General features: G+C 40.7%; 1 pseudogene; it reads right to left on the bottom strand.

Moving 5' to 3' along the window:
• Positions 1–90,308: 90,308 nt before the first annotated feature.
• On the bottom strand, positions 90,309–91,076 carry LOC113936951 (annotated as a pseudogene).
• Positions 91,077–144,179: the final 53,103 nt, after the last annotated feature.

Below are 144,179 nucleotides of genomic sequence, written 5' to 3'. Positions count from 1 at the left end.
GTCATGGTCCCAGGGTCCTGGGATGGAGCCCCGCATCAGGCTCCCTGCTCCATGGGAAGCCTGCTTCTCCCTCTCCCACTCCCCCTGCTTGTGTTCCCTCTCTCGCTGTGTCTCTCTCTGTCAAATAAATAAATAAAATCTTAAAAAAGAAAAAAAGAAACTATAGTCTAATCCAAGGTCATGAAGATTTACCCCTATATTTTTCTCCAAGAGGTTAATAGCTTTAGCTGTTACATTTAGGCCTTCCATCGACTTTAAATAAATTTTTACATATGGTGTGAGGTAGTGGTCCAAATTCATTCTTTTTCATGTGTACATTCAGGTGTCCTAGCAGCATTTGTTAAAAAGATTACACTTTCCCCACTAAATGGCTTTTTTTACCCTTGTCAAAAATTGGTTAACCATACATATATGAGTTTACTTCCAGACTTTCAATTTCTATTTTGTTGATTTCTATGTCTACCTATATGCCAATACACATCATTTAATTACTATAACTTGATAGTAAGATTTGAAATTGGAAAATATGAGTCCATCAATTATGTTCTTTTTCTAGATCATTGTGGCTAATCAGGGCCTTTTGCAGTTTCATATGAATTTAGGATCAGCTTATTCATTTCTGCATAAAAGGCCATTGGGATTTTGATAGAGATTGCATTGAATTTTTAGATAGACTTCAGGAATATTGCCATCTTAATATCAAATCTTTTAATCCACGAACATAGAATGTCTTTCCATTTATTTAGGTATTTTAAAATTTCTTTCAAGAATGTTTTGCTTTTCTTTTCAGTGCACATTTCTTGCACCTCCTTGGTTAAATTTATTTGTAAGCATTTTATTCTTTTTGATACTATTGTCAACAGAATTTTTTTTTAAATTTCAGTTTTAGATTGTTTGTTGCTGGCATATAGAAATATAACTGATTTGAGGCGCCTGGGTGGCTCAGTTGGTTGAGCATCCGACTCTTGGCTTCAGCTCAGGTCATGATCTCAGGGTCATGGGATCCAGCCCCATGTTGGGCTCCAGGCTCAGTAGGGAGTCTGCTTGAGGTTCTCTCTCCCTCTCCCCTGCCCCTCCCCCCCTTAAATAAATAAATAAATAAAATACTTATTTATAGGGAAGCTCTCAGCTTCAGATATCAACTTGCACTCACCTTACCCCAAAGAGATGACTCAAATCCAGCAATGACAGGCACTATTAGGAATTCTTTGCAGCCTTGAATCAGTCCAGCTGTGTTGGAATTGCTCTGGAATTAAGATTCTTGATAAGGTGGTCATGTGGCTAAGAACAAAGATTGTTAATTTTGCCTGTGCACTTGAGAGAAACTGCTAGGCTTTTGTATTGAATCTCAAGATTCTAAGGTCAATTTTCTGTGAGGTTTGTGCAAGTCCCTGTCTTCTGTTTCCACCATTTAAAAGTGTGTATAAGAAGAGCGACAGATGATTGCAGTGAAATAAGCTAAAACAGCATGTGCACATGTGCGCACATACCCACACCCATCCCACTGGACAGTGAAGCAGATGCCAAGGGCAAGTGTTCCCCCAGTGAGCAACATGCAGGTGCATAGCCCCAGGGGGCCAGCTTCCCCATTAGAAGAGAGGGAGCACTAAACCTGCCTCCCCCCATGCTTCAAGCCCCAGGGAAAGAATGAATGAGAAGATCGATATCTATTTTGGAAATAGAGGTGTTGTAAAATAAGATGTTTGACAATCAGCCAACTGAAAAGAATCCTGTCCAAGGACATTTTCTATAGGCCTTAGCTGTCCTCCAGGCAGGAGAGGAAAATAACAGCAGTAGCAGTAACCATGATAAAACAGATCTAATGGCCCAAGTCCCAGGGTCAGGTTCAGGCTCTGCTATTTGGTGCAATTCTGCTCTCTGTCAACAGGTTGCTGAGATTCTAGCTTTCACAGCGAGCCTTAGTTCACCTTCCCCTCTTACGTAGCTTTTGCGGACTACCCCATCCATTCTTCCTCTCCCTTCCCTGTACTCGGCACTGGTGCCTGAATGTGGGTACCTGGGACCTGCTGGCTTCTCGTGGTCTCAGCCTCCCCGAGCAATTCCAAACAACTGGCGAGTACACTGGGTCTCACCCACCCTGGTCGGCCTCAGATTCCAGCATAGGGCCGAGAGCAATTATTTCTTGATCAATTGCTTGATAAATAAAAATACTTTTAAAAATGAACATAAGTTTAGAAAATTCAGTTCCAAAAGAAAACAGTAGCATAACCTTTTTGAGTCTATACCAAAATGGAACCTTACTGGCTGAGAGCTATGAACTTATCTCCCAAACACACAAAAGTAAAAACATGCCAAATTTCGGTTTCATAGTTCACATTTCTCTGGAAGGACGTGTCATTTTTACCAGGAGCTCTGTGTAGGCCAGATCAACACTAAACTATAGAACAATGAAAGAAATGCAGAAAACTGATAACCTCTGTTTATCTTTCCAACTCAAACGTACCTATGGGACAGATTTTTTCTTTTGTCCCAATAAATTGCTATTTTTAAATGGTGCAATGGAGAAAAAAAAAAAAAGGGAAAGAAAACAATGGTGTGGATTTGGCTTTTAAGTCTCCGGTATGAAAAAATACACTATCCCTAGTGACCTGCTCTGAGCCTCAGTTTCCTCAATGACAGTATCAATATGGTAATAAAATTTGCCCATATAACCTCTCAGGGTTTTGAATGACCCCAGTGATATAATGCATATAACTATGATTTGTAAATTCTAAAATGCTTCACCATTTTAGTTAATATTATCACAAAGATGGAGCAAAGCTCTCCATGTCATCTGTGGAACAAGGATTTGGCATTAACCATTATCATTGTATAATTTCAGATAAGCAGACCCACTTAGATCAGAGTTGGCACTCTGGAATTTTGAGAAATGAATGATCTAATTTCATTTTTGTTTTTCTAAAATCGTCAGACAAATTGTTTTGTGGTGTTCCTTTTTTTTTTCTTTCTTTCTTTCTTTCTCTTAACATCTGGTTTTCCTGATGTGATCAGAACTAGACATACCAAAAGAGTGTAAAAAATATTTTTGGGATATGTTTGCAGACACTAGTCATTTGGATCTTTTCATGTATTTTATGGGTTCTTGTCTCAGCCCAGCCCAGACATGTGAGTCTTTAAATATTCCTCATGTAAAACATGATGTAGTTATCAGGTGAACCTATTTTATATTCAGCCTAATTAAGAAGTTTGTTCAGACTGTACCAGCCCAAACTCCTTTATAGTAGAAAAACGGTGTCCAAAGTTGTTCAGGTAATTTCCTATTGTTCAGGAGGTGGCTCATCATGCATGATGCCCAGTGAGAATTCATGAGTCGTGCCCTCATTGGCCCACCTAGAGCTTGTTCCCTCTCAAGGCTGATGTCTGACCCATATGAGGAGATCTCTGCCAGACTTTTTTTTGCAAGCTTGGACACCCTGAGGCTCAAGTGCGGCCATCCTTCTGTCAAGGCAGGTGTGGACCTCATGCTAGGAGGAGTTGTCCTTGAGGGCCCCTTTTTTTCCTCCAGGCCAAGGCCTCCCCAGCCTTAGGCATGAACAGCCAAGTCAGCTAGGGCTCTGTCTTAGTCTAGACTTCACCACATTGAACTCAGCTGGACTTGTAAGAAGAAAGTTAGGTTATTACAGTGAGCCTTTGGGTGCCAGTTTTCATTCATGCATTGACACAGTAGAACAATGTTGATTGAATGCCTGTGGCTCAGGCAGAATCGGGGTCTTGGGCACACAATGGTGGCAAGACCAGCAATAGTTCTTGCCCATATAGTCTAGAAGGGGAGAAAGACTTGAATCAAAAGGACACATATTCAAATATAAAATAGGAATGTGGGATCCAATCCAGTCTGAGTGTCAGGAAGTCTAACCTAAGGAAATGACACTGGAGGTGAGATCAGAAGAATGAGGATGGGTCAGCTCAGAAGAGACCCAAGAAGAAGCAGATGCTCCAGCAAAGACTGTCAGAGGAGGAGGCATAGTGTTCTGGAGGGCTGAAAGAAATTGTGTGGTGTGAAGTTAGAATAAGAAGTAATGATTCCTGCTGATGCTGGGAGACTAGGCAAGGACCAGACCATTAAAGGCTTTGTGGCCAGGATAGGAACTCTGATCTCTAGCCTAAGAAAAAATGGGAAACCTGAAAGGATTAGAAAAGCTTGGCATGAGGGACAGTTTGGAGTAGTGAGAGTGAAGGTGGGACACGTGTTAGGAGGCTAGGACAGTAGTGAAGATGAAACAAGATGGCAGCGAAGAAAGACTAAGGTGGTGGTAGAAGAAAGTGAAGATAAGTGGACAGAATGGAGGACTTGGTGAAGACTGACAAACTGGGTGCTAGGTTAGATATTTATGTGATGGCTACAACAGTGACTCCTGGGTTTTTGGCTGGTATAGCTGGCTACGTGTGGGTGCCATTTCCTGAGGTAAGGAACCGTAGAAGAACACCAGGCATGAGGAAAGATCACAGGTTCATTTTGCACATGTTGATATTGAGGTGCCCTTGTGCCACCTCTGTGTAGACATGGAGTCGGCACACGGATATGCGAGACTAAAGCTCAGAGGAGAGGTCATGGCTGACCTCGAAAACTTTTTGGTCATTGCTACCACATAGGTGGTAAGCAAAGGCATGGACATGAATGAAATTCAGTGAAGCCAAGGGAGATAGATGCTCCTGTGGATAGTCTTGCTTGATCTCGGCTATCAAGCTATAGGTTCCCAGTCACACACTGAGGGCTGCCCCCTCAGGCCATTGAGGATGTTTTGCATTCAGTCTTGGCAGGCTTCTTTTTTAATTAAAGAGGAGTTTGTGTGTGTGTGTGTGTGTGTGTGTGTGTGTGTGTGTGTGTAGGTGTAGGTGTGTGTATGTGTGTTCCATAGATCCAGGGTTGGAAAGTTACCATGGACTGAACTTGGATTTCATTTTCTAACCCTTTTGTCTGCCAACATTTTCAAAATGGAGGGAGTAGAGTGGTTTTTCCTGGGGCATAACTTGTTTCCTTTACTCCTGGCTTTTTACAAATTTCACACCTTCTTTCCCCAAGGTTCCCTACTGCTTAAGACTTTAAATAGTCTGATTTTGTTTCTAATTTTCTCATAAATTCACCACCCACAATCAACTGGATAGCTGCACTTTTTCTTCTTCCAGCAAGGTTTACTATGAGTTGAACACCTACTCTTTATTTCCCCACCTGCCTTGGCATATGATTCTGATTCCTAAAATGAGTCTACTGGTTACAGCACTACATGGTGCTGGTACTCTGTCCCCACAGGTGCCCAAACATTCTGTTCCTTTGAGAGAGCATTATCAGAAGTCTCGATCTTTCCAGTGGAATTGTATGGCTGGATTTTCATTGACTTTTACTTCCATGCTTTGGTTTGTATTGATGGGGAACACACTTTAAAACCTCAGGTGGCCTTACTGACTTTTCTACATGTCTTCGGAAAAGGTAGACTTTTGAAGGAGTCAGAATGTAAGGATTTAGGAAAGGTGAGGTTTTCTGCTTGTGGCTGATAGTTAGGCTTGTCCAAGGCTAAGATTTTAAGGTCTGTGTTTATTGCCTATCATCTTTTAGTTCTAGTGTGAAAAACCATATATTTTGCTTTGAATTTATTTACCAACTAATATAGGGTGAGTGTCTAGTATAATCTTCTGGCCTTATGCCCTGGGGACACCCAAGTAAGGAAGGAAATCTATGTCCTCCAGACGTGTATTTGTATGGTGGAGGAGAGAGAAAGAGAATGATCGATCTAAGTTGCCATGATGACATGGGTAAGGGAGCAGCTAACATGAAGAGAATATTCCTTCCACTGGTGATTTTTGTTTTTATTTTTTTTTAAGATTATTTATTTGAGAGAGAAAGAGAGAGCATACAAGCAGGGTGAGGGGCAGAGCTCCAAGTGAGGCTCGATTGATCCCGGACCCTGAGATCATGACCTGAGTGGAAGGCAGACGCTTAACCGACTGAGCCACCCAGACATCCCATTTTTTTTTTTTTAAATCTACATGTTTAAAGGAACCAGTCCCAGGTAGCCTGTACAAAACAGACAGATCAATACTTCACATTATGGGAAAAAATGGCAGTCTCCACAGACAAGTTATGAAAACAGAATATAGGGCCTGAATGCTCAGAAGTGCCCTGTCAGTTAAATTTGTAAGAAAAATTAATATTAATGGAATAAGTAATTCCAGTGGAGTGGTAGATGCACAGAGCATATAGGATTTAGCAAAATGGAAACATTTGTATAGCATAAAAGTTAGATTTCATGGGCTAACATGTCTAATGATGAATGTCCAGAGAAAATATGAGGCATCCACAGCCACCAGAAGGACAAACATAGAATAATTAATTTTGGTGGATCTCAAACTTGTCTTAAATCAATAGCCTCCTACTCACGTTAATGTCTTGACTAAATACCACAGTGAAATATATCCATGTGTGATGTAGAAGTCTAGCTGGTAAACATGACCTGGATATTTGTAAGAAAATATTTAATATATATGTGCACTTATGTTTTCATATCACAGGGGGAAAATGCAGTACAAGTATTTCCCTCTTCTTAAGGCACTGGCATTTAAGCATAAACCTGGAGTACTTGAAATAGAATTCAGGTTTATGTGATGAAAGCATGGTGAGAAATATGGATGGCTGTGGAGGTGTGTGTCTCTGAAAAGTAGCAATCTCAAAAAGGAAAAGCAGAAATGACATGCTCTATCCATCTTGCTTGTGGAAGAGCTACAGTTTAAATTGTCTAAAGTAGCAGGTACAATGAATGTTGTCACAAATTGTGTTAATTATTGAAACAGTGTGGATGCTGATTACAAGTAGTATCAAAACTATATTCAGGGTTGTTTTGATACCTGCATTTATAATAAAGAAATGTCAGGGGTGAGAAAGGATTGATGAATTTTGTTAAAAGGGCAGTTTCTGTGTGTTACATGTAACAGACATGGTAAATATTTGTTTACAGTCTATTTAGCAAAGCAGGCATTTAAGTTCACGTGAAATCAGCAAAAAGGAAATAGATGTATGGATACGTGATTTGAGATGAAAGTTAGTCTTAAAGATGAATAAAATGTGTCTTGTAGAAAAGCGATAGCATACTTCTAGTTCTGAAGGGACACGGAGGAGGGAGGTAACAAGCAGAAATTCTGAGTTATCCCCGAGGACATGCAGGGCTTGGAACTTATGGGGAGGTAAAACTTGGCGCTCTAGAAGGGAGGAACTTCCTGAGAACTCGAGATATCCAATATGGAAATGAGTGGCTTCAAGATTGTGAACTCACAATAACAGCAGTGTTCAAGCAGATATTGGATTACTGCCTGTCAAGGATGTCATGGAAAGAACTGATTTGTGTAAAAGACTGGGTTAGATCAGTGACTTTCAATTTATTTTTAAGGAATGGAAACTTTTTTCAAATCATCTCTTACATAAAAGCACAAAATTTAAAAATATATATATATAGCAGATTAAAGAAGGCTGCTTTAGTGAGTCCCACCCTGTGGGTCTCAACTCTCACATGACTGCCCCTTGGCACCCCCTCAGAATTCTGAGAGCTTGAACAACCCCCCTCACCTCCTCTCTACATAATACTTAAGGATTTATGATTCCTTTTGCTTCCAGGATTGCATGATGATTCTGTATGGGAACTGTTCTTATTTGAAATGGTTCATTAGCTATGTTTCTTTTCTTTTTGCTTTAATTCCAAAAACATATGGAATTTCACAAATTAAGTTCAGAAATTTTTAACCTGGGGGTTAGTTTAAATACACATTTTTTGTCTAAATACACATTTTTACCAGTCAGGATACAGAAACGATGATTTTATTTCCAAAGGAGGAGTTTTTGGATCTAGTAATATATGTTTTAGATTCAAACTACTTGAAATCAGATTGTATGACAATGGGGAAGTACAGCATTAAGTAACCAGCTCCAATAACTTTGATCAGCTTGTATTTAGTGTGTTATGGAATTATGTGTTTCTTTCAACTCTGTCTGTCCATAGAGGATCTTTTGAAGCTCATGTGTAGGCAGTTAATCTTGACTGGGTTCATTGATTTATAACCGGGGGAAAAATGCTCTTGTGAATCCAAATAACTGAAACTTGAAAAAGTTTCACTCAAGTGATTTTGTCCATAAGCCACTAATAAAATTAAAGAGATGTCAAACAGAGAACAGATATCTTACAGGGGTCATTGCTCTGCAGGTGCAAAAATTTGAGTTTAACCAGTGGATCAGCTTGCGAGACTCAACGTGCTAACTAGCCTTAAAAAAAAAAAAAGATGGCTGCATCAAGCAGCCAATGATTTATTAATCAGAATGAAGAAAAAAATGGCAAGTCTGATTTGAAAAATGAGACTTAGTTTTTGGTCAGTTGCTGGTGTGCATGTACTCTTAGCAGGCCAAAGAACAATCAATTTACAGAAGAGAGAACATAAGTGCCACCTTAGTATGGTAGCAGGGAGCTGAAGGCATTCTGATTGTGCATTACTTGGAGACTATACGGATAAAATACGGTGGGTGGAACATGATGAATAATCTGTTAGAAGCAACATACTAACTGTGTAGCAGCATGAATGTATTGTAAAGACATAGAATTAACACCTGGTTGCCCGTGGGGGGAAGTACAGGGAGATGTATAAAGACAAAATAAAAAGAATAAAGAGGAAGAAAAGAGAAGAAAGACAATAATCAAACAATTCATGGCTGCACAGCGTAAAACTAGTGTGATGTAGGAGAAATGCCCAAAATAACATTTTTGAAGTAAGGCAGAAGTTGATGGAATCTGTGAGGATAGGAGAAGCCTTCTCAGAGGAGGAAATACTTGCACCAGCTCTTCAGGCATAGAGCAATATGGAAAATTTGGAGAATGTAAATAATTCAGCATAACTGGAGCATACAATATGTGTCGAGAAGTAGCAGGAGACGAGGCGCGTGCTACAAGTGGGGTACAGACGGTCTGGCATGCCCAGCAAGCCACTTGTATTTTATCCCAGACGCAATGGAACTGATGGAACTTAGAAGCAGAGGAAACGTAAGAATGGATTGTGTGATATATGGACCATTCCCCAGGGAGGGTAGAGACTGGATTGGAAGAGAACGGAGAGAGAAATCTAGGATATTTGAAACAATCTATGTAAGAGAAGTCAAGTATCTGAATTAAGGAAGAAACAATGGGGACAGATGCCAGGAAAGATCTGAAAGGTACTAAGGGGTAAAATTGATAGTATGTTGTGACCGATTAGATATTGGGAGGTGAGAAAAAAAAATTTAGCATAGCCCCCAGGCTTCTGGCTTGGATGCTTGGGTGAAAAGTCATGTTATGAAACATTGAGGGAATTTAGGAGGAGGTTGGGGAGGAGTAGACATGTTTAGTGTGGAGCATTTGTGGGGCCGACCCAGCAGTGATATCTAATAGGCAATGAGATCTGTTACCAGGACAGTGGTCTGAGCTGGAACTACAAATCTGGGGATGTGGCAGAGGAAGAAGTGCTCTGGGGGAATATGTGGGAGGAAGGGAAAAAAGGACCAAGCACCCTGGAGAATACAAAGGAATTCTAGAGGAAAGGAGGCATAAAGGAAGGTATTCAGGTTATAATAGAAGAATGAGAGCAGAAGAAGAAGTCTGCAAAACAGAAGGAAACTAGGAGAAGCTGGTTCATTGGAAGCCTCAGAAACTGAGCACTTGAAGCTAAGGAGGAGAGAGGGCTTCCATCCATCCCGCACATGTATCCATTAGCCGGCCCTGCTGACGACAACCCTGAGCTCAGATCCCCACTGCTCTCCCCTGCCGTCACTGTCCCCCAAGCCCACACCGCCATTAGCTCTACTGTGATGGCCTCTTGACTCTTCTCTTGCCTCCATTCTCATTGTAAATTTTAGCCAGAGTTCTACATGTAAAACCAATTATTTCGGGGCGCCTGGTGGCTCAATTGGTTAAGTGACTGCCTTCGGCTCAGGTCGTGATCCCAGGGTCCTGGGATTGAGCCTCACATCGAGCTCCCTGTTCAGTGGGGAATCTACCTCTCTTTTGCCCTGCTCATTCTCTCTCTGCCTCTCTCTGTGTGTCTCTCTCTAATGAGTAAATAAAATCTTAAAAAAAAATCAAACCAATTATTTCATTTCACTTCTCTGCTTCTAAACCTTCAATCACTTCCTCCTATACATAGAAAAGAAATCCTAACTTTATCATGGCCTACAACAACCTGCAAAATCTGCCCCTGTTGGTGTCTCCAACCCACTTCATGGCACTTCCTCCTTTGGTTTCCATTGGCCTCCATTCTGCTCCTGAGAAGCAACAAATTCTTTCCCTCCTCTTTTCTTTCCCTGCATTAGTGTGATTGCCACTCTTAGCTTTCATGACTCGTCTCAAACACTGTGCGCCCAGAGTCACCTTCCCTGGCCACCCTGTCCCTTGTCACTCTGTCATAAGTGTCAGAAGTGAAGTGTTCATTTCTTGATTGGATTATTTGTTCTTTGGGTGTTGAGTTTGATAAGTTCTTTATAGATTTTGGATACTAGCCCTTTATCTGATATGTCATTTACAAATATCTTCTCCCATTCTGTTGGTTGTCTTTTGGTTTTGTTGACTGTTCCCTTTGCTGTGCAAAAGCTTTTTATCTTGATGAAGTCCCAATAGTTCATTTTTGCCCTCGCTTCCCTTGCCTTTGGTGATGTTTCTAGGAAGAAGTTGCTGCAGCTCAGGTTGAAGAGGTTACCCCAAAGATACAAATGTAGTGATCCGAAGGGGTATGTGCACCCCAGTGTTTATAGCAGCAGTGTCCACAATAGCCAAACTATGGAAAGAGCCAAGATGTCCATCGACATATGAATGGATAAAGAAGATGTGGTATATATATATATATATATATATATATATGTATGTATATGTATATATATATATATATATATATGTATACACACACACACACACACACACACACACACACACACAATGGAATATTATGCAGCCATCAAAAACCCCGAAATCTTGCCATTTGGAACGACATGGATGGAACTAGAGGGTATTATGCTAAGCGAAATAAGTCAATCAGAGAAAGACATGTATCATATGATCTCACTGATATGAGGAATTCGTAATCTCAGGAAACAAACTGAGGGTTGCTGGAGTGGTAGGGGGGTGGGAGGGATGGGGTGGTTGGGTGATAGACGTTGGGGAGGGTATGTGCTTTGGTGAGTGCTGTGAATTGTGTAAGACTGTTGAATCACAGACCTGTACCTCTGAAACAAATAATACATTATATGTTAAAAGAAAAAAAAAAGAAGATAGTAGGAAGGGAAAAATGAAGGGGGAGAAATCAGAGGGGGAGATGAACCATGAGAGACTATGGACTTTGAGAAACAAACTGAGGGTTCTAGAGGGGAGGGGGTTGGGAGATGGGTTAGCCTGGTGATGGGTATTAAAGAGGGCACGCTCTGCATGGAGCACTGGGTGTTATGCACAAACAATGAATCATGGAACACTACATCCAAAACTAATGATGTAATGTATGGTGATCAACATAAAATAAAATTAAAAAAAAAAGAAGTGAAGTGTTTAGTGTGAGTAGTGAGGGAGACACAGAGGTGAAAGACTCACGGGAGTAGGAAAGAACTGGGCTTTTCCCTGCATAGGAGAGCTATAGGTTCTACCTACACAGACACACTCCTCAGGACAACTTACAGAATATATTCTTCATCACCAGAAGTTCCCTTGTGGCCCTTTCCAACCAGCCCTCTCTTCAATACCCACCAGCAGAGGCCACCACTTTTTGATTTCTTTTTTTTTTTTTTAAGATTTTATTTGTTTATTTGAGAGAGAGAGAATGAGAGAGAGAGAGAGAGAACATATGGGAGGGGGGAGGGTCAGAGGAAGAAGCAGACTCCCCGATGAGTACGGAGCCCAGTGTGGAACTCGATCCCGGGACTCCAGGATCATGACCTGAGCTGAAGGCAGTTGCTTAACCAACTGAGCCACCCAGGTGCCCCACTTTTTTCTGTGACCAGCCTTTTGTGCTTTCCCAAACCTCATCAGATGTCCCACTGGGAAAAATGGTGGTAAATTTGGGGCTTGACTAGATTTCAGTCCTTCAGCTTAGTCCGTGTGGCTACCAAACTCTACTGGTTTGTATTTCCCGTCAGTAAATTACCTCCATGTTGTCCCGCACCCATGGTTGGCAAATGCCACCAGGGTGGAAAACAGCCAGCATTTGTCAGCGACCTCTAAAAAGAACATTTTATTCTCCAGAAATTTAGATGATTCAGCCATTTTTGCTTCTATGGTTATCTGATGTCTTAAAAAAATCATTTAAAAATATTTTCCTATTTTTCTCTAATTGTTGCAGCAGAAGTATTGGGCAATTATATCCTGTTACATGCAACTTGAAAATGGATGTCTATTTTCTTTTTAAAAGCTCTTTTGAAAAAGATTGGCCAATGGGTCCTTAATTGGACACTTGTTTTATTCTTAACATTGTGCTGAAGGAGTTAGAAAAAGTCTTCAAGCAATGATCCTTAACCAAGGTAGCCAATATCCATTTGAGAAGAAAAACATATGCAAGTGAAATTATGAGGGACCATGATAGCATTGTCGAGTATAATGGGGAACTGTGCAACTTGATGAAGTCACTTTGTCTTCTAGATCCAATTTCCTCAGTTGCAAATGAAAGGTTTGATTTTGATTAGTGGTTATCAAACATTTGTGTTAAATACACTAAGCCAGATAATGGGGCTGGCTAGCTGAGTAGCTGCCCAGTATTTCCATCTATATGAGGTGCCAAACCAGCAATGGAAATAGGATAAGATGGAGAAATTTGAATTATCAGAACTCCTCTCGGGAAGAGTGCCATATGTGATCTTAGAGTTAGCCGTTTGGGATATTGGGTGAGATTCCCAAGGAGCATGCTAAAGAAACAACAGATGGAGGATAAACCCTCCTAAAGAAAGAGAATCTGGTTTACCACGGAGCTTTTGTTTTGTTAAACTGCAAGCTTGGGCCCCATCCAAGATGCCTGGGACAAGAGAAGAGGCTGAACCTCACCACTCGCTCTCCTATTTTTCTGCCCCCTTCATGCAGGGCTCAGTATTTTTACATAAATGAATACATATTTTAAAACTATAGTCTGAATGGGACATATATGTATTAGCGTTGCAAGCCTCAGACTAGTGCCACAGCAAATAGCTCAGTCACAAAGGAAACTTAACATAGAGCCCCAATACAAAAAATGTATTTAAAAAAAACCCACCCTGCTTAAGTTAGATGTAAGGACATGGGACTCTGTTCAGTCAGGTTCCCTTTAAACCAACTGAGAAAATTTTGTCAAATCCTAGGCCTCAAGTGAATACTGTTTGAAAACTACCGACCTAGATGATTTCCACATTTTTTAAGCATGAATCTTCAGTGATTTTGTGATAAGGTACGGACATCTAGAGAATCAGGTTGTACTGCTTTCTTTCTTCTTAAATTCTAATATAGTTATTCATCAATATTATTAACTGGTTCAGTAACAGATATTTTGAGAAAAAAATGCATTAAACTTATAATTTTCCCTTGTATTTTCTTTTTTAAAACGTATGTTCGGAAACTTTCCCTGAGCTCCTTCTTTCAGCCCTTGTATTAAATAATATGCTTTTACTGCCACGACCTCTTTTTTGTTCTTTGATTCCATCTTTAAAAAAATAACAACCTGATCTTGTATTATGGATGCCCATTCGTCTGAAACCTCTCTGAGGCTATTAGAATTCTTTTGACGTTTGTTCCTCTTTTCTAGATTATCTTCTGTTTCTCAGTTTCTATTTCCATTCTATTCTTTCTTTTGAACAGCTGGTTTGCTGCACGTTTCCCAGAAGCCTTGATTGAAATTCATATTTAGGAAGGAATAGCTAGGTTGATCAATAAAAGCAGATCCATGATTTGTTGTTGCTTCAGGACCCCTTCCAGAAGAAGATGGTGATTCAAATTTCGGGAGTGTTGACTGCCAAGCTTCCTGCCTCCACCTCTGCTGGGCCTCAGTGAAGAGTCAGCTTTGGGGTACCAACTCTTATGGTGGTGGGGGGGTGGGGCACAAACTCCTCCCAGCAGATTGCTTAATTCCTTCGGAGCCTTTCTCAGGTCTTCCTGTGTCTCAGTGTTTACTGCTGCTGCAGGGAGCAGGGTGATGGGGGAGGGGGTGGCATCAGGCTGACCCAGCAGAATTCAGCAGGGACCTCTTCATCCACTGCCTCAACTTCTGCTTCCTCTCCCATTCCCTCCATCCACGCTCATTCTGAAAAACTCTGCTGTGAAGAATTCCTCCTGGAGCCGCCCTCCTAGACATGCTCTGAGGTGTGGCCCCTTACAGCCTGGTTTATGGGCAGGATGATCCCATTGTCTAGGATTATTTGAAATGACTATTACTGTCATTCTCAGTGCTTTTTATAAGTTTTTTACTTTTTATATTTTACTACAGTGGCATACTAGATATGGGGCAGTTTAGAAAAGTCCATTTAGGCTATAGGCCACAGAGGTATGTTGCCAGTAGCGAATTTGTAAGCAAGAATAGAACGAACTGAAAGAAGTCTGGTTTTTATTATCACCAAGGTCAGTGATAAAGTGCTCTCCCTACCCCCCACAACTATCTTTTTTTTTTCTTAAAGATTTTATTTATTTATTTGGCAGAGAGAGACACAGCGAGAGAGGGAACACAAGCAGGGGGAGTGGGAGAGGGAGAAGCAGGCCCCCCGCGGAGCAGGGAGCCCGATGTGGGGCTTGATCCCAGGACACTGGGACCATGAACTGAGCTGAAGGCAGCCGCTTAACGACTGAGCCACCCAGGCGCCCCCCCCAGCTATCTTTTTTAAAAAATCTAAGTTCTAAACAATTGCTTTGGTTACTATAGAATTTTAATTATATGTGTGTGTGTGTGTGTGTGTGTGTGTGTGTGTGTGTGTGTTTCAAATAAGCAAATTTTTTACTACTTATTCTCTAACAAACATTGGATTCTACAGGGAAGTTAATTTGGAAACCTCCCAATTAAATCATGATCTCATTACAAATGGACTCGGCTATACCTGTTTGTTTCAAGAGTAAATTCATAAACTTTTAGAATCACTCAAGCTTGCTTTTGGTTCCATGTCTGTCTCTAGTCCCTGTGGTCCTATATGCCCCTGCATTTAAGCAGTAGATATGAAATAATCTCTGGCAGGGCAGTATTGTAAAGATAAACAGAACCTGAGTTACTTTAATTGTCTTGATCTATGGTGATCATTCTGAATTTTATTTGTGTTTAAATTTAAAGCAGCGATATACAGGGCAAAGTGTGAAGTGTAACATTTTTATGGTAAGTAGCTTCTGCATGAACTTTTTTCCCCCTATTTTTTAAAGGGGGGGGAAGGGCAGAGGGAGAGGGAGAGAGAATCTCAAACAGGCTCCACGCCCAGCACTGAGCCCTATGCGGGTCTTAATGTCATGACCCTGAGATCAGGACCTGAGTTGAAATTCAGTGGGATACTTAACTGACTGAGCCAGGCACCCCTCATGCATGAACTCTTGCATTAAATTATAATAATGTCTTTAAATGGAAATTTCTTATTTATAAATTAATTTGTTTTAAATTATGGAACACACCAAGGCCATAATGACTATTACTGAAAGTAATTTTGTTCTAAGGAAGAGTATTAAAAATTGATCCATCCCAGGTGTCAAATACACTCTGTATGCTGCGCTTTACGCCTTATCAGTGAGTTAGGGGGAAGAATGAAGTACATGCAAATGTTGAGGCTGCCATTTTGAACCAGAAGTGTAAGTATTATGATGACATGGAGAGTTCAAGAGGATAAACGACTCTTTGAAAGCAACATAAGTCGGTAGTGAAACTTGTGCTTCACTCACTTTTTTTTTTTAGTCAAACTGGTCTTTGTAGTTGGCGTGAACACTCAGCTTGTGAATGCGTGCACTTCTAGCTCAACCATCCCTCTGGGCTGAGCACAAGTCCCTGTCCCCCTGTTGGGACTTCTCCGACTGCTTCAGCCCAGACTTTTCTCAACTCTCACATACTGTATTCTTCACCCAGCACTCTTCATTATTATACCTGCATTTTCATTGCACTTGGACTACAAGCTCTTTAAGGGAAGGGACCATATCTATGGGTCACTGCATCCCTTGCAGCACAGAGTAGATTTATTACGGGTTCCCCAGGGGCAGTTGCTGATGGACATGGTTGTGGTGAGATTGCTAAGAAGGGCTAGTCCTCAAAGTCAACCTACTTGGAAGGTAGATTTTTTTTTTTTTTTAAGGCCAGTTCATTTGGAAACCAGACCAAAAAGCAAGCTCTGAAATTTAAGTGCTTTTTATGCCTCAGTCAAAATTTAAGTGCAATGATAAAAGCAATGAGTTCCTGCTAGCTGAATTTATATGATTGTTCTAAAGGAACCTCCAGACATGATTGCAGACATGTTCTGTGTGGTGGCAAGCGAGGTCCTTGGCATGTGCATTTAGCCTCCTTCAGAGGAACTATTCTGCTGGTTTTGTTGCCTAAATATCCTGAAGTAACACCACTTTCTTAAAGTGCTAAGTCACACCGAAGGCGTCGGTTTAATTTGAAATGTTATCAGAGATTGAGGGAGAATGAAATTTGATAAGAGAGTAACAGTTTTGTTCCCTCTCAGTTTAGGAGAAAGTCATCTGTAATCAGATACCTTCTGTTCAAGTGTTGCTCAACCTCAGTTCTGGAGAGAAATAGAGAAAGGGCAGGGTAGCTGTGGCTAAAGGGGGATGTTAGCTTGTATCATTAAGATCATTAAGATCTGCCTTTTTTTTTTTTCATCTAGACCAATAGTCTAACAGATTGAGGAAGTGGTGGGAGAAGAGATAGCTGTCTGAATGTAGCCTCGGACAAAAAGATGTCTTATTGGAAAGATAAGGCTGGGTGTGGATAAAATCAGAGTTTATCAAGTCATGATGAGGTGGAGAGGATAAGCTGAGGTTTGTTTACCAAACACAAATACTGGAAGTTTCAGAGTGGTAAATTTGGAATAAATAAAAGGGAGGTACAATTTCAAAAGAGGGAAGTGAATACACTTCTGGAACCCATTAGCCTAGGAGACGGTACTGGCCAGAATACGAGTGGACTGCAGAGGTTCAATTCATTCATGGATGAAAGGTGTAGCAGAGATTATTATTCGGGGCGGCCAGGGTGATTGGGTACTTCCCTGACCCCGGAGGTGATGTCAGTGTGACTTCCTTGCTCGGGAGCCCTCACTCTTGAAGCCCTCATTTCAGTCTCCTGGACGACAAGAACCAAGATGCTGGCCCAGGGGCACAGTTCTGATGTTCTCGTGTTTCATCTTCCTGGGCTAACTATTAACTTTCAGCCTGAAGTGTCTGTCACCAAGTCATCTGTCTTGGTAAATGCTGTTGGGGTCTCAGCTTTGTGAGCAGGCAATGAATCTTCCCTGTTGACAGTGAGAATATCCACAGCAAGCTGCCATAGAGATTTCTGCTTCCCACAATGTTTATGACAGTAAATTAGGCTACAGAGTGCACCAGAGATTGTTTCCATAACCCCTGATACCTGGTAGATTTGTCAGCCTCACTCCATGGGCTGTGACTTTAGCAGAGCCAGAAAATGTTTAAACTGTAAGGCCACAGATAATATATAAAATTATCAGAGCACTTTACAAGGACTTGTGCTGGTTTACTTGGACCTTTCCCTCACATAGCGTGTATTTCTTTTTCTCTTTGTTTTTCTGGTCCTCTCATTATCTTTCCATTTTCCTCTGGCTTCTTTGTTGGTTTTAATTCCAAATCCAAACAGAGTGGCGTGGGATTTCCCTTTAAGCTTTTCATGGGATCCTCTGCTCGCTTACCTTCCTAGCTGTTCTCTCAGGGAGCTCAGCCCTGCAAGCCAGCTCTGTGTGCAGGTGGATTTCCAAACCTCTAGGCCCTACCCTCACTTTTCTCCTAACTCTTTGCCTTGTGTCCAGGTGCTTTCCTGTTAGCCTTATGCTTATACTTACCTGACAAGTGCAGTCTTTAGCTTAAAAACTTGTGTTGTAAGACTGGGTTGCAAAATAGAGAGACAGTTGTTCCATAAAACAATCTCCATTGAGTGTCATTCCAATCCAAACAGAAACTTGGGAGAAATCTTCATTTGTTGCATGTGTTTCTCAAAACACATTCGGAACTTGTGTGGGTAGCTGTGATTGGTGGTAACTCTGTCCTTTGACGTTGGAGTCTGATTTTTTTTTTTAAGTGCCAGAGTTATTTGGTTTAGATTGAGTAAATCTGGAGGTGAGTTGGGCCTTAAAAATTTAGATAGTTTTAATTTTTTTTTAAGATTTTATTTATTTGACAGAGAAAGAGAGAGGGAGCAAGCGAGCATAAGCAGGGGGAGCCACAGAAGGAGAGTGAGAAGCAGGCTCCCTGCAGGGAGCCTGATGTGGGACTCCATCCCAGGACCCTGAGATCATGACCTGAGCCGAAGGCAGATGTTTAACCGACTGAGCCACCCAGGTGCCCCCAAAATTTAGATAGTTTTAACCCTTATACAATTCTTCTATCAAGCTAAAATTTATTTTCTTATGCATTTTGTTCCTTTGTATAATTGAATAGCTACTTTCTTCTTGGGACTGCAGAGGAGTTGCTGATATTGAGATGAATGATATAAAGACAACATTATTGAAATAAATCCTTGGTCTAGGGGAAAACTTTGAATTCTTGATTCTAACAATACATTATATCCATTTTTTATGGTTTTGAGCAGGTCAGGACTAATTCATGGATTCTGAAATTTTAAATTTGGTGGTCACTACCTATGATTTTTTAATGGCGTGGGATGAAATAGAAGAGATTGGATATGATATTTTTTTCCAGCCTTATTGCGACATAATTGAAATAGAAGAGAATGAGGTAGTATAGAGTAGAATAGGATTCTGGGTCTGCTTAGGTTGCAGAAAGCCACAAGGTAACTTTGCTGTTTCCCTATAAACAAGAAAAGACTGTAATAACTTTCTTAAATCCATAATAGAGTTGAGGTCACAAAACAATTCAGGTAAACGGAATTCCAGAAGTGCTGGGTCTCTCCAAGAAGAGAAGAAACACATGAGCAATTCCACATTGGGCAGAATATGGGCTAAAGAAGAGACCACCACCTAAAGGGGAGTCAGAGGAAGACAGCGAGCGTTGTAATGAGTCCTCACAGGTTGAGCGTGGATGCATGTGACAGCTTAGAATAACTGGGAACCCCAGACCCGAGGGAATCTGTGCTCATTCACAAGCTCTTCTCTGCTGGTCTCCACTGGGTCCTCAAGAGAAAGAATGGGGACGGGGCAGGAGACTGGGGACAGTGCAGGTGTGTAACGATCCGTTGCTGCCAGTACACAGAAATAAAGCCCCGCTAACTTCTCAAGGTCCTTCCTTACACCCAAGGGAATGCCTTAGAATGCTGAACAAAGGACTTAAAACCTGCTTGGATCCAGGATTCTGCACGAATATGAAGCCCATGTCTTCTGTCACTGAGGGGCGACCAGAAGTTCTCTGCCACCAGCACCCACCTCTCCACACCACCACCAGGAACACAAGGCAGAGTCTGGCTGTCATGGTGAGGAGAAGGGCAGGAGCACCAAAAAAGCTCAATCCCCAAGGCTCTGGTGCACAGGACCTGCCTCAGACTAAGTCTGGGTCGGGAGAACCAAGAACCCCCACTAGGAGTCCCACACCGGGAACATGCACTAGCTGTCTTCGCCTGGAGCTGGTCAGGAGCCCTCTGTGGGGCAAAGTTGTGGGGGAGCAGGAGCACTGAGGAACACCCCTCAGCCCTCGGTGCCCACATGAAGCAGGAGGTGACAACAGCCCACTGCCGGACGAGCTGGAGTCCGTGGTGTGCCGAAGGTCACCATAGCCATAAAACCCCCAAGCCCAGATCAATGAGATTGAACTGCTCCCTGTACTGATGGGCTGACCCAAGAGGCATGCCTGTTCCTGCATACATGGATTTTTTAACTCCGTCCATATTGTTCTTCTGAACAATAGAACTTATGAAAACCCCCAAAAGCGGGAAAAGAAAAACCCACTGTGAAGAGATAAGACAATAGAGATGATGCAGATGTTGGAGCCATCAGACTTACAGTTCGAAATAGCTGTGGTTAATATTTATTAATTATATTAGCCACTGGAGGATGTGCACAACATGCTAGAATAGATTGGGACTTTGAGTGAAGCGCTGAAAACTATACATATAAAGAGAGTTTATAAGCAGATTGGATACAGCTGAAGGAAAAAAAAGTGAGTGAACTCAAAGTTAGGACACTAGAAATCATCCACACTGAAACACAAGGAAGAGAGCCAAGCAGGGGCACAAGAGGGAGGAGGACAGAACATCCGTGAATCGTGGGCCAATATCAAAAGTCTGACAGATGTGAAATTGGAGTCCCAGATGGAGACGAAATGAACAAAGCAGATGAAATATTTGAAAATTTCATGGCCAAGACTTTACCAAAATTAATGAACTGTAATAAACCGAACATCCCCAAAGACCACAAATCCCTAAGCAGATTAATTACCCTTGCCAACACACCTAGGCACATCATATTCACACTGCTGAAAACTGAAGGTGAAGAGAATATCTCAAAGGCAGCTAGAGAAAGAACATACTTTTATATGTTAAAGACGACAGACACCATACAACTACCACTAAAAAGTGACATTAAAGCAGGGGTGTAACTGATGAGTCAATAGTGCAGATAAAATGAGCACAAAAATAATCAAAAAGACAAGAAAAGAGGGGAGAAAGCTCTCAAGAACAGAAGAGACAGGGGTTCCGGGGTGGTTAAGTGTCTGCCTTTGGCTCAGGTCATGATACCAGGGTCCCTGCATCAGGCTCCCTGCCCAGTGGAGAGTCTGCTGCTTCCTCTTCTTCTGCCCTTCTCCCTGCTCATGCTCACTTGCTCTCTCTCTCTCTCGTGTCCTCTCTCTCAAATAAATAAATAAAATCTGAAAAAAAAAAACCAGAAGAGACAAATTAGCAAACAGCTGGGAAGATGATAGATTTATGTATGACCATATCAATAATTAGACCAGATGAAACTGGTCTACACTCCAGTTGACAAGCAGTGATTCAGCATATACGTATATAAAATCTTCATGCTGTACACCTTACACTTACACAATGTTTCATGCCAATTATATCTCAAAGCTAGGGAGGGGGAAGCAGTGATTGCCCAGATTGACTAAAAAAGCAAGATAAATCTATATACTGTTTATAAGAAATCCCCTTTAAATAGAGACATAGCTGTTAAGAGTATAAAGATGGAAAATAATATACCACACAAATTCTAACAAAAAAAAACAGAGTAGCTATATTAATATCACACATAAGAGACTTCAAAGGGACATTACATTATTATAGTCAGTTTATCAAAATGACATAATAGTTCATAATGTGTATGCACTTAGCAAAAATTTGAAGTACATAAAGTTCAATAAACACCAAGCATGAGAAACAAAACTACAGGAAGGCACATCATAATAGCATTTTCAGAATCAGTGATAAAGCAAAAATATTATAATCAGCCAGAGAAAAGACATGTAGGAACAAAGACAAAGCTCACTATTTATGTATATGTAGTGGGTGACTGTATGTAATAAAAACCATCCTGATTCCTCACAAAACTCTGTTGAGTATAATACATCCTAAAGATCTCTCCAACTTATTCACTTGTTTTCTTCTCTCTCTCTACCACTCCAGACCAATGTCCTATTAACTCTTGACCAGATTTTGCAATAAAACCCAGTTGGACTCCCCACATCCACACCTGCCTCTTTCCAATTTGTTCTTGAAATTTTAGCCACTGTGGGATCTACTCTTGGGGCAAAATGAGGTCTAATCTTACCATGCTGCCCATCCGCTTGAAACCCTTCATGCTGGCCACCCTCCCATCCCCGAGTTCAGCGGCCTCTGCTCCCATGCTGCTGCTGATCCCTCATACATCTTCTTTCAGCTCCTTCTATGCTCACTGCCCTCATTGACCACAGGGCTTTTTCACGTGCTGTGTTCTCTGCCTCTAAGTCTTCCACATTCTTCCCCTCTCTTCTCTCAATCTAATCCAACTCAACATGTAGATCACAACTTCATGTCATTCTAGTCCCATGACTAGTTCTAATACCCCTGTTTTACTTTAGCACCATGATCCCTCCTTTATATATTTTATCATAATTGTGTTTTGCTGTTGATTTGGGGGAAGTTATTTAGGTCACATCTATCTCTTTCACCAGACTATATGCTTTGCGAAGCTTGTCTTTTTCTGTTCATCACTGGATCCCCAGCACTTAACCCCATGACTGATACATACTGGGTAATCAATAAATATCTGTGAACTGACTGAATAGGTAAGTGACTGTAAAATAGATATAAGAGGAAATTCAGGGACACTAGGACATTCTTATGTAACCACAGTGGGACCTCTCTGGCTAATGAAGTCAGCCACATCAATAAAGCCCCGTGTACTTCCTCTTCCTGGCTGAAATCATCTCTGTTGGTAACCAGAGTGTAAGGCTCCTACTTGTCTAAGCTTATAGGACCTCTAAAGGCTGCTCAGCAGTTTGGGTCTTGCCTTGGTAGTCACTGCTCCAACACCGTGAGTGCACGAGCTGTGTCTTAGACTAACTAGCACCATGAAGACGAGCCAAGTGACTGCAACAACCTGCCAGCTCTAGAGCCCTTGTCCTCCCAAAGCCTCTCAGACTCTGCTGGGGGGATGAAATCTCCCATGGCTCTGTACTCCCCAAGTCCTTGACTTCTAGCTCTACTTTGGCTTATGTCTATTTGCTTACACTCAGCTTTATTTAAACAAACACAACCCTTCAGGTGTTTTTCTGGCCACTGTTTCATTTTGCCTGTGGTGTAGTTAATTGTATGCCTGTCTTATGTATATCTTACCAGAAAGGTGTTTCTAGAAGTTGGGTGGTCTTGCTCTTTTCCCCTCTCCCCACACCCAGCACAGTGCCTTGATGTTAACCCAGTCTAAGGGAACATTTGCTTGAAGACTTGAAGTGACTCATGAAAAGTAGGGGCAATCTAAGCATCCTGCTGTATGCTATAGTGGCCAGAGCAATGGATTATGAGTCCTCAACCTTGGGTTTTACTCCCAGTCATCCGGTGTCAGTTTTCTTATCTATAAAATAGGGGAAATAATCTCTGCTCTATTCCCTACGATGAGTAGTTGTGACGATCAAATAGGATGATGGGTGTGGAGGTGTTTTGTAAAATGTAAAGTATGCTTCAGGTGTAAGATTATTATTTCTATTTGTGAATATGCAAAGAAACATAGGCTGAAGTAACAAAGGCTGTAACTCGAGGCTCCACTGAACTTGGCCTCTAACTCATGGTGGGTGCCAGAGGCAACTTTGGCTTTGCTCTTTATGTAGCCAAAGGGAATGATTCATTAGTTGCTGTTACGAGGCCTATATACATAGCACCACCTGGGTGTGTGGTCAACAGTGCCAAAGTTATTTGGTCACCGGAATTTGAGAGAAATGCCTGGAGCCCATCACTAGTGCTTAGTGGGTGGTGATAGTAAACTTCCTTCTGGGGGTCAGGGAGACTAGATTTAATGCTAATTTCTTCTAGAGATCCTGCTGAAAGGGAAATTTAGAACACACCTTCAGTAGGCACGCGAGAGGAGTGGCTCACAGCCTGCAGCAAAGGTCCTCTCTACTCTCAAGGGCCCTGCGTGGGTCTGAATTTGCCATACTTCATTGCGATGGTTGGTTTCCTTGTCTGTTCCTTCCAGTTGGCAGTGAATTCCTTGGGACTGAGTTTTAGCCACCTTTTCATTTCCAGCCTTTGACATCTATGAGTACTTGATAGGTGCTCAAAAAACTTTTGGTGACTATTTGGAGGATAAAATCAAATCAAATCAAATCAAATCAAATCAAATCAAATAAAAAAGGCTAGGTTTCTGGTCTTGCAGAGTGGCAGACCTAGGACCAGGTAGTTACTAAGTGATGTGCTATGTGTGGGGATAGAGGCTTCACAGAAGGGCTTCCTTAACTACTAGAATTGTGTCTTGAAGGAGGAGAAGGCTGAAGCCAGGGGAAGGACAGAGGAATGATGGTTTAGAAGGTTCTGTAATGTTACATGTTCAAGATGTTTAAATATTTCAAGAGACTTTTACATCCGTTGTCTCAAATCTCACAGAAATGGAGATGTGAATAGGGTCATTCTTAGGGTCACATTCATAGATCAGGAAACAAAAATCCCAGATGCACTGAAGGACTTGACTAAAGTCACACAGCAGGTTGGAGGGAAATTAGAAATAGAACTCTTTTAATTTTTATTTCTTCACTCTTCACCCTCCAACACATAGCTTTATGTGCTAGAGCAGAAGCTTCACTTCCACATCCAAAGCTGTTTTTTGAGTGCATCTAACAGTGTGTGTGAAGGAATTTCCAGAAGTAATTATAAACTGAGCAGAAAAAGGAACGGTTTATCAGAGTTTGGGATGGAGACATTAATTTGATAGCTGGTGCTCTGTTTACAAACAAAAGGAATTCACTGCATACAATGTGAATCCCACACAAAGACAAAAGAGGCCAATTCCTGGTGACATTCACAAGCCCAGTGGGTAGGGAGAACCAGGCAGAACCTGCCAATCCTTGCCTAGCATTTGAAACTGAAAAAAATCCTCTTGATTTGAAAAACAAAAACTCAAACTTCCATCTGCAAGACTCTTCTCTATTCCCTTCATTTCTAAACTTATGAACATTTAAAGAAAAATCAAATCCATATGCTTTGGGATTAACAACATTTAAATCATAAAACAGCATTGCATAAGAGCTACTTGATACCCAAGAGCCAGGATGCCTTTGGTCTTCCAAAGGAAAGTTCATTTGCAAGATACAGCTCCAAAATGTTCAAGCACTATATAAATTCCTAATGCTCATGGACTTTCTCAGATTAAATGTGTGATCTGGAATCAACTCGTTTTAATTCTCCAGGCCTCCATATTCTCATCTAAATTGGAGTTTACCAGACCGTCTCTGTGTTCCCTTCCCACCATAACATTCTGTGGTTCTGGCGCCGTGGATAGGCCTGGCTCACAAGCACAAGGAGACCGATGGGTTCGTGCTCTGGCTTTGCCACCTATGGGCTCCAAGGAATTTAGTCTCATTGGCCTCAGTTTCTTTCTTTATAAAAATACAGTCATGGACTCTGAGAAACAAACTGAGGGTTCTAGAGGGGAGGGGGGTGGGGGGATGGGTTAGCCTGGTGACGGGTATTAAAGAGGGCACATTCTGCGTGGAGCACTGGGTGTTATGCACAAACAATGAATCATGGAACACTACATCAAGAACTAATGATGTAATGTATGGTGATTAACGTAACAATAAAAAATGCAGTTACAGTGCCTGCCTCAGAGAGTTGTGAGCTTAAACAAGTTGATGTAGGCAAAATGTTGAGATCAGGGTCTCAGACACCGAAAATATTAAATAGAAAGCTATGGCTACACACTGGCCTTGGCCTCACTTTGCTAATGACAACAGCGAACATTGACAGGTGCTTCCCGTCGAGACAGGTGCTACACACTCTACCTGCGTCGGCTCGTTCAACCCTTGCAGCCCTACACGGTAGGTCACGTTGGATCTCTTTTGTAGGATGCTCCAAGGTATACAGCTAGTAAGTGGCAGAGCCAGAGTTAAAGCAGCTCTCTGGACATCAGAGCAGGGGTCTGCAACCACCATGCAGTACTGCCTTATCCAGGTAAACACTGGGCTCTACTCAGGGCCGGAGATGGCGACCTGCTGTAATTTGAAAACCCCCTCTCGGCTAGCGCAAGACCATATGTTGATTGAGAAAGTAACAAGCAAATACCAACTGTAGGCCTGTTCCACATTATTCCTATGTCCTTAGTGGTTCTAAGTTATGCATCTTCTAAGAGTCACTTTCCCCCTTTAACATCAACTTATTGACTGTCTCTGTGTTTCTGCTCATTTTTCGCCCCAGCAAGTTGCAGTCCTCTAGTTAAATTCAGCCAGCTACTCAAAGACATACCATCGTGGATAAGGAAGAACACAGCAGCATTTTTTATAGTAGCAAAACCCAAACAAACAAACTGAACCCAGAACACAATCTTAAATAAATAAAAATATATCCACAATATGTCTTTTGGGATCCTGTTGAAAATCAGGAGGTAGCTTTATATATCTATACGTTTCTTAACCACACATAAGAAAGACCATTCTTTGGGTATCTTTAGGCATGAGCACAGGCTCCTTTTGTCTTTCTCTCCAGCCTCTCATCTCATGCCACCTGTGGAATTCCCATCTCTTTAGACTTCAGTCACATGACCTTTCAGTCCCTCAAACAAGCCACACAGCTTCCTACCCCAGGGCCTTTGCACATATGTCTCCCCCTCCACTCTGCCCAAATTTCCTCTCACCTTTGCTCTTTGCCTTATGAATGTCTATTAATTTTCCAAAGGTCAGCTCATACTGCCCTTTTTCAGGAAGGCTGGCAGAGGTCCCCTGGTGCACACTCTCATAGCACCTATATAATTAATGGTTTCATGTTAGTCAACCTGCTGGAAGGTATACTCCTTAAAGTCTGGAACCTACTTTTCTGTCATTTTTACCATTGTATCCCCTGTGACAGGTATAATAATGAATAAAAAGCTCAGGTGTTCCTTAAAGGTAAATATTGTATTTTACTCCTAGAACCTGGTACAACTCAAACATTAGTGCTTAGAAAGATGACCAGGTGAGAGTTTGAGTTTGGAGTCCAGGGATCTGCCTTTCTGACATTAACCCTGTTAGGGCCACACAAGCAAATAATATCTTGAGCACCATGATAAAACAGAGAGAATGTGTGTTTTAGAGTCAAGATCTGATTTCAAATCCCATTTACTTATTAATTCAAAAAGGTTTTTTGGGTGCCAGACCCTGGACTGGGCGTGAAGAGACAGCAGCAAACAGTAAGCGTGCCTGTCTTCAAGAACTTGACATTTGGAAGGGGGCATCTCTGGAGGCAGTGAACCTCCTTAATGGTAGGCATTCTAGATGGTTTACAAAATTCTAAGACTTTTCTATATTCTCTCTCTTAGACATGCGGAGAGTGGTTGATGGTGCCCTCTCCTGCCTCCTTAAGACTCCTCCTGAACTTGGACACACATGCTTTTTTCTGTATGTTAATGAAATTGCAAAGATTGGAGATTAGTCCCTCATGATATGGCAAGGGCTCAGCAAACACTAAAGCAATAAAGTTAAAGCGGGTGACAGCACAGAGTTTCATAAGTATTAAACGTTAATTTGGGGCTTTTATATGAAACCCCCCAAAGGTCCTGATAATAAATTCTCATTCTCTTTTCCACAGCCACTCCTCCTTCCCCATCCCAAACTCTTCTGCACTTCAAAGCTCCCTGGGCCCCCAGAGCAGCTCTCTGGCCATGAGCAGGGCAGTGAGTAGGGGAACTGGCAGATTTAGAGCCCTGTCCTCTCCCCTTTCAGTGTGAGACCGCCTGTCAACTTGGGTCACTGTCCTCTGGATGAAGGCACATTTTAAAAACACCCTGAGCCAATGACTCTAGACATGTTGGTCTCCTGTTAATATAGGATAATAAATTTCTAAATTCGGCAATGACAAATAGCCCTTTGCAAGTTATTAATACTTCATAAAACAAAATATTTCAACTTTTGTTTCATTCCTGGCTTTCTCTTGCCCTCTTCCTTCTATTGTTCTGTCATTCTCCCGGTTTTTCTGGTCCCTTCTTACATCTGTCTTTTCTCAGGCTCTCTTCAAAGTGGTAAGCTCGGTTGTTAAAATGTTGTGCCAACTATGCAGTTGGCTAATTGATACCTTGATAACCTCTTGAAATTCCAAATGGAGTTTTAAAAAATTGCTTGTCTTTGTTGTGACCGTTGTGGTTTGCTTCGGGATTTCTTTTACCGTCGAGTTAAAGGGGACTTTGTAATCTGTAATTTTTTTCTCGAAGGCTATGTTTTATTTGCTTGCTCCTTCCTTTTTGTCCTTTGTTCCTCTTCTAAGCTTTTTTCCCACCTCTTTTCCTTTCCCATTTACTCTGAAGCTTCTCCCCTGCTGCTCGTTACCCCTTCTCTTCTGTTTGTCTCCACCTTCCCCTCGTCTCTCTTTCTGGTGTTGATTTTCTCATTGGTGAGCTTTCATATTACAGGAGGAAAAAAGGGTTCTGCTATTTCATTGGAACCCCTAGCAGACCAGCTGTGGTTAGAAGCTATCAGGGTTTCCATGAAGGGTTCTTTTAAAGTTTGTCTAATGTGATTTAAGGAAAAAAAAAAAGAAAGAAAAGGAAAAACCTTTACAAGAGAGGACAATCTGGAATCCTTAAAAGAAGCATGTAAAAATCGCTTATGCAAATATACATTTCCTTTATACAGCTAGCGTCAGCCTAAATGCTTCTCTCTGCTGCCCTGAGTCAAGTTCCCTGTACATTTGAGTTCAAGGACACATGCTACATTTAAGCTCCCGTCTCTCCTTTTCGAACGAACGTACGCATCCTACAAGTCCTAGCACTTGCTCTTTTAAGCAGACGTCACTAGCACTTTCCTGTCTCTTCTTAATTCTCCGTGTTTTATAGCCTTCCAGGGAGAGAGGAGCCTGACTGCTTAAGTACCCCTCAAGGCAGGATGGACAGCGTCTCCAAATATCTAACAGATGTCACGCTGTATCTCAGGATGAATCCATTATGGATTCGGAACTCTCGCTATGGGAACTTCGGCCAGGTTTCCTTTCATACTTGTGAGGAGGAAATGGACTGAGCATCGGTGAGGGGACAAGATAATAACAATAAACAGGCCCGGGCTTCAAGTGAGGCAGGAATAACAAAAACACTCCCCAGCCCCCTTGACAGTGGCAATCCCTCCAGCGCCAGGTTGCAAATCACTTTCTGTTTCCTTCTCCCTGAGCTCACACACATTCAGAGTCACAGGATCTGAAAACATGCCCGTTTGCGTTCTTGTTCAAGGAAACATTTGGATAAGAGAGACAGGACTAAAGAAATTCCAAGTCATCTTGGAGGAAGTTCTCAAAAGTGATGGTAAGTTGGGCTGGGAAGCAAGAGGGGCAAGTGAAATCTTCGGTCCTGTCTGATCAGAGCCACTCACAGCCTCGAAAGCAGGCCCTCATGGCAACGGGTGCCAGAAGCGTAGTTCCCATGTTTGAAGCAGAATCCATTGCCTCTCCCCCTCCTTCCAAACCTGCAGTCTCCCATCCAGTTTACCGAATCCATCACTGTCATATGCATTTTTCTAAAGCTCTTTACTTTCTCCACTGCCTTGGATATTTTCAGGAAGTTGGTGTGATAAAAATAGAGGAATTAGTTTATCCAACATTATGTTTTGAATGCCTGCCTGAGGACTACAGAGAACAGTGAGCAATGGTGGTGTCCAGTGTAGCAGGAAAACGGTCATGCGAACGAATACAAGGAAATGTGAGAAGTGCCATCACAGAGCTCTTGTGTGTTGCTATCATGGAGAAGAAGAGAAGAAGTATTAACTCAATAGGAGGGGTGAGGGTAGGGAATCTCAGGGAAGGCTTCATGGAAGAGGTGACATTTGAGCTAAATTCCCAAGGGTCGGTAGTGTTTTCTCAGACGAGGAGGCTACTCACCCAAACATAGAGGTATGAGAAATCATGGTGTTTAATGAAATGCTGATGAATTCCAGGTCAAAGCAGAGGGCACAGGGGAAGTGTATTTGTGGAGTTTACGGGTAAAGTTCAGAAGATGACAGGCTTTGTACACCATGCTGAGGATTTGGATGTTATCCTACAGGAGAGAGAAGCCTACTGTTCGGTGGTCTCTCCTGACTTACTAAATGAAGTTGCAAATATTTAGCCTGATATTCTGCACGCTCCAGAATTGGGATCCAATCTGTTTTTCTGACTTGATTTCCCAACATTCATTTGCTGGGAGAACATATCAAGGAATGCTAATTGCCCTCCCTGTTTTCCCAATTCTCTCTCATGGCTCAAGCTTTCTGGTCTGCATTGACAAGCCTCTTAACACTTCTGGTCCAAAGTCTCCCGTGGCCCAACTACTCCGTGCTCCTTGGTCATCACCCGAATTGAGTAGACTCTCTTTGTTCTTGGAGATTTCATATGACCCTGAGTTTATTTCTGTTATTTCATGTATTTCTACAGTATGCTCTATTTGTTTGCTAGTCTTCTCTCCCTTCCAGTCCCTTTATTAACTAAGAGGTAATCTTATTGAGAGCTGAGATTCTCATTCGTATTTCTGTCCCCATTCATACCTCTCATTATAGTTGTAAAGTAAGTTTATTTTTTTCAAATTAAAGATTTTTACCTCAGCTGAATTTCCCTAATTACATGAAATAAAGTGGATACTTAGAGCACATGAGTGGAGAATCCAAACCAAAGTGTCTATTTTGACCATGGTATCAGGCCATTGCTAAGTAAAATCTCATGACAGTATTAACTTAGATGAGATTTACTAATTGAACAAAGGAAAACACATATAAAGTTTTATGCTCCCAAATATCATATCCATCAGTAAATCTTGGTTATGTTTGGCACATCTCAAAGAGCCCAGGGGATTGTAAAGATATTATCAATAAGATTCTATAAGCTTATATCCTGCTATTAATTTTTATACCAAATTCCTATCAGCTTTAATGAGAATTCTGATTTTTTAAAAAAGACTATGACTCCATAAAAGTTTTAAGTGATTTTGTTTTTAGTTCTCTGGTGAGGTATGTGTACGTGCAACAGAAAAATACTTTTGGACATATTTATGGACCATATGTATTTATTCATCTAGAGACATTTGAGTGAAAACTTCCCTCAAAGACCACAAACATGAAATATTTGTGGTCTTTTATATTACATGAATGTTTGCACCATTAACATTTTGTTCCTCAGTGTGACTATCATTATGATATTTATTTGGTGTTTGAGCTAAAATGAGGACATCTATTAAAAAATAGAATTGTTTCAACTCTACATGGTTCTTAAGGATCAAGGTTATAGCCATTTGACTAATGTGGAACCAAATGATGAAGAGGTGAAGCTAATTGCTTGAGAGCATGCAAGGTAATTTGGGGAATGTTTTTATCTGGAAAGACTCTAGCACAGCCCTCAGTAGTGGTTCAGTCCCACGTCCAGTTGGTTTGCCTGGCCATCCCGAGCCCCACTGATCCTCCTGACTCTATATTGCCTCTCTGGCTCTGTGTCTCTCTTCTGTTTTGTGGACATTGGTCATCTCCCCATCTAGACTGTAAGTTCGTTTAGAGATATGAAAAGTGCTCATGTTCATTGAGCACTTAGTATGTGCCAGGTGCCAGGGATGGTGAATGGAATAACCCAGTGCAGTACCCTCGCAAAATCTGTGGGCGAGACAGGAAAGTGAACCAACAGCTGTAGTCTGGAGGGAAGAGTGCTTTGTGGAGGAAAGCATGGGGTGTCATTGGCTCGCAGAGAGGATTCTGCTCACACACACAAGCTATTTCCATTGATGCAACAGAAGCTCACAGAGGGCAAGTAACTTGTCCAGTGTCATGGCCCAGTAAATGGCACTTGCAGGAATTGAACCCCAACGGCAAAACCCCAGATCCTAGGCTTTTCTCTCTATCAAGTTACCCACCTTGTATACCTAAGGTGTCTTCAGTGGGCATTCCGCACATAAACAGCAGTCAGCGGTACATAGGAAATGGGTGTTTTATGGAGTTACTGAATAGGAGGTGACGTGGTTTCTTACTGTATTTCATGCCAAATATTAAAGTAATGCTAAATGACTCACCAAAGCATTTGCGTGTTTTCAAAAGGTGAAAACTACCCCAGAGGCATGATTTTCTAGAATGAGGGAGGGGGACGTTTAGGACAGACTATCACTCTATTTTTCTTGTGCCAATAAAATCAAAAGAAAGAAACAAACAAGCCCACTGTTACCCCACAGGGATGGAAGTGGGGCAGAACCGGGGTCTTGCAACGAGTGATGGGGAGAAGGCCGTTGCAAAATTAGCATGGGGTCAGCTACTTCTATCTCTATCAATTTCAGCTCTGTTTTTGTGGGTATCGGGGAAGATTCCAGTGCAGGGTGCATTTTGGACATAAGTGGCCCATTTTTTTTTTATGGCCATTGCTCCATCATTAACCCTCCCACTTAGTCCTGGAGATGCAAAGCCCAGCATCTTCCATCTGCTCCACGTTATTTATGATGATGCCTCCAATTATGTCCAATTGAGTTGCTGTCGATGATTAAAGGTAATAGGTAATAATAACTTGGCCTCATCATTACCACCATTATTATTAGGTCATTGATTGCAATAATTTCTAAAATTACCCCTTGGAATAAAATATGTTAAGCACCTGGTTTATCCTTTTTAGGAACATCTGCTCTAAATGTGTGATAGTGTAGGACTGAACGTGTCTCGCCCAGAAAGGAAAGCAAACAGTGTTGACATTGGGAGTCTTGTCTGTGCTGGTATGAATATATTGAGAGATGATGAGAGGATGAAATAACGATCAGTCTCAAGTTCAGTGCTGGAATTAGAGCTATTTAAGAAAAGGGGGAAGAAATACACTCGCGAACACACACACACACACACACACACACACACACACACACAATTCTGAATATTCTGCAGCTACTGCAAACTTTGCTCCATCTTCACAGTGGCCCAAACTGGGCCATGTCTCTCCTGGCCAGAATAAGCAGGCCATCGGGTGTGTGGTGAGTGGGAGGGATGAGAAGGCAGGAGAGATGACAGAGCCATATATGGAGGTGGGGAGGGAGGTGGTTTATAGTAAATCCTTTGAGGAGGATTCCTTTCCTAACACCGTGTTCCTGCCTAGGTTCTGGAAATCTCACCACTGGCTTTTTATTTCTTTTGATTAAGTGTTGCCTTCTTGAGGCTCCTCTTTGGGAGTGAGTGTCTGCCATGAGAATGGGGAGGCGCACTGTGTGTTTATAATGCTCACGCTTTAATTCAAGACATACTTCCCATCTTTAAGGGTTGGAAGGCACTGTGGAGACAGACACTGCATCTTGGTGGTGCACACTACTAGGGAAATATAAGCTCTGGAATAGTACTTAAAATATAGCTATTTCAAGCTTTTAGCCTGCCTACCCTTTCCAGTGTGATAGCTACTAGCCACATGTGGCTATTTGTAGTTAAATTAAGGAAAATGAAATAAAATGAAAAACTCATTTTGTCAGTTGCACTGATCTCATTTCAGAAGTTCAGCATCCAGTTGTATCTAGTGCTACCATTTTGGTCAGTGAAGATGTAGAACATTTCCTTCATAGTAAGTGCTATGGAACAGTGCTGATAGAACATTAGAAATATTTATTAAGTAAGGATTGAGCGTGATGAACATCTGCTAGGTGCTAATTGCTGACTTGCTATAGGAGCCCCAGAAAAGTTTGGGTAACTGAACCATGGATAACCCATCACAGCTCTGTAGGACTCTTAAAAAAATCTTAAAAAAAAAAAGACAAACAGGATATACATCTCTGTTACCAATATATAACTAAATGAGTGTTTAAGAGTGATCTGCTCTCATATTTGTTATCTCATTTACTACTCATAATAGTACTGAGAGAATGGATTATGCCCATTTTATAAATGAATAAACAGGCCCAGAGAGGTTAATTTATCCAAAGCCACACAGACTACCAGTGGCAGTTAGCTTGCCATAATAAGGGTAGAGCCAGTCAGCCCTTTAAAATCCTATTTCAGTGCCTTCTCCAAAATATCCTACATACCTACATGGAAATATATACACACACATATATATGTATTTACATTATATATGTATTTGTATGTGATATTTTTTACATGCATTATATATGTATTTATATATTTCATAGATAATATATGTTACATATCTAAAAATGTAAGTATGTACTCTTTTCATAGAAAGTATTATGCCTCAGATGAACTCAGTTATATCATGAGCAGACCACATGCAAATTAAATCTGGAAAATGAAGAGAAAAAATTCTGTAATTTAAAATTCTGAATTTAGTTGCTGTGCCAAATCTCTGACACTGGGTCAACAAAATGCAATTCAACAGCAATTAATCAAATGGTGATTTAAAAATATTCATTGAGTTCAACACAAAATAGACTTTCTAATTTCATAAGTGTTACCACATTTTGGAATCACAGCAGTGGAAGTTTAACTTCCTTTTTCATTTAAATCTTTAAGTTTTTCTCTTGACTTTGACCAGCATCAGTTCTCTGCCATCAAGCATGGCTGTGAACTGCTCTGCCCAGATATGGGTGTCTCCCGGACCCCGGGGCCATGACGCCTCTGGTTTTTCAGGGGCTTTGCGTATAAACCTTCTGATTGCATTCACAGAAACCAAGGAATATATATGTCATTGGTATACAAGTACTTGTGGAACTTCTATGTGACTCCAGGGGTATGATTTGGCCCTGGCATCCAGTCCCTTTAATACTTTCAGGGTCCCCGAAGAATGTCATATTTCAGGAAAGAGCTCTAGTCACGTTGTATCATTAACTTTATATGGAGTGTTGTGGAATAACATTTAGTTTGATTCTGATAGAATAAAGGTGTAAATCCACATGCATAATTTAAAAGTAAAAAACCCCTTTTCTGGTACCACATAAATACGTGCCAGGTGTGAAAGGAGAACTGAAATGGTCTCCAAGGATGTTCTCAAGAAGGCGGCTGAGCTTTCTCCAGCAGCTACTCCCAGCCCCTGGGGCACGCCTGTGAGTGGCCGCCCCTTCTCACAGTGCATCTGATGCTGCTCCTAGGGATTTTTCAGAGATCCCCTTCATTCTCCTCACCTGCTCTTTCTCAACCGAAAGTAAAAAATCGAAAGTGAATTTCTGGAGGCTCAGACTGGGACACCTTGCCGTCCTTATTGGGTCGTGATGCAGAAGGGACAGAGAAGATAGTTACAAAAGTTCTCTATTAGCTTCTGTGCTAGGCTGGTTTAAGGGAGTCATTTCCTTATTTGCAAAAGAGTTTAAGCTTCAGCTGAGGGTGGAATGCTAAGAAAGTCAATGATAAGATGGAGATTTCTGGACTATCATTCTAAAACAGTGGATGAGGAGTTTGACCAACATAGAACCATGGGATGCAGGTGTATCAGAAAGCATCTGTGTCCACATCCCCTTCCTCTGTCCTCCATCAGGCATCCTTGTCTTTGACGTGGATTTCTATTTCTTTTAGCCACATACAGAGGCAGTTCACTGCATACTTGGGCCTACCCTCAAGAAGTATGATGGGCAAAGTTCCCTCTGGCTCCTCCAGACTCCCACTTCTGGACCCTCTTTCCCCCTTCTTAGGGTCCTCACCTTCTTTCTTACCTCACTGTCTTTCTACTTCTCTAGGTCACCCCTGTCATAGAGGGCAAGAATATAAGGATTTCTTCATAGTTAAGTGTTAGGGACTTACCAGGGCCTTTACCTGGGAATGTCAGCATTTAAAGGGATAAACCAGCAAGGGAAATGATTTGTTGAAAGCAATGAGTAAAGTCAGGGTTTCAGGAATTGTATAGACCATGAATATGAGAGAAGCTGCGGGTGAGGATCTTGGCCAATATTGGGAAGCTCCCATAAATGAGATTGCTGTCTTCTAAGCCATTGTCTGGCTGAGGGGAGGGGGCTTCTGTGGGACCCAAGCATCAGTCAAGAGGACCTGGATGAAAAGTCTGGAGTGGGGGAGGCCCACAGCCACAGAGCACTTGGAAGAAGAATAGGAACATGTGGTCCACTTGTGATCTGTGTTTACTCGTCTGTCTGGTGTGTCTGAGGAGAAGGTGCAGGCCAGCCAGAGGTCGGCGAGTCAAAACCCTTTGAAGACAGACCCAGCTTCTGAAATGGATCTGGCATTCCTTCGCTGGCTCAGTGTCCCACAGTAGTCTGCATCCTTCCCAGCCCATCACCTTCTACATGTGTCCCTGGTAGAAATGCAGGTGTACAAAACTGTGATGTTCTCGAAGTTTCTGGAGGCAAACACTTACTCTCTTGAGCCCCTTCCTGCCCAATAGCAGGAACTTTAGTCACTTCTAGGCAGGTTTAAATTGAAGCCCAGTCATTCAGTGTTCTTCCCCTCATCCTTTGTAAGCCCAGATTGGCATCTAAGTGTTTTTGGAGGGGTTGGTATGCAGATGATGGCATTAGGGCAAGGGGCTGCATAGTTGTCCTTGACTTTTGTGGTCACCAATGAGGTTTACCTCATGCACAATGACATTGACCTGTGTCTCTCCTGCTGGTGTCCGGGACCTATCCAGGATCTATCCATGGCCTCAGGTTTGTCCCACCCATCACTGCTGCTGATGGCCCCTTACCAGTCCTCCCTCCCTCAAGGACACAGGTTATGTTGGGATGCTCTCCCGCCTCCCTAGGGCTGGAGGACATTCAGAAGATGGTCTTAGTCTCTTTCTTTCTGACTGGTCCCAACTTTCCCTCCTACTTCACTGCACTGGGGTTGGAGAGGTCACATCAGAGGGGCTCTCCACTCAGCCTGCTGGACAGGAAGTGAGATTCCATTCCCCTGTGGTTACATTTTATATCAGCTTCCTCTGGGGCTAGGCCATATATGAAGGGAAGATGGAAATATGCATCCTTCCTCTGAGATCTGCAACAACTACTAAATCTTGCCCCCTTTTCCATCTCAATTCTCTTGTTCCTCCAGCAGTTCAAAGCTATGTAATTTCTGGAGAGAAATCTGCCTTCTTCCTTATACTACTATTTATAGTATAAGACTTGTATTCTGATTCTATCCAAGTTGTTGAAGACTCAGAAAACCTTTTCTCTAGCATAAAAGTCTGGCTCTCACAATGAAAACCTTGGCTCTCAAGGTTATGCTCTGTTTCTAGAGTATATTTTAGAAATATAAAGTCAACATCTGATTCTTTCATTCTCTGCATTTTCTCCTTCCCTAGAGCACTAGGTTCCATTCAAAAACAAAAGCCTAGTTTTTTAGGGATTGATGCTATGAAGAAAACTTTTTAATAATGCGTTGGTTACTATTTCAGAGAGTTACCCTGCTATGCTCAGAATTGCTACAATTTGCTTTGCTCATTTTAGCAATGATCAGATTTTCATGAGCATTGGGGAAGGAAGGTAGACCATTAGGAGTACCAAGGAGATAAAAAAACAAAAAACAAAGGAAGATTCCAAAAAATGGATAGTGAGTAGACATTGAAATTATCTTTATGACTATGGATCTTTGTAAAGAGCATCATGAAAAAAATGAGAGGCAAACTAATCCTACCATTTAGTATCCATATCACATTGACAAGACTCACTAGTTTCTTCATCCATGAAATGGGTATAATACTTACCTGCCTTGGGGCACGTAGGTCGCTCAGTTGGTTAAGCATCTACCTTCAGCTCAGGTCATGATCTCAGGGTCCTGGGATTGAGCCCTGAGTTGGGCTCCCTGCTCAGTGGGAGCCTGTTTCTCCCTCTCCACGCCCCCCCCCACTATTCGTGCGCTCTCTCAAATAAATAAATAAATAATTAAAAAAAATAATACCTGCCTTATCTTCAGAAGTACATGTGCACATAGAAATCTGAGGAGGTATTTTTTTTAATAAGTGTTGTTCTGTGTAGAGCAGACATAACTAGGCCTAACAATGGTTGTATGAAACATGGTAATTAAGGAGGACCATGTTCCTTAAATGATGGTTGATCTCGTTTTCAACTTTAAGGACAGTTACTTTCTTGACAGTCTCAATATATCTTTTTCTCTCTCTTTCTCTTTCCTTCTTTTCTTTCTTCCCCCAGGAAGAATTTAGCAATGCCCACTGTAATATGGTCATTGCATGGTATTCGTCTCCAAAGCTGACATGCAACTAGAGTCTGTTGTGTTGGACTTCTGGCTGACTTATCAGTTACTGGGCACTAGAGAATGATGAGTGCTTGGTAAAGAGGATGTACCCCACAGTAGATTGTGGGGAGTAAAAATAAAAGGGTAATAATATGGTCCTTGCCCTTGAGAGGTTCCAGGTTCTACTAGGGAGACATTGTTCAATCATTTATTCATTCAACAAATATTTATCAAGTCCTCTCATGTGCCAAGCACTATTCTAGGTGCTAAGAATACAGCAGCGAGCAAAATTTACATTTCAGGGAGACTTGACCAAAATGCATAAAACAAGAGTATTCAAAATATAATTAATGGCTATTATATGGTCTGAAGGATCACTGCTATAGGAATGAATGTGGAGGTGTTGTTTCCAGAATACAAACTTCAAGGAATTACATTTTGAACTGGAGTTTGAAGTTTGGGAGAAATCCTTCAAATGGTAGGCAGGAAGAAATTGAAGGAAATGACTCAAGAGTAAACATGGTTATTTTGGAGACATGGGGGAACCTTTCTTTTATGTATATATATATATATATATATATATATATATATATATATATATATATATAAACATATAATGTATTATTTGTTTCAAGGGTACAGGTCTGTGATTCATCGGTCTTACACAATTCACAGCGCTCACCATAGCACATACCCTCCCCAATGTCCATCACCCAGCCACCCCATCCCTCCCACCCCCATCCCCTCCAGCAACTGTCAGTTTGTTTCCTGAGATTAAGAGTCTCTTATGGTTTGTCTCCCTCTCTGGTTTTGTCTTGTTTCATTTTTCCCTCCATTCCCCTATGATCCTCTGCCTTGTTTGTCAAATTCCACATATCAGTGAGATCATATGATACTTGTCTTTCTCTCATTGACTTATTTCACTTAGCATAATACCCTCTAGTTCCATCTATGTTGTTGCAAATGGCAAGATTTCATTTTTTTTTGATGGCTGCATCATATTCCATTGTATATATATATATGCCACATCTTCTTTATCCATTCATCTGTTGTTGGACATCTAGGCTCTTTCCATAGTTTGACTATTGTAGACATTGCTGCTATAAACATTGGGGTGCAGGTGCCCCTTCGGATCACTATATTTGTATCTTTGGGGTAAATACCCAGTAGTGCAATTGCTGGGTCATAGAGTAGCTCTATTTTCGACTTTTTGAGGAATCTCCATACTGTTTTCCAGAGTGGCCGCATCAGCTTGCATTTGGGGGAGACTTTGGAGAGGTTTGGGGCATTTGACTAGAGAAAAAATGTGGAAGATGGAGAAGTTTAATTTTAATGGGTTGGGAGTAAAGGACCATGGAATGTTTTGGGTGTGGTGGCAGTAGGGTGTTGGGGATATAAGGGTGATATGATGAATCTTGTTGTTAAAGAATATGGATTTGGTGTATTAAAGATTCAGGCCACAGAAAGGATTGCACATATGTTGTCATTCCCAAAGGTCTACTACATGCCATGAAAAAGATTGGAAATTACCAGGACAATTGTTTATTTGTATAATGGTGATAAGTCTAGATAAAAAAAAAATAAATAAATCCCCTGAAGTCCAGATTATTTAATTAATTGGACAATCTTATTGTTAGCCCCATCTAGTTTATACAGATACATATAGCTCTGTACAACCACCTTCATGACATTCATATGTGGGTCAGTTGATGTGGATTTAATGAACTGATTTATGATTTTTTACTTAGAGTTACCAAGTCATGTTTCCATCGAACACCAGGGACTAACAATAGGAACTTCAACTTCTTAGGAAAAGTCTCACCACACATGGAGAAAAAGGGCTTGTGGTATCAACTTGGAACACTTTTCTTTTGCTTGATCCAGTGGCCAAGGGCAAACTGGTGACCAGGCATTATTTTTCAGAGACCCTTAAGGAACTTATCATTGAAAAGCTAATCACCCTTCTATTGAGAATGTAGACCACAGCAGCCATGGTGTTTATAAAGCCTTCATTGTATTCAGGGAGGAGGTTTCCTTTGCCACTAAAAACTAGGACTTGGTTAGGGATAATGTGGTTCAGGTTTTCCCATAATTGTATGGAAATTCCCTGGGTGAAATGTATGGGTCTGGGAAAGATCAGAACTGACAATGCTCGATGATTCTGATTTTCCTGTCCATCAGAATGGCTGGTGGTGTCTCGTTGGCTATCTGCTCATCAAGCTTTACGTTGGTAAAATCCTTAGCAGATAAAACAGTGCTTCTCGCTATGTGCTGTCATTGAAATCTAAAAGGAGTAGAATGTGTGTTTGGTCAATGGAACTGGCAAACAGAGCAGGCTTCTGGGGCATCTGGACATTGTTCATACTGAAACCTTTTATTTGTTCATTTGGAAACGAACAACCAGGAAAGCTTCTGCATTTGGGAGATATTTGCAAAACGAGTTCTTTCAGGTTGGGTTTGGCTACAGTCCCATGTGAAGCAGTCACACTTCTTACTTCTTACTCAACGGATTGTGGATAAACCAGGAAAGCTTTGGCTCTTCAAATTGTTTGATCTTTGTTGCATTGCCCGTTTTTGCAGATTCTGACATCTGGAATGAAAATTAGAACTACACATTTAATATTTCTGTTTAATGTTCATTATTGGTCTCCCCTGAAGATTGTTATTCAGGATTGGCTGCCAAAGACCTGCTATTCTAATTGACAGAATTCTTATCCGGCATTCTGGTTATTCTTTTCTCTCCCTGAGTAGACCAAGAAAGGAATAGTGCACTTCTCCAGTTTTCATTGAAAACAGTAAATCATCAGAGCTGTGTAAGTTGACATTTGTGCTGAGCATTTCATAAATGTTTGTTGAATGGGCCATTCTAGAGACTTCTAGGACATTTCTATGTAGAAAGTTCTTATTTACACTCTAGAAATTTTGGAAAATCAATATTCTAAACCCCAGACACATCATGTTATACATCTTGTTTCACTCAATTCTGTGAAGTTTAGTCAACAAATACTAGACATGTGTCTCCAGATGCTATTGGGAATGCAAAGGAAAAGAAGGAATAACTTTGACTCTTGAGGTATTGTATTAGTTTGCCATAACAAAATACTTTAGAAATAAAATACCACATAATCAAACAACAGAAATTTGTTTTCTCACAGTTCTGGAGGCTAGAAGTCCAAGATAAAGCTGATGGCAGATTTGGTTTCTTCTAAGCCTTTCTCCTTGGGTTGTAGACCACCTTCTCCTCTGCCTTCACATTATCTTACCTCTGTGTGCAGCCATTTCTGGTGTCTCTGTGTGTCCTAATCTCTTCTTAGAAAGATACCAGTCATTTTGTATTAGGGCGCACCCTATAAACTTCATTTTAACTTAATTACTTCTTTAAAGGCCCTATCTCTAAATACAGTTACATTGTGAGGAACTAGGGGTTAGGCTTCAACATGAATTTGGGGGGGACACAATTTAGCCTATAAAAGTACTGTTTAGTGGTAGCTGAGAAGCTATACATTGAATGACTATTATACAAACATAGAATCAGCCAAATGTAGGAGCAAGGTTCTATGGGGATTTAGGGAAGAGAGTGTTCCCATCTGTTTGGGAGAACTGGGGAAACCTTTATGGATGAAATGGTTTTGAGATGGATGTTGAAGAATGGATTTTAAAGAATGAACTCTAACTGAATTATATAAAATGGCCATTTTAAAAATCAAAACAGTCAAATATCAGCAATTTCATATGGTATAACAACATGTTTCATTTCATACTACTGGTATAGGGGAAGGATTGGCAGGCTTTTTCTATAAACAGCCAGATAGTAAATGTTTTAGGCTCTGTGGGCTCCACAACTACTCAACTCTGATATTATAATAGGTAAACATCCATGGACAATATGTAAACAAATGAGTATGGCTGTGTTCCAATAAAACTTTATTCACAAAAACAGGCCGCAGACATAATGAGTGAGTAGAAGAGTCAGGGCAAGAATGCAGGTCCCCTGACTTCCACACTAATGTCCTTTCTTCTATGCCATGCTAATTTTATTTTCTAGGAACTAGCAACATTCTAAGTAAATATGAGGTTTTTTTTTTTTTTTAATTCATCAAAATCCATTTGAGAAAATAAAAACTAAAACTGCCCCCATCCCCTCCAAAAAAAGAGAGCAGGCTGGATTTGGCCCTGGGCCATCATTTGCTTAGCCTTTTCGTAGGGGAAACTTTAAACTTCCTAACTCTTCGATATGTGGACACACTTCTTCCCTGATGCTTTTACCCCCATGCGCCAGGCATGGAGTTCCTCCTCTGTGACATGATGATCCCCTCTTTTCCAAAGCAGAGCCTTCCAACATCCAGAGACTGGAGAGAACAGAAAATACCTTGGCTCCAACTCAATGTTGTCCTGTGGTAACAGACCACAAACTTAAGCCACTTCCGTCTTGTCCCTTAACTCTTGGCACATGTGTGTTTTGTTTCTATTTTATTGGCTCCTGAGTGGAACTGCAAAAAGACTCATGGCCTCCTTTCATCCAGCGAGGGAAAAGAGGCAACCACCTCTCCTCACAACGTTCTTGGTATCCCTGTTGCGGAAAGGGCTCTTTCACAATATCAGATTTTTCCAGATGACTGAGAATTTCCAGCAAATACAAACAATCCATTGTGTGTGTGTGTGTGTGTGACAGGGGAGGGGGGGATGTACTAAATGTACATAGATGCTTCTGTCTTTCACAGGGAGGACACTGACAATAACGTCACCTCCTAGAGAGGGCTAGGTGGCATCACTGGGGACCCCTCTCCTATTAGTTCTTCACAGGTGTTTAAAGAGTGGCTTCTCCCTGCCTTTCTAGAACTGGAGGTAGAACTGTGAACAGTCAAGGCAAGATTCTTTTTTTCATGGAGCTTTCATTCAAAGGGGAGAAGACAGAAAATAAACAAGCAGAAAAGTATATAAATCATATAGTCTCAAATGGTAACTGTCATTTCTAAAGAAAATGGAATGGGGTAATGGGCTGCAGATTGGGGGTGGCTAGTTAAGGAATGGCGAAGGGCTTTGAACAGAGTAGGGGCTGGCCATATGATGAGCTGCCTCTGAGCATGACCGGGGGGGGGGGGGGTGGGTGGCGCAAAATCGAGGCAAGGCTCTGACCTGAGGATGGGTGTGGTCCCGGAACAGCAAGGCCACAGCAGCCTTGCATGGAATGAGCTGGAGGGAGAGTCATGGAGAGCAAGGCTGGAAATCAGCTCTGAGACAGTGAGGCTCCAGGACACCCCGAGTAGCAGGACTCCATCCCAGATCCCAGTGGCCTCAGACTGAATGCTTTAAAGTCCTTGTGTCCTTTTCATAATTTTTTTTTCTTTTCCTTTTCTATCAAGTTGGCCTTGTTTCTAATCTTGGAATGAGAAATTAGATAGTTGGTCTTATTAAAACCTGATGCAGAAGATCAAATTGGGCTCCAATGAGGGTGTGAGAGACTCTTCTATGAAAAAGGTCATGGAGAGTTTGAGAGCCCCTCGAACACTCAGTGTCATTTCATACTGACCTCTCACTGTGTCTCCGCTACAGAAGGCTGCTGAGTGTCTGACTTTTGGGTGAGAGTGAAAAAGCTGTAGGAACACAGTCCCCTTCCTTTACAGCCATATCTCCCACACTCCTGTGTCTTCAGAAAGAAATTTACCAGATTTCTAAAGGAAAACCATTGGTCATGTACAGTAATTACACCTTCTGGATTCCAAGTAAGCAAGAAAGACTGTGGTAGCTGAATATTGGGCTTAATGTCCATTTTGTTCTCCTCCTTCCTTTTTCTCCTTGAGTTCATATGAGGATTCATTATAGAAAACATCTTTTCTTTCTATTTCTTCTAATGCTGTTAGTAACAAGAAGATAATAAAATCATGTCTGTTTCTATCTTTATGGAAGAAGCAGCAGTTGAACAGGGCATGATTTCCATCGGGATGAGGAAGATGTAGAAGGTGAAAGGGCTTGCAGCCCTTAGAGCCTGAATGTCTCTGGGCCTGAGTATCCTTCCCTGTTGCTCTTTTCTCCCTCATATTCTTGTACCATGATGTTATACCATGGGATCCTGCCGATACTGATTTTTCCTTCGCAAATTCAGCTTTTGAAGCTCGATTTTCACTGTAAGTGTTCAGAAGCACTGAAGACCAGAATACTGTTTGGCAGGACCAACCTTGATATCACCACCAGGTGCAGGAGACAGCAGCTGTGAGTGACCTCAGGGACACATCATAACCCTGCTACATCCTCCCCAAGCCCCGCCCTGAAATCTTATCACAACAGCTATAATAATTGACTTCAAGTTTTTGTCTCACATTAAAATGTAAATATGCAGGGGAAGAGTAGTGCCTTACACTTTCTCTACACATTTATCCCTTGGGAGTTAGATACTTTATTGACATTAGGTTTTTATAGGAGGAAAAGAGGAAAGTGTGAGAACACTAGAATGCTTGAAACTCAGGAAGTTGGGGTTGAGATTGGGGGTGGTTTCTGGTGCAGGTGAAAGGAAGATGTGAGGGACATGGCTCAAAAAGAGAAGCCAGAAACACCAAAGACAAATTTGGCTAACTCCACAATGATCTAAAGCTCTGGCCTCAGGAAATACCATTGGGCTAACTCTTCCCTTCCTTGGCTCATTAATCTTGGTCTCCTTGCTTTATATTGCTTTCCTCCCCTCTGCCCAAGGTACCACATCCTAGCCAAGGACCTCGACCCCTGTGTGGTGCGATTTGCTAGGATTGCTGAGTCTGACTTTCAGAATTGTCTCAAGACTTGGTGCATTTGTTCTATTGTTTGGCTCCCCTTCAGTGCATATTATAAATAAAAGCTATCCTGACCCAGCTGACCATTTTCTGTTACTACTGTCCCCTCCTCCAGGCAGGTAATCCTTTTCCAAGTCACAAAGCTCTTCCCTGTCTCATCTATCTCTCTGTCTGGAGCCGGTTTTGTATCTTGCGCCCTCCATTACCCACCTTCAATGACTTCTCCTTGACCATTAATCCCAGATGTGGAATCTTGTCAAATCTTATTTAAAATCAAAGTACTCTTTATACAGCCACTAAATCTCCTTCATCTTTCATGACAGGGATATCTCAAGGAAACTCCATCCGATTTGTTCAACATGACCTCCTCTGCCTGGGTCCCTGCAGCCTTCCTTCAATAAAGTGGGCTTTTCCAGGTGTTCTCCTTTCACATCTTTTAAGAATGCTTCTAAGAACTCATCTACTACATCTCTTCTATTCCTAAACAAACCAGATGTTACCCAGGCTGATCTTCTATCTCCCTGCTTGTCTTAAGAGGGATCTTAAAAGAAATATGAAGGATGGATCTGGCTATTTTCAAATCCTTGGGAATTACTTCCAAATCAATGAATTTCAGTTACTGCCTCTTTACCTTGTCTGCTCTTCCCATGATTGTAAATTAAAAAAAAAAAAAAACACAAAAAAACCCAGCAACAACAAAAAGATAAATAGCCATGTGTATTCTACTGTACTATATGATGTACTTATATTAGGTCATAGTTTTCTGAAGCTTGCCTCCAGGTCAGTTATACTCAAATGTAAATTTGGGATTTGAGGCAGCTCAGTACATTCCTCTCAATACATAACAAGCCTCAGTTCAGAACCAATTGAGAGATGAACATAGGTAACCTAGAATACAATATCACCTTTAACACTTTGAGTGAGTAGATTGATTTTCTATTGTTTTAATTCTGTGTTCAATACACTTTTTAACTTAGTCTCTGGAACGGTTGGATAATCACAAGTTTCCTCCCTTGGGGCAAAACCTATGGCACGGAGTGAAATATACTCTCCTAGCAGCAAGCAGATCCCAAAGAGAGGAGAGAGATGCAAGGTGTGAGCCAAGTTCACTGCTCAGAAAAGGCATTTCTCCCTAAAGGAGTAGAATACATAAGGCATGGGGGAGGGGCTAAGGGAAGAATTCCTTGATATGGAGGTTCAAATGGTGGGGAGTAGGGTCTCCAGGAATGTCAGGTTGTGTAAGAATTAGCTGTTTGTTTTAAACTGCAAGATTCCACAGGCCCAATCTTGATTCAAGATCTGTATCCAAATATATAAAAGAATCCCAAATGATCTGATGCAAGAGGTTAGTGAACCCCACTTTGATAAGATATTCTCCATAAAAAGGATTATATAGTCAAATGTTTTAGAAACACTGGATTAAAAAAAATCAAGCACATTACTTTCTCAATTTATAGTATTGTAGATGTTTGAGAGGAGGGCACATGGTATTTTCCAAATTTTTTTTGACCATACCTATTAATCACTTGAGGGACACTACTATACTGTCTCACACAGTTTGGAAAGCATTGAGTTGAATGTCTACAACAAATGAAGTAACAATTATAATCTGAAATGGTTAGAACACACCTAAAATTCATTTTGTGGTGCTATTACACTTGAAGAGAGTTGCTGAAAAAAGAGGAGCAGGTTGAAAGAAGAGCAAATATGATCTTCAGGTGTTTACTAATCATATCCCCTGAACAATAGTGGAAACAGACTTAAGACTCCTAGACTAAAATGGAAGCTCAAATATGCATATCCAAAGTCACCCCCTTGTCAAGACCCCACCAAAGCCATAGGGAGGAGATTCAGAGAACTGGGAAATAAAGAGGAAGACAACAATTACATTTGGAAGCTGGAAAGCATACAGAAAATCCTAACTGAGTTAGTAAACCAAACAGCTGAATCCCAAACCAGAGTAGTTACTGATCACAGATTCCTCAGAATGCTCAGGATGGACAGCTCCAGTTACCCTTGTAACAGGGCATCATGGTGGGAACAAAAATAAATAGAATTGGGTAGAAACCACTGGCAAAGCAATCAGATTTCTAGCTCTTCCAAAATCTGTGCCACTGTCAAACTGACCCTCCCCAAGCCCACAGAGGACTAGATGTTTATTCTCTGAAGAGGGTAAAATGGAAGAACTTTGAATTGGGGGTTGGCTGGCAAAGATGTTGGTGTAATCAAAGATGGAGTGTCCTGCTGAAGACAAGGAGATAAACAAGCTCTATACATATCAACATCGAATGCTGCGTTCCCACAAATGCACCAAGCAGGAAATTCAAAGAATGTACTTCAAGGAGTGGAGCAAGATGGTGGAGGAGTAGGAGACCTGGATTTCGTCTGGTCTCAGGAATTCAGCTGGATAGGGATCAAACCATTCTGAACACCACTCAACAGGAGATCGAAGAAAAGAATAGCAACAACTCTCTGGACAGAAAAGCGACCACTTTCTGGAAGGTAGGACATGCGGAGAAGTAAATCCAAGGCGATATTCGGGAGGATAGATGGCAGGGGAGGGGGTCTCCGTCGGCCGCTTCTGGCAAGTGCTAGAGCCATGGAGCACAAAATCAGAACTTTTAGAAGTCGGCTCCACTGAGGGACGTCGCTCCAGTGGCTAAGCGGGGGGTGGAACCCTCGCGGGACAGTGTGGTCTCAGGACCCTTGGGGTCACAGAAAGACTGGGGGTGCCTGAGTGCAGCAGAGCTCCCAGGTACTGGAGCAGGGAAGCCGGCTGCAGAGATGGAGCCGAGGAGTGGGCTCTCAGCTGGGGGTTGCAATAAACCGTGATCCGCGGCACAGTCAGGCCACTTCTCCTCCAGCGGGGACCCAACAAGCAGCAGATCCGGGGAGACTCCCCTTCCTCCCCCGGGAGGAGCAGCATGGGAGCGCACCACAGGGATCTGCTGGGTTTGGAGACTCCACACCGAGTCGGGTGCCAGAGATGGAAACGCTCGGTCACAGGCTGGGGGAGCATGGAGTGCGGTCGGAGACTGGGGAGATGGGAGTGATTGACTGCTTTTCTCTAGGGGCACACTGAAGAGCGGGGCCCCGAGTTCTCAGCTCCTCCAGGGTGGAGATTGGGAGGCCACCATTTTCACTCTGGTCCTCCAAAGCTGTACGGAAAGCTTGCAGGGAACAAAAGCTCCCGAGAGCAAACCCGAGCAGATTACTTAGCCTGGACTGACAAGGGCGGGGCAATTCCGCCTCCGACAAAGACATTTGGCGACCATGGCAACAGGCCCCTCCCCCAGAAGATCAGCAAGAACCTCCAGCCAAGACCAAGTTTACCGATCAATGAGAACAACAGAACTCCAGCGCTAGGGGAATACTGCATATAGAATTCATGGCTCATTTACCATGATTCTTTAGTCTTTCAAAGTTGTTTTTTTTTTTAACTGTCTTTTTTTTTTTTTGAATTTTTCTTTTTCCCTTTTTCAACCAACATCTTATCAATCCCTTTTTTTAAAAAAAAATTTATTTTTCATTTTTAGAGTCATATTCTGTCCCTTCATAGTAGTTACCCTTATTTTTGCCATATATATATAAGCTGTTCTCTCTTTAAAATTTTGAGATACAGTTTCTTCTAACAGATCAAAATATACCCTAAATCTCTAGTGTATGGCTTTGTTCTAGTCTCCTGCCTGATCACATTCTCTCCCCCCTTTTTTGTTCTGTCTTTATTTTTTTAAATCCTTTTCTTTCCTTTTTCAAACAACTTTTTATCTTACCAATTCCTTTTATAAAATTTTTTATAATTTTCATCTTTACACTCATATTCCATCCCGTCATCGTATCAACCCTTATTTTGTACATATATAAGTCTTTCCTTCTTTAAAATTTTGGGAGGCACTTTCTTCTAACAGACCAAAATACACCCAAAATCTAGTGTGTGGCAGTGATCTATGCACCAGCCTGATCATATTTGATCATAGTCTGTTTTTGTTTTGTTTTGTTTTGTTTTTGTTTGTTTTTATCTTTTCTTTTTTTTTTCTTTCCTTTTTCTTTCTTTCCCTTTCTTTTCCCCTGGTTTTGGGTCTTTTCTTATTTGTTTAGAGTATATTTTCTGTGGACATTGTTACTTTTAGCATTTTGTTCTCTCTTTCATCTATTCTCCTCTGGACAAAATGACAAGATGGAAAAAATCACCTCAACAAAAAGAACAAGAGGTAGTACCATCTGCCAGGGACCTCCTCAATATGGACATTAGTACAATGTCGGACCTAGAGTTCAGAATCCTGATTTTAAAGATACTAGGTGGGCTTGAAAAAAGCATGGAAGTTATTAGAGAAACCCTTTCTGGAGAAATAAAAGAACTAAAATCTAACCAAGTTGAAATAAAAAAGGCTATTAATGAGGTGCAATAAAAAATGGCACTAACTGCTAGGATAAATGAGGCAGAAGAGAGAATCAGAGATATAGAAGACCAAATGATGGAAAATAAAGAGGCTGAGAAAAAGAGAGATAAACAACTACAGGATCACAAGGGCAGAATTCAAGAGATAAGTGATACCATAAGACAAAACAACATTAGAATAATTGGGATCCCAGAAGAAGAAGAAAGAGAGAGAGGGGCAGAAGGTATATTGGAGCAAATTATAGCAGAGAACTTCCCTAATGTGAGGAAGGAAACAGGCATCAAAATCCAGGAGGCACAGAGAACCCCTCTCAAAATCAATAAAAATAGGTCAACACCCCACATCTAATAGTAAAACTTACAAGTCTCAGAGACAAAGAGAAAATCCCGAAAGCAGCTCGGGAGAAGAGATATGTAACCTACAATGGTAGAAACATTAGATTGGCAACAGACCTATCCACAGAGACCTGGCAGGCCAGAAAGGACTGGCATGATATATTCAGAGCACTAAATGAGAAAAATGTGCAGCCAAGAATACTGTATCCAGCTAGGCTGTCATTGAAAATAGGAGAGATAAGCTTCCAGGACAAACAAAAACTAAAGGAATTTGCAAACACGAAACCAGCACTACAAGAAATATTGAAGGGGTCCTTTAAGCAAAGAGACAACCTAAAAGCAGCAAGGACCAGAAAGGAACACAGACAATGACAGTAATAGTCACCTTGCAGGAAATAAAATGGCACTAAATTCATATCTTTCAATAGTTACCATGAATGGAAATGGGCTAAATGCCTCAAGCAAAAGACACAGGCTATCAGATTGGATTAAAAAACAAGACCCATTGATATGCTGTCTGCAAGAGACTCATTTTAGACCCAAAGACACCCCCAGATTGAAAGTGAGGGGGTGGAAAACCATTTACCATGCTAATGGACACCAAAAGAAAGCTGGGGTGGCAATCCTTATATCAGACAATTTAGATTTTAAACCAAAGACTGTAATAAGAGATGAGGAAGGACACTATATCCTACTTAAAGGGTCTAGCCCACAAGAAGATCTAACAATTGTAAATATCTCTGCCCCTAACATGTGAGCAGCCAATGATATAAGGCAATTAATAACAAAAGCAAAGAAACACATTGACAACAATACAATAATAGTGGGGGACTTTAACACCCCCCTGACTGAAGTGGACAGATCATCTAAGCAAAAGATCAACAAGGAAATAAAGACTTTATTTTTTTTTAATTTTTTTATTGTTATGTTAATCACCATATATTACATAATTTGTTTTGGTGTACTGTTCCTTGATTCATTGTTTGTTCATAACACCCAGTGCTCCATGCAGAATGTGCCCTCCTCAATACCCATCACCAGGCTAACCCATCCCCCCACCCTCCTCCCCTCCAGAAACCTCAGTTTGTTTTTCAGAGTCCATCATCTCTCATGGTTCGTCTCCCCCTCTGACTTACTCCCCTTCATTCTTCCTCTCCTGCTATCTTCTTCTTTTTCTTTTTTCTTAAAATATGTTGCGTTATTTGTTTCAGAAGTACAGATCTGTGATTCAACAGTCTTACACAATTCACAGTGCTCACCTTAGCACATATCTTCCCCAATGTCCATCACCCAGCCACCCCATCCCTCCCACCCCCACCACTCCAGCAACCCTCAGTTTGTTCCTGAGATTAAGAATTCCTCATATCAGTGAGGTCATATGATACATGTCTTTCTCTGATTGACTTATTTCACTCAGCATAACACCCTCCAGTTCCATCCATGTCATTGCAAATGGCAAGATCTCATTCCTTTTGATGGCTGCATAATATTCCATTGTGTATATATACCACATCTTCTTTATCCATTCATCTGTCGATGGACATCTTGGCTCTTTCCACAGTTTGGCTATTGTGGACATTGCTGCTATAAACATCGGGGTGCACGTACCCCTTCGGGTCCCTACATTTGTATCTTTGGGGTAAATACCCAGTAGTGCAATTGCTGGATTGAATGGTAGCTCTAATTAAATAAAGACTTTAAATGACACACTGGACCAAATGGACTTCACAGACATTCAGAACATTCCATCCCAAAGCAACAGAATACACATTCTTCTCTAGTGCCCATGGAACATTCTCCAGAATTGATCACATCCTAGGTCACAAATCAGGTCTCAACCGGTACCAAAAGATTGGGATTATTCCCTGCATATTTTCAGACCACAGTGCTTTGAAACTAGAACTCAATCACAAGAGGAAAGTCAGAAAGAACTCAAATACATGGAGGCTAAAGAGCATCCTACTAAAGAATGAATGGGTCAACCAGGAAATTAAAGAAGAATTAAAAAAATTCATGGAAACCAATGAAAATGAAAACACAACTGTTCAAAAATCTTTGAGATACAGCAAAGGCAGTCCTGAGAGGAAAGTAGATAGCAATACAAGCCTTTCTCAAGAAACAAGAAAGGTCTCAAATACACAACCTAACCCTACACCTAAAGGATCTAGAGAAAAAACAGCAAATAAAGCCTAAACCCAGCAGGAGAAGAGAAATAATAAAGAGCAGAGCAGAAATCAATGAAATAGAAACCAAAAGAACAGTAGAACAGATCAACGAAACTAGGAGCTGGTTCTTTGAAAGAATCAACAAGATTGATAAACCCCTGGCCAGACTGATCAAAAAGAAAAGAGAAATGGCCCAAATCAACAAAATCATGAATGAAAGAGGAGAGATCACAACCAACACCAAAGAAATACAAACAATTATAAGAACATATTATGAGCAACTCTATGCCAGCAAATTAGATAACCTGGAAGAAATGGGTGCATTCCTAGAGATGTATCAACGACCAAAATTGAACCAGGAAGAAATAGAAAACCTGAACAGACCTGTAACCGCTAATGAAATTGAAGCAGTCATCAAAAATCTCCCAAGAAACAAAAGCCCAGGGCCAGATGGCTTCCCAGGGGAATTCTACCAGACATTTAAAGAAGAATTAATACCTATTCTCCTGAAACTCTTCCAAAAAATAGAAATGGAAGGAAAACTTCCAAACTCTTTATGAGGTCACCATTACCTTCATCCCCAAACCAGATAAAGACCCCATCAAAAAGGATAATTACAGACCAATATCCTTGATGAACATGGATGCAAAAATTCTCACCAAAATACTAGCCAATAGGATCCAACACTACGTTAAAAGGATTATTCACCATGACCAAGTGGGATTTATCCCTGGGTTGCAAGGTTGGTTCAACATCTGCAAAGCAATCAACGTGATACAATACATTAACAAAAGAAAGAACAAGAATTCTATGATCCTCTCAATAGATGCAGAAAAAAGCATTTGACAAAGTACAGCATCCTTCCTTGATCAAAATTCTTCATAGTATAGGGATAGAGGGTACATACCTCAATATCATAAAAGCCATCTATGAAAATCCTACAGCGAATATCATTCTCAATGGGGAAAAACTGAAAGCTTTCCCCCTAAGGTCAGGAACGCGGCAGGATGTCCACTCTCACCACCGCTATTCAACATAGTATTAGAAGTCCTAGCCACAGCAATCAGACAACAAAAGGAATCAAAGGCATCCAAATCGGCAAAGAAGTCAAACTCTCACTGTTTGCAGATGATATGATACTGTACGTGGAAAACCCAAAAGACTCCACCCCAAAACTGCTAGAACTCATACAGGAATTCAGTCAAGTAGCAGGATATAAAATCAATGCACAGAAATCAGTGGCATTCCTATACACCAACAACAAGACAGAAGAGAGAGAAATTAAGGAGTCGATCCCATTTACAATTGCACCCAAAACCATAAGACACCTAGGAATAAATTTAACCAAAGAGGCAAAGGATCTGTACTCTGAAAACTATAAAATACTCATGAAAGAAACTGAGGAAGACACAAAGAAGTGGAAAAATGTTCCATGTTCATGGATTGGAAGAACAAATACTGTGAAGATGTCAATGCTACCTGGAGCAATCTACACATTCAATGCAATCCCCATCAAAATACCATCCACTTTTTTCAAAGAAATGGAACAAATAATCCTAAAATTTGTATGGAACCAGAAAAGACCTCGAATAGCCAGAGGAATGTTGAAAAAGAAAAGCAAAGCTGGCGGCATCACAATTCCGGACTTCCAGCTCTATTACAAAGCTGTCATCATCAAGACAGCATGGTACTGGCAGAAAAACAGACACATAGATCAGTTGAACAGAATAGAGAGCCCAGAAATGGACCCTCAACTCTATGGTCAACTCATCTTTGACAAAGCAGGAAAGAATGTCCAATGGAAAAAAGACAGTCTCTTCAACAAATGGTGTTGGGAAAATTGGACAGCCACATGCAGAAGAATGAAACTGGACCATTTCCTTCCACCACACACAAAAGTAGACTCCAAATGGTTGAAAGACCTCAACGTGAGACAGGAGTCCATCGAAATCCTAAAGGGGAACACAGCCAGCAACCTCTTCGACCTCAGCCGCGGCAACGTCTTCCTAGAAACATCGCCAAAGGCAAGGGAAGCAAGGGCAAAAATGAACTATTGGGACCTCATCAAGATAAAAAGCTTTTGCACAGCAAAAGAAACAGTCCACAAAACCAAAAGACAACCGACAGAATGGGAGAAGATATTTGCAAATGACATATCAGATAAAGGGCTAGTATCCAAAATCTATAAAGAACTTATCAAACTCAACAGCCAAAGAACAAATGATCCAATCAAGAAATGGGCAGAAGACATGAACAGACATTTTCCAAAAAAGACCTCCAAACAGCCAACAGACACATCAAAAAGTGCTCAATGTCGCTCGGCATCAGGAAAATCCAAATCAATACCTCAATGAGATACCACCTCACACCTGTCAGAATGGCTAAAATTAACAAGTCAGGAAATGACAGATGTTGGCGGGGATGTGGAGAAAGGAGAACCCTCCTATACTGTTGGTGAGAATGCAAGCTGGTGCAACCACTCTGGAAAACAGTATGGAGGTTCCTCAGAAAGTTGAAAATAGAGCTACCGTACGATCTGGCAATTGCACTACTGGGTATTTACCCCAAAGATACAAATGTAGGGATCCGAAGGGGTATGTGCACCCCGATGTTTATAGCAGCAATATCCACAATAGCCAAACTGTGGAAAGAGCCAAGATGTCCATTGATAGATGAATGGATAAAGAAGAAGTGGTATATATATATACAATGGAATATTATGCAGCCATCAAAAGGAATGAGATCTTGCCATTTGCAACAACGTGGATGGAACTGGAGGGTGTTATGCTGAGCGAAATAAGTCAATCAGAGAAAGACATGTATCATATGACCTCACTGATATGAGGAATTCTTAATCTCAGGAAACAAAGTGAGGGTTGCTGTAGTGGGGGTGGGGTGGGAGGGATGGGGTGGCTGGGTGATAGACATTGGGGAGGGTATGTGCTATGGTGAGCGCTGTGAATTTTGCAACACTGTTGAATCAGTGATCTGTACCTCTGAAATAAATAATGAAAAATATGTTAAGAAAAAAGAAGAAGCTAGCAGGAGGGGAAGAATGAAGGGGGGGGGAGACTGGAGGGGGAGACGAACCATGAGAGACGATGGGCTCTGAAAAACAAACTGAGGGTTCTAGAGGGGAGGGGGTGGGGGGATGGGTTAGCCTGGTGATGGTTATTAAAGTGGGCACATTCTGCATGGAGCACTGTGTGTTATGCACAATGAATCATGGAACACTACATCAAAAACTAATGAGGTAATGTATGGTGATTAACAGAACAATAAAAAAATTAAAAAAACCCAAAAGAATATACTTCAAGGAATCTGATCATCCCCGAAAGAAAGACTAAAACCAATGCTTCCCCACAAAGAGCCAACAAGATTACCCCTCAAGGGGAGCTCACAGTCAACAAACCCCATTCAAAAATGGCTGCAACAAGATTCCCAGTCTCTCATTCAGTTCCAGCACCTTACTTACTTCTCCCCAATAAAAGGCAGTATCTATTTCTCCTCCTCTAGAGAGTGGATGGGATTTTGTGACTACCTCAATAAATGGAACATGTTGCGTGATTTTGTATAATAGGTCTTAAAAGGTGATGTGGCTTCTGCCTGGCCCTTTGTCTCTCTGGATTCTTGACCTTAGAACTTTGCCATCATGCTGTGAAGAAGCCCAGACTGGTGCACATGGAGAGGCCCCCTGAAGAGGAACTGAAGCCCTCGGCCAAAAGTGAGCCTCAACCACAAGACCCATGAGTGATGGATTCCAGCCCCCACCCTTGGAAGCTTTCAGCTGAGGTCTCTGACAATGTAAAGCAGAAAGACCATCCTTGCTCTGCTCTGTCTGAATTCGTGACCCACAGAATCCATGAGCATTATGAATGGCTGTTTTAGACCACAACTCTTTGAAATAAGCATTAATTAAATATTTAAGGAGTTAAACTTACAATTATTATTTTGGAAGTCACGTTCCCTAAGTGTTTCAAGATCCTTAGGGGAAGCAATTTGCCATCTTGGCATTTGGAAGAATGGTGTTTGTGTGTATATGAGGAGCAGGGAGATCAGATTATGATGGAAGCTAAATTGGTACAGTACTCTGTGTGATACAAAATTCTCTTAAGAGCTTTTCTGGAATTTTAAACTATTTTCTTTTTTCTTTGAAAAAACAAAACAAAACATAGAGGATGAGACATGACCTCATTACAAGAATAAGTTTCAGGATTTCATAAAATGAAGAGAAAGTTTTGAATAGGCTGAATAGGAATTCAAAGACTACTTATAATACATTCCAGAGCTCAGCAAATTTTTTCATATTGCCTGCTGGTTAGGATTATATTCATCACTGCTGCATTCAGTTACAGGTGGGGACATTATTTTGGAAACCTCTCTTTGTATTGTCTTTGTAACCTAGATCTATTGCCCATGACATTTTAGCTATTTAATAACTCTACTGTTCCAACGAAACCTCCCCAAGGAGTATTTCAAGCTCCCAGTGTCCACCAACCTAAGCTCTCCATAGGAGCAATGAAAAACCACAGGTGCGAGAAATCTGAGGATTCTTTCTCTGAGGGGTCTCTCTTCAGTCAGTTCTGTTTTTGTCTTAAAATAGATCTTAAGCTCTCAGGAGTAGTTAATCTTAGAAATTCAGAAATGGATGATTAAGCCCCAAAGATTAAGGGATTATCTAAATATGTTAATTCCATGTGATAGTTAATTTATTACCTTCTATCCTCCTGATGAATGACAATCTACCTCGCAAACTTCATACCAATTATTTTCATCAGATGAAAACAAAAATTTCCTTGTGAGTAAGGAAAATAAGTATCTTTTCTCCAAAATGATGAACAGAAAGACAAAACCATCCTCATGTAGCTTATAAAAGGTGTGAAAGAGACTCTGAAGTTTTATGACTTGCTAACATGGTGTGACATTTTTCATTTGGAAAAATATTGTTTTCAGCTTGCACTTACTGCAAAAATAGGATTCTGATATTTATAGAAATGAAAAATCTTTTTTTCTTCTTTAAAATTTTTTCAGTTTAATTTGCTTTATTTTTTTAATTTAAATTCAATTAGCCAAAGTATAGCACATCATTAGTTTCAGATGTAGTGTTCAGTAATTTATCAGTTGCACATAACACCCAGAGGTCATCAGATCACGTGCCCTCCTCAACGCCTGTCACTCAATTGCCCCATCCTCCCACCCACCTCTCCTCCAGCAACTTTCAGTTTGTTTCCTATAGTTAAGAGTCTCTCATGGTCTTTCTCCCTCTCTGATGACTTCCTATTCAGTTTTCCCTCCCATCCTCAATGGCCCTCTGGCCTGTTTCTTATATTCCACATATAAGTGAAACCATATGATGATTGTCTTTCTCTGGTTGACTTATATCACTCAGTATGATACACTCCAGTTCCATCCATGTTGATGTAAATGGTAAGTATTCATCCTTTCTGATGGCTGAGCAATATTCCATTGTATATATATATACCACATCTTCTTTATCCACTCAACTGTTCATGGACATCTGGGCTTTTTCCACAGTTTGGCTATTGTGGACACTGCTGCTATAAACATTGGAGGGCAGGTGCCCCTTTGGATCACTAAATTTGCATCTTCGGGTAAATACCTAGCAGTGCAGTTGCTGGGTCATAGGACATGGAGGTTCCTCAAGAAGTTAAAAATCAAAATGAAAAATCTTTATCAGCCTTTCTCCTCCTAAAGAGACTTAGGGTTACTGAATCACTGGCAAACCCTATTGAATCAAGAGATACTTGCTGTATGTCGGTTTTTGCTAGAATTTTTGATTGGTCTGGAGAGACAAAGACAAGTTAGTTAGATGTGGAATGTGCCTTCAAAAAGCGTACAGGCTACTAGGGAGGTAAAAGCAATTAAAATATAAGGTAGAACATGAGATGGACTATGTGGAAGGTAGAGACATACTGAGTGGGAGTGAAGAAGAGGGAGAGAAGCTTTGTTGTTGGTGGTGAGAAAGGATGTTGGGATACAGGGGAAGGGGAGACAGAAAAAGGCAGTTTCCTGATGGAGGTGAGCTTGAAGAACCCATGAACTATTGGTTCCAATGAACAATAAAGATTGAATTTGGCTGGAACATCCAAACTAGATGTACATCAGTATCAGTGCGGTCCCTCTAAAAGGGGAGATTCCTAGACCTTACACCAGATTTAAAGACCCAGCTTCCATAGGGGAGGATATGGGTATCCATGGTTTTGGGTTTTTTTTAAAGATTTTTATTTGTTTATTTGACGGAGAGAGACACAACGAGAGAGGGAACACAAGCAGGGGGAGTGGGAGAGGGAGAAGCAGGCTTCCCTCGGAGCAGGGAGTCCGATGCGGGGCTCGATCCCAGGACCCTGGGATCATGACCTGAGTCGAAGGCAGATGCTCAACTGAGCCACCCAGGCGCCCCGGTATCCACGTTTTTAAAAGGCTCTTCTTGGGACTCTCACTACAGCTGGATTGGGGAATCTCTGGACTGAAGTGCAAGGTTCATAATGAGGAATGTTGGAGACAAAGTTGGAAAGGTTAGTTGGTGCCAAATCCTAAAGGGCATTGACATCCAGAATGTATATGGGCTTTATTCATTAGGTAATGGGGTACTAAGAGAGATGCTTGAGGAATGAAATAAAAATCAGAATGGTGCTTCAAGAACAGGGATCTTCTGTTGTATCTAGGATGGATCAGGAAGGAAAGACACCAGAGGTAGGGAGAGTAAGAAGGCACTCTCTATAATTTTTTAGGACAAAGCAATGAAAGCATGAACTTTTGGAGTAGCAACAGTAGGGCTGGGGAGGAAAGCATGGGTGGGCTTCTAATCTCACTCATTCTTGTCATTTACTTGAGTTCCTGTGATGTCTCTTGCCTTGATGTTGCTTCCTGTTAAAGATGCTCTCAGTAAACCCTTAGATATTCCAACCCAAGTTCTTGCTTTTTAGTTAAAACACATTGTGCTTAAATGTATGAGATTGTATTTGCTGTCATTATTTTAAGAAAAAAAAAAGTATGTTCAGGCCATTGAGTCCTCTGGACTGCAGGATGCTGAAAAATGTCTCAACTCTGGGTGCAACTGATTCTTTGCCAAATGAGAAAAGGCAAAGAATGGCAGAGCTGTTGGATTTTTGTATGTGCCATAATTATGCAATGTGCTGGGCACATACAAAAATTCAACAGCTCCAGCCAATTCTCATAGACTTAATAAGCCCTGATTACTCAGGTCTTAGATCTCACAAAGTAGTTCCTTTGGAGGAGTAAGAAGGAGCCTACGACTTTTCATAGGAATCACCTTGCTTTGAACACATTGTGTCTATTTGGAAAAAGCTGCAAATATTTGGCATATTACTGGTTTTTCATATGAATTCTTGCAGTAGGTAGAAACAGCTTTCCTAGTTTCTCTGTACAAAGGGACATAAGTAAGAAAAGGAAAATAGAAATGCCATGTCCTTTTATTTTTTTAAAGTTTATATTTAAATTCCAGTTCATTTATATATGGTATAATAGTTTCAGGTGTACAATATAGTGATTCAGCACTCCCATACAGTACCTGGTGCTCGTCACAAGTGTCCTCCTTAATCCCCATCACCTATTTAACCCATTCCCCCATCCACCTCCCCTCTAGTAACTATCAGTTCTCTATAAGTAAGAGTCTGTTTCTTGGTTTGCCTCTCTCGCTCTCTTTTTTTTTTCCCTTTATTCATTTGTTTTGTTTCTTAAATTCCACATATAAGTGAAATCATATGGTGTTTGTCTTTCTCTGACTTATTTGATTTAGCATAATACTCTCTAGCTTCAACCATGTTGTTGCAAATGGCAAGTTTTCATTCTTTTTTTATGGCTGAGTAATATTCCATTATGTCTGTATACCACATCTTCTTTATCCATTCATCTATTGATGGAGACTTGGGCTGTTACCATAATTTGGCTATTGTGGATAATACTGCTATAAACATCGGGGTGCATGTATCCTTTAAAATTAGTATTTTTATATTCTTTGGGTAAATACCTAGAAGTGTGATTGCTAGGTAGGGTATTTCTATTTTTAACTTTTTGAGGAACCTCCATACTGTTTTCCACTGTGGCTGCACCAGTTTGCATTCCCACCAATAGGGCAAGAGGGTTCCCCTTTCTCCGCATCCTCACCAACACCCGCTGTTTCTTGTGTTGTTGATTTTAGCCATTCTGAGAGGTATGAGGTGATATCTCATTGTGGTTTTGATTTGGAAAATGCTATGTCCTTTTAAATGGAAACATCAGAGGAAGACAAAAATACCTGTCTCAAAAATGCATTGGTTTAATAAATTCAGTTTAAGCTTAACCCCCAAAATAAAAGGGAAAAATGCAAATTAATCTTGAGAAGAACTTAAAATTACCTTCTGTGATCTCTACGGTACCTGTTATGGACTGAATTGTGTCCCCCCCCCCAAATTCATATGTGGAAGCCCAAGCCCCCAGTACCTCAGAGTATGACTATATTTGGAGAAGAGGCCTTTAAAGCAGTGATTAAGTTAAAATGAGTCTGTTAGAATGTGTCCCAATCCAGTCTGATTGGTGTCCTTTTAAGAAGAGGAAATGTAGATGCACAGAGGTGCTTGTAGGGAGAGGGATGACCATTTGAGGACATGCAGGAAGGTGGCCACTTGCAAGCCAAGGACAGAGCTCAGGAGAAACCACACGTGTCGACATCTCTATCTCCAGCCACCCAGACCTGGGAGAAAATACATTGCTGTGGTGAGGCTGCCCAGTCAGTGGTACATTGCTATGGTAGCACTAGCAGACTAACCCAGTGCCCCATGCCCAGGGGAAACCTGAGGGCTCAGGTGGGAGGCCCACCATGTACCACATAGGATCTAACTGGTGGCGGTTGGTGTGAATGGATCTGCCACCCCCACCACTCAGCATCCCAGAACTTACTGGTGGAAACCAAGAGGAACAGGTATTTTCAGGGTCCATCTCCTTTCTATCAGATCTCTTCATGTTGAAACACTAGGGATGGAAAACACCAAAAGGAGAAGATATTCAGAGGCTCTCTCCATGTGAACACCTGTGTCACAGCTGAGATGAAATGGAGATTGTTATTAAGGATCATTTTTGGGGTCATAGTAGACGGTGCCTCACCCTTGCCTTTCTTCTTGGGGAGAATTCTTCTCTTGATGTTTGAGCTCTTACCTCCCTCCCCACTTGACCTTGGGGAGCCCCTTCACCATGTATTTAGCTTTTATCTCTCTGCCCCCCCAATTACTCTATTTCCACTGCCACTTTGTCTTATCTTTCAGAATGTCCCTTTGATCCCCAAGCACACATTTTCCCATGAAGGTTTCCTTCTCACTGTCTCTGCAACTGTGAACCCACCCCAGCTAGTTAATGAATGTGCACCAGTAATACCAAGTTCCATCAAATCTAGGACACCATCAACTGAAACAATATTATTTTATACACCAATAAAAAAGAATAAATGCTGACAAACTACAACACATTATCAACTGTAAGGTGCTTTAAATTCCAGGGTAGCTCAAAAGTAATTAATAATAATAATAATAATAATAATAATAATGTGCCTCTTAGAATCAATGGCATGAGATATATAAGCAGGAAAATAATATTACTTAAGAACAATGACCAAATGTTTTTAAAAAAAAACATATTGCAAAACTTGGTAACCAGCTGAGGTCAGCTGAAATCATCAGGCTGTGTTTCAAGTTTGTAATATGTCCCCTCATTCCCCAAATGTGAGGGGACAGAGAGGGGCAGGGATGTTCAGTGTTTGCCCTCAGGTTTCTGTGACTTGTGGGTCACTTATGTCCCCGAGCTCACTGCCCACCTTGCTTTTCTGCTACCCTTTGCTTCTCATGCCCCATGGCTGTTCTCTTTTCTGTGTCCCAGCTGAGCAGAGCCTCTTTTCCTCCATATTTTAAAAGATTTCTTGCATTTCATTTTTATATGTATTAAATTTTACTGTAGGTTTGGGGCAACAGAGGTGGTTAACATTGCAGTACTTAGAAGTCTTTCTCCCCTTAACACAAAGAATGTCCTTCCGGTGGATACCTCCTCATGATGTCCCCCAGCCACAGTTTGGTTTTCTGTTCACCTCCTCCTTCCCTCTCCACTGTTCTCATCCACCCTCAAGTTTCTCCTCTGTCACCAGAGTAGTTTAGCCCTTCCTCTGACTTCCTGTCGGCTTCAGGGACTCTGTATTCTTTTTTCAATCTAAAGCAGCTTGTCAGTATATTTCCCCCCAGGAAGAAGTAATGGTAGTCCCCCTAGGAGGCCAAAGCAGGTACATACCCTTGTGTCTGCTGTTTGTTTGGTCTAGTAAACAGACAGTAAAATACACAGATCTTCTATATTTTAGTTGGATGAATTTTGACAATTGTATCCCTCACCAAAAAGTCCCCTGTGTCCTTTCCAATAACAGCCCTCCTTCCCACAGGCAACCACTTCCTGATGTCTATCACCACAGATTAATTTTGTCCACTACTGAACTGTGTATAAATGGACTCAAACATCATAGGCTCTTTTGTGTCTGAATCTTTCGCTTAACATGCTTTTGAGATTCATTCTTGTCATTGCGTATTCCAGTCCTTCATTTTTATTGCCGACTATGATTCTGCTGCATGAATACAGCGCTATTTTTTTTCCACTTCTCCTATGGTTGAACTTCTGGGTGTTTTTGACTTGTAGCTATCATGAACAAGGCTACTGTGAATATTCTCATCCAAGTCTTTTTGCAGACTTCTGATTTTCTGTTGTGATTTTAAAATTTACAATATAATTTCTCTACTGCCCAAGAAATAAGTAAATTTCCCTGAGCTATCATTAAAATCTACAACTAATGTCATGTGCAGTTTCCCAGGACAAGCTAATAAAGGCATGAATTCAGGGTGAATAGAGAGATTTTCATGAATTTTGAAAGTTGTGACTGTTGTGTTTGAGACTATTTCCGGAGGCTCTGCCTTTCTCTGAGTGATACTTCCATTGTTGGAGTTTGCATGATTGCCCTTGCTATCCAAATTCTCATTATCTGAGCTCTTGTTATCTAAACTCGGGGACTGAATAGATTTCTATACTTTTTTTTTTTTTTAGATGATCTGACATCTCTCAATATCTCAACCCTCATTCCTGTCTCTCTGAGGTCCAGGAGCAGTCTGATTTGGATTCTGTTTTTCACAATCTGTGATGAAAAATTTCCAGACCTAAATGGAACTTTCCAATGACAGAATTGCTAAGCTTCTGTTTAGCACCATGCTCATTCAAGCTCTACCCATCACCCTCTTATGAAGAACCTAGCTGTTTTCTGTCTTTGGAAACCTCCATTGTCTAACTGTGCAAGGATAAGTTACTTTGCTTTTCCAGCCCTCAGTTTTCCTCTCTGTATTATGGAATTATAACGGCATCATTGAGTTGTGGTGAGGAATATATGTGACTGATGATCTATGGGAGCTCAGGGTAGTCAGGACTTTGGGGAGGACTCATTCTTGTCTCTGGTTAGTCTCTGCCCCTCTCGACCTACTCTCCCCCCTTCACCCTGCTTCCCCACACTCCCAGACTGCAATACCCAAGCTACCTTCCCTGACAGGTACCAGCTGTTTTTGGCCAACGAGAGGTATCAGTAAGGGATTGAGGGCAGGGAGGAAATAGAAGTTTGGGTTCTTATTCCCCTGGAGTCCTCCCCTACCCTCCACACAAAGCTGTGGGTCCACAGTGACAGCACACTTCCCACCCAGATGCATGACTGTCGCTCTGGCTGGATCCCTTGTGGCCTGGAAGTTGTAACAGCCTCCTATTACATATAGTCTCCGAGAGCTCCCATTCTTGGTTGATTCCTTTAACTCTCATGCCTTTGAGCACAGTCTTTTTGTTAAAACCTCTTGAGCTACTCCTCTAAGTGAGCCACCTGTTTTCTGCCAGGGCCCTGACAGGGGCCCTTTCCTGGGCGTGCAGTGGGTGGCATTAGCCCCGGTGTAGTTTGTTACTTAAGAGACTGTATCCCGGCGCAACCGCGGCATGTCTTAGCCAGAAGAAACCACCATTTGGAACCTGGCTCTGTGCAGGCTTTAACATTTTGTTTATGTGGTGAAAATAAGGAGAATGTCATTCTTGAAAAGAGATTTCTTTTTTCTACTTTTAGCCAAATACTCTTTCCCTCCCTCCCCTCTGACACACACACCTTAAAAAAAAAATTAAAAAAAAAAAAAGGATGCTCTGGCTCGTATTTATGAGGGAGTTAGGCATGCAGTTCTCCTTTCAAAGCTCTTCACGTGGAAAGGAAACCGGCCCTGACATTTACACAGTCCAGGAGAATTCCAAATAGAATTTGGACAGATTGGGAAGTTACCATCTTGAAGTGTGTGGGGAAAACAATCCTGGTGGGAAGATGTGGTGACATATATGAGACAATCCATGGATGTCAGGAATGCACTGCTCTGTATGTACCTCCACGCTTTGCGATCCAATGGGATTGCCGAAAATATGCATATGTTCTTTACTATATCACATGAGAAGACCATCCAATTAAAGCACTCCGCAGTAAATGCAAGGAGGATAATTTCTGAGTCTATTTGTGATTGCTTAATGTCAACAAAAGGGTCTTTTAAACGCAGCACATTCCTTAGCCTGCACTCACCGATCATGCTAAACACATCCAAATGCACAAACTATAAAAGGAGGAAGAGGCCGGACCGGCACACCAAGCTCTTTGGTTTCTGCATCTGGCCAGCGTCCACTGGGAGAAATGTAAGTCAGAGTTTACCACATGGATTACAAATGTGCTGAATTGCAAGAATGATTATTAAATGAAAATATCCATAGCACCTGCAGCTTGTCCCGGAAAATTCCCCCAGGCTATTGTGGGTGCTTTTTTAAAAAAATTTTTTTTTGAGGAAAAAAAGTAAGGCACGGCAAGATGCAAATGGGAACCCCAGCTGCTTCTAGTAGCAGCTCTGTTAATGTTTCTGAAGGGCTTGTGGTGGCAATTTGGGCTGTCGGAGCTGCTTCCATTCCCATCAGAAGCGTGGTGACCAAGGAGCGGAAGTATCTTTAGCCTCTTTCCTTTAAGGTTCGGGTGATCAAGACCATGAAAATAATGCTATTAGGAGAAGGAAGGGAAAAATGAAGGGGGGGTGGAATTCGGAGGGAGAGACTATGGACTCTGAGAAACAAACAGGGTTTTTGAGGGGAGGGGGGTGGGGGGATTGGTTAACCCCAGTGATGGGTATTAAGGAGGGCACGTACTGCATGGAGCACTGGGTGTTATACGCAAACAATGGATCGTGGATCACCACATCAAAAACTAATGATGTATTGTATGGTGACTAACATAACATAATCAAATTAAAAAAATAACAAAAAAAATAATGCTACTGTAAGTGGCAAGGGCTTTAAACAACCAAGTGCATCAGTGCAGAGGGAAGCATGAGCAGGCCCCAGAGTTCTGGCCAGTGGTACTGTTTATTCTGTCATAGGTCAGAGCATCTTCTGGAAAGAGAAACTGAGTGGCTATGTGGATTTTGTTGATTTAAGACTGTGTGTGTGTGTGTGTATGTGTGTATATATATTATATATATATGTGTTATATATATATATCACACTCTGCACATATGTAATATTTGACCATGTTTCCATTAGCTTCTCTGTGTGTATGTGTGTGCACATGCACACATGTGCTCATGTATGCACATGCATGTGAAAAGGAAAAGAATAAAGTTAGGAGAAATTCAGTGAAGTGGTTAATTTCTGGAATGTGAAATCAGAATACCTAGCATCAGTTACCACCCTACCCCTGTAAGTACCTGGACGAGTCACTTCACCTTTCTCAGCCTCTCCTCCCCCATTCATAAAATAAGAATGATTGTTGAACCCATACCCCTCTCACAGGTGGATATAAAGATCAAATAAGGTCATTGGTGTGAAAAGGCTTTGCATATGTTATGTTGCTAACAAATTATTGGTTGTTATTACTAGAAAGAATTCCCTGCTGCTAAAACTCTCACACCTAAGTATAACTCTATCAAATGTGTCAGCATAAACATGGTTCACACATACCTAGAAATTGGAATCTGATCAGAACACTTCACCATGTAGGTAACCTTTGTATGGGTTATCTGTTGGTAAAGAGAATGCATACATTCAAGTTTCCTTCTAGGATTGGAAAATCGAAGGTAAATTGATGTAATACATGTTTGTAACTTTTTAAAAAAGTGAGCTTTCATAACACAAATGTGACAAGAGTTCTTTAAAGAGCTTTAAAATGGGGGCACCTGGGTGGCTCAGTCGGTTAAGCGTCTGCCTTCAGCTCCGGTCATGATTCTGGGGTCCTGGGATGGAGCCCCAAGTCAGGCTCCCTGCTCAGCGGGGAGTTTGCTTATCCCTCTCCTTCCACCCCTCCTCCCTGTTTGTGCTCTCTCTCAAATAAATAAATAAAATATTAAAAAAAAGAGCTTTAAAATATAAGTGTTTGCACCCCTTTCTTGCCTCCTGCCCCCTCCCATCGTCTGCCAGTAAATGCTGATTCCTGTAGTGATCCTGGACCGGGGTGTTAGTGGTACTGATCTAGATAATTGGTGGAAAGAGGGCTGACATAAACCTAAGAAAAGCCAAGTGGACTTGCCTTATAGAAAAGCCAGAAGAAAAGCAGAGGAATGGGAGGAAGGTGAGAGCCACTGATTGTTGAATTTGGGGAGCATTTTGGGCGGTTTTGAGATAGAAAAGATTTTGGTTAAGACGGTCATGCTACGATGAATGGAATTTTGGAAAGATGGCTTAAAGCCAATTCTGGAGATTATTTTCCTCTACACTGTGCACTACCACTGCCCTTTGCCATTTTCTCAGTCTTTAGGAAGTAATTAAAGTTTTCTGCAGTTTCTTTTGAATGCCAGTCTTAGATCGCTTCTAAATTTCATTGTGTGTTGAGCTGGAATACCAGAATCTCAGTTTTATGTGGGTTATATAAAGATAATAAAAAAGTGACCAACCAAACTGGAAACATCATGTAAACATATAGCTCTTATATTTTAGTTTTTCTGCTCTGAATTGCAATCTTCCATCTCTGAGTTATGTGCTAACCAAAATGAGAACCGTGGGAAGAAAATGCATGGCTCTGTTCAATTCTGAGTGTTTGAGTATTGGCAGGAGTTAGGATCAACAGGGTCACAGGAAATCATGAAAAATCATTTTGTCTAGCTGCCGTGCCTTCTACATCCACTCTCTATTATGCATGCCTCTTTAATTATCAAAGTTCCCTGGAAATTTCCTCTGGCTTTTAAAGGAAGCAGGAGACTACTCCTGCCTTTGATGACCCAGTCTAGCATCCAACAATACTCACAGAAAAATACATGTTTTTCTTATATCCAACCTGATTTCTAAATATAGATTCCTGCTTCTGGCTATGATGCAGTAGCTTGTGACAGACTTATCTTCCTGCCAAGAACAGCTAGAAGCTTAATTTTTAAAAGTGTCCAAAGGCATGAGGGAGCTACTGATATAACAAGGATTTGAGGGGCCAGATGCTGCAGAGAAAGGAAGTTCAGTGAGGTGAGCACACTGACTTCCTACTCAGGGCACTGGGCAATTTTTGGTGTGGAGTAAGAGGTTGAGAAGCCAGTCAGGGAACCACTTCTAATGGGCAGGGAAGTGGTAGAGCTTTAGGAAATATTAAGAGCTAGAGAGCAAAAGAACTTTGGATTTTCAAGGCCACTAAAACTTGAAGGTCAAGATTCTGAAGAGAAGAAAGGTGCAGAGAAGTGACACCAGGCAATTGCCAATTAAGCACATAGGGCAAGAGGCTAAAAGGCTAAGCAGAAAGTCCCTGAAATGCAGAGTGGAGCTTTTGGTGGTTATGTGATGCCAAGAAATAGAAAAATGGAATATCCAACTTGGAAATGAAGAGGTGACCATTGCAGGCACTTCAGGCTCTCAGATGGCACTGCCGGAGGATTATACTCTCTAGAGGTTGGGGCCAACCAGAAGTAGACCAAGACTTCCAATAATGGAATTTAGTCTCAAATCAATTCAATCTCTGATTGGATTGAGATCATCTGTCCCTGCCTGCCTTCCAAAAGAGAGGTTGAATCCTCTCTGGAAGAAGATGACATCATCCAAAGCATCAACAGAATTTTGAACACAATATCTGACATTCAATTAAAATGATCACATATGCTGAAAACAGAATTGAGAAGAAAATAGATCAGAGAAACAGACAGGTGACCCAGATATTGGAATTGTTAGATATGGGTTTAAAAATAATCATGATTAATATGTTCAAGAAGATAGATGGCAATATGGAGAATTTCATCATAGAACTGGAATCTGTATAATATAATCATATGGGAATTTTAGAACTGAAAATTCTAATATCTGATATCAAGAAATTAATGGATGGATTTAATGGCAAATTAATGCTGAAAGGAGCTCAGTAAGCTTGAAGACAGGTTAGTAAAAAATAGAGTGAAGCATGGAGACAAAAAAAAAAAGACAAGAATTGTAGAAAAGGATGTAAGAGAAACAAATCTGGTGAAAAGTCTAATGCCAAGTTTCTAAACCTCTGCACTATTGACATTTTTTGAGTCAGTTATTTTTTGTGGGGGTATTTTTGCCATGGGGCAAATAAATATATCATCTTCAGTTGAGAGCTATGAATCTAACATAATATGATGGCAGAGGGAGAATGGGACAGAGGCAATACTTGAAGCGAAATGGGCAACAATCGACTCAAAAAGTTATAAATCTAACACCTATGTGTGTCATAATAAAACTGCCAAAAACCAAAAATAAAGAGGAAATCATAAAAATAGAGTTAAAAAGATCCATTACTCTTGAAAGAGTCACTTTAAGACCACTCACTTCTCAATAGAAATGAAGGAAACTATGCAACAGCAGAATAGTATGTCTAAAGTACTGGGGGAAAAAATGCCAACTTAGAATTCTATAGCCAGCAAAAATATCATTCAAAAATGAAGAAGAAATAAAGACATTCCTGACAAGAGCCAACAGATCTCATTCCCAGCAGGAAATGACCTACAGAAAATCCTAGAGAGAAATGCAGGAAGAAAAGAAGAAGAATGGAAAGAAATATTGACTCTAAAAAAACAGTAACAATCATGCCTTATGGGATTTAAATGATATGTAGAAATAAAATATATGGTAACAATCACACAAGATAAGAGGATTTGTATAGAAAAGACCTAACACAGCAGTTCCAAGACTGCTCTCCTTAGAAAGACCTGCTTGTAAGGTTGACTACATAGGCATCCGGGAACTTAAATTTTGGGAAGATCACTACCATTCCCTGAACTGAAAAAGAGTGGCCCACTGTAGCTAAACTCTTTGTACAAATAATATGGTTCATGCTGAACCTGCTTTCTTTCTGGAAGTCTGGAATGTTGTTAAGTGTCTATGTGACCAGTACCCAATCTGTACCTTGGGTGCTGAGTCTCTGATGAGCTTCCCTAGTGGATAACCATTTGACATGAGTTGCCACAACTTGTTGCTGTGGGAATTAAGCATGTCCTGTGTGATTGCACTAGGAGGGGACTCTTGCAATTTTGTGCCTGCTTCCCTCCAAATTACCACATGCCCCTTTTCCCTTTGCTGATTTTGTCTTGTTTCTTTTCACTCAACTAAATCAAACCTGTGTGTATAACTATATACTGAGTTCCATGAGTCCTCCTAGTGAAACACTGACACCAAGGATGCTCTCGGGAACCCCAGTTACAGGTTCTATTAACCTTCAAGGTTCAAGATTTCCAATGCTCTTTCAATGTCAGGGAAATGGTGAAAGTACAAATTCATATTAGTTTCTAACAAATCAAGAATGTATGTTACTCAAGATAACTACTAAAACAAGAGTAAATAGGGGCGCCTGGGTAGCTCAGTTGGTTAAGTGTCTGCCTTCGGCTCAGGTCATGATCCCGGAGTCCTGGAATCAAGCCCTGCATTGAGCCCTGCATCGAGCCCTGCATCAAGCCCCAAATCAAGGCCTGCATTGGGCTCCCTGCTCAGCAGGGAGTCTGTTTCTCCCTCTGCCCCTCACTCTGCTTGTGCTCTCTCTCTCTCTCTCCAACAAATAAATAAAATCTTTAAGAAAATAAAACAAGAGTAAATAAATGTTAGTTAGCTAATTGGGTGGGATTTGGAATAATAACAAATATTTGATTAAGCCAAAGGAAGGGAAAAAAGAAGAAAAAAGGAACATAATTAATGGGGGAAGAGGGAAAACAAATATTAATATGGGAAATATAAATCTCAAAATTTTAGCAATTACATTCAATGTACATGGTCTGTATATCCTATTTGAAAGATGTATCTGTCTAAATTTTATAGAATGTCCAACCATGGTCTGCTTAAAGGAGAAACTCCTGAAATATAAGGAGACAAATGGTTGAAAGTAAAAAGCATGGAAAAAACCAGTAGTTTCCTGGCACCATCTCATAAGAACATACAAGAACTGATGGTTAAATATTCAGGAATTTTGTAAGTCAGTTGTTAAAACTTTGGTTGCTTGAGATTGGCCATGGTGGGAGCATTCACCCCCTGTAAATCTGCAAATGTCACAAATTGGGGCTTTTCGATTTTTGGAGAGCCAGTTCACTGGTACCTCACTGATACAAACCTTAATTAAAGGAAAGCTGATGCAGCTATGCTAATAATCCTTTCTAAGGCATTGTAAAGATATAGACATTCACTTATTAATTATAAAATAATTAAGCCACTAGTAAGGTATAACAATTTCAAATTTGTAAACACCTAATAACAGATCTTCAAAAAATAAAAGGCAAAAATTAACAGAATTTAAAGGAGACATATACAGTTTCACAATCATGGTGGAAGACATCAAAACACCTTTCTCAGTAAACTCTAAATATATTGGAAGGATTTCCTGCCTCTGTGACCCTTATGGCATGGAATGGAAGTATTAGAATTTCTCATCTATGATCTTCACATTTAATTCTGAAGGAAAGGTATCCCAAATAGAGGCCATCACCCCACTCAAACTGTTCAGCAAAAGACATTTTGGATATTTGATATGGATAATGACTATTCATCCATGTCTTCATCATTAGTCAACATTTATTGAAAGCCACTTTGTGCATTCCCTGATTCAGTTGTTGATTGTACCAGGAGGAGCGAGATATTGTTCTTGTTCTCAAGAATTTAATCTAATTTGAGATGTAGACATATAAACAAATAATTGCAGAATAAGGCAATAAATATTTGATTATCAGTTGGGCTACTTCTCATTGTAATAATAAAAATAATAAAAACTCTGACACAGATTGGTTAATGTTATTCTAGAAATTGTGAATTCCTATAAATCACAGAAAGTTAGAGACCTTTGAAATCAACTAACTGAAGTGCTTTAATTTTAACATTAAAATATAACACAAACAAATACATTAAAGTTCAGAGTAGTGAAGTGATTTATTTATGCCTATATAGTAAATTAATTGTCATACCTGAGATGAGAATACCCTATTCTTTATCCAGTACTATTCTTCTTATACCATATTGCACATTTTAGTTCCCTTTTGAGCCCATTCTGTCTTGAAGTAAAGCATGCAGTTTCTTCTGTCAAACAAATAATCAAGCTGAAAAGATGATGCAGAGATTATGCAAGGTTTTATATGGATTTTCATTCATTCTGAAATCTTTACACATTCATAACCAAGTGCAATTAAGAACACTCAAGGCAAATAATATGTTGATTCACTTATTTATTCCACTGTCAAATGTTTATTAGTATACTATGGATAAGATACTGTACTAAGCACTGGGGATGGTGATTTTTGGCTTGCTGATAAATTCATTTAAAGAATGACTTCACAGAATGTATTAACTGGGGAAGGGGATGAATGAACACATATCAAAATATTTATAATAGTGATAAATGATGCCATAGATGTATGTACAAAGTAAGTGTATATAGGAGGAGATAAGACTGATTTTGAATAATCTTTTATGACCAGAAGGCTTATAAAATATGGTAAATATATCACAAACTTTGTGGAAATAAATGTATATGAGAAATGTATATGAGTCTGGATGTATGTATGAGAAGGTGGCTTAAGGCAACTGTAAAAGTTATGCAAGAACTATACTCAATACTATTAAGATAAAAGTAGTCACCAGATCACTGGAAGATGGTAGAAACACAAAGGTAGTCACTAGCCCTTTGGTAAGACCAGAGTGAGAGTACCAGTATAGCCTAGGTAGAAGCCTGTTTGTATTTAACAATAATAGAGATCTACTAACACCCTCTTTGGACAAGCTCAGGAGAAGGGATTATGGGACTCTGAGCATCCTCCTTGTCCTAGTACCTTTGTAAAGTAAATAGTGACAGGTGGTTCTTTTAAAATATTGTATCATGTGTCTCTGTTATTCTGACCGACAACTAAAGATCAGTCCTCTAGCCAAAAGTAACCATCTATTAGTATACTATTCAATATGGTAGCCACTAGCCACGTGTGGCTAATGAGCACTAGAAATGTGGCTAATATAATTGAGATATTTTCCAGGTATAAAATACACTTAGGATTTCAAAGATTTAATATGGGGTAAAAGAAGGCAAAATATCTGAATAAATTTTTACTTAGTACATGTTTAAATGTTAATAATTTAGATATACTGATTAAATAAAATGTTATTACAATTATTTCACTTTTTGTGTTACATACTTGTTTTGGAGCATTTGCTTTATTTTTTTAATTAAATTTTTTATTTTAATTCCAATATAGTTAACATATAGTGTTGTATTAGTTTCAGGTGTACAATATAGTAATTCAATAATCCTATACATTACTCAGTGTTCATCATAAGTGTACTCTTAATCCCCATCACCTGTTTCACCAATCTCCCCACCTATCTCTCCTCTGGTAACTGTCAGTTTGTTCTCTATAGTTAAGAGTCTGTTTCTTCATTTCTCTCTCTCTCTCTCTGTTTTCCTTTGCTCATTTGTTTGGTTTCTTAATTCCATATATGAGTGAAATCATATAGTATTTGTCTTTCTCTGACTGACTTGTTTTCTCTTATACTTTCTAGTTCCATCCATGTTGTTGCAAATGGCAAGATTTCATTCTTTTTATGGCTGAGTAATATTCCTTTGTGTGTGTGTGTGTGTGTACCATATCTTCTTTACCCATTTATATGTCGATGGACACTTGGGCTGCTTCCATAATTTGGCTATCGTAAATAATGCTGCAATGAATATCAGGGGTGCATGTATCCCTTTGAATTAGTGTTTTTATATTTTTTGGGTAAATACCCAGTAGTGTGATTACTGGATGTTAGGGTAGTTCTATTTTTAACTTTTTGAGGAACCTCCATCCTGTTGTCCACAGTGGCTGCACCAGTTTGCATTCCCATGTTACATTCTTGATGTAGCTGATAGAAAATTTAAAATTACATACACCTCTTATATTTGATGCTGGCATTAAATTTCTGTTGGACAACACTGCTGCTCCATCAGTTGGACCAGAAACTCATTAGGGGTCCTGTGCAATGATTTTGCCTAATAGAGGAGCGCCATGTTGATTGGTGATGAGTAGCCAATCATATTCTTTCTCTTGGGGAGTTTTGAAACATACACACAGAGAAACATAAAAGAACAGTGGGGCTGGGGAGAAGCATGCAGAGAAAAGGAAGTTGGGTCAAAGAACTGTGGGGCCTCAGGGTAGGGAACAGTGGATGACCATCCCAGAGGAGACAGGCTGAGAGAATCATCAGAATTGCTCTTAAGTTATGAATGCCATTGTGCTTTCAAAGGGTCCAGTGTGTGGTTTCCATATTTTATTTCTTCCCTACATAGTCTTATGATAAGTCCTGTCATTTGAGGTCCCTTAGTGTTTCTCTGTTCCTTGTACTTCTGAAGAACTTAACCCTTAAGCTGAGTAATAGTAAGGACCAGAGAAGTTGGTATTTTCCTGGGAAGGAGGAGGAGAGGAGATTTTTAAGAGCAGTGGAACCTCTCTTCATCTCACAGAGCATACCACCTGAGCTTACAAGGGTACAAGCAGAGGCGTGTGAGTGCTTAGTTAATGTAAGTGCAGAGTACATCATCATCATTATTGTTTTGATGATTTTTAGCATTTTTTTATGAGAACTAAGTTAACACAGGTACAGCACCACATATAGCACTCACTGGGGAATTCTCCTCTTCCTTTGAGAAAGAAAGTGAACAAGACAAGGTGGCTAGAAAGAGGGTTAAATTGAAAATGAATAATTTTTTAGCATAAAAGTGATCTAGTTAACACTGTCAAAAAACAAGTGTCTTTCTAAGGAACTGCATTCTCCACTCTTATTTTTTTAAATTAACATATAATGTATTATTTTTTTCAGGGGTACAGGTCTATGACTCATCAGTCTTACACAATTCACAGCACTCACCATAGCACATACCCTCCCCAGTGTCCAGCACCCAGCCACCCCATCCCTCCCACCCCCCCTCCACTCCAGCAACCCTCAGTTTGTTTTCTGAGATTGAGTCTCTTATGGTTTGTCTCCCTCTCTGGTTTCATCTTGTTTCATTTTTCCCTCCCTTTCCCTATGATCCTCTGTCTTGTTTCTCAATTTCCACATATCAGTGAGATCATATGACACTTGTCTTTCTCTCAGTGACTTATTTTGCTTAGCATAATACCCTCTAGTTCCATCCACATCACTGCAAATGGCAAGATTTCATTTTTTTTGATGGCTGCATAATATTCCATTGTGTGTGTGTGTGTGTGTGTGTGTGTGTGTGTGTGTGTGTGTGTGTGTGTATCACATCTTCTTTATCCATTCATCTGTTGATGGACATCTAGGCTCTTTCCACAGTTTGGCTATTGTGGACATTGCTGCTATAAACATTGGGGTGCACATACCCCTTCGGATCCCTACATTTGTATCTTTGGGGTAAATACTCAGTAGTGCAATTGCTGGGCTGTAGGGTAGCTCTATTTTCAACTTTTTGAGGAGCCTCCATACTGTTTCCCAGAGTGGCTGCACCAGCTTGCATTCTCACCAACAGTGTAGGAGGGTTCACCTTTCTCCGCATCCCCACCAACATCTGTCATTTCCTGACTTGTTAATTTTAGCCATTCTGACTGGTGTGAGGTGGTATCTCATGGAGGTTTTGATTTGGATTTCCCTGATGCCGAGCGATGTTGAGCACTTTTTCATGTGTCCATTGTCCTTTTGTATGTCTTCTTTGCAGAAATGTCTGTTCACATCTTCTGCCCATTTCTTGATTGGATTATATGTTCTTTGGGTCTTGAGTTTGATAAGTTCTTTATAGATTTTGGCTACTAGCCCTTTATCTGGTATGTCATTTGCAAATATCTTCTCCCATTCTGTTGGTTGTCTTTTGGTTTTGTTGACTATTTCCTTTGCTGTGCAAAAGCTTTTTATCTTGATGAAGTCCCAATAGTTCATTTTTGCCCTTGCTTCCCTTGCCTTTGGTGATGTTTCTAAAGAAGAAGTTGCTGCAGCTGAGGTCAAAAAGATTGCTGCCTGTGTTCTCCTTTACGATTTTGAAGGACTTCTGTCTCACACTTAGGTCTTTCAACCATTTTGAGTCTATTTTTGTGTGTGGTGTAAGAAAATGGTCCAGTTTCATTCTTCTGCATGTGGCTGTCCAATTTTCCCAACACCATTTGTTGAAGAGACTGTCTTTTTTCCATTGGACATTCTTTCCTGCTTTGTCAAAAATGAGTTGACCATAGAATTGAGGGTCCATTTCTGGGCTCTAGATTCTGTTCCATTGATCTATGTGTCTGTTTTTGTGACAGTACCATACTGTCTTGATGATTACAGCTTTGTAATAGAGCTTGTACATTCTCCACTCTTGTATATGAATCCTCTTAGAGCTAAATCAGCCTACACTGGACCACTAACAGCTATGTGCAAACTTTTCTCCATGTCAGTTGTTCTCAGAGAGTGGTCCATGGGATGGCAACAACTGCATCAGCTGGAAACCTGTTAAAAATGCAAATTCTTGGGCCCTCATTTCAAATCCACCAAATTTGAACCTCTGAGGGCCCAGTAATCAGTTTTAACCAACCCTGCAGGTGACTAAGGTACATTCAAACTAGAGAACCACTGCTCTGTATCTTTACTGATGCAGTTTCTCCAGCCTGAGATGCTCCGTTGGCTTGTGTCTCCATATTCCATCTCTGAAGCTAGCCGCTTGCTCTGCTTTCTCTGGGAAGTCATCCTAAACTTCCTGGGGCCAAAGGAAGTTTGTGTTGTCTTGCTGAAATGTCAACACACCTGAGCTAATTCACATTCAATTTTAACTTGCTCTCTAAGTGGTTTCATGTGTGTGAAACAGTGAGCTTGAACACCCTTTGAGAGTAGAGTTTTGGCAACCTCTCTACCACCTTGCTGTAAGTCCCCAATAGGTATGTTTTCTGCACTGAATTGAAATCACGTAAAAACTCCTTTGTCTTTGTATGGAAAATCAGTTAATCTCCTTGAAGATCAGGACTGACATCCAAAGACTGCTCTTTTTGTCTTCTTGCCTGTGATGAGGACGTCTAGGACCTAGGTGAATGGATTTTCAAAGCCTCTTAAAAACTTCCTTCTTCACTGAAAAACATGCCAGGGAAGTCAGCTTTTTTTCTCCTCTTAAAACACCAGGGTGTTATTGCAGCTTCAGAAGTGTTCCTGAATTTTTAAGAGCTCCTCTGAGAATAGGAGATAAGGCTTAAAAGTCCTCAGTAATTTGCCTGCTCCCTTTAAGACCTTCAGAAACTCTTTAGGTACATTAAAATGTTTTCCTTTAATTTTTAATTTCTGTTTTACGATAAGGCTAATTAAGCAACACCTGTTTGGAATGATATAGTTGGTGCAGGGTCAACATTTCCATTGGTTTATAATCCAGCTGTGAAAACTCAATTTGAAGTAAAACTTGGGTGTATAATATCCAAACCCAGGGGGATTCAAAAGAAACACTAATATACCAGTGTGCATATTAGGGGGCAAAACAAATAGAAGCAAAGTGGTTTCAGGTGCTCTTTAGCACTCGCATAGTGTGCAAACAGTTTTTACGACCATGGTTTGTAGGCCTTCAGCTCCTCATGGAGGTGGGATGCCTTTGGGTATTTAAAAGGAATGAAAACAGGCCAGTTAGTCTATGTAAAATACTAGCTACTGTGCACGCGTGGTAATGAGGCTTCTCTCATCAGAGGGGTCTTAAGATGTGAAATGACTCCTCTCATGTTTCTCTGGATTTAAGACCCCCTGGGGGCATCCTGATGTGACAGATGACAGTAGGTCTTGAAGACCAATGGGCTGCTTCTGTCCTCCCTCTTCTATTGGGAGGCCGAAGCCAAGATTTATTAGCATGTCATGTAAAGAAACTGGAACTTGGGTTGAGGCTGGAAATAACACTGCGGACAAGAACTTGCCCTACAGTGGTTCTCCAACACTTTTTAATACCTAGAGAGAGACCAATAAATAAAACAGATAAAAGTGTAGCTGTTCAGGTTGCATTAGGGGGAGAGCCTAGAGCACCCAGCTTCTCAGCTCAGACACTCAGAAGCCTGGAAGAGGCTTGGTGGGATCCCTAAGGGGTGAGAAGTGTAGTTGGAAAGTTACTGTCCTGTCCATGATGGAGCAGGTAACCCAACTCTAAGCTTTATTATGATCCACTCTTTTTGGAGAAGTTTGGCCAGTTGACGAGGGGGATAAAATAAGTGTTTGGCAGGCTTTGCTTGCAGATACCTTCAAGAAACTCTAAAGCTCCAAAGAACTGGTGTAGAGGGGGTTCTGACTTCAGTGGACCCTGAGGAGTTTCTTATGTGGCACCTTTTTTAAGTCGGTGAGCCTAGGATTTTTCCTTAGGGAATGGAGATGGGAATTCCTTCCAAGTACATCGTTTGTTTGTTTGTTTTGAGGGGGCTGGGGAATCAAATCAAATGATGGATTTTAGATGATTTTCTATTAAAGCCATCAAGAGAGTCTAGGGCAAACTAGAATATGAGCTACTATACCAGAAGTATGGTATACTATTACCATACTAGAATGAGAATATGAGCTACTATACCATAAGGCACAAAAGAGAGAGAATTTTTCCTGGAGCCATTCAGAGAAGTCGTATGGATCACATATGAGTAGAACCTTTACATCTTCAATGTCCTTCCTCTCCTCATCTTTCTCACAATCAGACACTCATGCTACCCATGTCTCTCCTACGTTTTCTGTCATTCTGGAGAAATACCTGCTTAATCTAAAGGAACAATAGATCCTTCAAGCTGGGCAAAATGTTAAAGATTATGCCATCAGCCTTCTAATTTTACAGTGGAAAATTCCAACTTTAGAACTCAGGTCCTGGGGGTCCCAGGCTAGGTTCTTCTAAATAATGGTGGACAGTTATGTCCCTGCCGTGGATGAGAATGTTGCCACCACGAGACTGGCCATTTCTCCCTGGTGTCTCTTGCTCTCTCTCTGGGATTATAGAGAGCCAGAGGTCTCCCACTCCTAGACTCCACTGGGGAGCAAGTGGCTGGCCATTTCTTGAAGAACTTGTAGCAGGTCGCAAGCAAGGGTCCCATGCCAACTCTCGTCTAAGACACATGATGCTTTACCACCTTCAGTAATCTCCCACCTGACATCAAAACCTTCTCTTGAAGGTAGTACTAATTGAAAAAACAAAACCTTTGAGTCCAGACACTCTTGAACATTTTATTTAATTATAGGTAAAAATTGGTGTCAAAGTTATGTATTTGCGATGGTTGGATTTTAAGTATCTGCAGATCCAATGCTGAGGCCAGTGGTACCATGTACTCCTCTAATCTTTCTGTGCCACAGTCTCCCCTGCCTGCAGGTGAGTTTGGCCAGGTGTTTTCCTCACTCCTCTTTCTACCTTTCACCTTGACAATATAGCTCCTTGCAGTAATGACTGTAATGGTAGGAGGAAAAGGGAGAAGAGAGGCTGTGCAAGGCACCTTGCATCCAAACTTGCTAAGGCAGTCGTAGTTGCAACTCTGTTTGGTTAGTCCTGGAAAAGATGTTAGAAACCATTGCAGGGTTGTGCAAATAATAATATCTTGGTACCCAAGTACATTTCCTAGACTGTTTTTTTGCAGTCAGGAATAGCAGAAAACACTGTCAGGTGATGTGTGCTGATTTTTTGCGTTTCAGAAAAATATGGTTCTTATAGATAAGCAAGGAGTAAAGACCCTCAGATGATTATGGCATAGCTTGTGCATTTGAGGTTATGAAGCTAGGAAGAATTCAGGAGAGAAGATGAGGGCAATGAATGGCTTTTGTTTGCAGTTTGACAACCTGGTGATGGCTGGAGAATGCTCTGGAGGCCCAAAGAGCCATCTGTCATGTGAGCTCAACAGCAAGATAACCCCACCTGATGGGAGGGGGCTGGAGGCAACGGAAGGCTGCCAAGACTCCTGCCCCCTGGGAAGAAGCATGCATTGTCTCTGGAGAGATTAGGAGCCCCTTCTTTCCACTGGGCTTCCCCACATTTATCTCACACAACTTACCAAGCTGGAATTTGACCTGTGCAGCCCTAATCCCTTTTCCATGTGATTCTTCTGAGATATGGCTTCTACATAGCATTCCCAAAGCCAATCACACTGTCCTGTGACTCTAACAAAGAAGCCTCAACAATGAAATCAAGTGGTTGGTGGCTAATAAGGCAGCTAGTGGAATGAACTGAATTCATTATAATCAGCCCAACTCCTTCATTTTATTAATGCTCAAATCAAGGTATGCACGTTGGAAGGGTGAACCCTAGTTTCCAGAGCAAGTTAGTGGCAGAACCAATCCTGGAGCCCAGATCTCCTGCTTGTCCTTTCCTGAGACTGGACTCATCCTACAAGCATCCCACAAACAGATGATTCTTGTGCAAACACATGGTCCTGGGGAGTTTCTGTGAAAAATGCCAGGAAGGGGCTTTCTCTGAGCCATTTCCTCAGGATGAGCTCTAAGCTATTAATCCAAAGCTCTAAGCTATTAAGCCATCTGATATTCATATTGACCACACTAGAGTATGGTGATGATACAGAGGAAATTTTGTCTCCTTGCTGTCCCTCTGTATTTATCAAGAGTTGGGGCTGAGGATGGGGTTCTACCTGGAGGAAAAGATAAGCAGCTTAGGAGTCAGTTGATCTGAACAGAGTTTATCATTTATCACCTGTGACTAAATATGAGATGTTTAACAGGTAAAAATGAAAGGACATGGTAACCAAATGGGTCAAGGAAAGAGAGAAGTATAGTAGGAGTCCAAGATAAGGCATTGAGTTGTTTTGCCTGGAACCTTGAATAACACATGGAAAATTGATGAATGAACAAAATAAAGTCTCAGGATTAAGTGCCCTTTTGTGTGCTTGAGACTCCAAATGTTATAGTTTTATCTGAAATAAAGGAGAAAATTATGAGGATTACAGGGTGAGTTAGGAGGATCTTCCTCATCTTCAAAACAAAACAAGAGGTGCAGCTTAATCCTACCTCCACCCCCATCTCACACGGAAGTGTGGGCTGACTTGGTGGTGAGTCACTTCCAAAGAATAGAGTTGGGTAAGGGAAAGCAGAGGCTTCATAGTGGAGAAGCCACTACATTAACCAAGTGATCAAAATTAACATGGTCAGCGTTGTCATGTGGGTTCCATGTAGCCCTGATATGAAGTAACAAAGAGGGTACCTCTGTGATATAATTTCCCAAAACTCATAAGCCCAGTCTAACCATGGGAAAAACTCAGATTGTGAGGCATTTTATGGACTACCTCAAGACTACCAAGGTCCTGAAAAACAAAGAAAGACCAGAAGATATTGGGAAGATATGAGAACTAAATGCAACGTGGTACCCTGGATTGGATCTTGAGACTGAAAAAGGACATTAGTGGAAAAGCTGATAAAATCCAAATAAATTCTGGAAGTAAGTTAATATAATGTACCAATGTTGGTTTCTGAGCTTTGGTAAATGTGCCATGGTGACGTAAGGTGTTAATATGGAGAACTGGACTGTTGGTGCAACTTTGCTGTAATCCAAAATTATTCCAAAACAAAATGGTTATTAAACATAAAACAACAGGGGTGCCCAGGTGGCTCAGTCGGTTGGGTGTCTGACTCTTGATTTCAGCTCAGGTCATGATCTTAGGGTCGTGAGATTGAGCCCTGCATCGGGCTCTGTGCTGGATGTGGAGCCTGCTTGGGATTCCCTCTTCCCTTCTCCCTCTGCCCCTCCCGCCACCTCTCTAAAAAGAGATTAAAATAATAATAATAATAATAATAATAAAACAAGCCATTAACCAACCAATAATTTCCTTTGGCCCTGTCTCTCTCCTTTTATAGTTGAACCTACCAAAATACTACATTCACTGCTCACATTTACTGTCTCTCCCAATTCATTCCCAAGTCCACTTTTTTCTTGTTACTGCTCTCCAGGACATCACTTGTGGTATAGTTGACATAATTAACTACTTTCTCTTTGAAGCTCTATCCTCCTTTGGTTAGTGATTCCCTAGGGTCTCATGGCCAACCCTCCTCTTTGCTCCTACTCTCCCTGCTCCCTGGATGATCTTACCTTTCCTGTGTCTTCATTTTTCACACACTGTATATACCAATGACTCTCCTTTTTCCTGAAAATTCTCCTGCCTACTAGAAACTCTTTTTGAGTGTCCCACTGGCACTCATTCAAAATGTCCCCAAACGAAATTGCTTTTTCTCATTCCCCTTTCTTGAAAAACTCCCTCTATTCCCCACATTGGTGAATGGCATTATTGCTCATCCCGTTGTCCACACCAGAACCTTGAGCGTTTACTCAAATAACTCCTTCTCTCATTCCCCTTGACTCCATTCAAGATCTAAGAGTAGATCTCTCCTATCCTCTCGGTCTCCACTTTGCCACCATCTAGTCTCACCTGCCAGGGGACTGTAGTCCCCTGGCTGGATTCTCTCCCTTTACTTCTGCATCTCTCCAATCTAGCCTCTACCTTTCTGACAATACTTCTAAAACAAAAAGCCTAAACACGTGATACCCCTTCCTAACACCTTCAATGACTTCCTATCACTTTGAAAGATCTATCCAGACTTCTCTACATGGTGTCGAGGGCTTTCATCATCTCACTCCCCGTGCCTATTTGGTTTCATCTTCTTCTGCTCCTCGCCTGTTTCCTGCATTCCAGCACAGTAAACTCCTGGTACTTCTACGATTCTTGGACACATCATACCTCTCCTTCTCTTTTGACTTTTGCTCACTGAGAGGGTCCTTCCTTTGCAACCACCCAACACAGACCAGTTACATGACTAAACTTCTTCTTGCCTCCTCCCCTGATAAACTGAGGCACAGAGAGATTCAGTAACATGCTCCATCTTCACTGATAAGCTGTGATCTTCTCATTGAGCACCTTGAGCTGATGGGAGGTTTTCATTGTTGGTTGGTTTGTTTGGTAATGAATTCCCAGAGAAGTAAAAGGGGTTGGAGCATATGGTCTGCTGGTGACCAGAATTCTTTATGAAGGGAGGAAGGGAAAATGGGATAAATAAGTGGGCCCTTTAGAAGTTTGAGACATGTGAGATTAAGAGAAAAAAGCCAAAATGCTCTCCAAAATGGCAGCCTAGTCCCCAAATTTAAAACATTAATTTATAATGATAATCCTCAGAGAAAAACATCCACTTTGGCAAGGGATTCCCAAGTTGGAGTGGCTGATGGATGGCCAGGGGATGACTGCTGAGATGAGGTATGACGCTGTCCATGGAGAGGAGGGTGGACATCGGTGAATTATGGGCTCTAATTCCACCTGGGGCCGCGAGTAAATAACAAAGTGCCAGAGCAAGGCTCCAGATGGTTTGTGTAGTGAGTGTGACCAGAACTCCAGCGAGGAATTGGAGCCTGGTAATTCAAACCGGGCCTGCCTTTTTATGTGTAGCAATTCACAACCTTGCCAGAGAGTGTCTATTGGGTGTGCTGGTGGCCCCTTTACAAAAACAGGCTTCCTCAGAAATAGCTGATACCAAAATTTGTAGGCCATATCAGATGCTGGCTCAAGCCCACTGCTTCCTGGAAGGTGATTATCGACAAATTTCGGGAAACCTCAGGCTCAGATCAGTAAGCTTGTATACATGTCAGCCCGTGCCATCTATTCCTCAGTGAATGTTCTAGGCCGGAGGAGGCAGAGCTGGGATAAGGAGGTGAAGTAACAATCCTTTTTAACCCCCTGATTTTATCATGCCTCATTTTATAACCCCCCTGTTGTGTCTACCTTGATTAGATAATAATGAGGACTTTTTTTTTTTCTCCCCACAGAACTGTGGGAGAAACATGGAGGGCCTCCAGAAGCCTGTTCCATCTGTGGATCACAGGTGCAGTGATCCAGATGATAAGGTAAGCAAACTTCTCCTGTGCCTCCTATCTGTAAGTCCCGAGGGGCTCAAGCACCTGCAGCAAGCAAGGTGGGGCAGGACCCTTGCTCCACCATCACCTGGAGGAGAGGAAGTCTGCAGGGCAACGTTGACCTGCCTGGAGGAGGAGACGGGACAGGAGGCAGTAGGGAGGGAACACAAGCAGCAGACTGCCTCCTGGGGATGGCAGACAGGACGAACTACTTAAAGACAAGAGTCCCAGGTTGACATCACTGATGCGCAGACATGCATCTGTCTGAGGATGAAGCACAGATTCTTTAAGTTGGGGAGATACAGTTCTTTGTTTTTTTCTGTCATTCACAAACCACTTGAAGCATCTATTTCCTGGAGGATCAAAAGAAAAAAAGGAATATAGCATATTCCCTGCCCTTAGGAATTATTGAATCAACGCACAGTCCCAGAACACATTCGGTTCACTGCGTGCTGATGTAGGCACTCAGAGAAGGGAGTGACTGTCCCTCATAAAGAGCTCACAGACTAGTCTGAGAGTAAGATTTTTAAAAATTGTCTTGATAGAGGTCATTTTAGGAACACAGTGAGTCTTCCATGGAGGAACATTCAATCCTCAGTGTATTGGAGGAGCCAAGGAGGGTTTTCTGGAGGAGGTAACATTTCCGCCGGGGCTTCGGCTATTTGAGAGGGGGAGGAGGTGGTCTCAGAACAGGGAAATGCACGGTCAATGATGAAGAAGTGAGAGATGACCTGGGCTGTGCCTGGCTTTACAACCCTGAAGCAGAGGATGTGCTCAAGAACGGGCAGCTGAGGCAGCTAGTGGGGCCATCTCAGGGTCCATGCCGACACCTGGGCCTCTACGCACAGGTTCCTAGGAGCCCTGGGTAATTCCGTGGGAGGGCATGCTATGTCCAGAGATGTGTTTTGAATCCCTTGTCAGTTAAGCGGAGGATGAGTGAGGGACACAGGATCAGAAACCAGGTGGGAGCAGAGAATGAAGGTAATATGCCCGGTGTTCCCTTAGCTTGTGTTCTCTTGATCTCTGGCAATTACACAGATACACAGAATACACAGTTTTCAACAACTGCGCTGAATGGCTTAAAAGTAAAGTGGCTTGTCCATCCTCGTAGATTTCCCAGGCTGCTTTCAGCAGGATGGGAAGCCCATCTGCTTCCTTGGCTTGCAGCACAGGCTAAAGCTTCCCACCTCATCCTACAGGCCATTGGTGGCCTGCTCCTTAGGTCCTGGGACAGGAGACGACCCAGTCACCAAGGGTCTTCCTGTGGCAGGGAGGCAGAGGACTTGGGTCTGGCTGCTCCAGTGCTGGCCCGGGCTCTTCTCTTTCTTGTGCTGAATTCCTGGGGAAGTGGTTGAAATCAGAAGCAAAATGCCACATTGCACGCCCACTGAAGTCTGGGCTCGAGGGAAAGGAAAATGATTGCCAGAGTGTTAGCTGTTCCTAATCCACTCCTGGACCTTAAGCTGTCTTGAACAGAGTTGCCAAACAGCTTGGTAGAGACTGGCCTTTGGGTGGGTGTGTGCAGGGAAGGGGAGGGGAAGGAGGGGAGCATTGGCTCTTCGTCTCAGTTACTTGTTAGAAGCGGCTCCCTTCCCAAGAGGCTGGTATTGCTGGTCTGCAGCAGGGTGAGTTTATGACTTTGTGGGAAAACTTGCTGTCTGATATGCCGATTTGACTGGAGAGGCAAGCATAGGGTTGTTTAAATTGACTTGGAGCTTTTAATCTTCCACTTGTTATTTTCATTGGGAATTTCTTGGTAAGATCAAAATCTCCTGCAGAAGTCTTGGAAAAGAATTATATCATGAAAGAATGAACCTCTTTTTCTGTGGATTTCTGGATGTGGTTCGGGTTTTCACATGGAAGAGTCTGTGATGGGATGATGATAATTTGGATGTCAGGCAGTGATCAAGCACCATGGAAAGAGCAACATCCTGGGCTCAGGAGACTGGGGTTTGAATCCCAGTTCTAATTCATTAGTGCTACCTTGTATGAGGGCCCTCATTGCTCCAGGCCTTGCTCACCCCGGGCAAGATGAGGTGTTGATTCTTGGACTCAGATTTTCCAGCAGAGCAGAATGAGGTCTGGAGAACTGACAATATTTATGCAAGGTCTCAGAGTGAGGAGATATCAGAGCTATGAGCATTGCATTCTATAATGAAAGAACTTAGTCCCATTGAGGCATGCACGTGTGCTCTGCCGTGGAGCAGGTCACCCTGGTTTCCCTTCTTGTGTGGGTGCTGATGAGAGCCCAGGTGATAGCTGAATAAGACAGCAGTGGCCTTCTGGCTTTTCTGCTGGGTACTGATTTCACAGGGTGAGGTCAGGAGAAGGCACGGGGCAGAGAAGAGGAGATGGTAAGGGAGGGTCTTCTTCTGCCCTTGAAGAGTGAGTGAAGAGCTGGTTCCTAGAATGTGTCTGCATGCTTCTTTCATTCACTTTTGAAACACAAAGAGCTCTGTTTGTGACCCTGGCAGGACAGCAAGTCTTTTTATGATGACCCCGGTGATCTAGGTTGATCTATGACTTGTTGCCTTGAAAAGCACAAACCCAAAGTCAGACTCGGTACGTTCTCACTGATACCGTGGCCTCCAGCCAAGGAAGGGCTGGAAAGATGGCATGGACCACTCCGTAGACACCCACTGGGGCGTGTGGGTGAGGAGGGCCGAGGCCCCACCCCTCTCAGTAGTTGCTGTGTTCTCAGAGGTTCTCTGTGGGAAAGGAAAGGAACAGAGATTGGTGCAGTTAAGGCAAAATTGAACATAAGAATCTGTTACTTCATGTGAAGAAAGAACAGAGTCTTCAGAAGCCGAGTCTTCAGAAGTAAAATTTGCATAGTGCTCGACTCTTTTCTATTTTAATTTTAGCTTTTAAGTAATACATGCATGGAGTTTATTCACAAAAATAACAAATATTTATAAAAGAGTAGGTACCACTTTGTTTTAATTTACAAGTGTAAATTAAAGAGCTAAAATCCAACCCGAGGTCTGGGCTTTGAAGCACCATACCCTACTGCTTCTCTGAAAAGCAGAAGTCAAATAACATTATAAATCTTCTAATACAAAACAGCAGTGCCTTGCTCTAACCTTCCCCACCCCTGACTTTTCTCCTTCAGAAACAGCCACATGTATTCCTTGCTGTTGTTCCCTCTGGAATGTTCTTCCATATCTCTCAGGATCAGGTTTATGCTGACTTTTTCTCAGTGTTTCCATGTTAGATATTATCTATTGACTTTGTTCTATGAAAGGTGAGGATTTCGCTCTGTCTATGCCGCCCTTCTGCCCCGGCCCTGAGCACAGGTACATCTCCTCTCCCCATTCCGCCTTTATATTCAAGCCACCATTTTTAGTCAAACTAATATTCAGTATTTGATGGTATATAACTACAGAAATGTTAATAAAAGATGAGCTATACAATATATGATTATTCACTATGTTTCTCTACAACTATCTGTAGTCAGTAATTCCTTCTTTTGTTTCATATTGTTATCTGCATAACTAATTCTTCCAACGGGGCTATCGAGCACTTCTCAATATGAACAATATGAACAAATACTTCTGGTGACCTTTCAGACTTTGTTTTTTCTTAGAGTTATTCCTTCTAGCACCGTCTGTCCCGTCCTTCTCTTGCCAGTCAGGATTGTTGATGCTCTAGGGCTGATGCATCGCTGGTATCCTAGGATTTGTCTTGATCATCATCCTGGGAATTTCCTTCATCTGCCTCCTAAGCTGGATACCCAGTTTCCTGGACCTCATATCTTCGTCTTTCTTAGGTTATATCTTTATATTGGGGGGAATCTCATCTTCCAGTAGCATCCCAAGGAAAAAAATACAAGGCAAAAAAATGTTGTAAGACCTGGCATGTCTGAGAATATTTTTATTCTACTCTCATGTTTGATCATAGTTTAAGTATAGATTTCTAGATTGGATATAATTTCCTGTTAGAATTTTAAGGCATTTCTCTACTTTCAGCTGGCTCCCAAAGCTACTTTTTGAAAAGTATGAGGCAGTACTTTATTCCTTATTCTTTGTGTGGGAAAAATTCTTGGTATGATTTTTCTCTCTGGAAAGCTTTAGGGCTTTTCTTTATCCCAAATATTATGATGATATGCCTTGATGAATCTTCTTTTTAATTCAACATGCTGGGCAGGCAATAGTCCCTTTTGATCTGGAAAGCCATATCTCTTGGCTCAAGAATATCGTGTGTGTGTGTGGTTTTTATTTTATACAGTATGTGTTTTTACAGTTTCTTTCTCTGACCCTTCCTTCTGGTTAGCTCATCAGTCAAATGTCAGTCTTCATGAGTTTATCTTTAATTTTCTAGATTATTGCTTTCCTTTTCCATCCATTTTTGTGTTATACTTTCCAGATTTCCTTAAATTTAATCATCTATATATTCTATTGAATTTTAAATGCTAATTTAAAGTGCTATAAGATTTTGAGTTTCTGAGTTCTTTTTTTTAAACTAGTACTTACTCTTTTCTGCCTAGATTTAATATCTTTTCTTAAATCTGAGAATATTCATTCTTTTAAAAAAATGTTTCCTGATTCCTCAATTGCTTCTGCTGCTTCTAACTCCCCCCTCCCCCCCCCCTTTTTTTTGGTTTAGATTCCTATTAGAAACTTAATGCAAATGTCTTAGTGCAAGCAAATGGCACAGAGATTTTGTTTTTTAATTCCAGTATAGTTAACATACAGTTAGAAATTCTTTTTCAAGTAGAGTCCCAAAAAGCTGGTCTGAACCTGTGTATATATGTTTGGTAGCTGTGATTAGGGTGGGGAGAGGGGTGCTCATTAATCCTTGGACTTTGCTTTGGGATTATTGGGTGAGGACCTGGCTGTTTCATTGGGTCCATGGGACCAGTAGGTTTTTTTTCCCTTGGGACTGGTCAACTTCCCCCGAGAAGATTCTCCAGCCCTCTGCCTGGGGAGGACAAGTCTGGCTCCCGGGCAGGGAAAGATGGTGGGTTTCACCATTTCAGTGTAGATGTTTACTTACACTCTTATCTTTCTATTTTGGTGCCTCACCCTTGCCTTTAACTGGACCTGGGGACCTCAAGTCCAACCTGTTTTGTGCCTGGTGGGAAGAAAGGTGATTGTTTGGTTCCGTGGGCTGGAGGAGGGTTCCGAGGTTTAACAACCAATCCTCCCGTTTTCAGGTTCAACCCACACCTTGGCCTTTGGAGCTACTTGACACCCTCCTATCTCTGTGCCTTTCCAGAGTTGTACTGGTTGAATTAGTTGGCATCCTTTGGCTCCACAGACCCTTGACTGGCCATCAGACTTTAGTTACCACTGTTTATCTGCTTCCTATTTCCTAAATTTTGTTGATTATCTCTTGTTTGCTGCAATCCCCTCTTTCACTTTGTCATTTGGGGTTCCTATCTTTTGTGATATTGGAGGAGGGAGCAAAGATAAATACCTACTTGACTTTCAGCAAACCTCTTCATCCACATGCTGCTGATTTTCTGCATCTGAAATGGCTGAAAATACCAGCTCCATATCGCTTGCAGGGTCATTTCTATGGTTCACCAATGGGTCTCATGTGCACATACATTAGAAAACAATTCCTGGGCTTTAGGGGATAAAAAAGATGCATAGGACCCACCTTCTGCCTTCAGCGGAGAAACAATGGACCACTCCCGCAGAGCAGAAGATATACCATGTGGGCAGGAAAGGGGAATTTCTGGGCTGGGAGGTGAGAAGTGTTCCAAGGTAGGTAAATTTTGAGTTGTGCCCTGAAGTTAGGGCAAGGGTCTGTAGGTGAAGAAATGGATAGAACATTGCAAGTGGTAGGAGGATTCAATAAATTCTTGGGAGAGAATTCACAAAGCAGCAGGCAAGAAGGAGGGGAGAGCTCTCGTGAGCCTGCTTGGGAAGATGAGACAAGAGAAAACACCAGAAACAGATGGTAAGGAAGCTCTCTTGCCAGAAGGAGAAGTGTACCCGGAAATCTAGAGGCAGGTCTCCTTCAGTTTTGTAAGGAGCTGAAGGGGTACTTACATTTTCTCCTGGCTTCAACCCCAGAGGTTGGGAGATGCCAGTAATGTTCATCCAAAGGCTGGAACCAAGAGGAAGCAGCTATCTGAGCTGCTGTAATTTCCCACTGGGCTTTGTGGATGGACCGAGGTGGGTACATTGTCATGGGGAACATCCCAGGAAAGGAAGTAAGTACACGTGTCAGGAGGGCCAATGTGTGGTTGTGAACGTCTACTGAGGGTTAGCAGAGAGGCCCCTTGAGGGCCCTTGACAGATGGGCTAAGGGGAGCCTAGTGAACTGAAGGAAGATCAGTGGGCAGTGTAAGTTTGGTCGGGAAGGAGAAGGCGTTCTTCTGGGCCCTCACCGACATGTGGGTATGGTGGTGGTTTGGCCATATATATCTTAGGAGGTTTATTACTTTTCTTCTTCTTATACTGTGGCTATGAACAAGTTGCTTTCTTTGCAGAGGTTTGGTGAAAATCAAGGAGCAAACTTCTGGTTGTACATGGTAAATCAGATAACTGATCCCTCCCCAAACTCAGCCTGAAACCCTAGCACTCAGCCGCTCAACTCTCCGATTTCACCACATCAGTGTCCAGAGTCCTGCTTAGAATCATAAGAGTCAATATTCTGCATACTTTGGCAGAGGGTGTAATTAATACTTGTATTAGTGGCAAAAGGAGAGAGAAATGAGTGTTCTTTTCTTGTTAAAGGCAACCCAAGAATGTTTGTGAGGTAGAGCAGGCTTGGTGAAGAGAGTCGTTTGTTGAATGTCTAATTTTCCAGGATGTCCAGATTCTTCTGGATTTCCAAATAACTGCTTGTAGTGGCTGGCACTGATGCCCCACGTTTTTGAAGCGTGGAGGTGATGTCAGCTCTGTTGTTTGCAATCACAAACCTCTCTACACCATAGTTCATATAGCAAGAGCTCAGTCTAAAAAGGATGACAATCTGAATACTTAATTATATAACCATGGTTTTAAAATTATGATTTAAAGGAGTGGAAAGTTGCCCAGACAAGTGAAAAAAAGTCACAATAAATAAATGCAGTATTGGATTCTACTACAAAGTATAAAATAAATTTCTAGGTTTATAAATTAATGATTGAACAAAACAAATGGGGGAGAGGAGACACATATCCCATGTAGAATTCCAAATAATTTATGTAGACAGTCTGCCCTCAAGGAAGTGTGAATAGTGACTTCCTTTCAAAGAGTACAGTATGGAAAGAGGGGAAAAGATAACTTTACAGTAGAGAAACCTGACAAACACAACTTTAGCCAGGTGATCTGGGCTAATGTTCTGAGTGGCTCCAGGAAGCTACTTCTACCATAAATAAATAATTAAAAAAAAAAAAAAAGAATGGGGGCGCCTGTGTGGCTCAGTTGGTTAAGCGTCTGCCTTCGGCTCTGGTCATGATTCCAGGGTCCTAGGATCAAGCCCTGCATCAGGCTCCCTGCTCTGCGGGAAGCCTGCTTCTCCCTCCCCTATCAATCAGGTTTCTTCTCCATCTGTTATCTCAAGGTCATTTACAGATGTGATGACTTTTGAATAAGAGTCTCTCACAGGAGGGTGGGCAGGTTTCAATCATTGGTTTCTGGATCTGTCTGTGCCATGTAGGCATCCAACTCGGCATCCAGGTGTCCTTTTGTTTTCGACATGTATGCATCCAACTGGTTGTCCAGCTGCTCCTTGCTCAGTGCAGGGCGAGTGAGGGCACCTCTCCCTTGTCCACGGCCTCGGCCTCGGCCTCCAAAGCCCCCTCTTCCCTGACCTATCATACCCTGACCTCTACCACCGATTCTGCCACGACCCATAGCTCCACGCCCTAGGCCCCCTCTCCCAGCACCTCCACGACCTCGAACACCACCTCTTCTTAAGCCCATTCGGGGAGCTACGGCTCGTCCACCTCGGAGCAGGTTTTGACCTCGGAGGGACATCCCACCCCTAAGCAGTGTTCTGGTGGCACATCCCCTACGTAGTCCTCCTCGGGGTAAGCCTCTCTGGATTATGGGCAGGCCTCGTCGTCCTCTGATTGCTCCCCTGGCCAGGGTCCCTATGGGTCCCTAACCGTGCCTGGATGTTACTCTTACCCAGGCGCTGCTTTAAGCTCTTCTGCTTAAGTTTTAATGCTGCCTGGACAGAGGGTCTATTCTCCATCTGCTGGGCCCCTCCTCTGTTTCTGGCACTGGCTAGCTGCTGTTGTTGCTGCATCGAAGCCCGAATATTCACTGGCATCGGCTGTTTGTTCTTCAGCATATTAGTAAAGCAATAATTTAGAGACATCTTGGTGGTGCTTTTTAGTACAGCCTTCGGCGCTGACTGTGCAGCCATCTTCAAATCCCGAGAATCGAAGGAAACGGACGCTAGTGCACCTCCCGGGGCTGCCACCACCGCTGCGGCGCGCGGGCCGGGGCCAGGCAGAACCTGAGTTGACTTGGTGGGCGGTTGGTTAGAGGTGTAAGCGGTAGGCTGCTAGGTTCCCCTGCTTGTGTTCCTTGTCTCACTGTCTCACCCTCTCTTTCTGTCAAATAAATAAATAAATAAAATCTTTAAAAAAATAAAAAAATAAAAATAAATAACAAAAATAAGAATTATGAGCAGCAACAAAAATGGGCTATTTAGCCCACAAAATTCTATGTGGTATATTAGTTTTATAAGAGAGTGTAAGGTTCAAGAATCTATTATAAATAGTTGCCTGGGCATTTTTAAATTCCTCATGGACTCTAGTGTGGGAATTTGCAACAAAGTAAATTAAATGGTCAATGAGTGTTTATTTAACTGTCTAAATATAGTTCCCAACAGTTTCATTGGTAGAAATAGTAGTTATCTTCTGAATGATATATCTTTCTAAAACACATATCGTAGGGTTACTTTTCATTGAGAATAAGATTGACACTGTTACCAGGACATTCACGAATCCTTTAAAATCTGGCTTGAATGACCTTGCCAACCTCATTCCCCATGTGTGACTACGACACTCACCGATCCCTCCAAAATTCTTGAACTTTGTCTTCGCACTTGTTTATTTTCATTTTCTCAACCCAAAATGTTTTTTTTCCCTTGTCTGATAGAAATCCTTCAAAACCAAATTCAAAGCCAATCTCCTCTGCAGAGCTCTAACCATTTGTTTCCACCCAGAATTAACTCGACCCTGTATTTGGCACTGATACCTGTGCAGCGCTTTAGACCACTGTGGGTTCTAGTTAGGCATCTATATTTTGCTCCCCATCCCACCATTCCATGCTTCTTGAAGACACACCCTCTTTCCTTATGCTTTTTTGAATCTTCTGTTGGCCTTAGTAGGGACTCACGCATAGTAAGTACTCAAGAAATATCCATTTAATTCAGTGGTTCTAGAATTGGGGTGCACAGTAGAAGAACATGGAATGCTTTTAAAAAATACCAATGCATAGACTGTACCCATAATAATTAAATTAGAACTTCTAGGAGTGGATCAATATGCTAATAAGCATCAATATGCTAATAAGTTTCCTCAGGGATTCTAATGTGCATCCAGGTAATTGAAATGGGCAGGTGGTATCTCAGAAGTGAGAGGGGCACTGAGGCAGTTTAGCTCTCACAGCCCTCCCCGAAATCATGGTTCTGCCCTTGATCACCAACATCTCTGAAGACTCATCACTGCACCTGGAAAAGTTTTTGGCTTCACTATGACTTTGAAGTGAACTTTAACTTCTAAAGAAATCTGTGATGACACAAAAGGCAGGTAAGATATATAGTTGAAAGATCAGCCCCCACATGTGGAAATGGTTTGTTATACTCTGGAATGTACCTGTGAAAAATGCAGCTTTGAAAATGTTAATAGCAGATGCTTCTGTTCATCCCCGTGCAATTTACTGATTATGATGTGTGATCACTTCCTCTCAAATTCCAAGTCAGTTGTCTTCTGGAGGTGTTTCCCTCAAACAGGACTGCAGTGCTAACATGTGGATTGGCCAGACTACCCATTAGATACAGGGATACTTTTCTGGAGGCCTGCTGCAGGCTCTCATGAGTTGCTTCCTGTCCTGTTTTTACAAGTGTGATGGCTAAGGTGAGAGCTGTTCTCTCTGAGATGCCCGGATACTTAGTTCCTACAAAGAAAAGCTACTGGTCCTTAGGTCAGCAGTTCTCCAACTTGAGCGTGCATCTGAATCACATGGAGGGCTCATTAAAACACATGTTACTGGGCCCCACCCCCAGAGTTTCTGATTCAGTAGGTTTGGGATAAAACTCCGAGAATTTGCATTCCTAAGTTCCCAGGTGATATTAATGCTGACCACACTTTGAGAACCAGTGTTCCACGTAGTAGAGCCAAAAGATAATGATAAAGGATGGAGTAGAAAAAAATAGAATTGATTTGATTTTTAAAGGGGTATGCATTAAGGTTACGAATGCTTATAAAGGCTGAGAAGAGAGAGGAATGTCTATGATTCTTACTGTTTTAAGGATTATTCTGTGGCTAACCTATGTTACCCTCTAGCAACAAGGAATAAGGAGTAAATGTGTACATGATTTTCAACCACAGGCTGCTCTGAGTTATGAGTTTGTGGATGAAGTTACACCATGAGATGAGAATTTAGAGGGAGGTTATGTCTCTGCCACAGAATGTTTTTTTTTTTTTAATCACAAGTGTGAAGCTTTATCACAGTATAAAACAGACTTTTCTAATAAGAAAACCAACTTTACTGACCACGGCTCTTACCAGACACACGAAGCTCCCAGTCTTTGCCTAAACCGCTAGAAGGGCAAGCTCCTGGCTACATCCAGAAGGATGCACTGCAGCAGGAAGAGAGAACAGAGTAAAAATAAAGGGGGGGGGAGTGGATGGTTCTCTTCCTTCCAGCTTACATTTTCATGTACTGTTTGTGTCAAGTCATAACTCTCTTCTAGGGTATTGAGTGGGTGCTGAAAAAGCCCACAGACAAAAGATGAATCAACCCCGTGTTTTCTCGGTGCCCCAACAGAACTTACTGCTTGCTGTGGACACAGGAAGTCCCATGTTAGGCTATGACTGGGAAGGAAAAAATAAGTCCAAGAGATGACCCAATCCATCAAGAAGCTACAGACTATTTTGTGAATTCAGGAAAGACAGAGCTGACAAAACAAATGCATAGTTGGGGGTGGGGAGAGTGAAATAGTGTGTTGGGGAATTGGATTCCTATACAGAGTAAATAGCTAAGCAGATGCCTACCAGATCATGAGGCGAATCTCTAGGTTTCTGGTGACAGAAGACCAGGACTTTAGGCTTGATCAAGGTTGGGTGAGGTCTTCAAATACCCTTTTCAGCTTTTCTTCTCAACTAGTCCCCATAAATACCTACCCCACCGTTTCCTACCCAGTAGCATGTAGAGTGTTCCCTGGTATAGAAGATGGGGCGGAAGGGGCTGCAAGCTCTAGCACCAAACAGCCATGGGATTTGGGAGAATAGTTTCTATACTTTGGCCACTGCGGGGGTTGGGGGGAATGTATGTTGGGCAGGGAGGGGAAGAGCAGAGCCTCTGCGGGCTGCAGGAGCCCTTAGGAATGTTAGCTAAATCCTTCAACTCTACAGAAGTCTCTCACCTTCCTTGAAGTTTAGTGCATGTCCTCAGAGTCAGAATCAGTGGGGAGGCCCCCATCAGCTCCTTCTCTTTCCCCTCTCTGCAGGTGAAGATACTCCTGTGCAACCCCTATTCAGGAGATCTTCCACATCTGTCTGTTTTTCACCCAGCAGAGGGTATAGGATCTTTTTAAATTATATTTTTAAATACTGGGGTGCTCTTTTGAGGACCCATTAGGGGAGATATTTAGATATTCTTTCCATTGGCACCTTATGATCCAAATTCTTGCCTGTTAAATGCAAAAAAAAAAAAAAATCCTAAAGAATTATTTCTTTAAAAGGACCCAACTTAAATACATCTGTGGAAACTAAGCATAATTTATTTTTAAATTAGGTTAAAAATGTTTGCAGTGTATGCCCAAACTTTTCCAGATGTTAAAACAAGTAAACACTATTACATCAAATTTAATTTGGTTTGGTGTTTTAATCAACTTTTACCTTGATTTTCTTTTTTGCTTATAACAAGGTTTACTCGTGTGTCAGAGGTGGTCTTAAAAGTGTTAATTTTAGCTTTGCTTTACAACACAAATACACACACCAAGGCATTTTCTTATTATAAACTGAGTTAGATAAACTTTCAGTGTAGCTTTGCTTCATTAAACCAGGAAGTTTATACACCCTAACAAAAAAAATATGTATTTCCATTTGATGTTGGCATCAATGGTGGTACTGTGTATAATGTCGTTAGTACTGGTAGCTGGAATTCTCCGTGGGAGACTGATGAAAGACAGATGACAATAAAAAGGGCATCAGAAACCAAAAACAAAATGTGAGATGTGGCTTTAGAAGCAAGGGCACTATTTCCTAAGGAAGAAATTGTTTCTTGGGATGTGGCCTTGGGAGCTTGGAAGGGACTGAGATTGGGGTTTTCTATACAACATGGCAGTCAGTGGAGGAGGCTAGACCTGCTCAGGGAGAGCAAAGGGTGTTCCCATCTTCCGAATTTGCAGGGAGGAGAGATGATTTATGGAATGTGTGGTGCTTTATGTTATTTTTCAAAAGTAGTTTTCTGAATGGCTTTGAATGTCATGAAATGTGCTGATGAAGCTCCTGTTTGGGGGATTGAATGACACAAATTATAGTTTAGCCAAGTTAAATTAGAGGGGTGGGCCAAGGTGGGAGTTAGCATTTGATCCTTATTATAGCAAGCCTTTTTTGAGGAAGAGTCTCCTGGATTCTATGTGTTAGTAAAGGCACATGAATGCATGTGTCTAAGCATGTATTTTAATTATGCATATCTATGGGTAAAAGGTAATGTTACGGACTCTCATCATCCTTTTCATGCTAAAGATAATTTTGTCTTTGCAAGTTCTATTCCTGGTGTTGTTGCACAGATATGGATAATGGGTAAGAAGGAGAAATAAAAGCAACCAAACCAATTTAAATGAGTTACTTTGGAAAAGACAAAGAAGCACTTGCAGTAAGGAATAGATTATAAAGGTGTGAAGAGCTGGGCAAGAATAACAAGGTGCAGCTCAGAACAAATTTTGAGAAAGTTTTGGGGGTGCATTTTGAAAGAGAGAGAAAGACTAGGACATATCATTTTAGGATGAGAAGGACTTTGGGGTATAGACAGCAAAGGGAAGTATAAATAATTCTGTACTGTGTTATGAACAGGTTTTGAAAAGCCTTACTCAGTGTTCCCAGTGAACCCCCAATTACCAAGCACTCTTCTTCCTCAATATTCTCATAAAACCCTTTTCTTTCTATGTGTTCCTTATGGCACAGTTGAGCAGTCCTCATTTTTGAAATCTTTCCTTGGATTCTCAGAAACTGCTAGATTGCACATTCATAAAATTCTGTAAAAACGCCTCATCCCCATCAACTAGGATTGCAGTTGGCTGCATGTAACAGATAATCATCTCCAGTCGGTTTAGTTTTTCCACATGACAAGAAGTCTGGAGATTGGTAGTTTGGGAACAGTGCACTTCCCATCCTTATGGTAGTTTTTCAAAATGGCTGTTCTAGCTCCATACATTAGAAGTGTGTTCTAGGGATCTCGGGAGCAAGATGGCGGTGGAGTAGGAGACCTGGATTTCATCTGGTCTCGGAAATTCAGCTGAATAGGGATCAAACCATTCTGAACACCTACGAACTCAACAGGAGATCGAAGATAAGAATAGTAACAACACTCTGAACAGAAAAGCGACCACTTTCTGGAAGGTAGGACGTGTGGAGAAGTGAATCCGAGGCGATATTCGGGAGGATAGATGGCGGGGGAGGGGTCCTCCGGCGGCCGCTTCTGGCAAGTGATAGAGCCACGGAGCACAAAATCGGAACTTTTAGAAGTCGGCTCCGCTGAGGGACGTCGCTCCAGTGGCTAAGCGGGGGGTGGAACCCTCGTGGGACAGTGTGGTCTCAGGACCCTCGGTGTCACAGAAAGACTGGGGGTGCCTGAGTGAAGCAGAGCTCCCAGGTAATTGGAGTGGGGAAGCCGGCTGCAGAGACGGAGCCGAGGCACGGGATCTCAGCTCGGGGTGGCCATAAACTGTGATCCGCGGCCCAGTCGGGCCACTGCTCCTCCAGCAGAGACCCAACAAGCAGCAGAGCCAGGGAGACTCCCCTTCCTTCCCTGGGAGGAGCGGCGCGGAAGCGCACTGCAGGGATCTGCTGGGTTTGGAGATGCCACACGGGGTCGGGTGCCAGACATAGAAACGCTCGATCACAGGCCGGGTGAGCATGGAGTGTGGCTGGAGACCGGGGAGACAGGAGTGACTGCATTTCTCTGGGGGCACACTGAGGAGCGGGGCCCCAAGTTCTCAGCTCCTCCGGGTGGAGATTGGGAGGCCACCATTTTCACCTGGTCCTCCAAAGCTGTACCGAGAGCTTGCAGGGAACAAAAGCTCCTGAGAGCAAACCAGAGCATCTTGCTTAGCCCGGACTCACAAGGGCGGGGCAATTCCGCCTCCTGCAAAGGCATTTGGGAACCACGGCAACAGGCCCCTCCCCCAGAAGATCAGCAGGAACAGCCAGCAAGCCAAGACCAAGTTTACCCATCAAGGAGAACGGGAGAACTCCAGCGCTAGGGGAATACTGCACATAGAATTCATGGCTTTTTTACCATAATTCATTAGTTTTTCAAAGTTAATTTTTTTAACGGTTTTTTTTTGAATTTTTCTTTTTCCCTTTTTCAAACAACATCTTATCAATCCCTTTTTTAAAAAAACATTTTTTATTTTTCATTTTTAGGGTCATATTTTTATCCCTCCATAGTAGTTACCCTTATTTTTACCATATATATATAAGTTGTTCTCTCTTTAAAATTTTGAGATACAATTTCTTCTAACAGATCAAAATATACCCTAAATCACTAGTGTATGGCTTTGTTCTATTCTCCTGCCTGATCACATTCTCTCCCTTTTTTTTTCTTTTTCTTTTTAAATCTTATTCTTTCTTTTTAAAAACAACTTCTTATCTTATCAATTCCTTTTATAAAATCTTTTATAATTTTCATCTTTACAGTCATCTTCAATCCCTTCATTGTATCAACCCTTATTTTGTACATATATCTTTCTTCCTTTAAAATTTGAGGAGGCACTTTCTTCTAACAGACCAAAATATGCCCAAAATCTAGTGTGTGGCACTGATCTATGCACTAGCCTGATCATATTTGATCATATTCTGCCTTTTTTTTGTTTTGTTCTGTTTTTGTTTGTTTTTATCTTTTTCCTTTTCCTTTTTTTTCCTCTTCTTTCTTTCCCTTTCTTGTCCCCTGGTTTCAGGTCTTTTCTGATTTGTATAGAGTATATTTGCTAGACACGTTGTTAACCTGTTAGCACTCTGTTCTCTCATTCATCTATTCTCCTCTGGACAAAATGACAAGATGAAAAAAATCACCTCAGCAAAAAGAACAAGAGGTAGTACCATCTGCCAGGGACCTACTCAATACTGACATTAGTACAGGTGTCAGACCTAGAGTTCAGAATCATGACTTTAAAGATATAGCTGGGCTTGAAAAAAGTGTGGAAGTTATTAGAGAAACCCTTTCTGGAGAAATAAAAGAACTAAAATCTAACCAAGTCGAAATCAAAAAGGCTATTAATGAGGTGCAATCAAAAATGGGGGCACTAACTGCTAGGATAAATAAGGCAGAAGAGAGAATCAGCGATATAGAAGACCAAATGATGGAAAATAAAGAGGCTGAGAACAAGAGAGATAAACAACTACAGGATCATGAGGGCAGAATTCGAGAGATAAGCAATACGATAAGATGAAACAACATTAGAATAATTGGGATCCCAGAAAAGAGGAAAGAGAGAGGGGCAGAAGGTATATTGGAGCAAATTATAGCAGAGAACTTCCCTAATGTGGGGAAGGAAACAGGCATCAAAATCCAGGAGGCACAGAGAACCCCTCTCAAAATCAATAAAAATAGGTCAACACCCCGACATCTAATAGTAAAACTTACGAGTCTCAGAGACAAAGAGAAAATCCTGAAAGCAGCTCGGGAGAAGAGATATGTAACCTACAATGGTAGAAACATTAGATTGGCAACAGACCTATCCACAGAGACCAGGCAGGCCAGAAAGGACTGGCGTGATATCTTCAGAGCACTAAACGAGAAAAATATGCAGCCAAGAATACTTTATCCTGCTAAGCTATCATTGAAAATAGAAGGAGACATAAAAAGGTTCCAGGACAAACAAAAACTAAAGGAATTTGCAACACAAAACCAGCCCTACAAGAAATATTGAAAGAGGTCCTCTAAGCAAAAAGAGAGCCTAAAAGCAGCATAGATCAGAATGCAACACAGACAATATACAGTCACAGTCACCTTACAGGCAGTACAATGGCACTAAATTCATACCTTTCAATAGTTACCCTGAATGTAAATGGGCTAAATACCCCAATCAAAAGACACAGGCTATCAGATTGGATTAAAAAACAAGACCCATCGATAATGCTGTCTGCAAGAGACGCATTTTAGACCCAAAGACACCCCCACATTGAAAGTGAGGGGGTGGAAAACCATTTACCATGCTAATGGACACCAAAAGAAAGCTGGGGTGGCAATCCTTATATCAGACAAATTAGATTTTAAAACAAAGACTGTAATAAGAGATGAGGAAGGACACTATATCCTACTTAAAGGGTCTATCCAACAAGAAGATCTAACAATTGTAAATATCTATGCCCCTAACGTGGGAGCAGCCAATTATATAAGGCAATTAATAACAAAAGCAAAGAAACAAATTGACAACAATGCAAGAATATTGGGGGACTTTAACACCCCCCTGACTGAAATGGACAGATCATCTAAGCAAAAGATCAACAAGGAAATAAAGACTTTGGATGAAACACTGGACCAAATGGACTTTACAGACATATTCAGAACATTCCATCCCAAAGCAATGGAATACACATTCTTCTCTAGTGCCCATGGAACATTCTCCAGAATTGATCACATCCTAGGTCACAAATCAGGTCTCAATCGGTACCAAAAGATTATGATCATTCCCTGCATATTTTCAGACCAAAAGGCTTTGAAACTAGAACTCAATCACAAGAGGCAAGTCGGAAAGAACTGAAATACATGGAGGCTAAAGAGCATCCTACTAAAGAATGAATGGGTCAACCAGGAAATTAAAGAAGAATTAAAAAAATTCATGGAAACCAATGAAAATGAAAACACAACTGTTCAAAATCTTTGGGATGCAGCAAAGGCAGTCCTGAGAGGAAAGTATATAGCAATACAAGCCTTTCTCAAGAAACAAGAAAGGTCTCAAATACACAACCTAACCCTACACCTAAAGGAGCTGGAGAAAGAACAGCAAATAAAGCCTAAATCCAGCAGGAGAAGAGAAATACTAAAATCAGAGCAGAAATCAATGAACTAGAAACCAAAAGAACAGTAGAACAGATCAACGAAACTAGGAGCTGGTTCTTTGAAAGAATTAACAAGATTGATAAACCCCTGGCCAGACTGATCACAAAGAAAAGAGAAAGGACCCAAATCAACAAAATCATGAATGAAAGAGGAGAGATCACAACCAACACCAAAGAAATACAAAGAATTATAAGAACATATTATGAGCAACTCTATGCCAGCAAATTAGATAACCTGGAAGAAATGGGTGCATTCCTAGAGATGTATCAACGACCAAAATTGAACCAGGAAGAAATAGAAAACCGGAAGAGACCTATGGCCACTAAGGAAATTGAAGCAGTCATCAAAAAAAATCTCCCGACAAACAAAAGCCCAGGGCCAGATGGCTTCCCAGGGGAATTCTATCAGACATTTAAAGAATTAATACCTATTCTCCTGAAATTGTTCCAAAAAATAGAAATGGAAGGAAAACTTCCAAATTCATTTTATAAGGCCAGCATTACCTTGATCCCAAAACCAGACAAAGACCCCATCATAAAGGAGAATTACAGACCAATATCCTTGATGAACATGGATGCAAAAATTCTCACCAAAATACTAGCCAATAGGATCCAACAGTACATTAAAAGGATTATTCACCCCACGACCAAGTGGGATTTATCCCTGGGCTGCAAGGCTGGTTCAACATCCGCAAATCAATCAACGTGATACAATACATTAACAAAAGAAAGAACCAGAGTCATATGATCCTCTCAATAGATGCAGAAAAAGCATTTGACAAAGTACAGCATCCTTTCTTGATCAAAACTCTTCACAGTATAGGGATAGAGGGTATATACCTCAATAGCATAAAAGCCATCTATGAAAAACCTACACCGAATATCATTCTCAATGGGGAAAAGCTGAGAGCTTTTCCCCTGAGGTCAGGAACGCGGCAGGGATGTCCACTCTCACCACTGCTATTCAACATAGTATTAGAAGTCCTAGCCACAGCAATCAGACAACAAAAAGAAATCAAAGGCATCCAAATCGGCAAAGAGGAAGTCAAACTCTCACTCTTTGCAGATGATATGATACTGTATGTGGAAAACCCAAAAGACTCCACCCCAAAACTGCTAGAACTCATACAGGAATTCAGTCAAGTAGCAGGATATAAAATCAATGCACAGAAATCAGTGGCATTCTATACACCAACAACAAGACAGAAGAGAGACAAATCAAGGAGTCGATCCCATTTACAACTGCACCCAAAACCATAAGATACCTAGGAATAAATTTAACCAAAGAGGCAAAGGATCTGTACTCCGAAAACTATAAAATACTCAGGAAAGAAATTGAAGAAGGCATAAAGAAATGGAAAAACGTTCCATGCTCATGGATTGGAAGAACCAACATTGTGAAGATGTCAGTGCTACCTTGAGCAATCTACACATTCAATGCAATCCCCATCAAAATACCATCCACCTTTTTCAAAGAAATGGAATAAATAATCCTAAAATTTGTATGGAACCAGAAGAGACCCCGAATAGCCAGAGGAATACTGAAAAAGAAAAGCAAAGCTGGCGGCATCACAATTCCAGACTTCCAGCTCTATTACAAAGCTGTCATCATCAAGACAGTATGGTACTGGCACAAAAACAGACACATAGATCAATGGAACAGAATCGAGAGCCCAGAAATGGACCCTCAACTCTATGGTCAACTCATCTTTGACAAAGCAGGAAAGAATGTCCAATGGAATAAAGACAGTCTCTTCAACAAATGGTGTTGGGAAAATTGGATAGCCACCTGCAGAAGAATGAAACTGGACCATTTCCTTCCACCACACACAAAAATAGACTCCAAATGGTTGAAAGACCTCAACGTGAGACAGGAGTCCATCGAAATCTTAAAGGAGAACATAGGCAGCAACCTCTTCGACCTCAGCCGCAGCAACTTCTTCCTAGACACATCGCCAAAGGCAAGGGAAGCAAAGGCAAAAATGAACTACTGGGATTTCATCAAGATAAAAAGCTTTTGCACAGCAAAAGAAACAGTCCACAAAACCAAAAGACAACCAAAAGAATGGGAGAAAATATTTGCAAATGACATATCAGATAAAGGGCTAGTATCCAAAATCTATAAAGAACTTATCAAACTCAACAGCCAAAGAACAAATGATCCAATCAAGAAATGGGCAGAAGACATGAACAGACATTTTTCCAAAGAAGACATCCAAATGGCCAACAGACACATGAAAAAGTGCTCAACATCTCTCGGCATCAGGGAAATCCAAATCAAAACCTCAATGAGATACCACCTCACACCAGTCAGAATGGCTAAAATTAACAAGTCAGGAAACGACATATTTGGCGGGGATGTGGAGAAAGGGGAACCTTCCTACACTGTTGGTGGGAATGCAAGCTGGTTGCAACCACTCTGGAAAACAGCATGGAGGTTCCTCAAACAGTTGAAAATAGAGCTACCATACGATCCAGCAATTGCACTACTGGGTATTTACCCCAAAGATACAAATGTGAGGATCCGAAGGGGTATGTGCACCCTGATGTTTATAGCAGCAATGTCCACAATAGCCAAACTGTGGAAAGAGCCAAGATGTCCATCGACAGATGAATGGATAAAGAGGTGATATATATACACAATGGAATATTTTGCAGCCATCAAAAGGAATGAGATCTCGCCATTTGCGATGACATGGATGGAACTGGAGGGTGTTATGCTGAGTGAAATAAATCAATCAGAGAAAGACATGTATCATATGACCTCACTGATATAAGGAATTCTTAATCTCAGGAAACAAACTGAGGTTTGCTGGAGTGGTGGGGGTGGGAGGGATGGGGTGGCTGGGTGATAGACATTGGGGAGGGCATGTGCTATGGTGAGCAGTGTGAATTGTACAAGACTGATGAATCACGGATCGGTACTTCTGAAACAAATAATGCAATATATGTTAAGAAAAAAAGGAAGAAGCTAGCAGGAGGGGAAGAATGAAGGGGAGTAAGTCGGAGGGAGAGACGAACCATTAGAGATGATGGACTCTGGAAAACAAACTGAGGGTTCTAGAGGGGAGGGGGTGGGGGGATGGGTTAGCCTGGTGATGGGTATTAAAGAGGGCGCATTCTGCGTGGAGCACTGGGTGTTATGCACAAACAATGAATCATGGAACACTACATCAAAAACTAATGATGTAATGTATGGTGATTAACATAACAATAAAAAATTATTAAAAAAATAAGTGTGTTCTAGGGCGCCTGGGTGGCTCAGTTGTTAAGTGTCTGCCTTCAGCTCAGGTCATCATCCCAGGGTCCTGGGATCTAGTCCCACATAGGGCTCCCTCCTCGGCAGGAAGCCTGTTCTCCCTCTCCCACTCCCCCTGCTTGTGTTCCTGCTCTCACTGTCTCTGTCTCTGTCAAATAAATAAATAAAATCTTAAAAAAAAAAAAGTGTGTTCTAGGTGGAAGCAGGGTAAAGAAGGACAAAAGGCATACATGAGCTGCATTTATCTCTTTAATCAGAAAAACAAATTTTCTATATTTTACAGACTTCCCCTAAATCCCAGCCACAATTTTGTCTCCTGGTCAACCCCTAGTTGCACGTGAGCCTGAGAGACAAAGTATTTTATCTGTGTTCATTATTCCTCACTTCCCCAAACAAAACTGGGGTTCTGTAAGTAAGGGGGAGGAGGATAACAAATATTCAGTAGGCTATTAGTAATTTCTCCCATATCCAGCTTGTTATGTAAGGCTGGATATTCAGACAGAGGTTGGTGGAGACATTGACCAAGTTCTTCCCCCACCCACTTAGAAAAATAAATTTCTAGTCTGTGATTCTCACTGTTAGACTTTTCATGTCTTTCTGAGTGTACTAGATGATATTGCTAATTTTATATGTACTGTGTTAATTAGATCAAGCTGGAGAAGCCTGCTTCCCCACCAACTGAGGCCTTTGTGCCAAACCAAGAAATTGAGCCCTCCCTGTTTTATCAGAGCAAATAAATGTGCTTATTGTCTGTAACCCAAAGAACTGACTTTTATAAGTAAGAGATCTGCTTGTAGTAGAGGAGATCACTCTCATGGCAGACAAATGGGGAAGGGTATCAGGGTTGGAACCTCCCTGGGCTTCTCCAGTCATACTCAGTAACTACGTAATCTGCTTTGCTGACATAGAGGTGCACACAATTTTCCTCTCAATATCTTTTGATATGGTGGGCCTTTGAAATCCTACTTATACTTTTTTTTTAAAAAAGATTTTATTTATTTCCCTAAGAGAGAGGGGAGAGATAGAGCACAAATGGGGGGGAGGGGCAGAGGGAGAAGGAGAAGCAGGGAGGCTCCCTCAGGGCAGGGAGCCCAATATAGGGCTCAATCCCCAAACCCTGGGATCATGACCACAACCAAAGGCAGAGGCTTAACAGAGTGATCAACTCGGGCATCGCCCCCAGCCCCCAAAAAGTCTTAAAGTTTCTGGGTTTTAGAAACTAATGCAGTCTCTGTTTCTTAAGAACAAAGAACTACCAAGGGGAGTTAGCTGGAAAAGGAAACCAGCAAGAATAAAACACCTAGAAGGAGTGGTAAATTAACACTAGCACCAATAGGCACTTTTTCCTTGGGGACTGTCATCGGATTCTGGCCCAGAGAAAGGCTTGAAATCCAGGCTTCGTTTCTGGCAGAAGGCTGCTACAGAGGACAGAAAAGCAACAAAGATTTTGGTGGTCATCCGCAACTGGAGTGTCAAAATTGGAAGCCTTTCACACGTGATTCATCACCCCTCAACATATTTATGAAATTTCCTATTTATGAAAGAAGCTACGGATTAAGCTTTTGTCTTCCAGAGTAGAGGACAAAAAGGATTAAAAAGCTGTTTTAATTAAGACTGTGGCATTAGCACAAGCAAAGACACATTCAACAATGGAACAGAATAGAGAACAGTCTAGAAAGAGACGGGTATGTGTGGTCACCTGATGTATGACCCATTTTATTGTTCTATCCAAGATTCTTAAGGTATTTGTTAGATCAAACTTGAGAATCATGTTATTCAAGAATCCTACATGCTTGCTTTTTTTTTTTTAGAGTAGGATTATATTATTTTTTTATTATGTTATGTTAATCACCATACATTACCTCATTAGTTTTTGATGTAGTGTTCCACGATTCATTGTTTGCATATAACACCCAGTGCTCCATGCAGAACGTGCCCTCTTTAATACCCATCACCAGGCTAACCCATCCCCCCACCCCCCTCCCTTCTAGAACCCTCAGTTTGTTTCTCAGAGTCCGTAGCCTCTCATGGTTTGTCTCCCCCTCCAATTTCCCTCCCTTCATTTTTCCCTTCCTGCTATCTTCTTCTTCTTCTTCTTCTTCTTCTTCTTCTTTTTTTTTTTTTTTTAGCATATAATGTATTATTTGTTTCAAAGGTACAGCTTGGTTTTTTGGATCAAAGTAGTTTCTAAGAGAAGTATGTTAAAATCACCCTTTCTGACAGATTTTGATAAAATGTCCTTTATAATTAAGTCATATTGAGTTTTATATATTGCGAACATGTTTCGATAGGAATATTGTAAATGGCCATTTCTTTATCCCTCTTTGTTATACCCTGGTAGGTTTTCTCCATTCTGCCTTCCAAGGAATTGTTCTTTCTTCAGAATATCCTGTCTAGCTTTTTCTAATTTTTTATTTCAGTTCTAATTTTCAAATGGCTTTTAATGTCTACCTTTAATCTTCCATAGTTTCTAATTCTTCCATGATGTTAGTTTCTCCTTTGGCTCTTTGAGAATTTTAAACATCCAGTATTTATTTTAAAGTCTTTTCCAAATACCTCAATCATCTCTATATTGTCAGGAGTAAACAGTCCCATCTGTTGCTGCTCTTGACTTCCTTTCTTGGCACTGGAATCCTCTTTCCTTCATTTTTCCTCCTGTCCCATTTACTATTGGAATGATCAAGTTTTTTTTTTTTTTTTTTTTTTTTTTATTCTACCTTGTCTCATGCTCCCTTGGGTTGGAAGTTTTATTTTATGGTTTTATTTTTGAGATGGTTATACTTAAAATTTTAACATACATGATTAATGTAAAATGTCATTCATAGCAGATCTGCATCACTTCAAAACTACAGGGGAACACTTAAGCCTCCAGCGATGTTGGAAGCTTAAGTGGTAGTGAAATTTCCCTCACATTGTAAACAACTAGAAACCTGGATAACATATATGAAATAACTGTTTTCGGAACCATATTGTGTTCTCTGAGAGAAAGAAAAGAAACAAAATGAAAGTAATGAGCATCCTGGCTTTCTCCCTGGAGACATTTTGTGTCCTGAAGCACAGGAGGGAGAACCCAAGCAGAACATGGTGATTTTGCTGAATCTTGGAGACAGGAATTGGAGTAACGGAAGCTGATGGAGTTGGAATTCAATGGGCAGAACACAGCCCAGGACAAAACCACAGATGGAAAGAGTTGCAGAAATACGCACAGGGGTTCTCTTGAATGTTTTCTTGAATACTAAGCTACATAGATAGAGTAAGATGCCATGAGGAAAGACAAAGAGCAAATATAGGAGAGTTGTCAGCTGAATAATTCGCAGAGCTCAACAGACAGACTTGGGAGAATTAAAGTTCCAAACAGCCAGAGTGGAGAGACCAGGTTGATAACCCAATTCCTCAGTAGGTTTTGTTTCATGAATGATGACTTTTAATAAAGTAGCTCTCATAATTACAGTGGTTCTCTCCTTTGTTCTGGTATACTGTTAATGCTTGTGTTAACAATGGTTCTCTCCTTTGTTTCTGTATACTGTTAATAAAATGGTAATCATCACTGAAAGGGCCAACTTCAAATACAACTCCTGTGATTTCTGTTGCCCTCTATATGTCATGGGTCCCATGTCTTCTGTTTCTTCTACCTAGATCCAATTATCTATTTGACATCTCTATCAGAAGCATCTCAAATGGATGGAACTCATTAAATCATGCAAGAATGAGTTAAATTAACTATCGTGCCATCATATGTAATTTACTGATTCTTTCACATGTTTATGTTTTATCTCTCTATCTACACTGAAAATCTTTGAGGTCAAGTATCTGGGTTGTATCCTGGCTATGTCACTTCCTATATCCCCTTGAGCAATGTTTGTTTTCTCATTTATATATTATGGACAAACACTTCTCAGATTTCTTTGAGGACCAAAATTTAAATGAGCTAGTGTGTGTTCAGTGCTTTGTAAATTGTAAAGGATTATGAAAGTGTAGGATGTTATTACATTCTGGCATTCTCCAATAGCACAACCACCCTCTACTTTCCCCAGCACCCATGAGAGCACTAGGCATAAAGAACATGCTCAATAAATGTGTGAATACATGTGAATGAGCCATGTAGACATTGTATGGTAAGACTGGAGGGATACTCTTTCAGTGTTGGTGGACCCAATTCCAACTTGGGGGAGGGGGTTCCCCTACACATAATACCAAGTAATTATCAGACACCAGAAGATTGTCTGAGAATTCAACTCAATTCTGACACTATTTTCCTGGAGATAGCATCAGTTTCCACAGACTAAGGGCTTGGTCCTACAAGACTGCCTTCCATCCTCACTTCAGATGCCAACACAAGCCCCAGGCTGTTACCTGTGATTCTGATCCACCAGCTATGGATTGGAGGATCCAATGACCTCCTCCTTAGGTTTGATTAATTTGCTAGAGAGACTCACAGAACTCAGGGAAATACTTATGTTTACCAGTTTATTAAAGGATATGAATCAATAGCCAGATGGAAGAGATGCATAGGGTGAGGTATGGAAAAAGGGCTCTGAGCCTCCATACCGTCTCAGAGTGCACCACTCTCCCTAACCTCCACCTGTTCACCAACCAGCAACCTCCCCAACCCAGTCCTTTTGGGTTTTTATAGGGGCTTCATTACATAGTCATGATTGGCATTCAACCCCCAGCCCCTCTCCCTTCCTCAGAGGTCAGAGGGTGGGACTGAAAATTCCAACCCTCTAATCACATGGTTGGACCTCCTGACCACCAACCCCTTCTCCCCCACCCTTGAGTGGGGTACAAAAGTCACCTTAAATAACATGACAAAAGATACCTTCAGAGCCCTTATCACTGGAAATTCCAAGGATTTTAGGAACTGTGAGGCAGGCAAAGACGAAATACATGTGAGAAATATACTTTGATCATCCGAATGAGCAAATATATATTTCTTATAAATCACAGTATCGCAGACACTAAACCAGGACTAAGAGGAACTGACTCCATCTGTACCACTAACTTCCTGTGTGAGCTCAGGCAATCTCCTCACTTTCTGGCACATATTTTTTAACCCGGGTAATCTCTAAGAATTCTTTCTGTTCGGCTAGTCCTGCTTCACAGATCTCAAAATGAGGCCCACATACTGCCGGTACTGCCAGATCAATATTCTCTTTTTCTGTGTGTTCTACTTTCTCCGCCCTCTCAGGTGAGAACCTGGAGGGCGATAGTGGACACTCCACTGAAATCTCCACAACAGGAGGAAAACAAATGTGCAATGCCCTTTGACCCCCTCCTAGCCTGCAGTGCCAGTCCTGGTCTTTCAGTCCTTATTCCTCATGGTGGACAGCTGAGGAAGCACAGCTGGCTATTCTGTAAGCTGGTCAACAAATTTCTTGATGTAGGAAGTTCTTTTCTCTTTTTTCTCTCAACAGGGAGGGGCTGGGATCTGTTTCTGCCCCAGGTACTCAAGGTGGAAATGAAGATCCCACAGGCAAAGGGTCTTCCAATTCTGGGACTGTTTCCAAAAATAAAGTTACTGTGATACCCCAAATCAGCAGGCACAGGACAGAGCAGTCACAGCTGATCACTGGCCTTCTACCGCCTTGTGGCCTCCAGCCAGAAGACTGCAGGGCCCCTGAAGGCTGTGTGATGAAATGTGTTCCTCAGGGTCCTCGCCAACATTTTTACACTCACCATACAACACACTGCCTCAGGATGCCACTTACCTCCAGCACCTCCCAGGGCTTTCAGAGGGCACTGGTGACATACAGATGGCCCTTGAACTTTCCTCTGTCAACCGCTCTTTCCTAGCAGCTCTGCTTTGGAACTTTTCCCATATGCTTCAAAAGTATCCTTCTCTGCTCTGTTTTTAAATTCTAAAGCTACAAAAAAATTTTTTTCATTTAGAGGCAAAAAAAAAAATGTTTCATCTGTATAATCCCCCCCCCCTTTATCTCTACTATCTCTTTCTTTTCTCCCTCTCAAATATTACCTGTGATCAGGGATCTGGAAGCCTTTAAAGAAGGAATGGAAAGAGGAAGCAAAGTTGATAGGAGAAAAAAAACAAAGGTCACTGCATTTAGATCTTGGCCCCACGATGCCAGCCCCCCAAGAAAATTGGGTTCTTGGCTACTAGGTGTCCTGTACTGACATTGACCCAAGTGGGTCTGAACCCAAGCTTGGGGCCCCACAATAATCTAAACCTGACAGCAGCTTTGGTGCTATTCTTCATGAGCAAAAACAGAGTTCTCTTTGGGGATTTATACCTAGACATTTGAAACACATACATTTCTGATGTCAATGGCAGGCTGGAGGTGGTTTGGGCAGCAGGGGGTGACGGGTGTACAGAGAGATGGAAATTAGCTGGAGCCTCCTGAAACAGAGTTGAATGTACCAGAATTAGTCAAAGGACTGAATTGTCTCATGTGGCTGACATTCTGCAATAATGGAAAGAGATGATGAAGAATTAATTTTTTGTAGGGGCACACTACTCAGTTGTTGGTTACTTTTGTGCACTGTGTTCTTCATTAGATAAGAAAATTGTAAATAAAGGGTGAGCCCTTTCAGAGAATGAGCTATTATTTCCCTGTATCCTCCTAAGCTACAGAGGAAATGTAGCAGCTTTTAGCATATGACACTCTCAATTCACTTGATAAAAAAATGTTCTGATCAAAGTTAAAAAGAAATTTCCTATTATAACCTTGTTGTATTCTCAAACTTTGAGATTAAGGTCCCAAACTCAGAGACTAATGACTTAATGGGCAGCTGTTTCTTCTCTACCTGAATCTGATAGGCAGAGTTGTTTCCTTGTGGTGGTGGTTGTTGTTTTAATCTACAACTCCTTGCAAAAAATCTTGAAAATATTTCTAAATTAAGATATCAAAACTAACTCCAGATGAAGTAGAAAACTTAAATAGGAGTAGCACTGTAATCAGCATAAAATGTTTTTAACAAACTACACCACCTAAAAGGAAAATGGCCATAGGCCTGGAGTTTTTTCTAGTGAATTCTTTCAAGCTGTCAAGAATAGATTTTTTAATATCCTATCTAAACTGTTCCAAATGATAAAAATGAAGTTCCTAATACACTTTTAGAGCCCAGAAAACCTCAATACTAAAATACAAAATAGAAAAAGAATGCTATAGATCAACCTTACTTGTGAATATCGACTCACAAATACCAAATATAATATTAGCTAATTAACTTCAGCTGCATGTGAAAAGAACTACATGCTACCACCAAGTGGAGTTTATTCTAGAAATAAAAGGATGTTTCCATGTAAGAAATCAATTGATATAATACAATTTCTTATTAGGTGAGATAAGTGAAGCCATGTGGTCATTTCTTGAGATGTTGAAAAGACATTGCTACAATATCTATTTCTATAGTAATAAAAAAAATCTTTTAGAAAACGGAATGGTAGACAATTCTCTCTTTTTTAAAGATTTTATTCATTTATTTGAGAGAGAGAGCTAGCATGAGCAGGGTGGGAGGCAGAAGGAGAAGCAGACTCCCCTCTGAGTACAGAACCCAATGTGGGGCTCAAACCCAGAATGCTGGGATCGTGACCTGAGCTGAAGGCAGCCGCTTAACCCACTGAGCCACCCAGGCACCCCTGAATGGTAGGCAATTCTTAACATGATTTTTAAAAACCTTAAAACAACAAGAATTATTATATTTTATGGTGAAAGCTAAAATAATACTTCTTAAATGCATAATGACTACTCTGCCTTAATTATTAAGGCTTTTAAATTACAGCCAGAAAAGGAATCAAGTGCCTTCCTCCATGTACTTTATCAGTGTTTTTATTGTCATTTTCATCTCTTTCCTCTTTTGTGAAAACTCTATTTGAGTCGAATTTGATGTTATTGTACTAAATGTAATATATTATTTTGGGGAAAGAATAGAAATATTTATGCTATTATCTTCCCAAGGATGAACTTGCTCTATTTCTCCATTTATCCAGAAAGCTCTGTAATTTTTCCCATAAATTCCTTAAACATGTACTGTTAGATTTATTCCTAAGTACTTTTTAATTTATTGCTGTTTTAAATGGGATATTTTATTTCCTGTTACATATTAATTAGACATTGTTCATTTATAAGACTGTATTAGTCTGTTAGGGCTGCCATAACAAAATACCACATCCTAGGTGGCTTAAACAACAGAAATTTATTTTCTCATAGTTTTGGCGGGAGAAGGCCAATATCGAAGAGTTGTCATGGTTGGTTTCTTCTGAGGCCTCTCTCATTGGCTTGTAGACGGCCATCTTGCACTGTGTCCTCCCATGGTCTTTGGTCTGTGCATGAATACCCTGGTATTCTCTTTGTGTGTGTTCTAATCTCCTCTTCTTATTATGACACCAGTCATATTGGAGTAGGACCCATTTGTAACAGCCTCATTTTAACTTAATCACATCTCTGAGGGCTTTATCTCCAAATACAGTCCCATTCTGGATTGCTGGAGGTTAGGGCTTCACTGTATGAATATTGGGGGAATACAATTCAGTTATAACAGTACTCTCTAGGAGCAGAGAAGAGAAGAAGCTTTACACCTAATGACTGCTATACAAACATGGAATCAGCAACAAAGACCATTATTTATTTCTGAACATTAATCTTTCTTATTAAAACTAATAATTTGTATATATTAGCGTTTTAAACTGGACCATCACCTTGTCTGAAAATAACATTTCCTCTTGTCCTTTCGACTTATTATTCCTTATGTAAAAACTTTTCTAGCCTTATTGCATTGGCTACACTTTCCAGGGCAATGATGAATAGAACCAGTGGATGTGATCATCCTGATCTTTTCTCTGACTTAACAAGTGTACTTCCAAAGTATCACATTAAATGTGTTCCCTGTGGTTTGGATTGATAGTATTTATCAAATTAATATAGTTACCTTTTTTTCCTGGTGTAACCAGCTTATTGAACAGGCTGGATTCAGCACAACACTGGCAGAAATAAATTTTCCTTTCCTTCTCCCCTCATCACTCTTGATTAACTTAGCTCTGTTGAATAGTTCTTTCTTACCTGGGATGAAAGCATGGTCAGATTCCCTAGTTCTGCCAGTTGTCTCAGGTCATAAGATGTTCTCCAGTTACTTTAAGGTTATAAATAGTCAAGTCCAGTTTAATAATAAAACTCCAGACTTTAATCCAACTTAAAACGCCCCTGCTGCACATGGGGTGCGCCTCCGGCTGTAAGCTCCACAGTGAGAGAAAGGGGCACGGCTGCCTCCTCACTGTTTCTTCACTATCCCTTTTCTCAGACTCACCGCTTGGTGTTTTGGCCTTTCCAGGATTGGTCTAGGGTGGGAGGAAGTTAGGAAGTCTTCCTTGACTGTCATCGCTCATCTCTGGGTATGGTGGATGTTGAAAAGCTGACTTTCCTTTCATGGAGTGCTTTTGTGGCTCTTTGAAGTGATGCTCTCCGTGGGTTTCTTGCATTTAGTGCCTTTCACTCAGGCAAAGCCTTCACCATCCGGTCTTTTATAACTCCCCCCTCAGGCTGCTGGTTTCCAGTGGTCCACTACTCACTGGGGATGTCCTTGTCTCTTCCTTCAGTCCTTTTAGACAGGGTTCCTTTTAGGATGGCCCATGCTTGGCCCCGTTCTGTGGAACTCCAAGATGGCCCATGAGATATACACACTCATTCCTATTCTCACCAAACTGGGGGAGCAGGAGCTCACCCCATGAAGTACTGTCTCTGCTACCCCAAGGCACCTCAAGATACAGCTTCTTTCTTTGAGACTTCCCAAGGCAAGCCACCATGATAGGTACCAATCCTAAGTCCTCAAATTAAAGGGCACATTCAGATTTTCCAGGGCCTCTTTTGGAATTCCTCTCATTTGATTTGAGGTGGAGATGAGTACCTTCTTCCTCTCCATAATGCATGCATATCAGATTGCCCAGCACAACTGTCTGACTTTTCATCCTTCTCAAAAGGACAGAAAAGGAATTTGATCATCCCTTCCCCAAGTCCCTCAGGGGTAAATTGAGCAACTTGCTTTAGAATGTGAAGATACTCAAAACTTTTTGCTCTGTTCTAAGCTTTTAGAGCCTCACCCCTAACCTAGAGACAACAGGAAGGATCTGATGTCACATTCCGTTATGCCAACATTTTTTCTGTTTAACATGAATGAATATTAAACTTTAAATGATTATTCATGGAGATGATTATGTAATTTTTTCTATTTAATTATTTAATGGGATTATTTATATCGGTGGATTTTTTTTATGTTATGTTAATCACCATACATTACATCATTAGTTTTTGATGTAGTGTTCCATGATTCATTGTTCGCATATAACACCCAGTGCTCCATGCAGAATGTGCCCTCTTTAATACCCATCACGAGGCTAACACATCCTCCCACCCCCTCTCCTCTAGAACCCTCAGTTTGTTTTTCAGAGTCCATAGTCTCTCATGGTTCCTCTCCCCCTCCGATTTCTGTCCCTTCATTTTCCCCTCCTGCTATCTTCTTCTTTTTCTTCTTCTTCTTTTTTTTTACTTTTAATGTATTATTTGCTTCAGAGGTACAGATCTGTGATTCACCAGTCTTGCACACTTCACAGCGCTCACCATAGCACGTACCCTCCCCAATGTCTATCACCCAGCCACCCCATCCCTCCCAAACCCCCATCCAGCAAACCGCTGTTTGTTTTTTGAGATTGAGAATTCCTCATATCACTGAGGTCATATGATACATATCTTTCTCTGATTGACTTATTTTGCTCAGCATAATATCCTCCAGTTCCATCCACGTCGTTGCAAATGGCAAGATTTCATTCTTTTTGATGGCTGCATAATATTCCATTGTGTGTGTGTGTGTGTGTGTGTGTGTGTGTGTGTGTGTGTGTGTGTGTGTATATACCACTTCTTTATCCATTCATCTGTCGATGGACGTCTTGGCTCTTTCCACAGTTTGGCTATTGTGGACATTGCTGCTATAAACATTGGGCTGCACATACCCCTTCGATCCCTACATTTGTATCTTTGTGGTAAATACCCAGTAGTGCAATTGCTGGATTGTATGGTAGCTCTATTTTCAACTGTTTGAGGAACCTCCATGCTGTTTTCCAGAGTGGTTGCACCAGCTTGCATTCCCACCAACAGTGTAGGAGGGTTCCCCTTTCTCTGCATCCCCGCCAACAACTGTCGTTTCCTGACTTGTTAATTTTAGCCATTCTGACTGGTGTGAGGTGGTATCTCATTGAGGTTTTGATTTGGATTTCCCTGATGCTGAGCAATGTTGAGCACTTTTTCATGTGTCTGTTGGCTATTTGGATGTCTTCTTTGGAAAAATGTCTGTTCGTGTCTTCTGCCCATTTCTTGATTGGATCATTTGTTCTTTGGCTGTTGAGTTTGATAAGTTCTTTATAGATTTTGGATACTAGCCCTTTATCTGATATGTCATTTGCAAATATTTTCTCCCATTCTCTTGGTTGTCTTTTGGTTTTGTGGACTGTTTCTTTTGCTGTGCAAAAGCTTTTTATCTTGATGAAATCCCAGTAGTTCATTTTTGCCCTTGCTTCCCTTGCCTTTGGCGATGTGTCTAGGAAGAAGTTGCTGCAGCTGAGGTCGAAGAGGTTGCTGCCTGTGTTCTCCTTTAGGATTTCGATGGACTCCTGTCTCACGTTGAGGTCTTTCAACCATTTGGAGTCTATTTTTGTGTGTGGTGGAAGGAAATGGTCCAGTTTCATTCTTCTGCAGGTGGCTATCCAATTTTCCCAACACCATTTGTTGAAGAGACTGTCTTTATTCCATTGGACATTCTTTCCTGCTTTGTCAAAGATGAGTTGACCATAGAGTTGAGGGTCCATTTCTGGGCTCTCGATTCTGTTCCATTGATCTATGTGTCTGTTTTTGTGCCAGTACCATACTGTCTTGATGATGACAGCTTTGTAATAGAGCTGGAAGTCCGGAATTGTGATGCCGCCAGCTTGGCTTTTCTTTTTCAATATTCCTCTGGCTATTCAGGGTCTTTTCTGGTTCCATACAAATTTTAGGATTATTTATTCCATTTCTTTGAAAAAGGTGGATGGTATTTTGATGGGGATTGCATTGAATGTGTAGATTGCTCAAGGTAGCACTGACATCTTCACAATGTTGGTTCTTCCAATCCATGAGCATGGAACGTTTTTCCATTTCTTTATGCCTTCTTCAATTTCTTTCCTGAGTATTTTATAGTTTTCGGAGTACAGATCCTTTGCCTCTTTGGTTAAATTTATTCCTAGGTATCTTATGGTTTTGGGTGCAGTTGTAAATGGGATCGACTCCTTGATTTGTCTCTCTTCTGTCTTGTTGTTGGTGTATAGGAATGCCACTGATTTCTGTGCATTGATTTTATATCCTGCTACTTTACTGAATTCCTGTATGAGTTCTAGCAGTTTTGGGGTGGAGTCTTTTGGGTTTTCCACATACAGTATCATATCATCTGCAAAGAGTGAGAGTTTGACTTCCTCTTTGCCGATTTGGATGCCTTTGATTTCTTTTTGTTGTCTGATTGCTGTGGCTAGGACTTCTAATACTATGTTGAATAGCAGTGGTGAGAGTGGACATCCCTGCCGCGTTCCTGACCTCAGGGGAAAAGCTCTCAGCTTTTCCCCATTGAGAATGATATTCGGTGTAGGTTTTTCATAGATGGCTTTTATGATATTGACGTATGTACCCTCTATCCCTATACTGTGAAGAGTTTTGATCAAGAAAGGATGCTGTACTTTGTCAAATGCTTTTCCTGCATCTATTGAGAGGATCATATGACTCTTGTTTTTTCTTTTGTTAATGTATTGTATCACGTTGATTGATTTGCGGCTGTTGAACCAAACTTGCAGCCCAGGGATAAATCCCACTTGGTCGTGGTGAATAATCCTTTTAATGTACTGTTGGATCCTATTGGCTAGTATTTTGGTGAGAATTTTTGCATCCATGTTCATCAAGGATATTGGTCTGTAATTCTCCTTTTTGATGGGGTCTTTGTCTGGTTTTGGGATCAAGGTAATGCTGGCCTCATAAAATGAATTAGGAAGTTTTCCTTCCATTTCTATTTTTTGGAACAGTTTCAGGAGAATAGGTATTAATTCTTCTTTAAATGTCTGATAGAATTCCCCTGGGAAGCCATCTGGCCCTGGGCTTTTGTTTGTCGGGAGATTTTTTTGATGACTGCTTCAATTTCCTTAGTGGCCATAGGTCTCTTCCGGTTTTCTATTTCTTCCTGGTTCAATTTTGGTCGTTGATACATCTCTAGGAATGCACCCATTTCTTCCAGGTTATCTAATTTGCTGGCATAGAGTTGCTCATAATATGTTCTTATAATTGTTTGTATATCTTTGGTGTTGGTTGTGATCTCTCCTCTTTCATTCATGATTTTGTTGATTTGGGTCCTTTCTCTTTTCTTTTTGATAAGTCTGGCCAGGGTTTATCAATCTTGTAATTCTTTCAAAGAACCAGCCCCTAGTTTCGTTGATCTGTTCTACTGTTCTTTTGGTTTCTATTTCATTGATTTCTGCTCTGATCTTTATTATTCTCTTCCCCCGCTGGATTTAGGCTTTATTTGCTGTTTTTCTCTAGCTCCTTTAGATGTAGTGTTAGGTTGCGTATTTGAGACCTTTCTTGTTTCTTGAGAAAGGCTTGTATTGCTATATACTTTCCTCTTAGGACTGCCTTTGCTGCATCCCAAAGATTTTGAATAGTTGTGTTTTCATTTTCATTGGTTTCCATGAATTTTTAAATTCTTCTTTAATATCCTGGTTGACCCATTCATTCTTTTGTAGGATGATCTTTAGCCTCCATGTATTTGAGTTCTTTCCGACTTGCTTCTTGTGATTGAGTTCTAGTTTCAAAGCCTTGTGGTCTGAAAATATGCAGGGAATGAACCCAATCTTTTGGTACCGGTTGAGACTTGATTTGTGACCTAGGATGTGATCTATTCTGGAGAATGTTCCATGGGCACTTGAGAAGAATGTGTATTCCGTTGCTTTGGGATGGAATGTTCTGAATATGTCTGTGAAGTCCATATGGCCCAGTGTGTCATTGAAAGTCTTTATTTCCTTGTTGATCTTTTGCTTAGATGATCTGTCTATTTCAGTGAGGGGAGTGTTAAAGTCCCCCACTATTATTGTATTGTTGTCTATGTGCTTCTTTGCTTTTGTTATTAATTGCCTTATATATTTGACTGCTCCCACGTTAGGGGCATAGATATTTACAATTGTTAGATCTTCTTGTTGGATAGACCCTTTAAGTAGGATATAGTGTCCTTCCTCATCTCTTATTGCAGTCTTTGGTTTAAAATCTAATTTGTCTGATATAAGGATTGCCACCCCAGCTTTATTTTGGTGTCTTTTAGCATGGTAAATGGTTTTCCACCCCTTCACTTTCAATGTGGGGGTGTCTTTGGGTCTAAAATGAGTCTCTTGCAGACAGCATATTGATGAGTATTGATTTTTTATCCAATCTGGTAGCCTGTGTGTTTTGATTGGGTAATTTAGCCCATTTACATTTAGGGTAACTACTGAAAGATATGTACTTAGTGCCATTGTATTGCTTGTAAGGTGACTGTTACTTTATATTGTCTGTGTTCCTTTCTAGTCTATGTTGCTTTTCGGATCTCTCTTTGCTTAGAGGAGCCCTTTCAATATTTCTTGTAGGACTGGTTTTGTGTTTGCAAATTCCTTTAGTTTTTGTTTGTCCTGGAAGTTTTTATCTCTCCTTCTATTTTCAATGACAGCCTAGCTGGAGATAGTATTGTTGGCTGCATTTATTTCTCATTTAGTGCTCTGAATATATCATGCCTGTCCTTTTTGGCCTGCCAGGTTTCCATGGATAGGTCTGTTGCCAATCTAATTTTTCGACCATTGTAGGTTACATATCTCTTCTCCCGAGCTGCTTTCAGGATTTTCTTTTTGTCTCTGAGACCCATAACTTTTACTATTAAATGTCGGGGTGTTGACCTATTTTTATTGATTTTGAGAGGGGTTTTCTGTGCCTCCTGGATTTTGATGCCTGTTTCCTTCCCCACCTTAGGGAAGTTCTCTGCTATAATTTGCTCCAGCATACCTTCTGCCCCTCTCTTTCTTTCTTCTTCTTCTCGGATCCCAATTATTCTAATGTTGTTTTGTCTTATGGTATCGCTTATCTCTTGAATTCTGCCCTCGTGATCCAGTAGTTGTTTATCTTTCTTTTTCTCAGCTTCTTTATTTTCCATCATTTGGTCTTCTATATCTCTGATTCTCTCTTCTGCCTCATTTGTCCTAGCAGTTAGTGCCCCCATTTTTTATTGCACCTCATTAATAGTCTTTTTGATTTCAACTTGGTTAGATTTAAATTCTTTTATTTCTCCAGAAAGGGTTTCCGTAATGATTTCCATGCTTTTTTCCAGTCCAGCTAGTATCTTTAGAATCATCATTCTGAACTCTAGTTCTGACATCATACTCATGTCCGTTTGAGTAGGTCCCTGGTAGTTGGTACTACCTCTTGTTCTTTTTGTTGAGGTGATTTTTTCCATCTTGTCATTTTGTCCAGAGGAGAATAGATGAATGAGAGAACAAAATGCTAACAGGATACCGATGTCCCCAGAAAATATACGCTAAACAAATCAGAAAAGACCTGAAACCGGGGGAAAAGAAAGGGAAAGAAAGAAAAAAGTAAAAGAAAAAAATAAAAACCAACAAAAACAGAACAAAACAAAAAAAAAAACAGAATATGACCAAATATGATCAGGCTTGTGCATAGAGCCGTGCCACACACTAGATTTTGGGTGTATTTTGGTCTGTTAGAAGAAAGTGCCTCCCAAAATTTTAATGAAAGAAAAACATATATATGTAAAAAAATAAGGGTTAATATGATGAAGGGCTGGAATATGACTGTAAAGATGAAAATTATAAAAGATTTTATAAAAGGAACTGATAAGAAGTTGTTTGAAAAAAGAAAGAAGAGGTTTTTTAAAAAAAAAAGAAAAAAGGGGAGAGAATGTGATCAGGCAGGAGAGTAGAACAAAGCCATACACTAGAGATTTAGGGTATATTTTGATTTGTTAGAAGAAACTGTATCTCAAAATTTTAAAGAGAGAACAACTTATATATATATATATGCCAAAAATAAGGGTAACTACTATGAAGGGATAGAATATGACTGTAAAAATTAAAAATAAAATATTTTTTTAAAAAGGGATTGATATGATGTTGGTTGAAAAAGGAAAAAAGAAAGACAGTTAAAAAAAATTAACTTTGAAAGACTAAAGAATCATGGTAAAAAAGCCATGGATTCTATATGCAGTAGTCCCCTAGCGCTGGAGTTCTGCTGTTCTTATTGATCCAGTAGCTTGGTCTTGGCTGGAGGTTCTTGCTGATCTTCTGGGGGAGGGGCCTGTTGCCGTGGTTCCCAAATGTCTTTGCTGGAGGCAGAATTTCCCCACCCTTGTCGGTTCAGGCTAAGTAATCTGCTCGTGTTTGCTCTCGGGAGCTTTTGTTCCTTGCAAGCTTTCCGCAGAGCTTTGGAGGACGACAGTGAAAATGGCCGCCTCCCGATCTCTGCCCCGGAGGAGCTGAGAACTCAGGGCCCCGCTCCTCAGTGAGCCCCAGAGAAAAGCAGTCAGTCATTCCCGTCTCCCCGACCTCCGGCCGCGCTCTGTGCTCACCTGGCCTGTGACCAAGTGTTTATTTCTGGCACCCGACTCGGTGTGGAGTCTTCAAACCCAGCAGATCCCTGCGGTTTGCTCCTGCGATGCTCCTCCTGGGGGAGGAAGGGGAGTCTCCCTGGATCTGCCGCTTGTTGGGTCCCCGCTGGAGGAACAGTGACCCGACTGTGTCACCAGTCACAGTTTATGGCAACCCCGAGCTGAGAGCCTGAGCCTCGGCTCCGTCTCTGTAGCCGGCTTCCCTGCTCCGATACCCAGGAGCTCTGCTGCACTCAGGCACCCCCGGTCTTTCTGTGACCCCAAGGGTCCTGAGACCACACTGTCCCGCAAGGGTTCCACTCCCTGCTTAGCCACTGGAGCGACGTCCCTCAGTGGAGCCAACTTCTAAAATTTCGGATTTTGTGCTCGGGGACTCTGTCATTCGCCGGAAGGGGCCGATGGAGGCCCCCTCCCCTGCCATCTATCCTCCCGAATATCGCCTCGGATTCACTTCTCTGCACATCCTACCTTCCAGAAAGTGGTCAGTTTTCTGTTCAGAGAGTTGTTGCTATTCCTTTCTTCGATCTCCTGATGAGTTCGTAGGTGTTCAGAATGGTTTGATCCCTATCCAGCTGAATTCCTGGTACCAGATGAAATCCAGGTCTCCTACTCCTGTGCCATCTTGCTCCGCCCCCCTATTGGTGGATTTTCTAATGCTGGACCATCCTCATAATCCTGGGAAAGACTCTCCATGTTCATGTGTTATTTGTGCATATTGCTGCATTTAACTTGTTAATATTTAATTCAGAACCATTACAATCATATTTATAAGTCAGATAAGTATATAATTTCATTTTCTTATACTGTTCTTATCAGATTTTTGTGTCATGGTTATGCTATTCTCAGAAAAGACCTTGGGGTAATATCTGTCTATATTCTGAAACAATTTGTTTAATAATTATTTTTTCCTTGAGTATTTCATAGTCTTACAAAATAGCCTCAGCTTGTTGTCTCTATGGAAGAGATATTTCTGACTACTCACTCAATTTCTTATCAATTTCTTTGGTAGTCATCAGTCTATTGAAATATTTCTTGTGTCTTTAGTAAATTATTTTCATTCATATTTTTTCCAGGAAGTTGTCCATTTCATGTACACTCTCAAATTAATGGGACAAAGTTATTCCCAGAAATTTTCAAGATTACTTCTATCTCCCCTGAATCTGTTCAAATGTTCCATTTTTTGTTCTTAATATTGTTTATTTTTCCCTTCTCTTTTTATTATTCTATTTTGTTGGAAATGTGTCATTTTTATGTCTTCTAAAAATGAAAGCATTTTCTCTATTATTTCTTTTATACTGAATTTACCTTCTATTTGTTAAATCCTCTCTTATTTTAATTTTTTAAGTTCTAGTTTCTTTGAGTTTTCTGCTTTTCTTATAGCTTCTTTTTTTGAGTACCTACAATTTTTCTTTTTTTTAAATAAATCATTTGAATGTATTAATTCCCTTCTAAGTACACCTCTCCTGCAAACCACAGACTTTGATATGGTGTGCTTTTTAGTTACTTAATTCTAAATATTTCATTATTTACACCATTATTTTCCCCTTTGATATGGTGTGCTTTTTAGTTACTTAATTCTAAATATTTCATTATTTACACCATTATTTTCCCCTTAAATCCAGGAGTTATTTACGAGTGTATTTTTAATTGTAACACATAAATTTTAAAATTATTTTTAAATGTTAGTTTCAAATTGAATTAAATTGTGATTAGAGAATGTGATCCTTTACGATCTCAAGTTTTTATTGTATTTTAAGTCTTTTTGGCTCAACACGTGGTTGATCTTTATAAATGTTTCCAGCGTACATGAAAATAATGTCTATTCTTTATTTGTTGCTGGACAGGATTCTGATTACCTATCAGATCACATTTTTAATTTTATTGTTCCCATTTTTATGTTCTCACTTATTTTGTACCCAATTGATTTTTCTGGGTCTGAAAGAGGTATATTAAAACAGCCATTTTGAATGGATGATGACTATTAGGGAGGTCACTTGTTGTGATGAGCACTGGGTATTATATGTAAGTGATGAATCACTAAATTCTACTCCTGAAACCAATATAACACTCTATGTTATCTAAGTAGAACTTAAATAAAAAGTTGAAACAAAATAAAAAATGAAAAATTAAATAGCCATTTTGAACAGTTTGATATGCCTTTACATGGGCTTCTTTGGGTTTATGATTCTTGATTTTCATTTAGCATCTTGTTTCTGCAAATTTCTGTCTTTCATCAAGTTTGTATGCTATACTGTTTGATATTATCTAAGAGATCCCCAGGGCCTTGTTCTTTTTAAATGTTTTCCTCTCTGTTCTTCATCTTGGATAATTTCTATTGCTCTCTCTTCAAGTCTACTTACATTGTTTTTACCATGTCCATTCAGCCATTAAATTCATCTAGTGATTTTTTTTAATTTCTGAAATTAAACTTTTCAGATCTAGAATTTTCTCCTTTTTTTTGTCCCTATTTATATTCCATGATTTTTTATTTCTCTGCTGAGATTATTATTCATGGAAAGCCTGCTCTTTTACTTTTCACTGAGCGTACTTATAATGACTTTAAAATCCTTGTTTGTTAGCTCCAACATCTGGTTTATCTCAGAATAGGACTCGATTGATTTTCTTTTGAGAATGTATTCCTTTTTTTTTTTCTTTGTATGTTAGATTTTAAACATGATGCTTTTATTTGAGTGGCATGCAACTTTGGGATCATGTGAAGGTAGGACATATTTATAGCTTCTATCTTGGGCTTCCCTCAGGTTCTGCATTCCTGGAGGAGATGGTACGAGGGAGCTCACGTAGCTCTAGGTAGATATAATCAAACTCATGTCAATTAGATATGCTTATGGTGTGACTCTACTGTGTGTGTGTGTGTGTGTGTGTGTGTGGTTATAACTTTTAAAAACCACTTGTGGGGCGCCTGGGTGGCTCAGTCAGTTAAGCATCTGCCTTCGGCTCAGGTCATGATCCCAGGGTCCTGGGATGAGTCCCGGGCTCCTTGCTCAGCAGAAATCCTGCTTCTCCTTCTGCCTGCTGCTCCCCCTGCTTGTGCTCTTTCTCTCTCTCTCTCTCTCTCTCTAACAAATAAATAAATAAATAAATAAAATACTTTAAAAACAAGTCCACAGAAGTGGAATTTAAAAAAAAAACCCATTTGTGTGTCACTCTCATCATTGAAGATTACACAGCACTTTCTAGCCTTTATGTCACAACCACCCTAAGGTAAACTATGCTTCCCAAATGTCAAAAAGTTGGCCTCAAAACAGCCCAAGAGACTGTCTTTAAAATTATGATGTTCATATACAAAGGCAGATTTGCTGTCAATTTTTGGAAATTCAGCTTATGACACTCAACTTCTAAATGTCAATTATGCATCAAATAGGTGAAGCCAAAATCATTTTGACTTGCAGAGGATACTGCCAAACACTCCCTTATCTAACTGAATAGAAAGAAGAAAATAATGCACTCATGTCAGTTTGCTGCTTTTGTGATTTATCTATATTTGCAATACCTCAATACTGGTACATCGAGGTGACAATTTTTGGCAGAAGACACCATTTCTATGTGAAAAAATTCTATTGTTTTTCCTAGTAATTTCTCCTTTATACTGAAGCTGGTACATTAGACTCACTTATTTCCTTAGAAAAAATAGAGATAATTGTCTAAGCTGGATGATGATTACAGAGAAGCCATTATACTAATTCTCTATACTTTTTTTTATGTTTGAAATTTTCCATAATATGAACTTAAAAAAATTACTTCTTTGTGGTTAAGAAATGGAAGCCCCTGTTAAAAATTCCAGTGAATTTCTATAGGGAGACTATTCTTAGTATAATGGTTCAGAACATAGTGTTTTGGGCATAAGTATGAGCTTTGGAGACTGCCAAATTTGGATTCTGACTCTCTGTGACTTTGGGAAAATTAATTAACCTCTCTGTGCCTTGGTCTCCCCTTCTCTTTCTCTTCCCCTTCCCTTTCATTTTTTTTCCCTCTCCTCTCCTTCTCATAAAAGTGTCAAAGAGTCCTCAATTGGTAGTGGGCAAAGCCCTGGATATGACATTATGCCTGAGGTCAGCTGTGACTCCAGTTTTATCAGTCTCAATGCGTGAACTTGGCCACTGAGGGCCAGTTTCCCATAGGCATAATGAAAGGCTCAGGTTGAATGATGCCTGAATCTATTCTCTGTAATACAGATGTTGAGTCTGTATGTGGTCAACTAATAGACAACCTTCTTCCCTATCTGGATTCAAAATGAATCAAAAGAATGAAGAAAACAAAAGAAACAAAAGAATCAGTGGCTATAGAAACAAAACATTGCCTGTAAACCTAATAAATACTAAGTGGAAAGATATGGTTTGGTGTGAGATGTGAGAATCCTTTGGGTTTGCTAATGATTTACCCATCTAGTCACAGGCCATGCTGGATCTCTATTTCTTTGAAGAGGAGCAGAGAACAAGTGCCATTTGGCTGCGTTCTGGCCAAAAAGGGGTGAGCAGAAGTATATGTGGGTCAGCCAGAAAGTCTTCATGACACAGAGGAACACACCCTCTTTCCTTCCTGCTTCTGCTCTCCTACAGTGAGCTAATGATGTTTGGGGGTTTTGAAGCTATTTTACACTCTGAGGTTTTTCCTAATATCTTCTGATTATCCTTTTAATAATTGGGATCTGTGGTATTATCTCCCTTTTCATTTCTGACAGAGTTTTTGCATTTCTCTTTTTTAGATCAATCTTCCTTGTTTTTTTTGTTTTTGTTTTTTGCAATTTTATCAGTATTTTCAAAAGACTCAGTTTCTTGATTTGTTGATTTCTCTCCCTTGTTACTTTCTGTTTCATTGATTTCTGCTGTTATTTCATTTTTTATGCTTTTGGGGGATTGAATTTGTTCATGTTTTTCTAACTTCTTGAGGTGAAATTTTAGATCATTAATCGTAAGACTTTCTTCTTTTCTAATCTGTGCATTAAAGCTATAAATCTTCCTCAGCATTACCATTGGTGCCTCCCATAAATTTAAATATATTGTATTTTCAACATTATTTTGTCAAAATATTTCCTAATCTTTGTGATTTATTTCTTTTTTTTTTAAGATTTTATTTATTTATTTGACAGAGAAAGAGACAGTGAGAGAGGGAACACAAGCAGGGGGAGTGGGAGAGGGAGAAGCAGGCTTCCCGCGGAGCAGGGAGCCCGATGCGGGGCTCGATCCCAGGACCCTGGGATCATGACCTGAGCCAAAGGCAGAGGCTTAACCGACTGAGCCACCCAGGCGCCCCAATCTTTGTGATTTCTTATTCAACACATGGACTATTTAGAATTGTGTTAATTATTTTCCAGATGTTTGTGTATTTTCTAGATTTTTTTTTATGGTTATTCATTTCTAGTTTAATTTCAGTGTTAGAGAGCATAATGTGTATTTCCTGGGGAGGCTTGCATAGTTTGGAGAATGTCTATTTTGTAGTTCTTGAGTGCAGTGTTCTATAAATGTAATCATATTGATAAATGATGTTGTTCAAATCTTCCATATCTTCACTTATTTTTTTGGACATATTCTGTCATTTACTTAGAGAAGTATGTTTACATCTGAAATTACTATTGTGAATTTTCTTTTTTTATTCTGGCAATTTTGTCTTATATATTTTGAAGCCACATATTAAATAAATATATATTTAGAATAGTTAGATATTTGTCCTAAATTGCCTCTTTTTATCATTATGAAAAAAACATTTGTAGCCCTATTAATGCTTCTTGCCTTTAAATCATTTTAGTCATTCCTTTCTTTTGGCTAGTGTTTGCAGAGAACATCTCTTTCCATTCTTTTATGTTCAAACTATGTATATTCTTATATCTAAAATATATCTCCTATAAACAGGATATGGTTGGGTCTTTTAGATTTTTATTCAGTATGACAATATTGCCATTAAATTGAACTATTTCGTAGATTGACTTTTAATGTAATTACCAATATATTTGGGTCTATGTCTACCACCTTGCTTTTTATTTTTTTTCCATCTCTTCTTTGTTCCTCTTTTCCTGCCTTATGTTCCACTTTATTTCCTTTGCTAACATTTTCATTATATTATTGTATTATTTCATTATCAACTTCTGAGGTTATAACTTGCATCCTTAGTACATTATAATTTAAATTAGCTCTTTATTGCTTCATAAACAACATAAAAACTTTGCAACAGTGTAACTCCATTTACCCTTTTCTTTACCTTTGTCCTATGGTGCTCATATATTGTATTTGTGTGTATAATTTTAAATCCACAAGATGTTGTTAATAATGTTGCAATGTTGAGAGTTGAGAATCCTTTATACCCACAGATGTACCCCTTCTGGAGCTTCTCATTGCTTCTTTATATCTTTGCTGCCTTGTGGGATCATTTTACCTCTGCTGTAAGAGCTTTCTTTAATGTCTTATACTTTGGGTCTACTGGCAGAAAATTTTGTCAACTTCCGTTTGTCTGGAAATATCTGATTTCTCATTTACTTTTGAAGGATTTTTCCAGCTAACTTGAATTCTAGGTTGGCAGTCTTTTAGCTCTTTAAATATATTATTTCACCATCGACTGACTTCTATAGTCTTTGCCCAAAGGTCTACTGTAATTTGTATCATTGCTCCTTTGAATGTAATTTGTCTTTTTATCCTCCCCTCTGGTGGTTTTTATAATTTTCTCTGTATCTTTGGTTTGCAACAGTTTCTTTTGTGGATTAATATCCTGTATCAGTTATGTAAAATAATTGGCCATCATCCTTTTTGCTGTATCCCCAGTCTACTCTCTTTCAGGCATTCCAGTTACATGCATGCTAGAGCATTCAGCTGTGTTCTACACATCTCTTGAGCTCGATTTTGTTTTTCTTTTTAATTTCTATTTACCTGTATTTGAGTTTATTAATTCTGTCCTCTCCTCAATCGGGTATGATCTGAAGCTCATCCAATGAGATCATATCAGATCACATGTTCTAAGTTTACAATGTCCATTTTCGTTCCCTTCATAGATTTTAATTCATGATCTATTGAAATTCTCTGATTTTCTTTTATTTTTGTCAGTCCTTTCTTCTAATTTATTTAGCATACTTAATAGCCATTATTTTTCAAATCCATCTCTGCTGATTCCAACAAGTGAGTCAGCTGTGGGTAAGCTTCCGTTGTCTATTTTTTCCCTTCATCATCAGTTACATTTTTATCTATCACATTTTTACCCTTCATATCTCTCAATTTTTCATTACATTTTGGACATGTGTATGAAAGAACCGTGGAGACTGAGTTACTGTTATTTAGTCTCAGAGAGGGCTTACCCATTCTTTGTTAGGAAGACAGAGTGAGGGAGTGATCATCGTCATTCAGTTAATAATTGAACTGAATCAGTGCTGGGTTGGAGTTCTAATTAGAATCAATTCATTTTTCATTTCAAATTTTATGAGTGTTAGACCTGTCAGAGTTTATTTCAGGTGTCTCCCAGGATTTGGGAGTCTAAGCCTCAAGAGACAATAGGAAATCTCATTCTGCTTTTTCAGTCCAGTCCTTCAGGCTTCCTCATTAGCCTAGCACCTAGTTTCATGGGGGAAAGTGGCCCTACATTTGAAACTTTTCCAGATTCTAATTCACCCTTCCAGCCCATGCAGACATGAGAAGCTCTGCTGGTTTCTCTCTTTAACTAGTAGAATTCTTCTGACTGATCTTCACCCTGTGCTCAGACTCAGTAAATTCCCCTGAGATGGAAAACATCCCCCAATCTCTTTTTACCTAGGAATCCCTCACTGGAATTTAATTTTTGTAAACCTCTTTGCTTTCACAGCTCTCTTGTGTCTTTTAAGAATATTGTTCTTGTAATTTATCCATTTTTTTCTTGCTTTTATGAGGTGAGCAATGATCTATCACTACTTCCTAGATCCTAACCTTAAAGTGCAGACCCCCTATGTTGCATTTTAAGTCCTTTGAGAATGGAAATCATATGATGAGCTTGGGAAATTTGTAAGTGTGGTAGGCAAAATAGTGTCCTCCCCAACCCCCAAACAATACCCATATCGTTGCAAACTGTGTATAAATTACCTTACATGGCAAAGGAGATTTTGCAGATGTGATTTAGTACCTTGAGATGGGAATTATCCTAGATTATTTGAGTGGGTCCAGTGTAATCACAAGGATCCCTAAACATGGAAGAGGAAGGCAGCAGAGATCAGAGTGATGAGATATGAGAAGTAATCAACCCACCATTGATGGCCTTGAAAATAGAGGAAAAGGGACATGAACTGAGAAATGCAGGTGGCCTCTGGAAGCTGGAAAAGGTAAAGAAATGAAATCTTCTGTAGATACTTTGGAAAGGGACATAGCCCTTCTAACACCTTGATTTTATCCCAGTGAGACCTTGTTGGACTTCTGACCTATGGAACTATAAGATAATAGTATTGTTTTATGCCACTAAGTTTTTTGTAACTTGCTAAAGCAGCAATAGGATTCTATTACAGTAAGATAAGAGCCCAGGACCCCAGTGACGGTTTCCCTGGACTGCCTAACCCTGAACTTCTTTTACAAGAGTGAGAAATCATCTTTCAAATTTTTTGAGCCACTGGCATTTTAGGGCTTTCTATGATGAGCACCCAAAACTAATCCTAACTAAACAGTGGCCTCCTTTTTAACCCAACCCTCCTGTATTATTGATTCCATAGTCATCCTTTGAGACTTACCATCTCCATTAAAATGCTCTCAAAAATTTTTCCTCTCCATACACTATCTTGTATTATTTCAATTTTGTCTCTTCAACTTATATAATACTTCACCTATTATTCAATTGTAACATGACCTCCAAACTACTGAATAATTTACTTTCTCCCATCCTTAGATCTCTCCTTTCTTTACTTCCCTCTCTGTAATGCTTAACTTCCACATACAAATTCCTTAATCATTTTCACAATATCCTGATTTTTTTGGCATTATTTTCTTTTGTTATTCCTGCTGGCAAAACCTCTGCCACTGCTGAGTCCAAACTTCTCTGTTTGATCTGGAACTCCAGAACACAGCTGGAGAAAAAGAACACAGCTTAACAGAAGTGTGGGGTGTGTGTGTGTGTGTGTGTGTGTGTGTGTGTGTGTGTGTGTGTGTGTTCATCACTATGGTCTGGACCTGCATGTATATTTACCACCTTGGCATCTCCATGTTGGTGTCTCCAAATACTCATACTCAAAATATCCTAAATTGAGCTTAAAATCTTTATCCCACACACCTGCTCCACTGCTACTGTTTCCTACTTCAGTAAATGGTACAACCATCCATTTAGTTGTTTATCTAGAAATCTAGGAGTTACCTTTACACCTCCCTTTTCCTCCATAACTAATCAATATACCAAACGCTGTTGATTCTACTTTCTAATTATCTTTCATATGCATCCATGTATCTGCCTCCATGGTACAAATCCTTTAGCCAAGCTTCTTTCATCCTTTGCCCATGTTTCTGCATAGTCTATCAATTCATATCTCCGTGTCTACTCTTGCCACCCAACCGCAACCGCTGCTTACCCAGAACTCTGGCTGTTTTCTTTGACTTTGTATTACTACTACTACTACTACTAAAAGATGCAGAAAATCAGATATAATAATAAAATAAAAACCATATTAATGTACCAAGATATATACATGTGTGTTACTTTGAAATGGTTCAGAAAAAAAAATTACAGGCATCATGACATTTTGTCTCTAAATACTTAAGCACACATGTCCAGAAAAGTAAGAATATGCTTCTACTTAACTACACTATTTCTATACCTAAGAAAATTAAAAATAATACCCTACTATAATTTAGTAACAAATATTCAATAAAATTTCCCATATTGTCTCTAAAATTTCTCTTATTGCCATTCCTTATGAAGCCAGGAACAAATCAAGGATCCCTCTTTGCATTCGATTGTTGAATCTCTTAACATTTTTTAAAAAAATCCTCTCTCATCCCCACCCCCACATACACCTTTTTGATGACATTGAATTTCTTTCTTTCTTTTCTTTCTCTTTCTTTCTTTCTTTCTTCTTCTTTCTTTCTTTCTTTCTTTCTTTCTTTTTCTTTCTTTCTTTCTTTCTTCTTTCTTTTCTTCTTTCTTTCTTTCTTTCTTTCTTTCTTTCTTTCTTTCTTTCTTTTCTCTCTCTTTCTTTCTTTCATTAATGCAATTTTTATTTTTTCTTTCTTATTATTATGTTCAATTCGCCAACATATACTACATCATTAGTTTTTGATGTAGTGCTCATTGATTCATTAGTTGCCTATAACACCTGGTGCTCATCATATCGTGTGTCCTCCTTAATATCCATCACCCGGTTATCCTATCTCCCCACCCTCTTCCCTTCTATAACCTTCAATTTGTTTCCTGGAGTCCAGAGTTTCTCATGGTTGGTCTCCCTCTCTGATTTCTTCCCATTCGGTTTTCCCTCCCTTCCCCTGTGGTCCTCTGTACTATTCCTTATGTTCCACATATGAGTGAATGAAACACACCATTCTCTTACACCATACACAAAGATAAACTCAAAATGGATGAAAGACCTAAATGTGAAAGGAATCCATCAAAACCCTAGAGGAGAACATAGGCAGTGACCTCTTCGACATGGCCACAGCAACTTCTTTGGAGATGCGTCTCTAAAGGCAAGGGAAACAAAAGCAAAAATGAACCTCTGGAATTTCATCAAGGTAAAAAGCTTCTGCACAGCAAAGGAAACAGTCAACAAAACTAAGAGATAACCTACAGAATGGGAGAGGATATTTGCAAATGACATTACAGATAAAGGGCTGGTATCCAAGATCTATAAAGAACTTCTCAAACTCAACACCCCAAAAAACAAATAATCCAGTCAAGAAAAGGTGACATTGAATTTCTAGGGAAAATAGGCCAGTTGTGTAGTGTAATGTTCCATGTTCTATACTTGCCTGTTTCCTTATGTTGATTAGGGGATTTTTTTTAATGCAAATTTGATCAGCAACACTCCTGCTTCAGTGGTTCCCAGTCACTCTTAAGACCAAGTCCAGGGCGCCTGTGTGGCTCAGTTGGTTAAGCGACTGCCTTCGGCTCAGGTCATGATCCTGGAGTCCCGGGATCGAGTCCCGCATTGGGCTCCCTGCTCAGCAGGGAGTCTGCTTCTCCCTCTGACCCTCTTCCCTCTTGTGCTCTCTATCTCTCATTCTCTCTCTCTCAAATAAACAAATAAAATCTTTAAAAAAAAAAAAAAGACCAAGTCCACAAAACTTGGTGAAGTGTGCAGAACCCACAGTGACCTGACCAGGCTCCCCCCACCCCACTCCCTACCTCCTCTTGCTCCATTCTCTTCCTGTTTATTCTTTTCCAAGCCCTTTGGCCTCCTCTCTTTTTTGCAAATACTGTTATCTCCTTCCACTCTGAGGACACAGGGCATCATTTCTGTCTGGGAAGCTCTTTTACCCCCACTTTGCCTGCTTGGATCATATTCATACTTCAGGATACTTCTTTAGGCAAGTCCTTTTTGACCCACAAAACTGGGATATACCACCCTTTGTATATGTCCTCAGAGGTCTCAAAAGTTTCCCTCCATGGCACTTAGCATAGTTTCATTTAATTAGTTATTACTAATGATTTCACATCTACCTCCCTCACTGGACTGTAAATACTATGAGGATGGGGGACATTCCTATCTTGTTACCTTTGGATCCCCAACACTCATTACAGAGCTGAGCTCATAGTAGCTGATCAAAAATTTGAGCACTTTTCTTACTCTATGCCTAGATTACTTTGTCTATCAAATGTGAATAATAATAATGCCTTCCCTAAGGCTTTTAAGCAATAAACAAGATAAACCCAATAAAGCCCTTAACATAAAAACTGGAAAATAAGAGGCCAGGAAATAGAAATTCATGGTAATGAATTTAGTACTTCTGAAAATATGCCATTTTTCAGAATTACAAAAGGTTGACTATGTAGAGATCATGTGCCATTTGTACATGAACAATTTGTAATTTAGTAGAATGTTAATTCTTAAACAAAGTGGTTGTTCAACTAAAATGTATATTTCAATTTCTCTTGTTTGTTGGGCTCAGCTGTCACACAATCCTTCTTTAGTCAGTATTTCAGAAGAAATACCTATAATCTATGTTAGGAGAATAAGAGAAAAGAAAGTAAGAGATGGTTTGCAATTGCATAGTTTAATTAATTTGTGTATTTATTTGACTGCCAGGAATATTATATTCATGGCTATTCATCAATGATTATATTCATTGGTTATTTTGACACACAATTGACTTTTCTCTTGGAGAAAAATAACACCTTTCAAACTTAATTTTGCACTGTGCCAAAATCTCTTTTCAACTTGAATGCACAGGGACAAATTAGTGACTTTTGAAGATAGATGAGCTCCATTGCACACAGTTGTTCCCCTCAATTTCCCTCTCCTGAGATTGGAGAATTTGTAGGTAGCCTGATGCCATTGCTTGGCACCAGAGTGCAGAATCCCAGACGTGTTCCTGATCTTAAGGGAAAGGCTCTCAGCTTTTCCCCATTGAGGATGATATTTGCTGTGGGTTTTTCATAGATGGATTTTATGAACTTGAGGAATGTTCCCTCTATCCCTATACTCTGAAGAGTTTTAATCAGGAAAGGATGTTGTATTTTGTCAAATGCTTTTTCTGCATCAATCGAGAGGACCATATGGTTCTTCTCCCTCCTCTTATTAATGTGTTCTATCACATCGATTGATTTGTGAATGTTGAACCACCCTTGCATCCCGGGGATAAATCCCACTTGGTTGTGGTGGATGATCCTTTTAATGTATTGTTGGATCCTATTAGCTAGGATTTTGTTGAGGATTTTGGAATCCATATTCATCAGGGATATTGGTCTGAAATTTTCCTTTTTGATGGGGTCTTTGCCTGGTTTGGGGATTAAGGTAATGCTGGCCTCATAGAATGAGTTTGGAAGTTTTCCTTCTGTTTCTATTTTTTGAAACAGCTTCACTAGAATAGGTATTATTTCTTCTTTGAATGTTTGGTAGAATTCCCCAGGGAATCCATCAGGCCCTGGACTCTTGTTTTTTGGGAGGTTTTTGATCACTGCTTCAATCTCATTACTGGTTATTGGCCTATTCAGGTTGTCAATTTCTTCCTGTTTCAGTCTTGGCAGCTTATAGGTTTCCAGGAAGGCCTCCATTTCATCCAGATTGCCCACTCTCACCACTGTTGTTCAACATAGTACTAGAAGTCCTAGCAACAGCAATCAGACAACAAAAAGAAATAAAAGGTATTCAAATTGGCAAAGACACATCTCTTTTTGCAGACGACATGATACTTTATGTGGAAAACCCAAAAGACTCCACCCCAAATTACTAGAACTCATACAGCAATTCAGTAATGTGGCAGGATACAAAATCAATGCGCAGAAATCAGTTGCTTTCTTATACACTAACAATGCAACTGTAGAAAGAGAAATTAGAGAGACTATTCCATTTACAATAGCACGAAAACCCATAAGATACCTCGGAATAAACCTAACCAAAGAGGTAAAGGATCTATACTCTAGGAACTACAGAACACTCATGAAAGAAATTGAAGAAGACACAAAAAGATGGAAAAATATTCCATGCTCATGGATTAGAAGAATAAACATTGTTAAAATGTCTATCTGTGCTACCCAGAGCAATCTATACCTTCAATGCCATCCCGATCAAAATTCCAATGACATTTTTCAAAGTGCTGGAGCAAACAATCCTAAAATTTGTATGGAATCAGAAAAGACCCCGAATCACCGAGGAAATGTTGAAAAAGAAAAAACAAAGCTGGGGGCATCACGTTGCCCGATTTCAAGCTATATTACAAAGCTATGATCACCAAGACAGCATGGTACTGGCACAAAAACAGACATATAGACCAGTGGAACAGAATAGAGAACCTAGATATGGACCCTCAACTCTATGGTCAAATAATCTTTGACAAAGCAGGAAAAAACATGCAATGGAAAAAAGACAGTGTCTTCAATAAATGGTGCTGGGAAAATTGGACAGCCACATGCAGAATGAAACTCGACCATTCTCTAACACCATTCACAAAGATAAACTCAAAGTGGATGAAAGACCTCAATGTGAGACAGGAATCCATCAAAATCCTAAAGGAGAACACAGGCAGTAACCTCTTTGACATCGCCCACAGCAACGTCTTTCAAGATACATCTCCAAAAGCTAGTGAAACAAAAGCAAAAATGAACTTTTGGGACTTCATCAAGATAAAAAGCTTCTGCACAGCAAAGGAAAGAGTCAACAAAACAAAGAGGCAACCCACAGAATGGGAGAAGATATTTGCAAATGACACTACAGATAAAGGGCTGGTATCCAAGATCTATAAAGAACTTCCCAAACTCAACACCCAAAAAACAAATAATCAAGTCAAAAAGTGGGCAGAAGATATGAAAAGACACTTCTCTGAAGAAAACATACAAATGGCTAACAGACACATGAAAAAAATGTTCATCATCATTAGCCATCAGGGAAATTCAAATCGAAACCACATTGAGATACCACCTTGCACCAGTTAAAATGGCAAAAATGGACAGGGAAAGAAACAACAAATGTTGGAGAGGTTGTGGAGAAAGGGGAACCCTCTTACACTGTTGGTGGGAATGCAAGTTAGTATAGCCACTTTGGAAAATAGTGTGGAGGTTCCACAAAAATTTAAAAATAGAGCTACCCTATGATCCAGTAATTGCACTCCTGGGTATTTACCCCAAAGACACAGATGTAGTGAAAAGAAGGGCCGTATGCACCCCAATGTTCATAGCAGCAATGTCCACAATAGCCAAACTGTGGAAAGAGCCAAGATGCCCTTCAACAGATGAATGGATAAAGATGTGGTCCATATATACAATGGAATATTACTCAACCATCAGAAAGGATGAATACCCAACTTTTACATCAACATGGATGGGACTGGAGGAGATGATGCTAAGTGAAATAAGTCAAGCAGAGAAAGTCAATTATCATATGGTTTCACTTATTTGTGGAACATAAGGAATAGCAGGGAGGACATTAGGGGAAGGAAGGGAAAAATGAAGGGGGGGGCAATTGGAGGGAGAGACAAACCATGAGAGACTATGGACTCTGAGAAACAAACAGAGTTTTAGAGGGGAGGGGAGGAGGGGGGATTGGTTAGCCCGGTGATGGGTATTAAGGAGGGCATGTACTGCATGGAGCACTGGGTGTTATATGATAACAATGGATCGTGGATCACCACATCCAAAACGAATGATGTAATGTATGGTGACTAACATAACATAATAAAATTAAAAAACAAAAAGAATCCCAAACACATGAAAGAGTTAAAAACCAACTCCCATTAATGATTTCATTGCCTCAACTCCATTTGTAATGTAAATCCTTCAGAGATGCTTTCTATTCTTAGAAGAAAAGTCACACACTGGGGGGAGCGTCACCTTCACAATCAGCACCCCTTTTAGCTCCTAATGTAGAACATATGGCGGTTGAAGAGGTTACAGAGTTACAGAAATGTCATTACAGAATTTCTCTATGTTCACATGTATCATCTGTCACGTAATTGTTTGTTTTACAGCCCATACCTATAATGGGCTAAGTGGGGACTATTTATATCAGTTAACAATGAGTGCCTTTAATTAGTATTTCATGCAACTGGAACATGTTAAGAAAGCTGACACAAATCTGGCTGGGTTGGGAGATTCCATGTGAATTTCATTATGGAATTGCTAAGATACTGCAGTTGCACAGGTACCAAGGTTTCTGCCGCCATAAACGCTCTGGAAGTTCACCATGTGTGAAAATGACAAACCATCACATTGGGTCTCAGCTGATGGGCATGGGGAACTTGTCCACTCTGTACCCAAACCCCAAATTCCTCATGCTAGCCCATGCAGGGCCCTGTGCAGGCATGCGGAGAACACGTTACAGAGCCCGTGCAAACCTTGGGAAAGAATGCCGGAAAAAGAAAGAATGAGCAAAGCCTCTGTGGTACAGGTGCTTAGTGCTAAGTGAGAGGTTGGCAGTTGGATAAAGTATTTTTGTTAACCATTTGCAAATGGCTTCATTTTTCCCATTCTCATTTTTAGACCCTTTTATTGAGTCAAAGACACCTCATCAACATCCTAGATGCACTAAAGCAAGACTGGTTTTGGTAGACAATGAAGACATAGTTACATGTCTAGACCTATAAGAAAGCGTCTCCAATTAAGATATTGAAGAAGATAGCCATGTCAGCAAGCCATCCTTCAATTCCTTTGAAAAGGAATCCCCACCTTACAACTACAATAGAGGCTGGCGGGCCATTCTAAACAAACTCTGAGCAACTCCACGTGCTGTGCCCTCTCTCCCTTTTAGGATTTTGTGAGGTATGCACAGTATATCCAATCTGTCATCTTGGTTTACAGAATCAGACAACATTTTCACATGTTGATCTCAACTTCAGAAAGAATGCTAATTGTTTTGTCAAACGAAAATGAATTTTTAAACAGTGAAGTTATATATATATATATATATATATATATATATATATATATATAGTGATTTATGACTAGGTGGAAAAACGATCCTGTTTTTTTGACAATGTGGTCAGTGTTACAGAAATTAGTAATAGACTTTCCAATGTTTCCTGTGAAATCTTTAAAGTACTGTTTAGTCATAACCTGATGGAAATTTTCTGGGGGGCATATCTTGGCAACTGAGGCTGCTCATGCAGGCCAGAGTGTCTTTGCTTGGTAAATATACCCAGACTACCGAACATCTCCATCAGAGAAAATCTCGGAATCTGAACCACTGGAAAATTCCAAGCAGGTTTCTGCTTCCGGTGAACCAAAATGCACAGGTTAGGACGGTGGTTGCTAGTGACGGCACATCGCCCTGCCTGACAACAAACTCCCGGGGGGGAGGGGGAGCGGGAAAAGGGGGGCATATTCATCACTGTTCTCCTCAGTGTCTTTCCTGGGATGGTGAGGGGCAAACACCTAGTGCATGAGTCCTTACCACACCTTTGGCCATGACTGTGTCCTCGAAAGTGTTTTGCTATGGATTTTATTTGTTCTCAGAGAAAGCCATGGGCTTCTCTATCTGTGTCGACACCTGGATCTCTATGTGAAACTGTATCTCCTCTCACACCTACCACATCGAAATCACTTATGTCCACAGGCGTGATACCTGACCCCTGACTTCAGACTATGCATTCACTTTGAGTCTCTTTAGGTCTCTGGATCTTAATTATCTCACACAAGCAACAAACGGTTGATTGCAAATTTTTAATACCATCAGCAACTTTCATTCCCCCCATAAGTCTTATCCTAATTATGTTTACTGTTGTACTTAGACGATGGTTATCAACTTTCAGTGTCTGCATTTATGTATGATGTGACTCTTGCATTTCTCTTTCTGTGTAAGTGGTATCCATAGTAATTTTTACACTTTCCATCTCACTTGAAATCAGATATGAAGATAACTTTCCTTGACTTTTGTATTATTTTCTAATATCTTTAGCATTTAACACAAATGCTTTGTTGTCTTTATGCAGTCATATGAAAAGGTTAAGTCGATGTTGGGAAGTTTTATTAAGAGAATGTATCGTATCTTGCTGCCTTTAAGTCAAGATAGAGAATATAGAACAAAACAAAATAAAAATTAAATATTTCACATACAGAATGTATCCAGGCCTATATTGAGCTTTGGGAGCTCTGAGGTCATGTTAAGTCCCCTACATCCCATAAGAGTGCCTCCAGGGTTCGTATATTCTCATTGAAAACAAAGTCTGGAGTTGCAGCCTGCATAGGATGTTATCTGAGTTTTATTGGGTTTCTGGGGACATCAAGATAAATGCCACTGTGAAACTTGCCAACTGGATGTATGCAAAACAATGCAGGGAGGGAAAAGAAGCAGGTAATATCATCTCTGACCTGGGAGTTCCTGGTCCAGGAGAGGAGAGTCCCTTGCTGGGCAAGTGGTTTGCATTGGAGAGGGCTGCAGAAATGGGGGTCCACCCAGGAAACAGGCCCAAGCTGCTAACCTGAATGCTTTTTGAGAGAAATGAAAAGGAGGATGAGATATACAGGGAGGGCTGTGGCTCAGGACGGTGATAGAGGCAGCCCAAGAATTAGCTCTGCTGCTACAGCGATATGATCTACCAACTAACTGGGTCCCTTTGCATCCAGCAGGCATCTTTGCTATTTGCTGACCCAACTGGATGGGAAAAATTGTCAGGATGTTTTGTTGGGAAACCCTAGGCAAACTAGAGAATAATGGTGTCATGGAAAGGCTCTCGTAAGTATTTGTTTCATTGAGTTTTACTCCATTACTCAGATCTCACCAAATAAAATATTCTAGGCAAATGCTGATCAAGATAAAAATATATTCCTACAAAGAATCTAAAATAACTATGATGGCACACAGAATAGCAGAGCTGGATCAGCCATATTAATAAAATTCAAAGACTTTTAATTCTGAAATCACTGAGAGCTGGATATTGGGCAAGTTTGTTTTCCATGTAAAGCAAGAAGGGATTAGGTTATGGCTCATCTCTTCTTACTTTCTTATTGAATAAAATAAATTGAACCAGGAAGAGTTTAAGTGCCATCAAGACAGAACCACACTAACTTGTTTCTTTTGCATGTGTTTGTAAATGTGCCTACACATCAACTAGATCCAACGGGAAGGAAGAGAGTATAGTAGATACCAATAAAATACTTTGCCAAAAATAGTCACTAGAGATACAGTAGCTTAAAAATTAAATATGCTTAAAGTAGCAGAAAACTATGGCAACCAATGTATTATATGAGGTTGCATGATTAAATCTAAATGTGTGGATTCAATTATAATTGCAGATGTAGGAGCGGGTACATTGGCAGACGGACTTACCAAGTTCAGCTTGCAAAATAAAGTAACAAAAGCTGGGACCACACCATGAAAAGAGTTTCTCTCTGATAGCTGGCTGCCCCAGGAGAATAGTTATTGGGAGGTGGGCAGGGACTAGAACAAACCAGAATATGATTAGATATGATGATTAGATGATTCTTTGTATAGTTACAGGAGTATATAACAAATATTTGAAATACCAAGTATAACAATGTCAATAAGGAATGCCCTCCAGTTTAGTTATTCACGTGCTGACTTAAGAGAGCAGAGCTCACCACTGTCTTTGCCACTCTGTTGGAATAATTTATGACACTCCTGGGAGTGGAGACATAGAAGGATATGTGTGTGTGCCTACATTGATAAATGGCTACTTTGATGGTTTGCCCTGTTTGGGCTGGGAAAGCCAGGGGCCAATTTGGGTTATGGAAAGATTAGTTTACTTTTTTAAAATCCAAGAATGCCCAAGTAAGTTAAGTAGTATATTCATGCAGCAGCACTGAAAAGTCATTTAGTTTTTTTGAATTGAAGTGCAGCAGACCCCAGCTAACAGATATTGAGTGTTTACTGTTGGCCAGACAGAGTTAAATGTTTTACATTTTCAGCTCCTTTATTTCTCACAGCAACCTTAAGGAGTAGACATTATTGTTATCTCCTCAATTTTATAGATGAAGAAAATGAGGCCTAAAAATGTTACTTCCATAAGGTCACCCAGCTAGTTAGATGAAGCATCAGGGCTAAATCCAGGTTGATCAGACTCTGGAGTGTAGGTTCTTTCCTACACTCTGTTGCTTCCCAGGAGGCATCCATTCCAAGATATTCCATCAACCATGAAATTATAGAAAAAAATGTAAATGAGAAATGTGGTAGACATGCCCCCCAAAGACATCCACATTCTAATTCCTAGAACCTGTGAATATGTTTCCTTACCTGACAAAAGGGCCTTGCAGATGTGAATAAATTAAGCATCTTGATCTGGGGGAATTATGCTGGATTCTCTGGGTGGGCCTAATGTAATCACAGGGTCCTTATCACAGGGAGGCAAAAGCTTCAAAGTCAGGAAATGATGTGAAGTCTGAACCAAAGGTTGGAGTGATGGCTCTGAAGAAAGAAGAAGGGGCCGTGAGCTGAGGAATAGAGCTGGCCGCGAGAATCTGAAAAAGGGAAGGAAAGGTTTCTCTCCTAGAATCTGCAGAAGGAATGCAGTGCTACTGGCACCTTGCGCTTGGCTTAACGAGCCCCATGCTGAACTTCTAACCTGTATATAGAAAAAATGTGTATGGCTTTCAATCTCTAAACTTGTGGTGGTTAACACCAGCAATAGGAAGCTAATCCAGGAAACCTCATCGAAATTCAAATGTAAAGGAGTTCCATAGAAAAAAGTCTAGGCCAAATTTATGCAAATGGCATTCTAATGGTGATGCACTGAGAAAAATATTCTTGGACTTCCCATCCTCTGAGAAGCAGGTCAGATTGCATAGAATCAGAAGAGATCATGACTTACCTTCACCACACGTGCCTTCCTCTGGATGGTAGGGATTCATCTGATCGGAGCAAATAAACCAAAACTAAGCCAGCAAATGCCAGGCCCGTGCCCTAACTTGGAGCTCTCCCTCAGTCAACAACTCTTTCTTCATGTGGACTTGGTGATGATGATTAAGCAGCCCATGACATAATGAGGGTGGAGTAGGGTAGATCTCAGCATAGTGTGTTCTGAGGTGCTTTGTTATCTATGGAAACCAATAGATTTCACATGTGCAAATAATAACCAGCTAGAAGATAAAATGAAAGAGAAAACCTGCTTATGATAGCAATAGAAAATGGGATATTTTAGGAATAAATTTAGGAAGAAGTGTTCAAATGCTATATTTGAATAGTCATTCTTTTTTTAAAGATTTTATTTATTTTAGAGATAGCTCATGAGCAGGGGCAGAACAGAGGGAGAGGGGGAGAGAGAAACTCAAGCAGACTCCACACTGAGTGCATGGAGCCCTGTGCAGGGCTCGATCTCACCACCCTGAGATCACGACCTGAGCTGAAACCAAGAGTCAGATGCTCAACGGGCCGTGCCACCCAGGGGCCCCGGAACTATGATCATTCTTGAAAGATCCAAAAGTAGGCTTGAATAAATGGAAAGATACTGCTCATTTTTGCTCAGGACATCTCGATACCATCAAGATATGAGTTCTTTATAAATGAATATATAAAATTGATTAATTCCCAATAAGCCTTGATTAAAGCCTGGTAAGAACTGGACGAGGTGATACCAAAGTTTGTATGGAAAAACAAAACCTGCAGGAATAACTCGGAAAGCCCTGAAAAGGAATAGTCATGAGAAGCGAAGTGGCCTTCCAGATACCTAAACATATCCCAATACCTTGATACCCAAAATGGCAGTAATGGTGTGCAGATAGACAGAAAAAACAATTGCAAGAATAGAAAGTCCAGAAACGGGTGAAACGATGTACGATAATGGTGGTTCCGGGGATCACTGGGGCATAGATAACCCTTTTATATCATTATGTTGGGGAAAACTGGAGAGTCACTTGTAAAAAGGTAAAACTAGATCCATTTCTCACAATACACAATGAATCAAAAATGTAAATGTAAAGGAAAAAAATGAAACTCTACGAGTAGAGCCAAAAACATAGCAGAATTCCTCTATAACTTGGGTGTGGGGTTTCTACGAGGTGCTTTCGTTTATCCTATTACTTTTGATATTCCTCTTACCTGTTTTAGAAGCTGCTCTTGTATGCAATATGTTTGGATTTAGTTTTTGTGACACAATCTATGAAACTTTTACTAGATTGTTTTGTTCAATTTACATGCATTAGTATAATTAATATTATATACATATTTTGTCTTAATTCTGTCATCCTATGTTTTTAGTTTTTAATGCTTCTTGGAATCTGTTAGCTAAACTGGCTACAGCATAGATTCAATTTTTCTGTGTCTGCTTTTCTTTGCAAATAGTGTGACTTTCAGTCAGGAGGCTCAATAGTTCCTTTATCCCTTGAATGTTTTCTTTATTAGGACTTCAGTATATACTTTTTTTTTTATGTACAGGGTTCTCCACTTGAGAGACTCCAGTCATCTTCAGGTTAGATGGTATCACCCCCTTTCCCACTACTTTTAAATTGTAACCTTTTTTCCCTTCACATTCAGTAGGATTATTTTAGACTTTTCCTTCATGCCAGTAATTCACTTTGAAGTAGTCAGCTCTGTTAAACCTGTTTTTATATCACAGATATATAAACAAGATAAAAATATAGAGATACATATCTGTGATATGTATTTCCTATGATACACAGTATGATTTATTGATTTCTGTGATATAGAAAATAAAATTAATTAGTCTTAAGTGTTGTCTTGGTCCATGGTTTCTTTCCTTGACTCTGCAAACTCCTTTTTCTTCTTATTCTGTTGTTTGAACATCTCATCTCTGAGGTCATCTTGACGAGATGCTGTCTTTCTTTTGTGTGTGGTGCCCCTTTCTCTCTCATATTATCATCAACCTCATCACCTTCTCTTTCTACAGTGTATTTGCAAGCTCTTCTTGGCCTTTTGCATGCTGAAGGGGAGCAGCTCTGTCTAGCCTTCTCTTTGTATTGATACAACGTGATTAAATTCTCTTCAAGTCCCTTCTGATCTTGGCTGTGAACTGTCTTTCCCTTGAAAGGTGCATTTCACATGGGGTTTTCTGCTACCTAAAAACCAGAGGAGGGAGAAGAGGGGTTAGCAATTTGAGGAAAACCCTCACCAGGACCGTGAGCAGCCTTGGTTTGCAGTTGGATTCTATTCTCCAGGGTTTCGTGAAACTATCTTTCCCACCGAATCCCACAGATAATTTTGTACAGAAACAGCTTCATGTTTTTGTTGTTTTTTTCCCCCAAAGATTTTATTTATTTATTCATAAGAGACAGAGAGAGAGAGGCAGAGGGAGAAGCAGGCTCCCCGCTGAGCAGGGATCCCGACGTGGGACTCGATCCCAGGACCCTGGGATCATGACCTGAGCCGAAGGCAGACGCTTAACCATCTGAGCCACCCAGGTGCCTAGCCTCGTGTTGTTTTATCCATTAAGCTTTTCAGCGTTCCCTGTAAAGGGTGGAAACAGGAAATTATTATTTGTATCCAAAGGACAAATAGAAAACTGGAAGATCAGAAGCAAGGGTTTGTTAACGATGTCATTAAAATGTCACATTATGCTAAATGTTTTCATTTTTAAATTTGATATTAGTAAAATAAAAATTCATTATACCTGAACTGCATGCTCGACTTTCTTATTCTGTAAGATTTCCCGAGCTTGCATGGTCATTATGATTTAGTCATTACAATTTTTAAGTGGAAGAAAGTACTTGAAACAAAAATAGGTTTTTTTAAAATTTTTTATTGTTATGTTAATCACCATACATTACATCATTAGTTTTGGATGTAGTGTTCCATGATTCATTGCTTGTGCATAACACCCAGTGTTCCACGCGGAACGTGCCCTCCCCAATACCCATCACCAGGCTAACCCATCCGCCCACCCCCCTCCCCTCTAGAACCCTCAGTTTGTTTCTCAGAGTCCATTGTCTTTCATGGTTTGTCTCCCCCTCCGACTTACTCCCCTTCATTCTTCCCCTCCTGCTGTCTTCTTCTTTTTCTTTTTTCTTAACATATGTTACATTATTTGAAACAAAAATAGTTTTAAATGTAAAAGGAATTTCCCAGAAGAATGTATGGGCAACATTTCTGTTTAATGGGGGTTGCAGGTGAATTTTAATACATTTGTTATCCTGGAGTGGAGATTCCAAAAACAAGACTGCCTAGAGCTGCGGGCAGCCTAAGTGTCCCACCCAGTGTTCTTGGGCTGCTGGTGCTTTCTCTGCTCAAAGGGCCCTGCATCCTCTGCTTCAGCCAGGAAGTTACCTGGCGGCGTTCCCTCACCCAGTTTCGCCTTTCTGATGCAGGCAGCCATTTCTACATCATCCCAAGCGAGCCGGGAAAAAGCAACGGTAAAAGTGTTGCACTTGGGGCGGCCCAGAATTTTTGAACGCCTGTCCTGTGGTTTTCCCACATGATGGGTCCTGTCTTCCTGAGGTAGGAACTAGAAATCAATTGTTGAATCTTTATGTGGCCAAGGCACAGGACTAGGACTCCAGTTACTGTCAATTATGCTCGCCACCCTGGGCAACAAGAATTGAAGTTGGACCTCCTAGTGAAATCTGTGTCTTTGCCACACTTTTCACATGCTGCGGA

This window comes from Zalophus californianus, chromosome 8 (assembly GCF_009762305.2).
Source record: "Zalophus californianus isolate mZalCal1 chromosome 8, mZalCal1.pri.v2, whole genome shotgun sequence".
NCBI classification, from domain to species: domain Eukaryota; kingdom Metazoa; phylum Chordata; class Mammalia; order Carnivora; family Otariidae; genus Zalophus; species Zalophus californianus.
The sequence above is the reverse complement of the archived record's forward strand: the minus strand, read 5'-3'. Positions and strand labels throughout refer to the sequence as shown.